The sequence below is a fragment of the Manis javanica genome, chromosome 1 (assembly GCF_040802235.1).
Source record: "Manis javanica isolate MJ-LG chromosome 1, MJ_LKY, whole genome shotgun sequence".
Lineage (NCBI taxonomy): Eukaryota > Metazoa > Chordata > Mammalia > Pholidota > Manidae > Manis > Manis javanica.
In genome coordinates, this window is record NC_133156.1 from 152,343,161 (window position 1) to 152,449,450 (window position 106,290).

At 49.4% G+C, this 106,290-nt stretch overlaps 1 protein-coding gene across 1 annotated transcript; it reads left to right on the forward strand.

Moving 5' to 3' along the window:
* The first annotated feature begins 3,428 nt into the window (after nt 1-3,428).
* Nucleotides 3,429-104,463, forward strand: EDAR (ectodysplasin A receptor). The gene is made up of 12 exons (XM_037015587.2): nt 3,429-3,839; nt 71,403-71,471; nt 72,156-72,278; nt 72,985-73,166; nt 81,846-81,931; nt 88,273-88,359; nt 89,835-89,960; nt 90,068-90,142; nt 90,401-90,473; nt 92,853-93,012; nt 93,941-94,001; nt 101,806-104,463. The coding sequence occupies exons 2-12, from the start codon at nt 71,421-71,423 to the stop codon at nt 102,126-102,128; spliced, it is 1,347 nt and encodes a 448-aa protein (XP_036871482.1). The 5' UTR covers nt 3,429-3,839; nt 71,403-71,420; the 3' UTR covers nt 102,129-104,463.
* The last annotated feature ends 1,827 nt before the right edge of the window (nt 104,464-106,290 follow it).

The window sequence follows — 106,290 nt, forward strand, 5'->3', positions numbered from 1 at the left end:
TCCTTCCTCACTTTGCTAGGGATAGAGGCTTGTTCCTGTCCTAAAATAAGTTTCCATCATATTTAAATCATGATCCAAATCCTTTTATGTGGCCCATGGTCTCCACTGCCCTTCTGTAACTCCAGGGGGGGGGCGGGAAATATGTTTCCAGCCTGGGGCAAATAAGCTTTGAAGCCAAAATCAGTCAAAGGGAGAAATAAAGTGGGAGAAACAGTCAAAGGGAGAAATAAAGTGGGAGAAACCTGTTTACTGCTTACAAGCAGTTGTCTACTCCTGCTCACCTGTACCTCTTGTGACTCAGCTGCAACAGGACCCCACCAAACCCCTCCAGTCCAGAAAGGCCCTCACTCCCTCCACCCCCTTTGTGATTACCTATTGGTATAGAGATGGACTACTTCTCTCTACCCCTTGGAAACACCTACTGATACACACTAAGGCCAGGTGAGATTCTGGAAATATTGCAATTTTACCCACACCTTCCCTGCCTGGCTCTGCCCTCCTAGACCAGCTCCCTGCCTTTGGCCATGCAGTTTCTCTAGGTTTCCCCAGCTGTCTGGTTCTTTTTCCTCAGGGCCTTTGCATGTGTTCTTTGTTCTACATGGAACACCTTTCTCCCTTGCTCTGCAGGACTCCCTCTGTCTCAGAAGGACCAATCCTGACCACTCTCTCAGCCACAGTACTGCCCTCACGCACCTTTATCCTCAATGCCAACTACTTGCTTGTCTCCTGCTACCACGTAACTCTGTCCTGATATTTTGAGCTTCTGTTTGCAAACCAAGGTCCTCTGCAGGATTTGTGCTTTTAGGAAGACACTGGAAGAGTTTCGGCCACAAATCTTTATGTTCCTGTGTTTGCTGTATGTGGAATGGTGATGCATGGCCAGCAAGAAGTCAAGTGAAACTTCATCAGCCAGCCTGCCCATCTCTAAGGTGGGCAGGACCCCTGGGGCACTGACTCCAGAGAGCATGGCTCAGCATCCAGAGAAGGGGGAAGAGTGGAGCCAGGCCCCGCCTGCTGAGCCTGCCGTCCTCTCCCCACGTGGGAGAGCAATTCGAGTTCTGCTCCGGTTCTGAGACAGACTCCATGCCATAGACAGGGCTGTGGTCCTTGATTCTGAATAATGTAGTGAGTGTTACTGAGCACCCACCATGGGCATAAACATGTCCTGCAATAGTCATGCACTTCCTGTGATTTAAGAAACGTAATTTCATGGAAGGAACTCAGATAAACTTTGTTTGCAGGTGACCAGAAGTCTGCTTATTGTGCCGACCTGCTAGGCAGAGACAGGTAAAATGCTGGGACCACCTACTGGAAAGGAGCCTCCGCCTTGTGCACTGTATTGGCCTGATGCCACTTTTCCAGGATCTGTTTACCAGTGGGTGGTAATAATCCTCACACACAGAACCGAGGCACCTTCTCTCCTGTGCCTGCTTATCACATCCACAAAGCGCATTTCGTAGTTGTTTGACAACCTGACTACTGTCTGCATCCTCTAACACAAACAAAGAATAGGCAGTTTAAGGACCAGAGATCTGAATGGTCTTTCTTAACACCAGAATAGTGCCTGACTCCAAGAGGTATTCCATGCGCATCTGCTGAATGAATAAATGATCTGTGAATACGTTAGTAGAGAAGAACCCTATTTTAATGAGATGAGTAGGTATAAAGAGTTTTCTTCATGCTCGCCCAGCATGAGATTAATAGTTAGGACACAAATTTTTAAATAATGATGACCAGAATATGGTTCTGCTTTACTTACTGAGATAATTCTGATGTGCTACAGTCTGGGCATGTTTTCTGCTGACGTGGGAGACCTTCTGAATCTCTATGATCATGTGCAGAGCTGCGGCTCCTTGGAACTGAGAACCAGGGGTACCTCCCCCGTATGCTCCAGCCCCGCTGGGCACACTGGAGGAAGAGGGGGACAGGCAGGTCATGGGTCAGCCATGTCATCAGGCATGGGTTCTAAATTACCTTCCATTCTCCAAAACCCTGAGAGGCCCCATGCGCCCAACCGTGATCCCCAATCTTGATTCATGTTTGTATCAAAAATGCGATCTTTGGCCACTTATGCCTCAGCCTTTTAAGGAAATGTGCAAAGCAGAAAACCATGTTATCTTCAGGGTTCCCGAGGCATGAATAAAGAAGATAAACAACAATCTCTCTCATTTAGTTCTTTCTCTCAATGAACTGAATTAATTTGTTCACTCATTTATTTGCATGTGGCAATCGAACATTGAGGGATAACTCCATCTTTTCTTAGTGGCATGTTTTTGGAGAAAAATGGCTCATTTTTTCTCCTTTTCTCCTATCTTTTGGCAATGTAAGCAGCATCTCTCTTTAATATCACCATTTAATTTCCAGTAGAAAGAAAAAATTACACCTAAAATAATCTCTGTTTTACACATCAAAATGCACATGTCAAAGAGCCAAAATCATATTTAATAGTAAAGATTAGCCCAGAATACTTACTGCCATTTGATTCCCTAGGTTCCTAATAATAATTTTAGTAATTTTATCACAAACCCTCTGTTAAATTCAGCATGGGCAGTATAAACAAGCAAACGTGAACACTGAGAACCTGCATTATCTGATTAAACGTCCATATTGGTCAAGGAAATTGAGTAAATGTGGTTCTGGTCAACTTCGTAAGAAGCAGAATGTGTCTTTAATCCAGGATTCTTGCCCAGGACCACACATTTTGTCTCTCTTTTTTCCTTAAGCTCTTTACTTTCTCATGTGTGAATTAAATTGCACGTACCTAGGGCAGAAGGGACAAGATGGAAAAGGAGAGAATAGAAATCTAACGTAGAGGAGCTGTTCTGTTCCTGTGTGTGTAGGTGGGGCTGGGGAAGAAGGGTAGGAGAAATTACATTCCTTTAAAGATTAGGGGTTTTTCCTAATTACTCAACTTTTGCGAGAGAATTGACCAATACTGAAAGCAATGTCCTTTCAAAATGTTTGTGTTTCTAATGTCTTTCTGATTATCCACTTACATGAGGTAATCGCCTGGAGTTACATGGGTCTGTACGTTTATGCGGAGTTACACGGGGTGTATATGGTTATCGAGAGCTGTACGGGTTGTGTGCGGATGGTGGGGGTGCCAGGGGAGAGGAGACAAAGAGCAGTCCTGGTGACTCAAAGCCTGTAGTAGACGTGGGGGGCGGCGGAGGCGAAGACAGGAACGTGCCCGAGCCTGAAGAGGTGTCTCACGGCTGAAAGGAGGCAACAGCGCCCCTGCCTGCGGCCATCTCGGTGGGGGGTCTTCGGGTGAACGTATCTTGATTAACGGTATTTTAATGCTAATTTAGCACTCCAGAGCCTAAAGGCTCTGGCTGTTCTGATAAGGACAAGACTCCTCCTCCTCCTCCTCCTCCTCCTCCTCCTCCTCCGGAAAAAAAAAATCAATGAGTTTACAAATCCCAGCTGGTGTTTTTGCGGGGCAGGAAGTCCGGAGCCAACTGTGCGCGCCGACGGGCTGCGGACGGCCCGGGCCGAGCGGGCGCCCGCGTCGCCGCCGGGGAGCGGCCTCTAGGCGGCGCCGACGAGCCCGCCGCGAGGGAAAGCCCCTGGCGAGGCCCGAGCTTCCCGGCGTGCGCCCCGGACGCGAGCGGTCGGGGAGCGTCCCGGGAAGCCCTTCGGAAGAGAAGCGAAGCCGAGCTGACCGCGGAGAGGCGCCTCGCGGCAGGCAGTCCCGCAGGCCTTCAGCGCCCGGAGCACCTGTTTCCGAGAGCCCTGCCGGGCGGCCATCTACGAGACCTGCGGGCCCAGGCGGGGTCCAGCCGGCTGTCCTCCCTGACCATCTTCTCGGAGTAGACGCCGGTCTCCAACACGGCCAGGTAAGCCCCGGTGCTTCCCTTTGAGCCTTCCAGACGCTTCGCTGTGGACGAGACAGAGGTGTCAGCTGATGAAACAGCCTGAGTGCATTTTTGAAATGCGTGTCATTTTTGGGTTGCGTTTGAACAAGCTTCCCCCATTACTGTGCGTCCGCGCTACTATTCTCAGACATGAGATTGCCCCTTTGTTTTCAGGAAAACATCGGAAACCCGATTTTGCTATTGGTCGCTCGTTTGGTTTAGTGAGGCAAACTGTGTGCACCCTTAGCGAGCTTGAGTATCTTGGCTACTAAGACAACCGGTGTCTCCTGGAAGCGTGAGACGTGTCTCAGGTTTGCGCCTGAGCCAGGCTCATGGGGAGGGCAGGCAGCAGCTGGGACTTTACTTTAGCTGGACTCTGCATGCGCGTCCCACCCCCAGGTGCCCTCAGTGTTGTGGACACCTGTGGAGACATTTCAGGTGCAGTTTTGAATCAAGTCTGATACCTGATGTCATCACCCCTGTCTTTGGGGACTGGGGAGGCGATGGGAGGAGGGGGTTATGTATTTCTGATGACTGAGACTTTCCTTTCCTGCCAAGAGGGTCTGACAGGCCACAGGACAGTCCGTGTCCCTCCTCTCACGCCTGCTGGGAGTCCCAAAATCCTGCAGCAGTCGCCCCTGTGTGGCGGAGGCTGAAGTGTTAGGACAGAGAGGGCAGCAGGCGAGGGCCCAGGAGGGTTGGGGCAGGGGATACCTTAGCAGGGCAGAAGCCCCGTCCACCAGGGGAACTGGAGGATGGTCGGGACACAGGGATGTGACAGGAATGAGGAGTGGGGAGATGGGGCAAGTGAAAGCCAGGCCTCTCCAACTAGCCTTGCTCTGTGATTCTGAAGGTGCATTTGTGAGACACTCTCTGACCAATGATAAAACTGAAGCTAATTCAAAGTATTAATGAGGTGAAAAGCCATAATAAATTAAAGGAGAAAGGGAGTCAGTTCATATACTAAGAGAATATGTATATGGCTTTGGTACTTACTCTGAGATCTCTAAGCCACAGAAAGCCTTTAAAGTTACGTTTTGACTGAGTTCACCAAAAAGAGTTACTCATCAAGATTGGGAATCAGCGTTTGGGTGGATGGTTGCCGGTGTGTACCCTTCACTGCTGAGGAGGAGGCCTGGGAACTTGGGGCTGAGCCAGCCTGCATGGTGTGGAGTATGAATTGTGACAGCGCATTGGGAGGGTAATCCTGGAAACACATGTCTTTGGGAGGAAAAGTAAATAAAATTTTCCTGAAATGTTTGATTTTCTGTCTGGCCACTACCCAGCTTCTAAAAGTAAACAGAATTTTCATTTTGTTGAAGATAGATCTTTGTGAAGGTCAGAAGGGTCTGGGGCTCACCCTTCTTTCTGAAGTGTCCCTGTGTCCCCATCCCTAGCATGCCCTGTCACTGGCAGAAGCCCAGTGTTTGCTTGGGGAAGTGACAGAGCCCGGTCTCTCCCACTCACACGGGCAAGCCAGACTAACCTTTCAACTGGAAACATCTCGTCAAAGTGCCTTGGTCCCAGTGGACCACAGATAGAAGCCAGGTCACCTGAGTCTCCTTTCTGGGTCCAGGTGAGTGAGTTTTGTGGTTTCCAAAAAAGGAATTCCTTCTCAAGGAAATGTCCAGGAACTCAACTTCAAAGACTCAAGTCAATCTGAAATTAAAGCATGGAAACTATAAACAGGTTGGTGTTCTTGAGGCTGGCCTAGTGGTCGCCTGGTTGGGCCCCTCTGCTGGTGTCCTGCCCTTGCCTCTTAGCAGCTTTCCTCAGTTAGCCTAGAGGACACCTGCTCCTTGCTTTGATGCTGTCTTAACCTCTGCCTAGGTAATTGCACACACCAGTAAATCGTTAATTAACTCACATTAAGCTCATTTAGCACATTAGGTCAATTAAGAAACAAAGGCCCCAGTCCCTGCATCTGAGACTGCCACCCACTGAGGCCCTTCACTGCCCATTGCTGCCCATCACTCCCATCACAGCCTGGGATGCTGGCCTGAGTGAATTCTCATATAGCAGGCTGGACTTTCATTCAATCTGTTTTTCGTTTTCCTGAAAAATGAAGCAAAAGAGAAAAAATAGATGTCCTGTCATTTAACCTCTGCCCTATATTCCTATACCACTTTACAAAGCATTTTCATGCAGGTCTTCCCTATTCTCAAATAAGAAATAGGGCTTAGAAAGGTTCTATGACTCACAAATAATGATTATGGCACCAATGACAGCTAACAGACCTGGAGCACCTAGAATGCCGGGCCCTTGTGCTAGGAAATGTGCTCTTCGGAGCATGAACCTAGGACTCAGTGCCTGCCTCTGGCTGCACCCCTGCCCTGTAAGGACCGGTGGAGAAGGTGCTATGACAACCACCAGGTAAATGGGAGGGTAGAGGGGGCAGACTTCCCCTTCATGTGTATCAGTCCCCAGGGGCCTGTCAACCCAGATGCCACACTGCTTACTGGCCTCCTGTCCTCATCAGAGGCAAGCACTGCAGGGGAACAATGACGTTTTGTTCTTTGTGAGCCATCCCCAGAAAGGTTTGGTAATAAGGAAAATACAGCTGATTTGTATGTAACACAAACATAGTTGACTATATAGCTTTGGTAGGTTCAGTCTTGTACCCTCTAGTAACAGAGAGAAGTTTTCAGGTGGCTTTGGGGTTTAGGCGCCCTGACAAACCCCTTGGCCTCTTTTAGTATAAACAGGTGAGACTGCACTGTATTTAACTTTTTGTCATCCTTTGTCCTGAGATAGTCACAAAGCATTGCCCAAAGGGGGTCACCTTCCACAGTCAGAGCTCAGAAGAAAGTTTTGTCCTGGGTCCTGGAAGCAGGGTGGACCTCCATTAGATGGCATATAAGAGACTCCAGTAACTACAGGTGTCCTCCGTCCCCACTAGCACATAGTCGGCACTCAATGAAAATTCCCACTGATGGAATGCATGGGATCCTTCTTGTCAATGAAAGGAAACCCATCACCCCTTCTACTCACACCATGGGGGTCAGGGGTGGCCCAAACAGCAAAGTACTCTAAGCCAACAAGCAAACAGATTCCAGCTGGCAAAGCCACCCTTTCCAGGTACAGTGATGTGTCATTCTTAAAGGCTAGGTGCCCAAGGATGTTAAACACACTGGCTACAAGGTAGAGCAGACCAAAGCTGACCTCCTGCCTCCACACCTTCCAGAAATGCCCAGAGGTCTGTGTTCACAGCTGCACGCACAACTAGCCAGGAGGCCTTTGTTTTCTACTTCTGACAAATCAGATCACTGTGGGAATGGATGGTGGTAAGGAGACTTGCATAGGGAGATGCATTTGCACCGACAGCCACAGCTGTGCCCCCCAGCAGGCCCACATCATATCAAGTCCCTTCACAAGCCATTGTGCACTAAGCACTGCAGGAAGGTGCAGTGGCTTGTGAGTCCCAGTGAATTCAGCAAGCAGAGCAGTGCAGTCACAGTCGTCCTGCCTTTACTAATAGCAGTGAGGCCCAGGGTGCCTGCAAGCCGAGCTCAGCTGTGGCATTTCTGCAGCCCTTTAGTATCTCTACTGCTAAATGATACTATTCAACAGCTATACACGAGCAACTAAAAGGTAGGCTCAGTACTGAAACAAGGTATTTGTCTCCTGAAAGTAGTAGGGAGGTCACTCTGCCAGCATCATGTTAACCCTGGTATCAAACACTTTCTCAGGATATGAAAGAAGATGAACAAACTAGACTGCAAATGAGAAATGAGAGGTCACAGTTTGGACAGCTGTCACACCATTACCAAATCTTCTCTCTCAAAACAGTATGAAGGTGCCTAAGAAAATTTAAAACGGAACTACCATATGACCTAGCAATTCCACCTTAGAGAGGTATTTGCCCAGAGAAAATAATAACACTAATTAAAAAAAATATATGCACCCCTATATTCATTGCAGCATTATTTGTGATTTATCCGTTTCACCTGGGTCATCCAATTTGCTGGCACAATTATTCATAGTGATCTTGATAATCCTTTGTATTTCTGTGATATTGGTTGTAACCTGTCTTTCATTTTTAATTTCAACTGAGTGCCTTCTTTTCCTGGATGAAGCTGGTTAAAGTTTTAACATATCTTGCTTGTCTTTTCAAAGCACCATCTTTTTACAGTGATCTTTTCTATTGTTTGCTTAGTCTCTGTTTCACTTATTTCCACTCTGATCTTTATGTCCTTCCTGCTACTAACTTTGGACTTTAGTCTTCTTTTTCTAGTTCCTTTAAGTGGAGGTTAGATTCTTTGAGATTTTTCTTGTTTTTTGAGGTAGGCCTGTAACACTTAAGCTTCTCTCTTAGAACTGCTTTTGCTGTGTCCCAAAGATTTTGAAACACTGTGTTTCCATTTTCATTTGTCTAAAGGTATTTTTTGATTTTCTCTTTGATTTCTTCCTTTACCCACTGGTTGTTTAGTAGCATGTTGTTTAGCCTCCACGTGTTTGTGATTTTCCATTTTTTTCCTGTAGTTGATTTCCAATTTCATACCACTGTGGTTGGAAAAAATGCTTGGTGTGATTTCAGTCTTAAACTTATTGAGACTTGTTTTGTGGCTTACCATGTGAACAAACTATCCTGGAGAATGTTCCATGTTCACTTGAAAAGAATGTGTATTCTGCTGGTTTGGGATGGAATGTTCTGTATATATCTGGTAAGTCCATTTGGTCTAATGTGTTATTCAAAGACATTATTTCCTTATTGATTTAATGTCTAGTGATCTATCTATTGATGTAAGTGGGGTGTAAAGTCCCCTATTGTTATTATATTACAGTCAATTTCCTTTTATGTCTCTTAATATTTGCTCTGTGTATTTACATGCTCTGTTGGGTGCATATAATTGTTATATCTGCATGCTGGATTGAACCCTTTATTATATAATGCTCTAATTTGTTTTTCATTATAGTCTTTGTTTTGAAGTCTATTTTATCTAAGTATTGCTTCTTTTTTTTGCTTCCACTTGCGTGGAATATCTTTTTCTATCCCCTCACTTTCAGTCTGTGTGTGTCTTTAGGTCTGAAGTGAGTTTTTTGTAAGCAGCATATAGATGGATATTGTTTTGTTTATCCATTCTGCCACCCTGTCTCTTTTGATTGGAGCATTTACTCTATTTCCGTTTAAAGTAATTATTCACAGGTGTGTAGTTATTGCCATTTTTGTTACTTGTTTTCTGTTTGTTTTTATAGTTCTTAACTCTTCCTTTCTTCTCTTGCTCTCTTTGTGATTTGAAGACTTTTTTAGTGTTGTGATTGGATTCCTTTCTACTTTTTTGTGTATCTATTATAGGTTTTTGATTTGTGGTTATCCTGAGGTTATATATAACACTCTATATGTATAGCAGTCTACTTTAAGTTGATGGTTGCTTACGTTTAAATACAGTCTTAGACGCACCACATTTTACTCTATCCACCCATGTTTTATGTGTTTGATGTTGTATTTTACATCCTTTTATTTTGTATATCCCTTAACTAATTAATGTATATGTGGTTGATTTTACTACTTTTGTCTTTAACCTTCATCCTGGATTTACAGGTGGTTGACCTACATACACCTTTGCTATGTTTGCTTTTACCAGAGAAATATTTCCTTTCATCATTTCCTTGCCCTTGTTCTGGCCTTTTCTTTTCCACTTAAATAAGCCCCTTTAACATTTCTTATGAGGCCAGTTTAGTGGTGATGAACTCTTTAACTGCTGTTGATCTGAGAAATTCTTCATCTCTCCTTTAATTATGAATGGTAACCTTGCTGGGTAGAGTATTTTTGGTTGGTAGATATTTTTCCTTTCAGCATTTTGACTATATCATTCCACTTCCTTCTGACCTGTAAAGTTTCTGCTGCAAAATCATCTTATAGCCTTATGGGTGTTTCCTTGTATATAACTTATTGCTTTTCTCTTCCTGCTTTCGAGATTCATTTTTTATTTTTTATTTTTAACATTTTAATTATTATGTGTCTTGGTGTGGACCTCTTTGGAGCTCTCTGGCTACCTGGACCTGGATAGTTGTTTCCCACCCTTGGTTAGGGAAGTTTTCAGCTATTATTTATTCAAGTAAGTTGCCTGCATCTTTCTCTCTACTTCTTCTGGGATTCCTATAATGCAAAGATTTGGACATTTGATGTTGTCCTAGTGGTCCCTTAACCTATCCTCATTTTTAAAACTTTTGTTTTTGCTGTTAAGATTTCTACTACCCTGTCTTCCAAATCACTGATCCATTTTCTGCATCCTCTAATCTGCTGTTGATCTCCTAAAGTGTATTTTTCATTTCATGTTTTCTATTCTTCTCTGATTGTTTCCTTTTATATTTTCTATTTTTGTTGAAGTTTCCTCTGAGTTCATCCACTCTTCTCTTAAGTCTGGTAAGTATTTTTATGACCATTACTTTGAACTCTTGATCAGGTAGATTGCTTATCTCTTTTTCACTTAATTCTTTAACTGAGGTTGCATCTTGTTCTTTCTTTTGGAACATATGCCTCTATCTCTGCGTTTTATCTGACTAGCTGTGTTCATATGTGTTAGACAGTCAGCTACATCTTCTGGTCTTGAAGGTAGGGGCCTTATGTAAAAGGCATCCTGTGGGGCCCAGAAGCACAACCACCCCCCCTCCCCAGGTCATGAGAGCAAGGTGCTCCAGGGGTGACCCTTGTGTGGGCTGTGTGCGCCTTCCTGTTGTGAGTGGGCCATAACTGCTGCAGGCTTGCTGGTGGGTGGGGCTGGCTCCTGGCCCAGCTGGCTGCAATGTCATTCTGTTCTTAACATACGGGCATACCTTACAGGTATGCTGGGTTTGGTTCCAGACCACCACAGTAAGGTGATTATCACAGTAAAGGGAGTCAAAGTTTGGTTCCCAGTGCATATAAAAGTCATGTTTATACTATAGTTTACTAAGTGTTTCAGTAGCATTATGTCTGAAAAAACAATGTGCATACCTTAATTTTAAAATATTTGAATGCTAATAAATGCTGCCCATCATCTGAGCTTTCATCAAGTCAATCTTTTTGCTGGTAGAGGGTCTTACCTTGATGTGGGTGGTTGCTGACTGATAGAGTGGTGATTGCTGAAGGTCAGGGTGGCTGTGGCAACTTCTTTTTTTTAAAATTTTGTTATCATTAATCTACAATTACATGAAGAACATTATGTTTACTAGGGTCCCCCTTCACCAAATCCCCCCACAAACCCCATTACAGTCACTGTCCAGCAGCATAGTAAGATGCTGTAGACTCACTACTTGTCTTCTCTGTGTCGCACAGCCCGCCCCCTTGCCCCCCCCCACATTATACATGCTAATTGTTAAGGCCCCCTTTCTTCTTCCCCGCCCTTATTCCTCCCTTCCCTCCCATTCTCCCCAGTCCCTTTCCCTTTAGTAACTGTTAGTCCATTCTTGGGTTCTGTGATTCTGCTGCTGTTTTGTTCCTTCAGTTTTTCTTTGTTCTTATACTCCACATATGAGTGAAATCATTTGGTATTTGTCTTTCTCCACTTGGCTTATTTCACTGAGCAAAATACCCTCTAGCTCCATCCATGTTGTTGCAAATGGTAGGATTTGTTTTCTTCTTATGGCTGAATACTATTCCATTGTGTATATGTACCACATCTTCTTTATCCATTCATCTACTGATGGACACTTAGGTTGCTTCCATTTCTTGGCTATTGTAAATAGTGCTGTGATAAACATAGGGGTGCATCTGTCTTTTTTAAATTGGGCTGCTGCATTCTTAGGGTAAATTCCTAGAACTGGAATTCCTGGGTCAAATGGTATGTCTATTTTGAGGAACCTCCATATTGCTTTCCACAATGGTTGAACTAATTTACATTCCCACCAGCAGTGTAGGAGGGTTCCCCTTTCTTGTGGCAACTACTGAAAGACAACAGTGACCTTTGCCACATTAATTGACTCTTCCTTTCACAAATGATTTCTCTGCAGCATGTGATGATGTTTGATAGCATTTTGCTCACAATAGAACTTCTTTCAAAATTGGAAGAACCCTGTCCCTGCTTTATCAACTAAGTTTATGGCATATTCTAAATCCTTTGCTGCCATTTCAACAACTTTCACAGCATATCCATCAGGAGTAGATTCCATCTCAAGAAACCACTTTCTTTGCTCACCCATAGGAAACAACTCCTCATCTGTTCTAGTTTGATCCTGAGATGCAGCCATTCAGTCCCATCTTCAGGCTCCACTTCTAAGTCTAGTTCTCTTGCTGTGTCCACCACATCTGCAGTGACTTCCTCCACTGAAACCACAAGCCCCTCAAAGTCATCCCTGAGGGCTGGAACCAGCTTCTTCCAAACTCCTGTTAATGCTGACACTGTGACCTCTGCCCGTGCATCAGGAATGTTCTTAATGGCTCTAGAATGGTGACTCCTTTACAGAAGGGCTTCAACTGACTTTGCCCAGAGCCACCAGAGGAATCACTGTATGGCAGCAATAGCCTTACAAAATATATTTCTTAAATAATTAGACTTGAAGTTAAAATGGCTCTTTGTTCCATGGACTGTAGAATGGTGGTTGCATTAGCAGATATGAGAACAGCATTAATCTCATAGATCTCCATCAGAGTCCTGGCTGACCATGTGCATTGTCAGTGAGCAGTAATAGTTTGAAAGGAATTATTTTTTTCCTGAGCAATAGGTCTCAACAGTGGGCTTAAAATATTCAGTAAACCATGTTGTAAACAGATGTGCTGTCATCTAGGCTGTATTGTTCCATTTATAGAGCATAGGCAGAGCAGATTTAAACAAATTCTTAAGGGCCCTAGGATTTTTTTGGAATTGTAAATGAGTATTGGTTTCTCCTTAAAGTCACCAGCTGCATTAGCCCTTAATAAGACTGTCAGCCTGTCCTTTGAAGCTTTGAAGCCAGGCATTGACTTCTCTGTAGCTGTGAAGGTCCTAGATGGCATCTTCTCTCAATAAAAGGCTGTTTCATTTGCACTGAAAATCTGCTGTTCAGTGTAGTCATCCTTGTTAGTTATCTTAACTAGATTATCTGGGTGACTTGCAGCTTCTCCATCATTTGCTGCCTGGCCTGCATTTTGATGTTATTGAGATGGCTTCTGTCCTTAAACTTTATGAACGAACCTCTGCTTGCTTCCAACTTTTCTTCTGCAGCTTCCTCCCCTCTCTCAAGCTTCACAGAACTGAGGAGAGGTAGGACCTACCCTGGATTGGGCTTTGGCTTAAGAGAATGTTTTGGCTGGTTTGAACTTCCATCTGACCACTAAAACTTCCTGCATTTCATCAGCAAGGCTGTTTGGCTCTCTTGTCATTCTTGTGGTCACCAGAGTAGCACTTTTAATTCCTTCCAGAACTTTCCCTTTGCATTCACCAGTTAGCTGTTTGGCACAAGAGGCCTGTTGGCCTATCTCAGCTTCTGACATGCCTTCCTCACTAAGCTTAATCATTTCTTGCTTTTGATTTAAAGTGAGAAATATGTGACTCTTCCTTCCACTTGAACACTTAGAGGCCATCATAGGGTTATTAATTTGCCTAATTTCAATATTGTTGTGTCTCAGGGAATAGGGAGGCTCAGGAAAGGGAGATGTGGGGGAACAGATGGCTGCTGGGGCAGTCAGAACACACACAAATTCATATGCATGGTCCAATATGACTGTGGTTCAAAAACAATTGCAATATTAATATGAAAGATCACAGACCACTGTAATAAGTAAAATAATTTAAAAGTTTGAAATATTGTGAGAATTACCAAAATGTGACAGAGACATGAAGTGAGCAAATGCTGTTAAAAAAATGATGCCAATAGACATACTCAATGCAGGGTTGGCACACACCTACAATTTGTAAATAAGTACAATAAAATGAGATATTCCTGGGCATTCATCTACTCAGCAAATCTTTCTGACCATCTGTGACAGACACTGCTGTGATGTGATGCAGTGGTCCTGTGCATGAGCACAGAAAATGCCCCTGCTTCCTGTAGTATGGATTCCAATGTGGAGGGAGAAGCCATAACACAGATACAAGTATAATTTCAGATAAATCCAATGCTGTGAAGAAATGACTGAGCAGGGCAAGCAGGGAGAAAGCTCTGAGGTGGGAGTGAGGTGGACCTCCTGGGGACGTGCTCTCCACGTGAAGCCTAGGTGCAGTCAGGGAGTGAGCCACACAGAGGCCCCAGGGTGGGTGAACCCAAGGCATCCTGGCACCAGCAGCAGACAGTGGAGCTACCACAGGGGGAAAGGCAGGGAGAATAGGAGGGGAGGGCAGGGAGGGCCGAGAGCCAGAGCACGCTGTCTGGAGGCCACGGGAAGGTGTCTGGCTGCATGGAAGGTGTTGGGAGGGAAATTGGACTGTACCTTAGCTCAGCTGCTTTGTGGCAGGCTCATTTGTGCATGCCCACAGCATGCCAGTCGGTGTATTTTGAAGCCACCATGATTCAGATTCTAGATACCGTCTCCTCGAGAGCGCTGCCTTGGCTGGTGCAGAGGGCAGGAGGGGCCGGCAGCAGGAAAAGCTAGCAGGGTGGTGGGACAGTCCGTTCAACCCAACAGAGGTTCTCTTTGCAACTATCAAATGGCAAAGGGGCCCTTTCAAACTAGAAATAAAACACTTAACATTCTAGTAGAGTCTAATGTCTCCTTCTACACCACTGCAGCCCTATCCAGGGCTCTACAGTCAGCCCAGAGCACAGAGCCCTAGCCACTCCACTCACTCCCATTTCTCGCCTGGACAGATGGAGACACACTTGCCAGCACTGGGAGAGATGGGTTGTTGTGGCTGGAGAAGCACTGCTGTTGGTACTGCCCAGTGCCCTGACAGCTCCTTTAGGAAGGTGCCTCTTCTGAGTGTGCTGTTGGGAAGGTAATTTAGAGGTCAGTTCACACCTGATTTGGCACACCAGAGCTGTTCCTGTCCGTCGTGCACAGCCCCATAGAGCCAGGAACACCCTGGTGGCTCGACCCCATGCAGCATGCAGCCTGCCAGCACCTGCGAGTCCAATTTCCTTCCAAATAATAGGACTGTGGAGATTGATTAGGTGGGAAGTCAGCCTAGAGGAGACCCTGTCTCTGGGAAGCCAAAGCAGTGAGGGCATAGGAATGGGCTAGAGGGAGGGGCAGGGCGTGGATGCATGGACTGGCATCCAGCTGAGCTGAAGCTCAGGAAGGCCTGAGACCACAGAGGATGCGGGTGGGATGCCAAGTCTATTGGTTTGGCTGATTTTGCTTATGTGGGAAATAATGTTTTATGGTTTAATATTTTAATTAAGTCTCTGTGATTTTGCATAACAAGCATTACCTCTGGCCCAGAAATGCCCTAATCCTTAAAAATATTGAAATATACTGCACTGCCCTAAAGTCACCTCAGAGGACCTTCAAAGTTCATTTTCTTTAAGATTTAGTCCTTAATAATGGCTTAAAATGGCTGTTCCTAAAACTTCCAGTGCATAATGAAGAAGTTGATCAGAATAGAGACTTTGGGGATGCGGCTGTTTAGATGCTCTGTTCTCTGCCGAAAGCTGGCCTCTCTAAGAAGCATAGCCATGTGGGGGGTGCTGGTGGCAGCCGGGGGCAGCGCAGCACCTGGGAAGGGCAGGGTCAGCTCTGCAGCATTAGGTTTGCTGTGTGGTTTCTGCCCAGTGGATTCCCTTATGGGTGATAATATTTCAAAAGGTATTTCTTAAATTCAGCAGAAGACCTTTTAATGTTTAGCTTGTTCTTAAAGAGATTTGGAGAGAGAGAGATCCATTTTTAATATGGGAATATGCAGCAGATGCCTGCTCTCCCAGGGGGTCTGGCCAGGACCAGCTTGGCCACAATCCAGACCACCACTGTGACCTGAGCTCCCCAGGGCCCTGAACAAATGTCCTCATCCCCCTTTGGCACTTCATGCAGTTTGCTCCTCATTTTATATCAGGGGAAACCAAGGCAGGGAGACTCCAGTGATTAGGACACTTGGTTTTGAGTCGCCTTTAAAAGCCAAGACACCAGGCTTTGTCTAGACCTGTGGCCGTCGGTTTCCAACATGAGGCTTCTCCATGAACCTCATTTTCTGAGCAGACCACACACGGCTCTGTGACTCAACTTCTGCACCTGGTGTGTGTGAGAGAAGTGGCACTTTAGAATATTACCCAGTGATGATCACAGTTGTTCTTTGAAGGCAAATATTTACTTTGTGAAGGTTGCAAAGCTAAGAGCAGTAGACTGCCCAGCTCCTCCTCGTGTGTACAGAAGAGAATTCAGACACTCACACATGTGTCCCTTACTCTCTAAGGAGCTGGGTGTTCACCTCCCACAGCATCAGTTAAAAGCCTCTTGGGATGCAGGCCTCCATTTCCCTGAGCATCCTTCCACCTACCCTGTGGCTTCTGGGCACAGGGGTTGAGGACGTGGGCTCCCCGAGTGTGGGCTGCACAGCAGGGTTGGGGGCATCTTTCCTGTTTACTCTGGTGGCCTGAGAACACTTCTCCAGGCTTCCCTGGAGGGCCTCTTGTTAAATTACCGAGGCCACCGCATTGGCCATAGGATGATGTGCTCCAAATGCTGCCACAGGTTGTGTAAGAAGATGTAAGAGAAGCAGAATGCCTGGCTCCTCTCCTCATGGCACACAGTGCTGAAAGGAAGAAAGAGGACAAGTAACCAAATGGAAAGACAAATGCACATAGGCAGTGGAACGAGCAGCACTCCCCTTCTCAGGGCTGGCCCCCCACTGCTCCGAACTGGCTCCCTCTAAGGATGGGAAGTGTATCTACAGGGTCACTAGCATGTGCCTGGCACAGAGTAGTTACTCAGTAAATGTTTATATAAACCAGCCTTTATTGGCCACTTACTACTTCATAGGTTTTCTTCATTTAATCTGTATAACAATCCTACAAAATAGAAATTATCATCACTGCTTTACAAAGGTGCCATTAAGGCCTGAAGGGGTGGATGATTGCCTGAGAGCTCTCTTCAGGTTCAAGGCAGCCAGCCTTTCAGCCCAGGTTCATGGACTCAACCTGGTGTCGTTCCTTCAGAGATCAGATCTGGGAAGAGGTGAGCTGTTGTAAGTTAGTCTGAAGTTTAGCTTTACATCATAACCATTCAGGGTAGGCACAATTTCTACCCAGATAGAAACCCTGGACATGTCTGAGCTCCCCAGGCCCCTGAGCAGAAACCCTGGTGGCTGGGCCTCCAAGCCTGCTCACCTGTTGTTCAGGGCAGTAGGATGCAGGGAGCTAGAGCAGAAACAGAATCTCCTTTCTCCACCCCCAAGGCTGGTGCAGACCCAGGCAGCCATCCTCACAACAGCAGTATCCTAATCGCGTGAGACCGAACAGCAGCCAGGTCTACTCGGGAAGCCTTTCTTCTCTGATGTGGGGCTGGATGGGTCCTGTTGGATTGGACTGGAGGGGGTACAGCCATGGGAGGTGGGCACAGCCCAGCTGGAGGAAGGGTGCCGAGGCCAGGACAGGGTGGGAGGGTGGGGAGGAGCACCGCTCCCAACTTCTGGCAGATGTGGGCCAAGTCTTGGCATCCCGACATGTGGCGATGGGAGTCTGGACAGTCACTGCGGGGCTGTGTCTCTCAGCCACCTGAGGAAGGATGACAGCTCTTGCCTCCTCGGATGACTGAGACAGGAGAGCCCTGAGCACAGAACAGGGCACACTGCCTGCCTGCCCGTCCTGCCGGTTCCCTGAATGCACCCATGGGCGAGCTTAATATGTCAGCCTGCCTCTGCATGTCTGTTGTCCACTTTGACGTCACCAAGGCCAAGTCTGGCTGAGGTGTCCATCTTTCCCTGGGACAACCTCTCAGCTTGGCCACAATCCAGAACACCTCTGTGTCTCTGCCAGCTAAGGGGCAGCTGCCCAAGGAGGAAGGCAGGGTGCGTGAGTCCTGGGAGCATGTTATCTGCCTGGTCACCCCCACAGTGCCACTCTGACCCCTGCTGCCCCTCGCACAGGCCACCAGGTGCTGCACCCACTCTTCATTCAGCCTGCACCCCTGCACCTTGTTTACTACCTTTGGGTCTCAGCTAACAAGCGTGCTCATCACACCTTCCTAGCCCCTCTGCATAACTGGCAGCTCCCACTCCAGAACTCACATATGGCATTGATTACTAGATGCCTTATTAACAACGCACTGTAACATAACTACCATCATGGGAATGTGAGCCTAGAATTTGGTGGGCAGTTGATATGTCTGTTTAGAAATAAGGAATAAGGCTTGCTGCTGAGACTAGTGGTGGGCACCCTGCCAGAGGTTGGGACTTTCCTCCTCTGTCTGTGAGCCACACATGGCCTATCTCTCCTCGGCAGAGGTTTCGGGATGTGACTCAGGAGCCTTCTGGGGTTTCAGTCGTGGGAGATCTGCCTGGAGGCAGTGGTGCGGATAGGGAAGTGGACAGAATGAGCTGAGGTTAAGAACAGCCAGAGATGCTGACACAGCAGGGCTTCGGGCTGAGGACAGAAAGCAGCGGGTCCCTGGCCCACGTGCCTACACCTGGGAACCCCCCAGGGCTGCACTATTCCGTGCAGGTCACATGCGGTTGCCGAAGCGCACAGCCAGCCGGATTGGGGTGGAGAAGGCCGATTGTCACACTCCATCACACCCTGGCAGCCGTCCCCAGTTCACCCACCCCAGGGCCACCCTGCTTCCCCAAGCTGCCCGTCACAGCTCATTGGGGGCCCAACAGATGACCAAAATGAAGAAACTGTGTTCAAGGGGCCAGTAAATCTGGAGGTGAGGGCAGGGCAAAGGGAAGAGCCCCTTGACCCCCACCCTGCCCATCCTGAGCACCCCTGAATGGCTTCCCTGGCCTAGACCTGCAGGACCTCTGCTGGATCTTCAGATCTTGCCTCTGTCCTTTGTAGTTAATCACTGGATGGGCAGGCAGGAGGGGTTTCTCTTCTCCACAAGCAGCATGGGTCTCAGCAGCCCCGCACCCTCCGCCCTGACAGCTGGAGTGTCCTCCATCCTTCCAACCTCCTGTCCTCGTCATGGGTAAACTCCGCTGAGTTTGGGACAGGCGCTGCTCTGCGATCACTGCTCCCCAGCCCCACCCCAGCGGCTCTGGGTGCCATGGTGGTAGGGAGGGGTATGAAATGTAGCAAGCAAATCAGCCTGGGATGAGGTGGGCGCAGGCTGGGAAAGAGAGGTGAGGGGCGGGGGACAGCCTGGTGTGGCCTCAGCAAATGAGGACTTTGCAGGGGTGGAGGGTCACCAAGTAGAAGTGGCAGATCTGGCTCCCAACTCCCCCAGCCAAGTGATACCTTTTTTTCCTGCATGTCTGGGCTCTAAGTTGCACATTCTCCCTTAACCAGTACCAAGGTGTGCCTGCCCCTTAAGCACGAGTCAAATACTTGGGAGGCATGATGAGGAAACGTGAGGGGCGGGCATCGCTGGCTGTTCATTATCTGTGAGTTTTAGGTGCATCTTGTCTTCTACAGCACTGAACATTTTTGAAGTTGGCATTTCTCCACAAAGCCACCTGAGGCCCCTTTGGAAATAGAGTGTCTAGTCCTTAGGCACCCCTGCCCTGTGAGGGGTAGTGGTTTCTTTTTGGAAAGCTTTCAAATTGCACTCATTCGAGTTTACATTACCTACTTTCTTCTACTCCATGTGTGGATATTCTCCTTTTGGGTTGAATTTAGCCAGATCTGCAGGTGTAGTAACAAACTCAGTGTGGATATTCTCCTTTTGGGTTGAATTTAGCCAGATCTGCAGGTGTAGTAACAAACTCACTGGCGCCCTCCTCTTTCAGAATGGATGTTTCTACGCCTTTTCTCTGACTTTACTGGTAGACCATCTATAGTGAATCACTCCCAGCGTCGAGCACTGTGTGCTGTGTGTTCCTAGTGCTTCAAAACCCATTTCCTCTGACTTTACTGCATCTCGGACTCTAACAAATTCATTCTAATATTTTCATAGTTAAATTAATTATTCAAAAAAATGACTGTTGGAAACAAACCTGCAACACAAAAGGTGTCTCCCTCCACATCTGCCAGGAGGCTCTGTGTGACCCATAAACATGGAGCCCCCTTAGAGGCCTACTCTTTAGAAACACCCTGGAATTCAATCTCCTAAAGAACGTGACCATCGTGCAGATTAACAAAGACATACAGAACCTGCCAAGTTCAGTCTTCTTGTGGTTTTTTAATGAGCTTCCCATAGTTAACTGAACTTAAGGAGACCAGGCTACCAAATAACATGGTGATTATTGGGAACCACAGAGATTTAATGGGGCATTCTAGACCTAGATAGTATATTTTACCCCTTAAAGTGCTACTTGTATACCCGGCCTAGATTCTTTTGTGCCTCGAAGGCCAATAATGGGTTTCTGGCTCTTCTCAGAGAGGCATGACCCATGCAGCTCAGCCTCCATGCCAAGGTGCTGCTGGCAGCTGAGCATGAGCACTGTTCCACATGCGTGCCCTTTGTCAGGAGAAGGAAGGGTGACTGACTGCAGTCCTGTTCTGCTGGGTGAAGTTTGGTTGAAGTGCCTCTCTTATAAATAGGCTCCTGAGGGTCTTATATGTCCACAGATGCCGTAAACCCTGCCTACAGATAAGAACAGACATGCCACTCGACTCCTTAGCTCACCGAACAGTAGGATGCCTTGCATTTAATAAGCACTTACAGAGGATTAGTTTCTGTGAATGAGAGACTGGCCAAGAAAAGGAACCACAAATGATGGTGTTTCCGTTCTCTGTGGGAGCTGTACTGAGGCCCAGCTGGCCTCTCACAAACACTGAATCCCATTGCTAGGGTCAACTCTGAAGTCTTGCATTATTTAGAGTCTTCAGGGATTGTTCAGCAGTTGAAATAACAAAGCGTCTTTCAGTGAGAACAGAAATGTGTGTCTTTAAGCTGAGAAGCAGAAGTATTGGCAGAGAGGACTTTCATATGTGCCAAGTCCTTAATACCTGGCTCGCCTTCCTGTTTAAGGATTCTGGAAAGGGCAGGTTCTTCAGAGACCCTGATAGGAAGGTCACCACCTGGGAGGGAGGCTCCTGGGAGCACTGATGAGCTGTGAAGGCAGCGCCCCAGGCCAGGAGTCCAGGATGCCTCCATTCACCTGGTGCTTATCTGTCTGGAAAAAGGCTAGGCTGGGCTGGTGGAAGTACCGGCATGCTCGGCATGCCACTGTCCACTTACTAGGACAGCACTGGGACCGCCACACACATCCCTCACTCCCCGCCTCGCAGGGCATAACAGGCACTCCAGAACACCCTGCTCCCCTTACCCAACACCACGCCCGGGTTTCCAAAGCCATGCTCAAGGAAAAGGATCAGAGGTCCTTAGGGGAATGGCTCATCCTGGGCTGGGCTGGGGCGGGGAAAGTACAAGGTAACCTGGAGCATTCTACAGTGGCTGGAAAGTGAGGAAGAGATGAGCAGTGGGGGTGTGCCATCACACGGGGGAGTCAGGAGAGCCCCCTCCCCAAAAAGCTGGGATAAATATGAGCGGTAAAATAATAAAGTGGTACTGAACTGCAGTCCAGAGTTTAAAATAGAAACATGATTGAATGAATAACACATGGAATGCATGCATGAAGGAGAGACAAGTCTCCTGAACGGTCTCTCCAGGAGAGGGAGCAAAACTCCCACCCCCGAAGTGTGCTGCTCATGGGACATCCTTCCAGAGAGAACAGTGTGGATGGGGAGGTAGCCAGAAGGAAGGCTTCTGGAAATAGCCCCCACGAGTGCTCAGGGTCAGCGCTGGCAGTGATGAGATGCAGTGCAGACTCCTGGTGTGATGTGATGTGAAGAGATGAGATGTGATGAGAAGGCCCTGCCCCTGTGTCTTCCTCCCAAACCCACAACCCAGTCTAACTATGAGAAACACCACGTGAGCCCCAGCTGGGAGCCATTCCACAGAAACCGGCCCACACGCCATCGAAAACCATGACGGTCTGAGAAACTGTCACGGCATAGAGGGGCCTGGGGCTGTGGTGACTAAGTGTTATGGAGCGTGGTGCCCTGGGTGGGATCCTGGGGCAGGAAAGAGGCACAAGGGGAAACTACAGAGTCTGAATAAATAGGGGCTTCAGCTAATAATGACTCTGCTCATCAGCTGAGACAAGCATATCAGACTATTAACAAGGGGAAGCTCGGGCTGGGGTATCTGGAACTCTCTGTACTGCATTTCACAACTGTTCTATAAATCTGACACCATTCTAAATGAAGCCGATTTGAAAAGAAACCCTTCTTTAGGCTCAGACACTCCACTGTGCTCCTGTGCTGGTCCCCACTAACCACAGAGCTGCCCACCCTGCGGGTGGCCGGCTGGCACCTAGGAGGATAGCCCTGAAAGCGGAGTGCGCCCTGCAGCCAGCCGCCCGTGCCCAAGCCCTGGGCTTCCCCTTCGGAGCTTGGTGGCCTCGGGCAGGCTGCCCGCTCTCTTCAGCTCCTGACTTCCTCCTGTGTAAAACGAGGATGATCTGCCTCCCAGGGATGACATGGTTCAGCATACATGTGTGAAGGGTGAGAACAGCAGGTGGTGTGTGGTGTGTGCTCCGTGTGTGTCACTGGAACTCCTTTCCTCACAAGGCTGCTTATGACCTTCCAGGTCAGGGTTAGGGTTAGGGTGGCGTCCTGTTACTTTGCACTCCTGCCCCTGGTGTGATCAGCAAGTCTGGGGCCACCGGCCAAGGGGGCAGGGAGAGAGCTCCTTAGCAATAAAACAAAAGCCCAGACTGCCTCTCCGGGTGATCCCTTCCCCTGTAGGAGCAGGATGGGGGAGACTGAGGAGCCAGCCCTCTCCTGCGAGACAGCCCGTGGCCTCAAAGAGCTGTGTCCTTAGGCCCAGCAGGCTCAGGCAGCTGGGACTTCTCTAACCTGTCAGGAACAATTTTACAAGAAATCCTGCTCTGTCTGCTCTGTCCCTTCCCTGCCCTGCATGCCTAGGCCCACTCTCTCAGACATCTCCAGGCTGCTGTGCCAGGCTTTCTCTTGCTGGACCATCAGTTCATGTCCCCAAGCCATTCCCAGCAGCCTCCACGGGGCTCTGACCAGCAGCTCTCTGCTGGAGCTTTTTCCAGTTCCTTTCCCCCCAGCCCCCTCCCAGGCCTGTAGGTGCTGGCGACCGCCTGTCTGCCTGGAGCTGTGACCCTGCATCTGGGGCTGGGGAGGGGTGCAGAGGCTGTGTTACATACCCCCCACCTCCACTTACTCGGGCACCCACCTCTCTGTCAACATTGATGAGGACCTGATGCACACTGGGCCCAGGCTGGGGCCCTGTCCTTGCTGTGTGGGCTCTCCGTCTCTGCCCCCAGCCCTCTCCTCCCTCAGGCCCAGGCGCCTGTCCCACACAGTTGCACCCAGGTTCCTTGCCCTCTAGCCTCCAGTTGAATTTGGCCAATAGGAGGCTGGGCGGGAGGCAAAGGGCAGAAGCAGGCTGGTGGCAGGTAGGGCATTTACACCCACCTGCTCCCTGCACCCTTCTGCCTGACACCCTGTCCCTAGCTCAGACCCACTCTGCACCCCTCCCCCTGCAGGCTTAGGGAGTGCTGACTCCAGGGTGCCCCCAAGCCTTGCCCAATACCTGCAGGCAGTATCTTTGCACGGGGGCTGGGCTCAGAGGAGAAGCAAATGCTGTGAAGAGCATAGGCTCTCCAGGCCTGCTGCAACCTTGCTGCCCTAGCGGGAGGCTGCAGACTAACTACCTAGGTAGGCTGAGGGCAACTGAGTGGCGGCCTCTGCAGCCTCCTAAGTCTCCACCAGAGGCGGGTAAGCTCAGGAAGGTGAAAACCACTGTGCAAACTGCGCGCAGTCCAGGCCCTGTGTGGGGAGAGCTGCAAGTCTGCCTGTGCCCCTCATTAGCTGAAGTTCCTTCTCTCTGTGTTTCCATTTCTTTATCTGTAAGGTAGGAATCCAGCCTACTTTCCATGGTGTAAGGATTGAAATAATGCTTGTAAAGAGGGTACCCCACTGTCTAACACAGAATCCACAGTCCACCTGTGGCACCTTGTTTTTCTTATTACTCTTATTTGGAAATGAATGGATAGCCAGGTCTTAGGTCTCCGAGAGGTAAAACACTGGGCCTTTTGTAAACCAAGATGAGGCTTAGAGCTCCATGCGTAGCTGATGGTGCATGGGCCTGTGTGCTGAGAATACCCCGTGGGCCTGATCTTGAACCCCAGGAAGGGTCGTTGAGTTATTAACAAAAAATCAAAGGCCAGTGGGGCATCCAAAAGAAAGGGCCTTTGAGAATTCTGGTGTTTGTCTTCCCAGTGTTGGGGGAGCATGTATATTTTCCTCGGTCCTTGTCCCTGCCGCGACAAAGAATTGAAGGGCAGAGACACAGCAGTGAAGCAGAGTAAAAGTTATATTTAAAGTTACTTAAAGAGAATAAGTACAGGTCACCTCAGCGAGGAGAGGTGCCCTGAAAGATCGGAGAGAGAAAGTTTAAGATTAAAAGGTTACACACTTAGGAAGTGCAGGCAACCTCGGAGAGAGGAGCACCCTGAAAAGTTGGTGATTCTTCAGGAATGTGACTAAGGCCTGGGGGTGCAGACTTGTTAAGTGGTCTTTGAATACTTAGAATTAACTTAACACAAGCAACTTCCTGCTCTGATTTCTCCAGAGTCTTGGTCCAAGAGCAGATCAAACAGGCTGTCTGCTCAGCCCCCAAGGTGGGCTGAGTTACTGTCTGTTTGCTAAAGAGTAAATTAAGAATCTTCTTAACTTCTTGGGTATTAGAATACAATCTTTAAGATGGAATCCTTCCTGCCCTTCACTATGTTGTTTATGGCTGGGCCTGCATGCTAAATTAGTTGCGTAGGTTACAAACTACTTGATTAGGGCTGGAAGGAGAAAGAAAAACAGCATACAGGTAAAGGTAAAAAATAAGCTGGGCCTGTAAGATAAACATAATAAAGACACGGGGCTGTGCTGAGGTATTCAAACATCCGGGCCAAGTTGCTGCTGGCTTTTTGAGCTTTAATTGATTAACTCTGGGTCTTTTTAGTGAACTTTCCTGGCCCTTTTCTCTTTCCGCCTGGCTCATATCTGTTTTCCTGCCCAACACCAGGAAATGGAAGCCAAGCGGGTGGCTCCAAGCCACATTCCTCGCCTTCCTGCACCAGAGGCAGCCAGCACCTTGGAAGGGAGGGAGAAAAGCACAGTGAGTGCTGGGGGCCACTGCTTGCAGGCGCCACTGTCTCCGCCGCATGCAGAAAGGCAGGGACACCCGCTCACTGCCAAGATGTCCTCAGGCACTAGGAAAATGGCCTGCTTAGCCCAGACCTCTGGGCTTCCCCAGGGCAGGAGCTGCTGTGGGACAGGCTGCTGCTCACTCAGGAGCCCTGTTCCCACAAAACTGACAGGGAGGTGGCATTACACACGCCAGGCAACGCACCCTCACAGGGAATGCTTGGGGCTTGGGACACAACTTGCTGTGTTCTGGGCATGCCTAGCTTGGAAAGCTCTAGATGAAAATTCAGCAAGGCAAGAGGAGGATCCAACTCACTGGGTACAGTGGGTGGAGGAAGAGGCCGCTCAGAACGTCACCAGGGGAGCCAGCCTCACCCGAGGCCACCTTCACTCACTCCCTTGCTAAGTCTCAGCATTTATTTCCTGGACTATTGACCATTGTTTGGTCAGTAACAAATCAACTGAGTGTTGCTTGTGTTTGAAATGAGCCAGACAAGTTCTCACTCCAGCCATCACAGCCACAGCTGCAGACACGCAGCAAAGGGGAAACCCATCGGCCTTGTTTAGACACTGGTTCTGCCAACACTTGGCATGCAGGGCCAGACATCCTGTTCCTGAACCAAGTGTACAGTCTGGCTTTTTCAGGCTGCCTTGGCCTGACCCTGCCCCCAGCACTCTCACAGCCTGGCAGGGTTGGAAAGGGCAGGGGCTGGAATGTTGGCACAGAAGCCAGCCAGAAGGGCTGGGCGGGTGCCTGAGGGGCTTCGAGCGAGGAGTGGTAGCTGCAGTGAGACTACATGTGTGCAGGCTGTGTAGGGACACTACACCAGTGCCCACCTACCTCCTGTGTGTTTTGATTTCACTGTCATTGTCTGCTTTGAATCCTAAGTTTCTGAAGAACTGGGGTCAGCATGTCTGTTTAAGTTCTATGGACCAGAAGTTGGTACCACACAGATGTCTCCCTGTGGTGTGGCTGGTATAGCAGGGGACTCAAGGTGAAACACCCAGTTGCATAAAAAACAACCCCAGAACTTGGCAACTTGAAACAATAAACCTTTACTACATCAGACAGTTTTTGGGGGTCAGGTTCAGGGAGCAGCTCCGGGGGTGGTTCTGACTCAGTGTCATGAGGTTGCCTTCAGCACCATGTGAAGGCTTAACTGGGGCCACAGAAGCCACATTCAGGAAGGCGCACCCAGGAAGGCACACTCACCTGGCTGTCGGTAGGAGGCCTCGGCTCCTCGCCGCCCGAGAGTCCCGGCTGTGTGGCAGCTGGGCGATCTGGGAGAGCAGGTGGAAATCTGCTAGGCTCTGAAGTGCCTCCCACTCAGGAAGGGATAGAGAAAAATTCTGCTCTTTTCTCTTTGCTAGAAATGAATCACTAAAACCAGCCCACCCTGAGGGAGCATTTGAAGGCTGTGTTAGAGAAGCGGCACCCACATTCTCACCCACCACACCTGGTGTCTGATGGCAGCTTGTCTGTACCATCTGCATGGCCTCCCAGCCTCTAGACCTCAGGTTCTTCCTCTCAAACGAGAAGGCGCAGGACATCTGAAAGCTCCCCTTGGCCCGCACGCCCTGCAGGTCACTCATGCTCTGCGTTTATTTACTGAGTGTTTGCTCAGTTCTTCCTTCACATCCAGCTCTTGTCTAGATGCCTGGCCTCACTCCAGCCCACCCAAGAAATCCAGTTTTAGCTGGCCTGGGGTAGAGCCCAGGAACTCAACAGTCCTTAAAAACATCCCCAGGACATTAACATGCGGGCAGGATTGAGGGCTGTTGTCCCAGCGCCGTAAACCTGACCTTAGGTGGGCACAGAGTCATCTGGCCAAGCTGCTGATTTGGGCACTGTGGTCTGGAGGCCCCAGATTTTGCGTTTCTATCAGACCTCTGGAAGGGTGCAGGAGTGCAAAGGTAATTCCCACCCTGAAAGTGCAGAGGATCTAGATGGAGAGGGACATGGACCTAGCAGCTCGTGATCCCAGTGCCCAGTGCAGCCCCACGATCGGCAGTGGGGATGGAGTCTGAGGCGGTGAGGGGCTCCCCTGTCGTGGGCTCCCAGCTGGGCTGCTGCCTCTCCCACACCAGCACCCCGCCCCTCACCCTCCCTCCATGCCCCAAGAGGCGGGAGGAGTTTGGGCCTCTGACCCGGGAAGGCTCTCACAAGTTGGTTTGTTTTACTAAACAGTAGTTATTTCCATGGGGAAAGAAAATATTAGCAAATGTATTTTTTGTATTCATTCAGTCTTGGAGACTGTATTCATTCAGTCTCGCTGTTCAGTGAGCCTGCTTTTATTGGCATGACTAGCAAAGTATTTCTCTGAACTTATTTTAATGCCGTGAAATTCTAGGTTTATGAGATTCTAGTGAAATTCTTTTAAGGAAAAGCTGTGAGTCACCATTGGCCTGGTTGTCCTTTCTCTCGTACAGGTTCCTGCCCTTTCTGCTGGGTCCTCCTCTTGTCCCCTGCGTAGGGAAAAGGCAGACTCCTAGAACCTCAGCTCCCAGCAGAACCCCTCTCCTGCCTGTCATTCTCTTCCCCTAGGACGAGTCTCGTTCCTTGGGCTCACTGCTATGTGTGGGTGGCTGTGCACACCGACCTGCCAGCCCCAGCCTGGCTCTTGAGGCCGGCCCAGGTGTCTGCACCAAGTATCTCAGGACTTCCACGGTGACACAGGACCCTCCTTGCTGCAGGGCTCAGCCACTGAAACAGACACTTCATCGATCTCCTGGCTCCCAGGCTCTCTGAACTCTGACTCAAGTGCCGCCTACAGAGTAGCTCTCCTGCAGCAGGTCCTTGGCCCTGCTGTGGCTCCCCATACCCTGCAGAAGTGCTTCTCAGACTCGCGTGTGACGGTGTAGGTTCCAATGCAGCAAGCCCCGCTGGGGCCTGGGAGCTTACCTCTCTAAATGCCTCCCGTGTGGCTGAGACATGGGCCAGCCTGGAGCAGCAAAGAGCCTTCAGATGAGCTTTGCTTGGCTGACCTTCCAAAGTCCCTAGGACCTGGCCACGTCCCCCACACGGCAGCCTGGGACCTGTCGTGTCCCAGGTAGCCGGAGCTTTACCTTGCCGGGCTTTCCCCTCCGGTCACACTCCTTTCTCCTCCTGCTCCTGCCATGCCTGTGACCCAACCAAAGCCAGGCCCCCAAGCCACTCTGACATCATCCTGCACCCCCGGGCACCTCCGCGACTCATTCTCCACTCTGCTTTTGCTCTTCATGACCCTCTGCCTGCCTTGTTATTTCAGTTTTTCACATGTTTCTGACTGTCTTCCTAACTAGATGGTGAGGCCCCAGGGACTGTGGCTTACTCATCTTTGACTTCTTTTGTATTCCTTTCAGCACTGAAATGGTGCTATGCCTTTATTAGGCACTTAGTACATACCTTTTGTTTAAATGACTCAGGTGAAATTACCACACTTAGTCAAAAATTAGTCTGAAAGCTAAACGGAGACCGAATTTCACCATTTTATAGCTCTTGCCAAATTATACAGTAATTGTCTGTGAATCCTCAAGGCTGTGATCTGACAGTCATCAGAGGCCTAGCCCGCTGTCTGCCCCATGAACATCTGACGAGTGCCTGACTTGTGGGTTGCTAACCTCTCTTCTCACTGGGGACAGAAGCCATCCATCACATCCAGGAGTCATACAGATCAACCAAAAAACAAGACTGAGGGGAGAAACAGGTAATTTGAATGAAGTCTTGTAAAGGCACAATCTAGCTTTATCTAAAAAAGGGTGGTAGGCGCTGGGACCCAGGACAGAGAGAAGAGCAGACGCAGAGGGGAAACTGAGATGACCTGGGTCTCATGCACTCCCCGGGGCACATGAAATGGGTGCCTGCCTGTGGGCTTGCCTCTCTGTGCGGGTCACAGTCACGGCGTACGTGCACTGCTCTTTCCGGGAGAATGAAGAGCCTGTAGAATGTAGCTAAGAGCTGAAGGTGTGGCTCTGGCTCAGCACGGGCGAGGACCATGCCAGGGATTTCTCCAGCGTCCTACTGACGGATGGAGCCCACAAGGCAGGAAAGCTGCTTCCAGGAGCGTCGGGGAGCTGGACTGCAAAGAAATTCTCACCGTTGGGGTTATCTATCCTACAAGGCCCAAATCTACAAGCTAACATGTGGCTCCACAGCACTGGGCTTCCAAACAGGCTACAGCAAGGCCATGCCCAGGGTACCTCCTTGGGAAACCTAAGTGGCATCAGATAGCCCTTGGTCATCGGAGGCTGTACTGCCCTTCCAGGCCGCCTTAATTCTAAGTGTTGCATGTGGTTTTTTGAATCAAGGTCAAGCTTTAGCCCAGGGTGGCCCAAGACGTAGAGGAAACAAGCCCTCTCTGCCAGTGTGTGGGACGTGCCAGCCCCCTCTCCCCTCTTTCCATGTTGACAGACAGTAAGTAACTACACTAGTTGGGGTTAGCATTTAATAGTACTGCCAAATCACTGTGTTGTATAGATGAGACCAATATGATATTGTATATCAACATTATACTTTAATTTAAAACATATATATAAAAAAGAAAGGAAGACAGAAAAGAGCACCCCCCTGCCAGGAGCCTGAAGCAGCCTTGCTCACCGAGAGCACTACCCCCAGATCCTGCCTGGAGGCGGCAGGACCAGAAAGTGACCGGGAGCCTCTCTCTGGGCCTCTCTGGGCCAGCTCCCAGTGAGGCACAGGGACGTCCCTCAGCTGCTCATGGTTCTGACCTGAGAAGGGGCCTCCCTGTTACACACACGACATGCTACAGCCCTGGTTTTCACCATTTTTGCACCATGGTAAACTTTGCTTTTTTTGTCTAAACCTTAAGCTTTTCAGTTTTTATATTTGTGCATATTTATACATAATACACTGGGTGTAACAGGATATCACATATATGTGACATTTGCTCAGTGTTTTCCTGTTTGGGATGTGCAGCCGGAGAAAGCGTGGGGGCCTGTGTGCCATCCCCTCCAACTCCTCCAGTCAAGGTGTGTCTGACTTCCCTGAGGATCTGATTCAAATGCAGATTTGAACTCAGCAGGCCTGGCAGGGGCCAAGACTGAACCTTCTGATGGCCCCCAGGTGGTACTGAGGTGGCCCTTCTGTGGACCACCCTGAGGGGAGGCCAGGCTCCTCCTAGTCTGTAGGAGCTGCTGCCCAGGCAGCCTGCCTGGAGGTGTGCACCCCAGCTCCCTGGGACCAGGAGCTGGGCTGTGGCTGCTCATCAGTCCTCATTCCCTCACCTGGGCTCAGTGCTGTAAAAGAGCCTATGTGTAGATGAGTTCCCCAGCCTCATGCTTTTGGGGTGGAGCTCATATCACTTATGATTCAGAAGCCTCTCTGTGCCCCCGTTTCCTTGTCTGTAATGTGGTCAGTACAGCACTGTCCTTATGGTGTTGTGTGGAAATGTGGTGAGAGCCCCTGGCAGCATGCAGCGTGCACAGGGCCAGGAGGAAGGCTGCAGAGGTGGACGTGGGCCTCTTGCCTACTCACCTGCGGCCTTGGCCCACTGGTAGCTGGGCCAGCGTGGCCAGCACTCACACTGTGTCTGGGCCTCCCCATGGGCCAGCCCCACGTGTCCTCAGGCCCCGCCGTCCCCGCGGTGCTGCTGCCCAGCCATGGGTGCTCTGGTTCGGCTCAGCTGGACTGGCAGGTCTTAGACTCAGGAATCTCCCCAGTTTTTCACCGTGCGCTTCAGAAGGTGCTGCTCTTAGCAACACCGTCACATGGAGAGAAACCTCTCAGTGGGCTCTCCCCTTCCTTGCCGAAGCCTAGATGTGAAGCCCACAGACACACGCATGGGGCAGCATGACCCAGCAGATGGTGTGGTCTGAAGCTCTGAGGGAAAAGGAAAATTGGTTCACCGAGTAAAATCGAAGCAGTTGAAGGATTCATCTCAAACTAAATTCTTCTGCACAGACCTCTGTTCCCGTGCATGGCAGCGCCCAGCTCTTCTCGTTTTACAGCCACCTTGTCCTGGCAGAAAGACTGGGAGTTACTTGTTGCACACAGGACTTTATAAGCCTCTTTGATTGTAACGGAAAAGGATGAAAAGCCAAGTAAGAAACATGTAAACAGCAGCTTTGAAGAGCGGGAGTGGCAGGCCGCCCCTTGGCTGTGCCCCTTCCTAGCCTTCCCTCCCCAGACTGTCCACAGGGCCCTCGCTGCAGCTGCCCGGAGAGCACCAAGTGCTAGAGAAAAAAATCCCAGCCTTTGATAGTGTTCTTTTTTTTTTTCTGGTTTTTTGTGTGAAATATGAACCCACCGGCTGATTATCCCAGGTTTTCAGAAGTACGAGGCTGGCTGGTGCCAGGGTGTACCTGGGGAGGGGCCCACCCCACACCCTCCACCCTCTGCCCTGCTGCTCTCCTGCCCACCCCCTGCCCCCTGTGCAGTTGGTTGTCCTGCTTGGCAGCTGGTATCCTGGGATCCAAGGACCCAGTCCTGCCTCTCTGCCACCCTCCAGGGCTGGCTCTCCACCATGTCATGCAGCTCAAGGGCCGGCAGGAATCCCACACGCACGTGAGGAAGGGGCACAGGTATGGCTGAGGCTACGGCTTCTGTGCTCTGCCCCACATGACTGCATCGAGGTCCAGAGAGCATCGCCTGATGGGGCTTCCTGTGAGGAGCGCTGTCCCAAAGGGGATCCCCCCTGTGACGCCCCCAGAGTCACTGTGCTTCCGGGGATTGGGGGGCCGGAAATGCTACGCCCTCACCCGTGGCCCTTGTGTTCACTCAGAAATATATTAATACTAGAAATAGCAAAGGCAGAACTCGAGCAGCTGATAAAATGCTACACGAATACCCTTTGAAGTACATGAAATGTAATACATGGGATGAAAATTGGCAGAACCCTCCAGGAAGGTTGCCTGGGAGGTAGTCTGATGGAAACACCAGCTGTGCCAACGGCAGAAGCTGCCTCAGAGCCAAGGAGACAGTGACATCAGGCGCTTCCGTTGTGCATGCTGGGAGCCCAGTTGGAAAGCGGGATAGTCACACATAGATAAGGGCACTGGGCCTGATTTTATGACCTGATTTAATCAGCAGAGATCTGAGGCTGCTAGTGCCTGGTTTTTCCAGTTTTCGGAAATACATCTTTGCCTGAGGGTTGCAGAGGGGGTGCAGAAGGAAGAGGTGGAGGGCGGAGGTGAGTGCAGGGAGGGTTTGGGGGAGGTGGACTGTGAGACATGAAAGGCCCGATATTGAATTTCCTCCGTGATGTGATGAAACCCCAGGCCCCCCTCTCTTTCCCTGCTGATGTGCACGGAGCCCGCTCCTCCCACATCAAACACTCAGTCACCATAACCCCAGGAGACTCTGTGGAGTGGTCACCAGGAGAATGAAAGACGCACACAGACACGCAAAGGTAGGAGGAAACCACTCCAATCCCTGAAAAGCCTGCAGAACTCAGGCAGAGGAAACCCTTCTGGGGAGAAAGCCGTCTAAGGATCCGCTGGATCTGGGGACGACTGGGACATTTATGGCCATTAAGAGATATAACCAGGATACTTTAGGGACTCAGAAAAACACACAGTTTTCTGATTTGGTGGGATAAGTTTTAAACACTTGGGGGTATGTTAAATAAAGAGTAAGTTTTTAGGAAGTTAGTGTAAAGTAATTGTGTAACTGAAGGTAAAGAACCTTAGATTATAATTAAGTATATGTTTAATGTTAAGCAGAATTTAGAGGGTATAATTAGGGTAAATGAATTATCCCTTATTCTGAATGTGCTGATAAGCATGTTTATATCATGCCACCTGGTTTGTAGAATTTCTTCAAGCATGTTGAACCTGTAATTCTCTCAAGGGTTATGATGAGGTGTCTCAGCAGAAGGCCCCCTGTGGGCTGGCACTGTCACTGCGGAGCACTGAGATCAGCCCAATGGGACAGCGTCAAACCAGCGTTTGTAAGCTTCCACAGGGGTTTACTGGCAACTTTGTTTCTTTCTGGAATTGGTTTGCTATTTGCTGTTCCACTTTGCTCTCAGAAACCTGGTTCTTTAGAGCCTCTTAGTTGTCAAAATGATCCTCGTTTTGGTCACTGCCATGGTGTTTTTCCAGAAAGTGCCTGCTTTTCTCTTAGAATATAAACTTTCATCTCCCATATCTTGGGTTTCATATTGAGTCCAGGGGAGGGATGAACAGTTCCATGACTCAACTCCTTTTTGTCACAGGTACGTGTTTTGAGCCATGACACAAAGGATGGGGATTTGGTGTAGAGATCACAGACCTGGGGTGGGTTTGCCAGTGGAGCCTCTGAGAAGACCTGGGCCTTTGTGAGCCTGAGTTTCCCTAGGACTGAGGCCCAGTGCCGGCCCACAGGGAGCAGGAAGGGTCTGGAGGGCCCTGGGTGTGTGGTCAGAGGACGGGAGAGGTCAGAGGACCTGGAAGATGCCGTCTGTGCTCTGGGGGGCAGGCACTAGCCAGTGTGTCTCACCTCTAGTGGAGTCAAGCTAGTTCACACTGCGGATGTGCTTCCTTGGTCCCATGAGCCCCGTTTCAGGTGCTCACAGCCACCCGGGCTGGGGGAGCATCATCCTGGCCTGCTCCAGGCTCAGCGCCGCATCCGCACGTTACAGCGAGGCACACAGTCGAACGTCGCCCGGCAGAGGGTGCGGGTGCCTTCACAGCCCACCATGCTCTCCTCCTGTGCCCACCTTCACAGGAGAAGGTGAGAACTTGCAGAGAGAAAGTTTCCGGACCACAGGTTAGGGTCCCAGCCCTCCCATGAGACCCTCAGCCTGGCATTGCCCCAAATTGGTCACAACACCCTGATGAGCCCCCAGATTCATCCTGCTGCTGAAATGTGGCAGGTGAGAGAGAGTGCTTTGTAAAATAAGTCTCTGAAAATTCTTCCTGTACCTGTTCTGCATCCTGACTGTGTGATCCTGACCCCAATTGCAGGGGTGACCCCATACTGTAGAATTCTGCAGGGAGAGACGACTGGCCTAATGGGGACACAGAACCTCTCTGTGTGACTTCTCAGAACTGAATTTGAATCTACAGGTACCTCAAAAGAAAAACACTCATTTTTTTAAATGTCCTCTTATAGCTCTTCAATTCAAATCTTTTTGAATTTAAGAATGTCTGCATTTTAAACACCCTAGAAACAGATTATGAATGGCCTTTAGGGGAAAACTGAATTTTTTCTTCACAGCTCAACTTCAGTTTCACTGAATTTGGAATTGATGACCATGTTTTGCTTACAATAGCCATTTACATTTGCTGCAGAATTTCAGATAAGAATACATAGCATAAAACTTCAAAATGTGGTTTTCCCCTCAAGCGTTTGTTGTTGGGTTCAGGGGCACTGCTCAAGCCATCGAAGTCAAGAGTACACAGGGTGCAGAGCCTCGAAGGTCTGGGGCTGTGGAGGCTGTGAGGGGTTGTGACTGGTCTGGACAACAGGCGGAGCCATGGGATTTTGGTCCCTTTGATGGATCATTGCTGCTGACATTACTGGCAAGAGGTAGGACACAGCAACCACAGCTGGCAAACCCTTTCCTTGTGTGGCTGTCTTATCCTAGAAAAACACTAGGACTATCTGTGGGTTTTTAATACAACCATTAAAGAGTGAGGATCTTTGAATTAATGCTTTTGATTCAGTGTGGCCCTGCTCAATCTCTCAGACACAGTGACAGTCTGGCCTTAAGCCGCATGTGCTGAGATACGGCGGAGCAGTGTATGGCTGCTTGCAAGAACTCAGCCTTGGAGTGGGAAACCCTTGGTTTCAGTTTTTTTTCATCACTTAGGATGGTTGTGTGAACTTAGGCAGTGGACCTACCCCTTCAATCCTCCATTTCCTTATGTGTCAGGTGGGCACGAAGAAGCCTGCCCATATCACAGGAGTCTCAGGAGCAGGAACTTTAATGTGTGTGCAATGCCCTGAGGGAGTGAGAGTGACTCTCCGCAGCAGGCAGAGCACTGGCTCTGCCTCCAACCTGGGAAGGGCCAGGGCATGGGTCTCTGAAGGTGTCCCACCTCCTGGGCCCCAATAGAGTGCAGACCCCATGTGAATATTTTAGTAGTGTGCCCATCTGTGCTTTACAGAGCCTGCACAGAGAGAAAGTCTCTCCCAGATTTTACCCAAACTCATATTGTGGATGGGGGGCTTTGAGAAATCACTTGTGACTCATATACTGCATTTCCCCCCTTGAGTTCCCTGAACACAGCTGGGGCTTTTCTTACAAATACCTACTTGGAAAATGAGTCAGCCTGGCCATCGTTGACATGCATCCTTGGCCTCTGTCCTTTTGTACTCTGGGGACCAAAATCTAGTCAGGGACCAACTGGACCCTCAGGAGAGGCCCTGAGGGAGGGGCTGCAAGTAGCTGAGCTCTCCACCTGTGGGTCTTGGATGCAGCCATTCTGTCCCCAGGACTCCATTCTAAGGAAAGATTAGGGTCCCTTACACTATGTAACATTGGCTATAATAGTGAAAGACATTGGCATAAACTCGACTGTCCCACCTCAGGGGATGGGTTACCCATCAGTGGTACATTCATGTGGTGGAATACTGTGAGCCATGCTCCTGAAGAGTAGTTCATGACAAGGGAGATGTTCATGAAGTCATTGAGCAAAAAGGGCATAAAAGTCTATATGCAATATGATTCTCAGTTTTATATATGATATATATGATGGAAGAAAATACATCAAAATCTCAATATTTCCAGATAGTAGGACTACAAGCAATTTTTAGGTTTCTTCCTTATATTTTTGCATACTTGAAAACTTTCTATAATTAGTATGTATTGTGTTCATCATCAGGAAATTATGAGAAAATGTCCGGGGCTGAGGCCGAGTCTTTGCTCGCTGAGAAGGCAGTGAGACAGAAGTGGTCCCCACCCCGTTTCTTCATACTCCTTCAGAGTTCTAGAGACTACTCATACTTGATGATCTGAAATTCCGATATCTAGTTCAGTTGGAGGGACATAACAGTTGATCCATGCAGGCACTCCCCATCAAGACCACCTTGTGAACTCAACTCATTCTCCACTAAAAATCCAGAGATACCGACCACCTGTTTTTTGTTCCATCTCCTAGGAAAGTGTCAAATCCGGTCCTGAAAACACGAAGTGAGAACTCTGGGGAATTGTCAGTTTACTGCTCTCATTTAATGGAGAAACTGTAGCCCAGAGAGACCTGGGGGTTGCCTGAGATGCCCAGGCGGAGCCAGGCCTGGAGCCCACCCTCCTGCTTGCTGCTGCCACATTGGGAAGTCCCTCATGAGCTGTGCTCTGTCCTGGTTGCTCATCAAGGACTCCCATCCCTCCTCCCCAGAGGGGAGGGTTTTCTTGAACTGCCATTTGCCTCCCATGAGTGCATTGTGGAATCCAAAGAGTGGGTCAAGACTAGTGCTTGTTTTGAATGGGATGGAATACATAATATGGCATTGTATAACATGGAACAGAGTAGAAAATATCATGTAGAAAGGGTAAATGTTGGTTTGTAAATCTTTTTATTTTAGTTAGGTACTCTCATGCCTTCGTGCATGTGTTTTAAGAGGAGGCTCACATTCCAGGGTGACAGACCTGTGGAGAAGCTAGTGTCTCAGAAGACACACCTTCCTGATTTTTGTCATATTTTCTGCTGAGCTGCTGAGTAGCCCATTTGGCTCATGTCATGCAGATTTATTCCAAGGAAAGCCTTATCCTCAGTCATTTCTGTGAGGCCAGCTTCCCACCATACCTGGCACATCGTCCCCAGCAGCCATTTACTGGCAGAGCTAAGTTCTCAAGATGCACCCCACACCTCGGTGCTGGCTTGGCTGGGTGCCCCAAGGGTGTGTGGGCCCCAACTTCCCCATAGCTTCATGACTGCCATGGAAACCAGGGTCCCTTGGAAACCTTACAACTTGAGTCATTTTGGCAGAGGTTTTGAACATTACAGAAAACCAAAGCATTGAGAGATACAATATTTTGGTCATAAAAAACCAGGAGGACCCCAAAATGGACCAGAGAATGGAGAATTCCATGTGAAAGTCCCCTCTCAGCTGGGAACATGACACCTTAACTTCTCCAAGCCAATGCTAGCCCACTCTCTCCACACTCACCTTCCTGGGACTCTTTCTGAACACTAGCTGAACAGTGGTTTGGTTTCCGTTTTTCAGACTCACCTCCAGGCATCTGGCCCACGATATCCTCCATTTCACAAACACTGAGGAACTCTAATTTTCTTTCCTCCTGTCTTTCTCACTGGGAAAGCAAATTGCCAACCGCCAATCACCCTCCCTTCCACCCAATGGTCTTTGTAAATCCCCTCACCCCAGACACAGGTCACATGGAGCATCATTGGCCCCTCTGCCCAAACTTGACCTTGCAGTGACCTTGTTGGCTTCCTGGAAGCTTCTGCTCCCCCTGATTTTGCCCCCACATGCCCACCCTTCACTCGGCATTATTCCAACATGCTCTCAGAGTCAGGAATTCATGGGAAGCCACAGGGTGCTAGATGCTGACACAGATGATTCTGGTCTCACCCACTTCCTAAGCATGACCTTGAAAGCAGTGTCCCATCCTCCCTGGGTACCAATTCCCACCGTATCAGCCACCAGCCGTGTGGACGTGCCAGAGGAGGACAGGATTTCATTAGGCAGCTGTAGCTCCCAAATTCTTCCACAGACTGTGTTGTCATCCTGCCCAAACCTGGTGTCTTTCCTCAGCCTGCTGCGAGCCTGTAGAGCCCACTCTCCTGATGAGCTGTCTGATTGGCTTAGGGTTGCAGTGCCCCCAAATAACCAAAGCCTCACTCAGGCTTTTCTGGCTCCTGGACCACCAGGTATCTCAGGGCATACCCCAGACACCAGCCTGCAGAGGTTGAGAGCCAGACGGGAGGGGTGGCAGAGGAGAAGCAGGGGCTGCCTGCTGCCTGGGTGCCCCTGCCCTCTGTCCAGGGTTTCCCTGAGCACGTTGCTCCGCCCTACGCCACCACCCACCCTGGCCCCACGGGCCCTCAACCTCAGCCCGCTGGGTGCATTCCCCTGTTATTTTTTGTACCTGCTGAAGGAAGGAATATTTCATGGTTATTAATGAAAGTGATAGCAATCCCTTGTGTATTTATCTTAGATTATGTGGTCGTTATAAGATGAAGTACCTCAAGCAGTCAGTCTGCAGGTGATTTGAAAACAGGCGAGTCTCAACAATGAGCTTAAGGAAAGGTGTCAGGTATAAATCTTGTCTTCAAACAGCCAGGGTGCATTCCAGACTTCAGAGACACTTCTTTGTTCAAAGGTGCTCTTCCCCCCACTTTCTTTTCCTTGGGCTGGAGGAGGATGAAAGTGCAGGCGTGGTACCTCTGTTCAGTCTGATAATGAGAGCGAGGCTCCCGGGCAGGGCAATTTGGCAGCTTCCGCACTTCCTGTAACAGTTTCTTTTCTTTCTTTTTTTTTTTTCCATCCTGAAGCTGCTTAAAGACAAATATTTTTTGTTAAACTGCTGGTAGTTCATTTTCTGCAGGAACCATACAATTAATCTTGTTTATATTAAGGAGACAAGTTGCCTTTGTCAGCTTTCCTGGGATATAATTAATGAAGATCAAAAATGTTACAAAGACATAATATTTAGCTTAATGCCGATGAGGCTAGTCAACAGCTGCATCCATTAGAGGAGCAAAAGGGAAAACCAATCTCCTCTCCTTTGGAATAACTCGGATGCATTAAAAGCAAGGATCATGAGGTGTCTTCCCTCCACCAGCCTTCCCTGGTCGGCCTGCTGAGAGATGGGCTTAGACACCAAGTGGTTTGTAATACCACATTAATTATGCTTCAAATGCAGCTGGAGGCACCAGACCTCTCTCCTCACTTAGCTCAAGTTTACCCAGGTGTGTGGCTGTGTGTCTGAAGCCCTTCCCTGCAGGGAAGGCTGTGAGCAAATGCGGGCAGGTAGACCCTGGGAAAACCAGCTAACCCACTGGGGGCGCTAGACACAGCCGGGGACTACTTTATTTGGAGCCTTTTGCTTCTCAGGAAAATGCCCAAGCTGATAAGGTATATTCAACTGGCATCATCAGCTACCCTGTCCCGCCCCTTACTTCCTCACCTGGTGATTAAGACCTCTGGCTTCTGAGAGTTCAAAAGGCATCACCTCTGCCTGTGAACAAAAGAATGTGGGCTTTCATCTGTTACAGGAAGCCATTGGTAAATGGCCACCTGGGAGCCCACCAGGAAATTTCATGGAGATCTAGAATATGAGGGCTGGACCCATCTGTCAGTTCGGCCAGCCTGTCCCCTCACTCTGTGGATAAAATGAAAGTTCCTGTGGCCAAGATTCTCACCTGGCCCTGGTTGGCTAGTTCACTACACACGTGGGGGCAATACGTTGCTATTGACTGTATAAAAAGAGCTCCACCCAGTGCTCTGGGTGACATGGTGGCAGGGCTGCAAGGCTGCAGGAGAGCAGAGCAGAGGCGTGAGTGGTGGCAGCGCCCAGAACAGAGGCCCAAAGGACGGCTGTGCGGGCAGAGGGGCCCAGAGGCAGAGACTGGCTTGCTGCACACAGATTTACTCTGAGTCAACAGGATTTTAGTGAATGACCTGCCACTGTGGAAATAAAATTGGGTATAAGCTTTTCACTCCAAGAATGTTCTACTGTCATTTCTTGGGTCACAATGAATCCATAGCGAACTTGCCCAGGGCTGAAACCCATTGGCTAGACAACTCACAGCTAAAGAAACCGAGGCCTAGGAAATTGTGGAAACTTGTGCCAAGTCTCACGTTCGAGAGGCGTCACCTTTTCTATGGGGTGGCACTAACTTGAAATCCCAATCATGAAAGTATAGGGTGAGGAGAAAAATGCTAAACAAATCATAAACCAAAGATTTTCAGCAAATGCTGGTGATGTAAGACAGTGGCTGACGAGCAAGTAGGAAGCAGCTACTCATAGGCCACAGGGAAATATTAATTGGTTGACTGAATAACCTACTCACCAGAAAAGCACCCCACAAAACCCTTATGTGACACCATGACCCATGTCCTTCTCTGTCCTACCCAGAAGGACTGACAAACATCGGAATCTTCCAGCCCAAATGACTCACTGCACAGCTGGCAGACAGCAGGCAGAGGATGTGGAGTGACAGACAGACATCAGGAACACTGTATTCAAAACCACATTGTGTGCTTAGTGGAAACAAAACCAAAATTCATGTCTGGTTAAAGGATTCCTCCACAGGCATCCTCCTCACACATCAGGTCTGAATAATCTCAGGTCCTGCAACATTATAATTGAGCTTTATGGAATTTATAAGGTCATCACCAGACAGGCATAAAGATGTTCCTTGCACATTAATTATAATAGGGAAATTGAGAACTGACCTGCAGGTCAGGTATTAGAGGATTCATTGATCTAATTACGATCCCTCCATACACTGGGATACACAGAATCCATTACACAGAATGTAATTTAAGAATAATTAAGGCTATATAGGGGAGGAAAAGTGAAACCACAGTAGTGGATACACTGCTGTTCTAATTTCATTTTGAAAGACACCTACGTCTGTACAAATAAGACAGGAAGAAAATGCGTCAAGTGGATGGCTTATGATTTTTCTTTCCTCTATTTCTATTTTCCAACTTTTCCATGATTGGAATGCACTTTATACATATCATTCACATAATTCTTGCATTCTGAGATAGGTTTATTAATATAATTTTCTAATGAGACAAAAACCAAGGCACAGAGATAATTAAATTACTTGCCTGAAGTCACAGAGCTAGTAAATGATGAAGCCAGAATTTGAACCTAGGAAATCTGACTTCATGGTCTTGTATGTATAATCACTACCCCAGAATGTTATCATTAAAATCAGCTGTGAGTGCCTCCCTAGGGGAGATATGCCAATCTGTAGTATGAATTTCTGTATAAAGTTATCTTCCCAGTGACAGCTGGCTCCATAAGACACTGTAGGAATGGTGGAGGAAAGCAGGTAAAGACAGAATTCAGGGGCCTGGTACACAATATGAGGCACAAGTCCACTGGGATAGGCATCTTCTAAGATGGAAGGGCAAATGACAGCCTCTTCAACAACTGGTGTTGGCAAAACTGGACAGCTACATGCAAGAGAATGAAACTGGATTATTGTCTAACCCCATATACAAAAGTAAATTCAAAATGGATCAAAGACCTGAATGTAAGTCACAGAACCATAAAACTCTTAGAAATAGGCAAAAATCTGTTGAATATAAACATGAGCAACTTTTTCCTGAGTGCATCTCTTCGGGCAAGGGAAACTAAAGCAAAAATGAACAAATGAGACTACATCATGCTAAAAAGCTTCTGTACAGCAAAGGATACCATCAGCAGAACAAAAAGGCATCCTACAGTATGGGAGAATATATTTGTAAATGACGTATCTGACAAGGGGTTAACATCCAAAATATATGAGGCACTCACATGCCTCAACACCCAAAAAGCAAATAACCCAATTAACAAATGGGCAGAGGATATGAACAGACACTTCTCCAAAGAAATTCAGATGGCCAACAGGCACATGAAAAGATCCTCCACATTGCTAATTATCAGAGAAATGCAAATTAAAACCACAATGAGATATCACCTTACAACAGTTAGGATGGCCAACATAGAAAAGAATAGGAACAACAAATGCTGGCGAGGATGTGGAGAAAGGGGAACCCTCCTACACTGCTGCTGGAAATGTAAACTAGTTTAGCCATTGTGGAAAGCAATATGGAGGTTCCTCAAAAAACTAAAAATAGAAATACCATTTGACCCAGGAATTCCACTCCTAGGAATTTACCCAAAGAAAATGACTTCTCAGGTTCAAAAACACTGATGCACCCCTATGTTTATTGCAGCACTATTTACAATATCCAAGAAGTAGAAGCAACCTAAGTGTCCATCAGTAGATGAATGGATAAAGAAGATGTGGTACATATACACAGTGAAATACTATTGCAACAACAGGGATTATGTTCAGTGAAATAAGTCAGGCAGAGAAAGACAAATACCAAATGATTTCCCTCATTTGTAGAGTGTAACAACAAAGCAAAACTGAAGAAACAAAATAGCAGTAGACTCACAGACTCCAAGAAGGGACTAGTGATTACTAAAGGGGAGGGGTGGGGAAGGGTGCGTGGTGAGGGAGGAAGAAGGGGATTGAGGGGTATTATGATAGGTGCACATGGTGTGTGGGGGGTCACAGGGAAGACAGTGTAGCACAGAGAAGACAAGTATTGACTCTGTGGCATCTTACTACACTGATGGACAGTGACTGTAGTGGGGTATGGGGTGGGGGACTTGATATTAAGGGTGAATGTAATAACCACATTGTTTTTCTTGTGAAAACTTCATAAGAGTGTATATCAATGATGCCTTAATAATAAAAAAAAATGATGGAAGGGCAAAGCATACATTTCACAATTTTGCCAAGAGGAGTTGGTGAGGAGTTGTTTTCCAAGCATAGTTTCAGGGCTGGCAGCCTCATGGATGGAGTAAAGGCCATAGCTACTCAGAGTTAGCAGGGTCTCCAAATTTGGAAGACAGAGGGCAGGTTGGCTTCAGAACATCTGTGAGATTCTGTTAAGTAATGAATCATTCAAATGATAAACACATTGAGATGAATGAAATCTCAGCCCATTTATCATAGGTCTTGATATATAACCATCTGCTGCACACACCACTATCCTTCCGCTGGTCCTGGAGCAGAATCCTTATTTGGGAGGGAGAGAAAGTGGTCCAGGACACAGAGTTCATGCCATAGAAATGCATCCTGTGCTTTCCAGACTGTCGTAATTGACGGACTTTGTAGGGAGGCAGTGAGGGTGGTGAACGCCACTTTTCTTCAGAGAGACAATAGTGAGAAATCTTGGAGGAGATTGTCTTGCACAGAGAGGGACTCTTTTAGTTATTTTTCTGGCCCTAGAATTTTTGTCACGCATTTCAGGAGAAAGCTGAGAAGTGCAAGGATCTTGGCAGTCTTTTTGTCTCATTCATAGTTTGTAGACAGGCATTGTTTCAAGAACTCTCCATTGTCTTGGTCCCTTATGCCAGACTGGTTTGGCTTTGGTTAACTTGGGCAAATGGTGGTAAAAGAACAGAGAATGGGCTGAAAACTGAAGAACCATTTTCTTCTGTCTAACTTGCCCCTTCCCAACGATTCCCCAGATGTTCCCTTTTTGTCCATTGCCACCACCCTACCGTGGGCCCTTATTTTCACATGCCTGCCTGCAGTGTCTCATTGCTCCTTGCCATCCTGCAATGGCACCACCAAATTAATATTCCCAAAGAATGTCCTAGGCCAACCAAAAACAGCTACAGGACTAGACAAGTGTAGGAGGCAACTGCAGCTGTTTCCAGGCAGTAGGCACAGCCAGCACAGAACTGTGACCCTGAAGAGAAACACACTCATCACCCAGGCTTCTGCCAGAAGGCACTTTCCAGACCTCAGAGAGGACATCTCACTGAGATGAGAAGGCAGGTATGGGAATTTGGGGCTGATAAAATACCTAGAATTTGTAGGACAGGATACCAGATAGGAGAGAGTTATATAAAAGGGAACCCCAGAAATTAACATGAGGTCCTTGGCCAAGACTCAGCACAACCCATCAAAGAGCAGCTGCAGTGGGGCTGTGAGCTGAGCAGAGCTCAGGGGTCTCATCGGGCTGGGAATTTTAGAGTGCTGGCACAGCCAGGGTGGAAAAGCCTCACTGAGTGCACTAGACCTCCAACTGCGGGCCCAGAAAGTCCATGCCTTACATATTAGGATCATGCCTCAGGAGGAAAGACAAAAAGCTAAGTAGTCCTGCCATGCTAAAGAGTGAGACAAAGGCTGACAGGCCTCAGAGGATATGCCAAAAAGTCAGCTCCTGCCAGAATAGGACTCAGAAGTCTTCTGAAGTAGATTATCTAAAACATATCATTATAATATCCAGCATACAATACAATGTTACCAAACACACAAAGAAGGACAATGTAACCCATAATCCAGAAAAAGGGTAGTTAATAGAAAGAGAACCCAAGAAAACCCAGTTGTTGGAACTAGCAAAGACTTTAGGGCATTTCGTATTAACATGTTCAAGAATTTAAAGGAAAAGTTGGGCATAATGAGGGAACAGATGGAAATTCTCAGCAGAGAAGGTGAAAGCATTTTTAAAAAGAAAAACCTAGAACTGAAAAGTACAATATCTGAAATGCAATAGTCACCAGTGGGTTTAGCAACCTTGTGGACACTGTAGAAGGAGGAGACCATGAATTGAATTTCAGATCAAGTGAAATGATCTAATCTAAAAGAAGAGAGATTTTTAAAAATATATTGTACTATCATATCCTCCCAGTGTTCAGAAAACCCTCATCTCCTATTTTGTCTACTTAATGAAAACCAAATCTTGATATTCAAGGTCCTTTGCAATCATTCTCCGGACTACCTACCAAACTAATCTCCAAATACCCTCCCGATATCCAATCACCATTCCGACAAAGCAGTAAGCAGACCAGCACCACCTATTACCTCCCCACCTCAGCCCTTCCCCACATGAGCCGACATCTGAAATCCGTTGCCCTTTCCCAGGTCCTTAAGACAATGCCACTTCATCCATTGAAATTTTCCTCACTGTGCCCAACCAGCAATGTAATTTTTCTCTTTTGCTCCCCCTCCAAAAAAAACAAACCAATGAAAAGGCAAAACAACAAGAGAAAGTCCATGGTCATGCTTGCTTATGGAAGCTTTCTTGGTGCTACCATCAAGGTCATTTGTGTACCGTGTGTGCCTTCTTATGAAACTAAGAGCCTCAAGGGTCAGTCTTACCTTTTTATTCCTGTGGTATCCCAGCAGCCCCTAGGAGGATAAGGTTTGGTGAATTAACTGTGATATAACTATGGTATAATAAGATAGTCATAATGCAGGTATTGTTCTGGTAATAGTGCTGCCACAAACTTCCACAACATATCATAGATCTAAGAGAACTTCATGGACTGGTAGATATGGAGCAGGCTTTAGAAATGCTCTAGTATCATAGGCTCCTTTTAGAGTTGAAGAAGTTGAAGCCTCTTAATACAGTGTCTTACCCAGGGCCCCACCCTGGTCCAGAATTCCTTCCTCTAAACCACATTGCCTCTATCTATATATGAGTATCTATATAAGATTATAAATAGGATTATATATAAGATTTGAATCAAAGAATCTCAAGCATGTATTTTAATTCTGGTAAAACTAACCTTCCATGAAAGTATACTTTATATTGAATTTCTTGCAATTCTCCTGAAGCTCATTATATTACTGCAATAATCCCATAAGACATCCTGGTCTTCCTGGTTGAATTTTTGTCTGACCTAGGGTACAGTGCTGCCCAGACAACAAATACCTGATAGCTCAGCTCTTTGTTATCATGTGCTAAATTTAAGAGTTTCTCTAGTATCAGTACCATGGGTGGTTTGGAATTAGACTCCACTAGCCTGGACATATGCAGAAAAAGAATGTTGAAATGACTCAGTATGCAGCACAAATAGGGTAACTGATTTAGTATAGCTGGGATAATGGGAAAGAGGGGCCTCCGCCATGATAACAGCCCACTGTGGAAGATCCAAAGCTACATAGACTCATTTCAGGATTCTGAGAAAGCCTGGGTCAGGTAGTACACACGAGAAGTGGGACTAGTAGAGCATGTGCTGAGCCTCCCAGGTGCTGTGTAATGGATGGCAGGTGGCTCACAGTGGGCTCCCCAACCTGGCAACTGCCCTCGGGTGAAGAAGGCGGCCTTAATCAAGGTCACACCCCCTCCCAGGGGCAGCCCACAGCAAGTTCTTGGCTGACATGGAGGTGTGAGACCTGCCCGCCTTGCTCCAACCCAGGACAACTCAGGAGGGCCATTCCAGCTTCTTCAGGGTCTTTCTTGGGACTGCATTGCAGTCCAACCTCCCAAGCCCACAAGTGCTGATCTCAAAGCCCCTCCCAGACAGCATCTTGCACTTCAATCTCCAGGTCAGGGAGTTTCTTGGGGACCGTGACCTGTGAAGGGGGTAACGATGGGGGTTTAGAGTTGTGCAAAGTTCCTATAGACCAAAGGTGAGAGCAAATGACAGTGTGTCTCATCAGAGCCCTGGTGACATGTGGTGTGAAGTCTCACACCTGCTTTTCCATCACATTACATTGGAACAGGGAAGAACAAATGGTCATTCATACTTCCCTGATGAAGCTGGCCCGGGCTGGACTTCCCTGCTCTTCGGGCCACAGCCCATGTAAGAGGAGTCTTGGAGGGCTCTTGTCTGCTTCACCTTGTAGGAGTGCGTATTCCCCTATTCCTGGTCATACAGATCCCAGCTAGGAAGCTCTGTCCTGTGGCCAGAGACCACACTGTAAGTGCTGCCTAGGCAGAGCTCATGATTATGACCATTGGATTCACTGATTTGTCCAGTTTACTGCACCTGTCTCAGTTCCAGAGCAATGAGTTCTGCTCACTCCGAGATAACACTAGTTTCTTTAAAAACCTAAGGAATACAAAGCCACAGTAATCAAGACAATTTGGTACTGGCACAAGAACAGACCCATAGACCAATGGAACAGACTAGAGAGCCCAGATATAAGTCCAAGCATATATGGTAAATTAATATATGATAAAGGAGCCATGGACATACAATGGGGAAATGAAAGCCTCTTCAACAGCTGGTGTTGGCAAAACTGGACAGCTATATGTAAGAGAATGAAACTGGATTATTGTCTAACCCCATACACAAAAGTAAACTCAAAATGGATCAAAGACCTGAATGTAAGTCGTGAAACCATAAAACTCATAGAAGAAAACAGGCAAAAATTTCTTGAATATAAACATGGGCAACTTTTTCCTGAATGCATCTCCTTGGGCAAGGGAAACAAAAAATGAACAAATGGGGCTACATCATGCTAAAAAGCTTCTGTACAGCAAAGGACACTATCAACAGAACAAAAAGGCATCCTACAGTATGGGAGACTATATTTGTAAATGACATATCTGACAAGGGGTTAACATCTAAAATATATAAAGAACTCATATGCCTCAACACCCAAAAAGCAAATAACTCTATTAAAAAATGGGCAGAGGATATGAACAGACAATTCTCCAAAGAAGAAATTCAGATGGCAACAGGCACATGAAAAGATGCTCCACATCGCTAATTATTAGGGAAATGCAAATTAAAACCACAATGAGATATGACCTCATGCCAGCTAAGATGGCCAACATAGAAAAGAATAGGAACAACAAATGCTGGTGAGGATGCGGAGAAAGGGGAACCCTTCTACACTGCTGGTGGGAATGTTAGCTAGTTCAACCATTGTGGAAAGCAGTATGGAGGTTCCTCAAAAAACTAAAAATAGAAATACCATTTGACCCAGGAATTCCACTCCTAGGAATTTACCCTAAGAATGCAGCAGCCCAGTTTGAAAAAGACAGATGTACCCCTATGTTTATCGTAGCACTATTTATAATAGCCAAGAAATGGAAGCAACCTAAGTGTCCATTAGTAGATGAATGGATAAAGAAGATGTGGTACATATACACAATGTAATATTATTCAGCCATAAGAAGAAAACAAATCCTACCATTTGCAACAACATGGATGGAGCTAGAGGGTATTATGCTCAGTGAAGTAAGCTGGGCAGAGAAAAACAAGTACCAGATGATTTCACTCATCTGTGGAGCATAAGAATGAAGCAAAAACTGAAGGAACAGAACAGCAGCAGACTCATGGAACTCAAGAATGGACTAACAGTTGCCAAAGGGAAAGGGACTGGGGGTGGTGGGTGGGAAGGGAGGGAGAAGGGGAAGAAGGGACATTACAGTAGCACACATAATGTAGTGGGGGGGGCATGGGGAAGGCAGTATAACACAGAGAAGACAAGTAGTGATTCTATAGCATCTTACTACACTGATGGACAGTAACTGTAATGGGGGTGTATATGATGGGGACTTGATAATGGTGGGAATCTAGTAACCACAGTGTTGCTCATGTAATTGTACATTAATGATACCAAAGAAAAAAATAATGCCACAATTCCAACTTATTATAAACCAGCCTTCCCTTTAAATTTTGAAAATAATTAAAGTTTACTTTGTTTTATCAAAACAAAAATCCTAAGGAAATGAGGACATTGGCTTCCATGAGCTCATAGAACCTTTACTTTGGAAGGGACATACTATTCTGAGGTCATTTTCCAGTCACATCTGCTTCTAAGGCAGCATGAAGACCTAGCTCATGACAAATCATAAGCCATGTACATCAGTATTTTAAACGAGTCAGTCTTTGGAGGTTGGGAAGAACTGAGACATCCATTTTCCATGTGGCACACAGGATTGGTGGACGTGTCATGGGATGCACCCAAGGGGACCCACTGCTTGGTGCAATCAGTTTCCCAAAGCCCCAGATCAGCCCCCAAATCTTAAATGATTTTCTTTTTATGAGCAAGAGTAGGGATCTCATCACAATTGTTAAGAAAAAATGTTGTCATGCTAAAGTGAATCATAGGTTGTGCACTGGTTTTGAGATTGGTTCTGAGGTGCCATGGCAGCAGGAATGTGGTGGTCAATAGAGTGACTGGATATACCAGGCCTGTCATCCTGAACTGATGGGCTTCGGGCCTCAGCCAATCACAGCTGTTTGGAAGGGTCAGCATCCATGTTCTCCTGTTACCTGAAAAGCAAAGTTATCAGGAGTTGTGTGTGTGTGCACATGTGTGTGCACACACACATGTGCATGACTGTGTGTGTGTGAATGCCAATGCCTTTGCTTTTTCTTTCAGAATAATTATTTTATTATTTTTATTCCAATTATCCTGTGCTTGAGGGAAAAAAAGCAATATAGAAAGGTATGAAGAAGAAAGCACAGAAAAATTCCTAACTCTTCCAATCCAGAAAAAAACACTGCTAATGTTAAATGTCCATTTGTGAGCACAATGTCTTCATAGTGCATCCGCATTGCACCAGGTATCAGAATGTTCTTCCTTTTTATGGCTGAGTAGTACTCCATTGCATGTTTATACCATATTTTGTTCATACATTTGGGATCCATGGCATCTTACAATATATATATATATATATTTTTTTTTGTTAGCTGTATTTTTATTTTTTAATCATTTCCTGGCATTTTTGCTGGTTGACATTTAAAACACTGGCAGTCCAAATAAACCAAACTGTGTTATTCTATCCAGCCTTCTAATTAGTTCCCCTTAAAAGACATTTTCTCTGCTTAAGAATTATTATTTCTTTCTAATTAACAGGTTTACAAGCTTTAAATGTATTTTTTAAAGTTTAGTAACAATATTTTATTTTCAAATACTTTGGCATCATCTTACGGCTCTTGATACGGGACTAAATAGCATTCAAACTGCTGTGTAGTGAAATGCTTAATGAAACACCTAATAAAAGGTGTCTTTAAATGTGATAAGCTTGGATGCATTGGTATAGCATCCCCTGCTGGCCCATGGAGTACACAGTGCTCTGCTAGGGCAGGAGGGCTCAGGGAGTGAGGGCCACAGTGAGAGGGCTCAGCCTCACTGCGATCTTATTTTGGCTGATGGCTACACAGCTGTTTGTCCCGCACTGGGACCCCTAGGCACCCAGGGTGTGGCTGTCTCACTACAAGCAGGTAGCACTGTGGCTACAGTCCCAGCTATTCCAGGGCCAGAAAGCTCCAGACTAATGCAGACCAGAAAGTAGGGTACAGTTTTCTGAAATTGCCAGTCTGGTATAACATGGTTATCCTGGAAACCCTCGCTTCTTTCTACTATGGGCACCCACAGAGCTGCAAAAAGGTAAGGACCCCGTGAATGCTCGGCTTCTGTCAAAAGACTTGCAGGCTTCCCCAGGGTCAGCTCCTCCAGGGCAAGACCATGTCCTTGGTCTGGGTGTTAAGAGTTTGGCCTCTGCCATCAGCTGTGGAGCTCAGCCACTTCCTCTGACCCAGTGACCTGAGGAAGGTCTGATACATGCAAGAGCCACAGTCTCACCTGCACAGTGGTGACATGAGCAGGACCGCTTCCCAGGCTCATGTAGCACCTGGCAGGGCTCGAGGAGCGCGCCAGACCCGCACTCAGACCCCAGCACCCGGCAGGCCCGGCTGCTCTAAGGTCTGCAGAGCCCACGAATCGCGAATCCCTTCCAGCAGAGGAATAGCTGACTTTTGAAGGAGCCCTTCACCAGACCGGGAGGTGGCGTCACCCGTGGTGAGAGTAACAGCGGCTTTAGGCTAAAGGCAACAGTGTGAGCTTCAAGGCCGACATCCTTGCAGTCAGGGCCAGGTTGGCTTAAATTCTCTCAAAGCAAGTGCCATTGCTGCGAACAAATGGCATTCCCTTCAGATGGCGTTCACTGCTGCGTGGCCAGGCATGATCACTTGTGCACGGTCCTGAGTTGCCACAGTCCGCAACGAATTCCCACATTCTAGGCTCCCCCAGGGCCTCTAACGCTACCTCAGAGGCCCCTTCAGGAGATGCACCCAGCACGGGCGGGCGAGCTGAGGGGTTGCCGAGCACCAGGCTCGGTGCGGCGGGGTGGCCCCTGGAAAGCAGCGCCTAGGCGGCGCCGTCAGCCAGAAGCCCCGCGGCCGAAGCGAACACCGAGCCGGGGCGCGCTCCCCACCTTGCAGCGGTCTTGTTTGCAGGGCTCTGCAGCATCCAGGTTGCTCCTGCCGCTGCCGTCGGGCTTCAGAGCAGGGCGCTCTGCCGCATGCACCGACTTAGCTCCTCGCTGAGGAAAGGCCCTGGTGGGAAGGGGAATGTGCAGTGAGCGCAGCGCAGCCTGTGTCACCTATGGAAACATGACCACGTGCAATTTAACCATGTGTCGAACGAGTTAAGCGTGAGCAAGAGGTTTCAACCTCCCCCCCCAATCCCCAAGTGCTTAGGGATACAAAGTTGCCTCGGTTTCTGGGTTCATCAGCAGGATCATCCTGGGGGGTCTTTTGATGAGCCTGCCAGGTGCCTTTGCTCAGTCCACCCTCCTGGAGGGTCCCCTTACTGTACTTGAAAGAGAACATGAAAAACGAATCCTCTTTCAAACCGGTTGGACAGGACCCTGAGTTTGACAGGAAGGATCCAAATTCATAAGTTAGTGCTTCATGCCAGGACTTGAATTCAAGGGGGAAGGGGCCTCTCCAAAAGGGTCCTAAAGTTAGTTATAGCTTTGCCCCACTGGGTCTCTTGTGTCTCATGCCCATGCTGCTGGGTACATCCACACCAGGGGTCCGGGCAACTCAGGAGAAGCACCCAGGCAGCCTGAGGACGGGGCTGCAAGACAGCCCGGAGCTGCCCCCCAGCGCCTCCCAGGAGTCTCAGCTGCCGTGGTTCTGGATGATGTTGAAACAGGAGGGGAGATAAGAGGGATCTGCTGGAACCACCAAATGTCTCCAGAAATTTCCAAAGGCCCCAGTTGAAGCTTCAGGCACAGCAACAGACCACCTGGCTCTGCTCTGGGCTGCTGCACCTGCACTCCTCGTGGTCCACCTGGCCTCCTAAAGAATTGTCTAGCACTCACAGGTCTGCAGAAGCTAGAGGCGTTGTGCTGACCTGGCCTCTGTCACTGAGATGGTGGCTCACCCCGTACTCCCAGCCATCCCAGCCTTGCTCCATGGCTCCAGGGACCCTCTGGTCCCCAGGCTTAGAAGAAAGTGGAGCAGATTTGGGTGTGTGCCCAGCTTTCCCACCTCTGTGTGACTTCAGGCAAGTCACTCAGCCTCTCTGAACTTCACTGGGTCAGCGAGTTAAATGGGGGCAGCCTGAGTGCCTACGTTGTAGTGAACAGAGGATGAAACAAAAAAGTGTGTAAATGAGGCCCCCGCCCAGGGAAGCCCAAGCCCGGGGGCAACCTCCATAAACCATCTCTGTGGGCTGAGGTGGTTCCGGCCTTTTGAAAACCCACCTGGATCCTCTGCCTCAAACTGAAGCCTGAAGACACCCGGGAAAGGGCTCAGTGCAGAGGCCTCCCCTTGCAGCAGGGTTGTGCTGGCTGTGACCAGATAAACCCACGCCCACCATCCTGCCCATGCCCCCCTCCCAGGACCCACATGTCTGTCCTGGGCTGGGACTTGGTCCAGCCATGCGTGCAGGAGCACAGCCTCCTTGGAAGGGAGGCTGCGCCCACGCTCTGTGCTGGCTCCCCTCTAGCCAGCAGTGTGTATGTGAGTATGAGAGCCTCTTAAGGCAGAAGAGCTGTGCCAAGAATGACTGTTTCTGTTGGCCAGTGGGCTGCACTTCCATTCAGTTCACTGACAATCTTTCTGAAGTGACTTTTTGAAAAGCTTCCCCCTGGGGTCAGCTCTGGGGATTGCTGCAATTTTTCTTCTCCTCAGGCCCTTCCCTTTTGGCAAAGCTCACTGCTGGTATGGGAGGGAACTGCAGGTTTTATTTGTGAACCCTGAGCACTTCATGTGGCATCTCTGTGGCTGCCCCCAGTGGGAGGGAGCCCCATCGGGAGCCTTCAGAGCACATCTCAGCGGTAACAGCCAGGGAGCTGGGTCTAGGTTGCTGCCTCCCAGTCATTTGGGTGGCTTGAAGCGAAGGCGGCTGTACCCATGAGTCTGGGAGCATCTAGAACAGACCTAGACAAAACCAAGCCGCAGCCCCTTCTGGAACCTGCCTGATATTTTGGTCTCTGCATCAGATGTGAGGTCAGGACCAACCCAGGTCCAGGAAACAACCAAAGACCATTTTTTAAATGTAATTTTAGCAAAAATATTGAATGGGTGAATGGGTGAACATCATGATATATCAATACATTAAATACTGTTCAACGGCACAGAGGAGGAGGCCACTAATGTGCAGAGCACAGACAGATGCAGACGTGCGTCCCGGGAGGGCAGCCAGGCACACAGAGCCACGAGAGCAGGCCTGCAAATCAGACCCACATGATCAGATGGGCCAGCGGGTGGGCCACAGAGGGTGCAAGGAAACCTTGAAGCAACAGGATGTTCTGTGTCCTGATTGCACAGATGTTACATGGTCTGTACATGGTCAGAGTCATCAGCCTGTATGTTGGAAATGTGTGGATTTTATTGTGAGCTAATGATACCTCAACAAAGCTGGTTGTTTTTTAAAGGCATACTCTTAGCAATAAGAACATAAAAATATGTGCCGTTATCTAGAACAATAAACCATGGATTCTTAGGCACGTGCAGACTCGGAACATTTTGAATGATTTCCCGCTCAGGTGTGCCTGGCCATGTGTGTAGCCACAGTGTGCTGGCCAGAGTCCACACTGCAGCCTCCCCCCGCCTGCATGTCAGTCCCACTTACGTGGGTGAGAGTGCTCTTAGGCTTCCGGAAGAGCTGACCACCTTGTCTCTGGCCTCCGTCTGAGGCCCAGGGCTGCCTGAGAGCCCAGAGTGGGAGGCTACGCTGAGCCTCTTCGCTCTTCGCTCTTCGCTCTTGGGGCTGAGACTTCAGAGGGAGTCCCGGTGGGCAGAGGGGACTGTGTGCATGCCTGATGGGGCCAGACTGCAGGGGGTGCCCCTCATCTGCCTCCCACGGCCCCCTCACCTCTCCCTTCAGACAGCTGTCCCAGGCCCCAGCCTCCACCACTGTGTGGGAGCTGCCCCAGTTACCCACAGGAACAAGCCTCAAAAGAGGACCGCGAGCTCTCCAATGGCCCTGCAGGTGTATCATCAAAGTGATGGTTTCCAGCCCCTGCTTGTTTCACTGCTCACTGTAGCTTTGCAGCAAATTTAGAATCTATTGATCGCAGTGCCAATAAGTGGTTTATCTCTTTCAACTTCCTCTGCTTGCTGGGCATCTTCACCATCGGGTTAATGCCTTTTATTCAGTTGACATGGTTTTGGATTCTAGTGGTGTGTTTACAGTAATTGTTTATTATTTTCTTGTTTGGGTTCTGCCATTAGGCAAAATTGGTGTGATTCATGCATCAGGCCTCACCTCCTGAAGACGGTGTGAGTGTCCTAAGGCGCCAGTCACTGATCGGTGGGCTCTGCACACAACAGCAGTATTTGAGGTTGATAGGGAGGGTACTGCTCTCCAAACACCTCTGAGCTGATGACAGCAAAGTAGAGGACAGTCAGCTGAGGGAGAACCTGGCCCAGAACCCCTTGGCAAGGAATGAGAAGGAGTTCTGGATTTCACCAGTATGCAGTTTAGGAAAGAGCAGGACCTGGGGAAAATCCAGGACAACTGCCGTTGCTCCGGTGGGACACGCACTCCCCGGGCCAGGTCCATCTGCTGCTTCCTACCCCCACCTTTCACTGTGGCTCCTGGCTAACTCATGGCCAGGCTCCCTCCTCTGGCCTGGGGACATCCTCCCTGACCCCATGAGTGTGTTGGTTCCCCCACACACATCTCACACCTGTGTGCTAGACCTGCCTCTGCTGTAGTCCCCATCAAAGTGCAAGGCTCTACCCAGTCAGGGACTGTCCATTTACTGCTGCTCAGCCTGGTCTGGACTAGGTGTTCAGTGACATCATGCATGGCTGGATGCCTGGAAGGATGGACGGACAGATGGATGGGTGGATGGCATGCATACTGCAGGGCTGGAGAGTGGCTGCTTTTATATCTCGCTTAAAGCAAAGCATAAGGTTTCAGTAACCTAACTGATTTCACCCTGAAAAGGGTTTCCTTCAATTTTGATAAGGCAATAAAATAGGGACTTGCTTTAAAGCTTCACCTAGCTCATCACTTCCACAGGTCCTTGCAGCTCTGAGGCATTGAATGAAATAGAAATGAAATGGTGAGCACCTGTCTTTGCAGCAGGAGATTTGGACATGGGCGAGGGGTAATTGCTCTCCCTCTGAACTTCCTGGGTGGGTATTTGCTGGTCACACTATGTTCATGAGCAAGCCATCCAGATGTTAGTAGCATCTGAATGCCACATTCCGTCCAAATGCAGACGGAGCTTCCCTCCTTCTCAGGCTCCAGCCCCAGGTCTGGCTGCACAAATGCGTGAGCACCTGCTTCACAATGTGATTCGTACTCTGGGAAGCCCAAAGCTACCTGACAAACACAGTTTGGGTGTGTAGGAAATGGCTGTAGGCCATGGCTGTCTCCAGCAATTCAGAAATAACTACCACCATCACTGGTTTATATGTAGGAAAATAAGCTAACAGGAAGAGTTGAGTCAAATAGGAAGATGAGATGTGAACAGAGATGTTGGAAATACTGGTTTTTCTTGCTCTTGTGTCCCTCTCTGGACTCTGCTGTCAAAGAGCTAATGATCCATAGAGTATTCAAAATGGTTTGGGCTGCATGTCAGTGTTAGTGGTGACCCTGCAGAATAAAAGCTAGTAATCAAAAATAATTAAATGTTCCATGCATGATACTTACTCTATGTGTGCAGGAATATCTATTTTCTGAGCATTACTTCAATTAAAATTAACAAATGAAACTTGGGTTTCTCATTTTAAACTTTCAACTCAAATCACCAGATTGTTGGCATCTTTTAGGCAAACCCTGGCAAGGGTTCAGCCCCTGTGGGCTCTGTCTTGGCCTCTGTGCAGCAGGGTGGGTGCCTGCCTCTCAGAGGCTCCATGCGGGCACTGCAGCCCCGCCCCCGTTTCCTCCCATGCTCCCTGATCATCACCCCACCGCCCCTGAGACTGCAAAGTCACTGTATTTATTCCTTTCCTTTGAAAATCCATCAGCCCTGTATTGCGTTAACCCTGTTAGAATACAATAGGAATCAAGTAAGCATCTTAGGGTGAAAGCCCCCAGCTGCCTTTTGCTCAGTTTACAGCACCACAGGCTGATAGAAGAGGCTGGGGCCCTAGAATTTTCCCCAGGTACAGTCAGGTGGCACCTGAGGAAAATGCCTCCAACAGGCAAGAAAAGGTCTTGGACCTTTAAAAGAAACTATATACACACATACACACAGAGGCATACCCACACATATATGTATATACATACACAATGTGCATGTTAAACACTTCCAATCAAAAATACATCCTTGAGAGAGTGTATGGACACTGCCTGTGTTCCTAGATGTTGGTGGAGGCCAGTTTGCCCATCATGGCCCTGAAACCTTCACCCAGGAGCTCTGAGTGGGTTTTTCACTGCAGTGACACAGGACAGAGATGTGTCCTTCAGGCCCTTCATGTCGTGTTATGTTGTCCATTATCCGAGGCTCTGAGACACCCTGTCCACTTTGCTATGGGGTGTTTCTCCCTCAGCCTTTGTTCTCTGCCCCTCTGGGATTCTGCATGTGTTTTGCAGGGCAGGAAGGCTCCTGTCGGTTTGACAAGAACAGGGACCTCTGCTTGCTGTCTTGTGCTCTCCCTGATCCTGGCCATGCTGCCCTTCAAGGTCCCTTTCTCCAGCAGGGCTGCCCAGCCAGAGCGGCTGAGATCAGGATGGGCTATTTACTTTTTGGGACCCTGCAAAGCGGAAATGAGGGGCTCCTCATTTAAAAACCACTAAGAATACAAGACAGCAAGTGAAGTGTGGGCCCTTCCCACAGACTGTGGTGGTGAGGTCTCAAGCCTGGGCTGCAAGAGGCTCCTGCTTCCAGGGTGCCCTCCAGGCCCAGTCTAGCTCTCCAGGGACAGATCTGACTAAAGCAGAAGTGAAGTGGAGTGAGCTGCCTCTTACAGTCCAATGTTAATTAGCACTACCCCATGAGAACAGCCGGATTCCTGGGAGCCAGAGATCACATCAAATGCAAGTGTTTTCAGTGCTCTGATAATGAGCTCACAGGGAGGGTGAATGAAGGTCCATCTGCTGGGGAAGTAGAGGCCTTCTGGGGCATCTAGGGTGGAGGCTACCAGCATTCACACCCTACCCCCTGCCAGCATCCTCCTGCAGAAGGGCAGAGTGTGGTGGGCAGAGGCAGGGAGCTCTGCACAGGCACCTCACCAGACACAGGCAGTTGCCCGTACCTCCTCTCTCCACAGAGGGCATCTGCTGGGGACCGGGGTGCTGGCTCCTGTTGCCCACCCTGTGACGGGGCCCCATGGGGGCCGTGCTCCCAGGGTGCCAGCAGGCTCTCTGTCCTCAGGTGCTACAGTCAGGTGAGGATGAAGGGCTGTACCACCTTCAGAGCCCCCTTGGCTGAGAGGGGCCAGAAACAGAGGGACGCCTGAGCCCCACACTTAGGAAGGCAGCTGTGAGGGCCTATTCCCTGCAGAGGCTTCCCCAAGCGGCACTGCCCGCTTCCCACAGACCTGGGCAGGCAGAGCCCAGGAGTGGCTCTATGGCTTAAAGCGCCTTCGCAGAGAGAAGCCTTCTGGGCAGGGCAGCCTCCCCCCATGGAAGGGCCTCAGAGACACCTCCTGCTCAGCGTGCTTCCCTCCCCACCATGGCCCCCTGGGTCAGCTCCAATGACAATGTCCCTGAGGCAGAGCCACCCCCTGAGGGTGAAGGTCGTTCCAGAGGCAGGTGATGGGGGAAACATCCCCCGCTCCTCTTCCTGGTTCTCTGGCTGCTCTAATAGTTAAACTGACTTAAGACAGATTAACAGGAGAAAAGCAAATTCAACTTTGTGGGTACAGGAGCTCATAAAAATATGAGACTCAAGGAAGTGACCAGAGCAGGCAGCTTTTATACCTTGTAGACAAAGACACAATAAATCTAGGGGAATTGACAGGACAAGGTAGTTGGGCTTTGGGGTAACGAATCCACGAGGAATTAGGGGGTCTGTTTTGCCACCTTCTGGGTGCTGAATTCTCTCTGATGATAAGGAGGAGTGTCTCCTACCTCAGGGTATATAGAGGGCACCTAGCCCCTGAGAGATTCATGTCCTGCTTTCTGGAGACAAAGGAGGGTCAGCACATCCTTTTTACATTGGCTGTTTAAGAACTTTAAATTCAGAATAATCAATATGCTAAGGTGGCATATTTTGGGGCAGCCTGTCTTGAACCCCAGCCAGAAGCTGGATATGAGCACATGGGCCTTAGAAATGCAGGCAACCTACAGTTTTTTGTGGTTGTATTTGTGGTCAGTGTCTTCTCCTGCACAGATGAAGATCCAGGGGCAGGGCCCTGTCTGCCCGTCCCTGTCCCCACTGCACAGTAGCAGCTGTGTCTGGTGAGTAAATGAGGCCTGAGCCCACAAACAAAAGCAAAGTGTGGAAATTGTGACCAATGCACAGTGCTGGGTCTGGTGATGCTGATGGGGCATTTATCCCTTCGAAGGGAACCGGTAAGGAGGGAGAAACCCAGGAAGAAATCCTTGCCTGGGTCTGCAAGAGGCAGTCAAGCAGGGCAGGAGGGTGAGGTCGGTGGGAGGTGCTGAGCTCACCACCACTGGGCATTGGATGAAATGCAGCAGGTCTGCGAGGGGCCCGAGGTGCGTCATTTCTAGAAGCTGCTAGTGATGGTACTGCTGGTTTGGGGGCCCCATGGGGGCAGCAAGCTGGGTGGGCATTACCATGTTTCAGGCTCGTGTGATATCCAGGCAAAGTTCAGACCTCGGAAAGGTGTAGTCTGTGTGGCTGGTGTGAAAGCAAGCCAGTGGACCTCTCTCCCACTGTCCGCCTCCTGGGGTCTGAAGCTCACAGTCCCAGGCAGAGGGCTGTGCCGGCAGCAGCCTGAGGGGCACACCCCGCCTCTCCTGCACCCTTGGAGGCTTGGGGCTTTCAAAGGCTTTCCATGCCTCACCCGCTAGGATCACCCAGACCCCAAAGGAGGCTAGCTAACAATTCTCACACAGACATGCAAGATCCCCCATTAATGGTGCTATCTTACAGTGGGTTAGCGACATCACCGAGCTCCTGGAAAAGCCCTCAGCAAGACTCCAGGTAACCTCCTGGGCAGACCACTGCAGGCTGTGGTCAGAGGCGGGCCCCCTGGGTTCTGCCAATGCAGATTTGCCTGTGGCTGCCAGGTCCTGACCATGAACAAGCCCTGCACCCTGCCTGGGCTTCCTCTGGGAACATGGAGCCCTACCACCTGCCTGAACCTCCTAGGAATCAGTGTAAGAGAAGGTGCAGCAGAAACTGTCAGAGCTCTTAAAACAGAGAACACTGCTGTCCTAAGATGGCAGTGACCCCAGCTGCCTGCTGTGACTGAGCCAAGAAGACATGCCCTGCTCTGAGCTATCGCCACCCGGAGGCCACTGTTGTCTGCTGGGGACACTGCCGCCTCACCTTTACAGTGTTTCTGAGCCGGCCACGCCCTGTCACACGTGGGGTCTCCCTGCCTCCTCAGAGGGCTCACTTAGTTGGAAAGGAGGCTGCGCTATCCTGTTGCAGGAGAGTGCTTGCTACCAGAGACCAGCCCCCGAGGGACCCCACAGTCTGCAGACCTCTTACTTCCATATGGGGGCCAGTGGTGAGCAGTGGGCTAGGTTCTGGGGGTCCAAACGGTGTCATATCCTGGCACTGCCTCCCTGCTGTGCAGCCCAGCCGTGGGCAGGTCACACAGCCTCTCTGTGCCTTGGCTTCTACACGAGCAGAGTTACAGCAGTCTTACCACAGTGGTGAGGACTAGAGGAGCTGACACAGGCTGAAGGGCCCGGATGAGGGCCCCCAGAGCATGTCAGTTAGGAGGGCAAGGGTTCTTAGCTGACTGCATGCCAACGCCACCCACAGCTGGGGCTGAGGAGAGGAGTGGCCTCTCGGGTGGGGGCAGCAGGTTGGTGACCCCTTGGCCTCTGTTCATATGGGCCTGCTTCACTTGATGTAAAACACTACCTCGTTTTTGGCCTCTAGAAGACGGGCTGAGAGCAATTCATTTTCAAGTAAACAGGACTTCCCTTCAGCTCCTGGTTAACTGTGCTGAGGCGCTCACCACATGGAGGGGTGTGATGTCCTTGCCTCACCTTCCATCCTGAAGTGATTTACAGTGCACAGAAATGTTGCAAGTGTCCGCTGTCATCTGACCTATTGTGGTACCTTTGGCCCCTGGTTCCCCCTCAGGCCAGGAGGGTGTGCTTCCCCCATGCACACTCCAGCCACCTCCTGAGTTCCGGTCAGGCCCCGCCAGCACAGCACCCAGCCTGCAGGCGTGTGGGGACAGGGAGCTCTCTGTGCCTCTCCAGGCCTAGACCATGGCCCCGCAGGCACAGGTCACAGGTCGTGGTCTGGTGAGGCAGGAAGGGCGGGCCCACTGGAGCCCATAGTGCCTGACACTGTTCCCGCGTGTCTCCCCCAGCTCTGACCTTTCTGATAAGCTAAGCACAGCCGCCCCAGGCTGCTTCCTCCTGAAGGCCCTCGAGGCCTATCAGTATGTCCACATCAGGCACTCCCACCTGCCCCTGCTTCCTGCCCAGTAGGAGCCTCCCAGGCACCCAGCAGCCCAGTGGAGACCTGGGTCAGTGTCACGGGACACTCTGCCGCCTGGACCTCTCTGTTCCAGGCCCTGAGCCCCTGGTCTTCCCAGTCCCGGCCCTCTGGGCCCCGCTGGCTCCTCCGGCAGCCAGACACCATCACCTGCTAGCAGGCTCCATCCCTCCTTGCCTTCTCAAAGCTGTGACTTTTGGATGATCAGCCTGTCCTGGCAGTGGGTCATGAAATCATTTTCATGGGCTCTAACTCTCAACACTCTTTAAATGTAGTAAAAACAACAGGACAAAATAGCTCACAGCCCTTTGCAGGCAGTAAGGATAAATGTTGCTCAGTGCAAGTTGACCTCAACTGTGGTGTGTGTGGGGGGTGTCTGTCTGTGTCTGTGTGTGTGCTGGGCTGCTCCCACTGCACACTCCCTCTTAGGGGCCTCCCTATGTCAACAAAGGAAAGGCTGGTCCTGCCACTGTCTGTCACACAGACTTCCACAAGGCCCACTGCAACCTTGGTCCTCTAGTACCACCCATGGCGTCACCTCTGTCCCTTCGGGCCACCTACACCCCCATCCCAAGAAATGTCTTTCCCACCTCTATCCAAGCTAACTTTACCTGCCCTTCTTCTGCCCATTTTTCTTGGGGGGGGTTGTACTCAAACCAATTTTTTTTTTGTATCATTAATGTACAATTACATGAGCAATAGTATGGTTACTAGACTCCCACCATTATCACATCCCCACCACATACCCCATTACAGTTACTGCCCATAAGCGAAGTAAGATACTATAGAATCAGTACTTGTCTTATCTATGTTGTACTTCCTTCCCCATGTGCCCCATCACCTAAATTATGTGTGCAAATCATAATGCCCCCTTTCCCCCCATATAACCTCCCTTCCCACCCATCCTCCGCAGTCCCTTTCCCTTTGGTAACTGTTAGTCCATTCTTGGGTTCTGTGAGTCTTCTGCTGTTTTGTTCCTTCAGTTTTTGCTTCGTCCTTATACTTGACAGATGAGTGAAATCATGTGATACTTGTCTTTCTCCACCTGGCTTATTTCACTGAGCATAATACCCTCTAGCTCCATCCATGTTGTTGCAAATGGTAGGATTTGTTTTCTTCTAATGGCTGAGTAATATTCCATTGTGTATATGTACCACATCTTCTTTATCCATTCATCTACTGTTGGACAATTAGGCTGCTTTCATTTCTTGGCTATTGTAAACAGAGCTGTGATAAACATAGGGGTGCATATGTCTTTGAGACTGGGCTCCTGCATTCTTAGGGTAAATTCCTACAAGTGGAATTCCTGGGTCAAATGGTATTTCTATTTAAAGCTTTCTGAGGAACCTCCATACTGCTTTACACAATGGTTGAACTAGCTTACATTCCCACCAGCAGTGTAGGAGGGTTCCCCTTTCTCCACATCCTCACCAACATTTGTTGTTGTTTGTCTTTTGGATGTTGGCTATCCTAACTGGTGTGAGGTGTTATCTCATTGTGGTTTTAATTTGCATTTCTCTGATGATTAGCGATGTGGAGCATCTTTTCATGTGCCTGTTGGCTATCTGAATTTAGGTCTGTTCAGATCCTCTGCCCATTTTTTAATTGGCTTATTTGCTTTTTCTTTGTTGAGGTACATGAGCTCTTCATATATTTTGTATGTCAGCCCCTTATAGGATATGTCATTTATGAATATATTCTCCTATAGTGTAGGATGTCTTTTTGTTCTTTGCTGTACAGAAGCTTTCAGCTTAATATAGTCCCACTTGTTCATTTTTGCTTTTGCTTCCCTTTCCCGGGGAGATATGTTCATGAAGAAGTTGCTTGTGTTTATGTCCAAGAGATTTTTGCCTATATTTTCTTCTAAGAGTTTTATGGTTTCATGACTTACATTCAGGTCTTTGATCCATTTTGAGTTTACTTTTGTGTATGGGGTTACACAATAATCCAGTTTTATTCTTTTACATATAGCTGTCCAGTTTTGCCAACACCAGCTGTTGAAGAGGCTGTCCTTTCCTCATTGTATGTCCATGGCTCCTCTATTGTACATTAACTGACCATATATGCTTGGGTTTATATCTGGAGTCTCCATTCTGTTCCACTGGTCTGTGGATCTGTTCTTGTGCCAGTACCAAATTATCTTGATTACTGTGGCTTTGGAGTAAAGCTTAAAGTTGGGAAGTGAGATGACCCCTGCTTTATTCTTCCTTCTCAGGATTTCTTTGGCTATTCGGGGTCTTTTGTGGTTCCATATGAATTTTAGAACTATTTGTTCTAGTTCGTTGAAGAATGCTGTTGGTATTTTGATAGGGATAGCATTGAATGTGTAGATTGCTTTAGGCAGGATGGCCATTTTGACAATATTACTTCTTCCTACCCAAGAGCATGGGATTAATTTCCATTTATTAGTGTCCTCTTTAATTTCCCTTAAGAGTGTCTTGTAGTTTTCAGGGTGTAGGACTTTCACTTCCTTGGTTAGGGTTTTTCCTAGGTATTTTATTCTTTTTGATGCAATTGTGAATGGAATTGTTTTCCTGATTTCTCTTTCTGCTTATTAATCATTAGTATATAGGAATGCAACAGATTTCTGTGTATTTATATTGTATCCTGCAACTTTGCTGAATTCAGATATTAGTTCTAGTAGTTTTGGAGTGGATTCTTTAGGGTTTGTTATGTACAATATGTCCTCTGCAAACAGTGACAGTTTGGCTTCTTCCTTACCAATCTGAATGCCTTGTATTTCTTTGTGTTGTCTGATTGCCATGCCTAGGACCTCCAGTACTATGTTGAATAGAAGCCAGATAGTGGGCATCCTTGTCTTGTTACTGATCTTAGGGGAAAAGCTTTCAGTTTCTATCATGAATGGATGTTGAATTTTGACAAACACTTTTTCAGCATCTATGGAGATGATCATGTGGTTTCTGTCCTTTTTGTTGATGTGGTGGATGATGTTGATGGATTTTTGAATGTTGTACCATCCTTGCATCCCTGAGATGAATCCCACTTGATCATGGTGTAGGATCCTCTTGATGTATTTTTGAATTCAGTTTGCTAATATTTTATTGAGTACTTTTGCATCTTTGTTTATCAGGGATATTGGCCTGTAGTTTTCTTTGTGGTGTCTTTGCCTGTTTTTGGTATTAGAGTGATGCTGGCTTCATAGAATGAGTTTGGGAGTATTCTCTCCTCTTCTATTTTTTGGAAAACTTTAAGGGGAGTGGGTATTATGTCTTCTCTAAATCTGATAAAATTCAGCGGTGAATTCATCTGGACCGGGGCTTTTGTTCTTGGTTAGTTTTTTTATTACCAATTCAATTTTGTTGCTAGTGATTGGTCTGTTTAGATTTTCTGTTTCTTCCTTGGTCAGTCTTGGGAGGTTGTATTTTTCTACAAAGCTGTTCATTTCTTCTAGGTTATCCAGTTTGTTAGCATATAAATTTTCATAGTATTGTCTAATAACTCTTTGTATTTCTGTGATATGTGTCATGATTTTTCCTTTCTCATTTCTGGTTCTGTTGATGTGTGTAGATTATCTTTTTCTCTTAATAAGTCTGGCTAGGGGCTTATCTATTTGTTTATTTTCTCAAAGAACCAGCTCTTGGTTTCATTGATCTTTTTCTATTTTATTCTCAATTTTATTAATTTCTTCTCTGATCTTTATTATGTCCCTCCTTCTGCTGACTTTGGACCTCATTTGTTCTTCTTTTTCCAGTTTCAATAATTGTGATTTTTAGACTATTTATTTGGGATTGTTCTTCCTTCTTTAAATATGCCTGGATTGCTATATACTTTCCTCTTAGCCTTCGCTTAGTCCCACAGAAGTTGGGGCTTTGTGCTGTTGTTTTTATTTGTCTCCATATGTTGCTTGATCTCTGCTTTAATTTGGTCATTGATCCATTGATTATTTAAGGGCATGTTGTTAAGCCTCCATGTGTTTGTGGGCCTTTTTCTTTTCTTTGTACAGTTTATTCATAGTTTTATACCTTTATGGTCTGAGAAGTTGGTTGGTAGAATTTTGATCTTTTTGAATTCACTGAGGCTCTTTTGTGGCCTAGTATGTGGTCTATTCTGTAAAATGTTCCATGTGCACTTGAGAAGAATGTGTATCCTGGTGCTTCTGGGTGTAGAGTTCTGTAGATGTCTGTTAGGTCCATCTGTTCTAGTGTGTTGTTCAGCGCCTCTGTGTCCTTACTTATTTTCTGTCTAGGTGATCTGTCCTTTGGAGTGAGTAGTGTGCTGAAGTCTCCTAAAATGAATACAATGCATTCTATTTCCTCCTTTAATTCTGTTAGTATTTGTTTCACATATGTAGGTGCTCCTGTATTGGGTACATATATATTTATAATGGTTACATCCTCTTGTTGGACTACCCCTTTATTATTATGTAATGTCCTTCTTTATCTCTTGTTACTTTCTTTGTTTTGAAGTCTATTTTGTCTAATACAAGTACTGTGACATCTGCTTTTTTCTCCCTATTGTTTGCATGAAATATCTTTTTCCATACCTTCACTTTTAGTCTGTTTATGTCTTAAGGTTTGAAATGAGTCTCTCGTAGGCAGCATATAGATGGGTCTTGCTTTTTTATCCATTCTGTTACTCCGTGTCTTTTGATTGGTGCATTCAGTCCATTTACATTTGGAGTGATTATCGATACATATGTACTTATTGCCATTGCAGGCTTCGGACTCATAGTTATCAAAGTTCAAGGGCAGCTTCTTTAATATCTAACTGTCTCACTGAACTCACTTATTATGCTATCATAAACACAGTATGATAATTCTTTATTTCTCTGCCTTTTTCTTCCTCCTCCACTCTTTATATGTTAGTTGTTTTATTCTGTACTCTTTTGTGTTTCCCTTGACTGATTTTGTGGATAGCTGATTTTATTTTGCATTTGGTAGTATTTGGCTTGTCTACTTTCTCATCTGTGGTTTTATTTTCTCTGGTGACATCTATTTACCCTTAGGAGCACTTCCATCTCGAGAAGTCCCTTTAAAATACCCTGTAGAAATGGTTTGTTGAAGGTAAATTCCCTCAGCTTTTGCTTATCTGGGAATTATTTAATCCCCCCTTCAAATTTAAATGATAATCTTGCTAGATACAGTATTTTTGGTTTGAGGCCCTTCTGTTTCATTGCATTGAATATAGCATGGCACTCCCTTCTGGCCTGTAGGGTTTCTGCTGAGAAGTCTGATGATAGCCTAATGGGTTTTCCTTTGTAGGTGATCTTTTTTCTCTCTCTGGCTGCTTTTAATACTCTGTCCTTGTCTTTGATCTTTACCACTTTAATTATTATATGTCTTGGTGTTGTTCTCCTTGGGTCCCTTGTGTTGGAGATCTGTGGACTTCCGTGGTCTGAGAGAGTATTTCCTTCCCCAGCTTGGGGAAGTTTTCATCAATTATTTCTTCAAAGACACTTTCTTTCCCTTTTCTCTCCTTATTATGGTACCCCTATAATGCAAATATTGTTTGGTTTGGATTGGTCACACAGTTCTCTTAATATTCTTTCATTCCTAGATGTCCTTTTATCTCTCTCTGCCTCAGCTTCTCTGTATGCCTGTTCTCTGATTTCTATTCCATTAACAGTCTTGCACCTCATCCAGTCTGCTCGTAAGTCCTTTCATTGTTTGTTTATTTCTGTTGTCTCCCTCCAGAATTCATCCCTTAGCTATTGAATATTACTCTGTAGCTCCATCAGCATGCTTATCACTTTTATTTTTAATTCTTTTTCAGGAAGATTAGTGATTTCGGTCTCACCAGGCCCTCTCTCTGGTGTTTGATGGATTTTGGACAGAACAAGGTTCTTCTGCCTTTTCATGGTGATGGAAGTGATTGCTGGAGAGTGGCACATGTGTCAGCCTGGAGAAGAAAGTCCCTTTATGCTTGCTGGTCACCTTGCCTGTCTCCACTACCCATGCCAGTCAACTGCAGACAAGGAGCAGCCTCTGGGTTAATCTCCTGAGCTGCCGTGGGTGGTGTGGCCCTTGGAATGGCCTAGGGCACTAGCAGTGGGTGCAGGTAATAAGTGCATGTTCACTGTGAGAACAGAGCCCCTACAGGCTTCTCAGACTCCGTGTCAGTTTCCTCTGCCCCTGCCAGTCAGCCTCGTGCAGGGGGTAGCCTCTGGGTTAACCCCCTGAGATCCTGTGTGTGGGGCTGCCCTTTGGATGGCCAAGGGCACTGGTGGGGGTTGCAGGCGAGCTGCATGTGTTTGCTGTATGAATAAAGCTCCTTTGTGCCTTCCAGACTGTGCCAGTGTCCACTGTCTGTGGCGGTTGACTGTGGGCAGGGAGCAACCTCTGGGTCTGGCCCAGTTAGCCGCCTGCTTGGAGAAGCCTCTGTGTGGTTGCTGTGGGCGGGGCTACTCCCCAGTTGCTCCGCAGCAATGGCAGATCAGCTGGTTTGCTTGCAGTGCCGGCTGGGGAGGAATGAACGGCAGGCTGCTTTGGTGCTGCATTGCCACCCAGGGTCTTAGGGTGCCTGAAGTTCCTTATAGTTCTCAGCCTACTGGGCTGAGTGTGCCAGGATGATTTTGTCCACCTGTTAAACCCTTGTCCCTTTAAGACTTTTAAAGCACCCGCTTTTCTTTTGTCCCAGGACAACCAGCTGTGGGAACCTGTTCACAGTCTTAAGTTTCGGATTTTGCTTTTCTATTCCTCTAATATCCAGCACACCATGCAATGTGTGTCTGTGCTCCCGGTGCAGATTCCTAGGGCTGGTTATTTAGCAGTCCTGTGCTTCCACTCCCTCCCCACTCTGATTCTTTTCCTCCCGCCGGTGGGCTGGAGTGGGGGGAGTGCTTGGGTCCTGCTGGGTCACGGCTTTGTATCTTCCCCTTTTCATGAGATGCTGAGTTCTTGCAGATGTAGATTTAGACTGGCTGTTATATTGTATCTTCTGGTCTCACTTTTAGGAATAGTTGTATTTGCTGTATTTTCAAAATATATATGGTTTTGGTGGAGATTTCTGCCACCCTTCTCACACTGCCATCTTGAGAATCTCTTCTGCCCATTTGTAGGCAAGGTTTGCCCAGGATGTGATTCATCCCTTGCTTTTAATTGCTACACATTTTTACCATTTGGTTAATGGCAGGCTGGGAACTACAGGCTACGGCCATAGGGCAGCCCAGAACCCATGTGCTATGATCACAGCAGCATATATCTCCAAATGGGCCACAGTTCCCGCCTGTCCTCCCCACTGACTTTCGGACTGGAGCTTGCAGAGGAGCAGTGAGGGCAGGTGGGCGGGTGGGGTCCACGCACTTCTGTTGTAAGCTGCAACTTTTATTGTTGTGTGGTTATTTCAGGGAGAAACAGCACTGAAGGACTGGTCAAAAGGCCAAAGCAGAGTCAGTGGAAGGAGAAGCAGTAGAGCAGGGGCAGGGTGCAGAGCCTTCCTGTAAAGATCAATGGCAGGCACTGCCTGCTGGCCTGGTTGGACCAGGCAGGGTCAGGAAGCACCTGGACGCACCAGGCCACCCGAGGCAGGGAAGTGGGAGTACCAGGCCAGCGCCGGGTTCACCTGCAGACTGCCACCGACCCTGAACTTGGCCATGCATCAGCCGGTCAAGCCCACAAGTGAAGCAGCCTCGTCTGCCACTGATGGGGAGAGGGGTCCCCGTCACTGTCATTGCTGGAGGGCTTGGCCTCCTACCCATGCCCCTGATGGCTGGAGGGCATGGGCACTGTCTTGTACAGGGGCTGGGGGTCCCCAAAGTAAAAATAACTGGGAAGTCATGACTGGGAGCAGCACGGACCCCACTAGCTCACAGGCTCTCGGGTGCAGGAGGGTGCCATACGGCAGCCAATCAGACCTGGTCATGGGGTCCAGCCCCAGCTGCTGTGACTTTCTCCCCTGCCCCAGCCACCTTCTGGGAGAACTGGCGATCATAGAAATGCACCGAACCCACAGACTTCTGTTCTACCTTATATATTCATTTGTTCTCGTGGGCTCACCTGGGAATGTCTTTAATGAGCCTTTCAGTGAATGCTCCTGACTGACACAAAGTGGGCAGCCCAGACCTTGGTGCTTGCAGGGAAGACCTTCCAGGCTCTTCTATAATTAGAAGCCAGTCAAATCAGAGAAACCCTTCGCTTCATTTTTGGAAGGCCTGCACGGCTGCAGCCCTCCTCCGGGGGACCCTCCACCCCACTGCAGACTTTGGGAACCTCTGCTACCTGCCATCCCTAAGCAAAGGCAGGACTGCCAGGCTCAGGCACTGACTGCTTCCTACACTCCCTTGCACCATACCCTCCCCGCCCTGGAGCTGCATGCAGGCCAGCCTGCTGGCTCCCACCTACCCCAGCTTGCCCCATTGCTAGAAGGAGAACACCCTGAGGCCACTGCTAGGGTTCCAGGTGCTTTATTCTTGCCTTAGTCCATCCATTCAGTGCTATTCAGGCATGGCTCTGAGTTGCAAGACAGTGTGCTAGAAGGTGGGAAAGGCAGCTCTGTGTCTGCAAGAGGTGGGATCCTAACCCTTCCCCAAAGGCCACCTGATTTATTTGCCAGGCGAGAAATAACTCCAGGGTAAGCACTCCAACAGGGGATAGATCCAGGTGGCCCGAGGGTCCCACCCACATCCCCCAGAGTCCCTAAGTGGCTCTCCTCTCCTGGGATCACCCCAGAAAAGTCCTTTCCTAGCTGGTCACAGAGCAGAGACAAGCTTCTTCCCAACTGGAATGTCCTCACTGCCTTTTCTCTGATCACGAAGCTCATCTGTGTGTGCTGGTAGGAACCATATAAAAGGCAGTGTTCCCATGCCCCTCCCTCAGTCCTTAGTCACCCCACGACCACTTCCCTCCCTGCCAGAAATCCTTGGTGGAGATGTGCTGGCCATTCCTGCACACCTGGCTCCTGTGCACACAGAAGCCACCCTGACAGCATGGCCCGGAGCCACTCGTGGTTCCCTCTCGCAGGACCCCCATGCAGTACTGCGCAGAACCCATGTCCCACTGGGCTCCTGTTCCTTGTAACGGCAAGCCAGCCGGACTGCCAAGGCTTTGCCCGGAGGCCATCCAGCCTCCTTCCAGGGGAGGCGCATTGGGACAGCTAGGAGGACACAGAGGGACTGGGTGCTGCTCCCTAGACGTCACTGAGCAAGGCCTGGACAAGAAGCTGAGTGACGCTCCAGGAGTTCGCCTCTCCCACACCCCAGCCCTGCTCTCGGTGTCCCTGCCTCCTGAATAGACACCCTCTCTGCCTCCCACTCACCTTCCTCAGGTCTGACAGATCACCTTGTGGCTGCTTTTCCCCTTTAGGATAATGTGGGATAGAGACAACGTTCAGCGCTTTTCTCTCAAAAAAGTACAGCTCTCCTGTGTGCTGGGCTTCTACCCTAACAGTCTGTGTGTGGTCCTGGGAACTGGGGTTTCCGTGACCAGGAGCCAGAGGAGCAGGGTGCACATTCATGGCCGCTTGCTGAGGTGCAATCTGACTTCTGGTCTATATCAGTGGTTGATTCTGGAAGGTTCCTTATACAACCCAGCCTTTAGAAGAGGGCATGCTGTTTTGCCACAAATTCACCACCAGTGTCAAAGCAAGACAGCCATGATGCCAAGTGTGGCAGCTGAGGGATTTAGGTGCCCACATTGTCATTGGGAAATCCAATCCAGGGAGGTCTCCCTGTGGCTAGTTAAGCCCTCAACCCTGGAGATAGTTCTTGACTCTGGTCAAGAAAGAATTCACAGTCAGGTGTGAGCAAACAGGAGTTTATTAAAGTGAAAGTACACACTCAAGGGGGGAGTGCAGGTGTGCTCAAGAGGCGAGCAGCACGGGTGTCATGGTTTGGGGTTTAAAAGTGTCTGATTAACTATGGGGTGAATATTCACAGGTGCTGGGGTGGGTACTTGGTCTAACGGGCTGGGTTGCACATGCCTGACAAGGGAAAGAGAAAATGTTTCCTCCTAAGAGGAAATAGACTTGGTAGGCAGACTGTGGGGAATTTATTTTGGAATGTGCCGGTCTGCAAGCATCCTGTTATTTTGTACCCGTCGTATTGAACCCTGTTACTTTGCACTTTGCAAGCATCTGTTGTCCCATACCCTCTGATTTGGACCCTGAGTCTCTCTGCTCCCTGTTCCAGCCTGCCTCAACATGACCACATCTTCTGTGTTCAGCCAGGCTCCCAGGTAAACTCGCTTTGAATTGGAAACACAGGGCTCCCGTTTTGATCTGGGAAAAGTGAAGAACTCCACCTCCTCCTGCTACCAAGCTCACCCAGCCCACTGCTGACTCCAGGTGCAGAGACAGCAGGTGTTGGCATTGGCATCCAGGGAGGCTTTCTGCTGGGTAACAAGTGGGAGTTCTTAGAGCAGAATGACGGGCGAGGGGCACAGGACATATGATTGACTCACGCATGTCCTCTGACCGGTCAGTGATGAGGTAATGGGGGCTTACTTCTGGCATCTTGGTTCTCAGTCATCTGGGGCCCATGCTTGTAGCCAGCAGGTGGTCTGCCTGATGGGGTCTGAAGAATACGTGTGTTGAGTGGATCTGCACCTTTGGACGGGAACTAAGGGCTGTGTTAACGCATGTTCGCAGAGTCTGCTTTCCTTTCCTTCTTGCTGCATCCCCTCTGCACCCTATTCCATATCCTGAACCCCTAACTGCCTGTCAACACACCACCAAGGGAAGGAATTCTCTGTGATGTGTTAATGAGAAGTCTGAGAGGCTTTTCCCAAAGCAGATGTCTGCTCTGTGTCATTCCTTCAAAGCAGTGCCTTCATTTGGCTGCTGAGGAACGCATCTGAACAGCTGCCTCTGGCCCCCTCTGCCCGTTAATTGCTGTGTGACCATGGGAGGTCACTAGCCTCTCTTGGCTTCAGCTGTCTCAGCTTAAAATTAAGTGGTTAGACTCAAACATTCTCTGAGTGACTTTGATAGATGACCCATTCCAAACAGAGACGGGCAAGATCCTTCCAGGTGCTGCGAAGGCAGGAAGTTGGGTGGGGGGGTGGGGGATAGATTCTGAGTCTTGCCACTCTCCCCGGGGTCCCCCGGAGCCAGAGGATCAGGCCTAGCCCCATGTTCAACACTGTGGGTGTGAAGATAGCTTTCTCTGAGCAACCCATGCCTGGCCTCAGCAGTCGGCCCCCAGCGTGCTCTGGGGCTTTTCCCCAGGGATGGGAGTGGTGCTGGGAGCCATGGATGGGGCCTGTCCGAGGGGCCAGGGGCTCAGCTTGAAGTCTGCCTCCTCCCCTGCTCTGCCTGCAGGAGGCCCTGCACACCCAGTGGGGAGCAAGCAAGCCTGGTGGACCGGGCCCTCGGCCGGCCATTGCTGGCAGGGCCTCGGGCCCTACGGGCACATGGTGCTGATGAAGCGTGTCTTTCAGGCAGACCTGCAGGAGAGGATGGCCCACGTGGGAGGCCACAGACAGATGCCCTGGCTCCCTGTCCTCGTGGTAAGTGGGTCAGAGTGCCTGCCCAGAAACCGCTGCGGGGGCTCTTAGAGACGGCTCTGGTGGGGCTCTGTCCAGGCTGAGTCCCTCACCGGCCACACTGCCGGGGACAGTGCCTCAGCCTCCACAGCTGTGCAGTGGGGACTGTGGTAGCAGCACCCTCCTCCTGAGAGTGCAATGAGATAATGCCTATGAGGCACTGAGCAGCACCCTGGGTTCGGATAAGACCTCCAGCTGGTGGCTGCTCTGTGGGGCTTCATGGATAGAAACGTCCTTAAGTACTCATCTGTGTTGGGATGTGCACAACCCCATGCCTGCGTGGCGAGCTCTCCTGGGGGCCATGCAGCTGAGAAAGACCCAGGCGTCCATCCCGGCTCCTGGCAGAGAAGCGCCCGTGGGAGCACTGCCTCATCCATGGCCATGGAGAGGTTCAAAGAGGGCCCTCATGGACGAAGGCTGGGAACAGGCCTTGAGGACTGGGTTGAGTCTGGGAGGCAGGAGGGAGGCCAGCTGGCGGGAGGCAGGGCTTCTCTGCTGACCCACAGTGGCCTTGGCACTGAGTGACCACTGGGCACCTTAGCAGGGCTCTCACCCCGGGGTTCCTTCCCAGACTCCTCAGTGTGCTGCCTCTGATGTGGGCATTTCCAAGGAGACATGAAGGCCGAAGGGACCCCTCTCTTGTGTCAGGTGTCCCTGATGTGCCCGGCCAGAGCAGAATACTCCAGCTGTGGTGAGAACGAGTACTACAACCAGACCACAGGACTGTGCCAGGAGTGTCCGCAGTGTGGGCCAGGCGAGGAGCCCTACCTGGTAAGGCCCCGCCTGCTCCCAGGCCACAGCCCCCAGGCCTGGCAAGCTTGTGTGGCTCTACATGGGGCCCCCATGCTCAGTGGGGCCCATGGTCCGTGGTCTTCAGATGTCGGGATGAAATGGTTCGAGCTGCAGAGTGCACATGCTTACCCAGTGGGCGGAAGGCCGAGCATTTGGAACAGGTTTCTCTGGAGTATTTTTTAGTATTTTTTTAAAGGACAATTACTTTCCTGCTGCATCTTGATGAAATGGGTTTCAGGTCACCTAAATCAGAAGCATGACTGAACTGCTCTCCAGGAGCGGCATACTGATGCCTGAGGGCCGCGTCTCCCATCTCCTTTGGGAAGAGCGGAGTATGTATATTCTGTTAGGTGTTAAGGATGGTGTCCTCAGCTTCAGTATGTGGGGCTCTTGCGGAAAGCTGGGAAGGTCGGCTGCCAAGGGCTACATCATGGCAAGACCTCACCTCTGCTGGGGAGTTTGTTCAGGACGCTCAGGAGAGGGGCTGCATCTGAAGCTCAGGAGCCCTGGGGAAAGGGGCTCAGAGGTGGGGACATGGGGTTTGCAGTCAGGACAGGTCAGGAAGCCAAGGCCCAGACAGAGAAGCTTCTGGACACAGCCAGTGCCCTCGATGCACAGTCATGGCAGTGTAGCTGCTGCCCTCACCTGTGCCCTCACCTGTGTCCTCTGTCCTCTTCCTCACCAGTCCTGTGGCTATGGCAGCAAAGATGAGGACTATGGCTGTGTTCCCTGCCCAGCAGAGAAGTTTTCCAAAGGAGGCTACCAGATATGCAGGCGCCACAAAGACTGTGAAGGCTTTTTCCGGGCCACCGTGCTGATGCCGGGGGATGTGGAGAATGATGCCGAGTGTGGGCCTTGTCTCCCTGGGTAAGCAGGACACTCTCTGCAGACAGCCCTGTGTGGCCCAGGGGGATGCTGGGAGCCTGCAGTGTAGACCATTCCTGCCATTTGTCCTGTTCTCCCAGGGTCAGCCTGGCAGGGGAGAGGGCACGCGTCCGGGGTCAGGAGGCATGGTGTCAGGGATGGCGAGTCTTGCCACCTTTCCCAGGACAGGCAGGCCACTGTGGCTCAGCAGCTGCATCTCTTAGTGGACACTCACCATGATGACATATCCTCACCACCCAAATTAAACAGGTCATAGAATACTTACATGAGAAAACACATATGGAATGCTTTGGAGGGAAGAAAACTAAAATTCCATATAAATGTATTATATTTACTATTTTTAGTATTCTAGAAAAAACTCAGGGTAAAAGCTACTAATAGGAATATGTGAGTCATATGGTACCTGTGATCCCACCACAGTTCTGTGATGTATCAAGTCTTCCCAAAAAGCAAAAGGAAAATGCAATTAACCTGAAAGAGAAAGACAAAATGTTCCCTCTTAGAGGCAGACACTTTAGCAAGCCCTGCTTGGGGCAGGATAGTACAGCTTTGACTCCCAGGAATGGCCAGGCACAGCTCCTGCTTCCGTGGCCCTGCAGTGGCCACAGCGTGTGATGTGGGCCATGATGGGGACGGTGGAGGTGGTGAGGGGGGCAGTGATGGGGATGGTGGAGGTGGTGGTGGTGAGGGGGGCGGTGATGGGGACAGTAGAGGTGGTGGTGGTGAGGCGGGCAGTGATGGGGACGGTGGAGGTGGTGGTGGTGAGGGGGGCGGTGATGGGGACAGTGCAGGTGGTAAGGGGGGCAGTGATGGGGACAGTGCAGGTGGTGATGGGGGGCAGTGATGGGGACGGTGGAGGTGGTGAGGGGGGGCAGTGATGGGGATGGTGGAGGTGGTGGTGGTGAGGGGGGTGGTGATGGGGACAGTGCAGGTGGTAAGGGGGGCAGTGATGGGGATGGTGGAGGTGGTGATGGGGGGCAGTGATGGGGACGGTGGAGGTGGTGATGGGGGGCAGTGATGGGGATGGTGGAGGTGGTGGTGGTGAGGGGGGCAGTGATGGGGACAGTGCAGGTGGTGAGAGGGACAGTTATGGGGACAGTGGAGGTGGTGATGGGGGGCAGTGATGGGAATGGTGGAGGTGGTGATGGAGGGCAGTGATGGGGAGGGTGGAGGTGGAGGTGGTGAGGGGGGCAGTGATGGGGATGGTGGAGGTGGTGGTGGAGGTGGAACAGGCATTGGCCATGGTAACAGCAGGAGGTTAAGGAGTACATTATAATTTACAGCCCATCTCTGCTCACGTGTTATCCCCCTGGATCACTGCATCTGATTAAAAGGTGAGAGAAAGTAAAAAGGATATACCCAGTGTGAGAACTGATGTCTCTAGAAAGGAAACAGAAAGACCAGTAAATTTAAGAATGCAGTTGGCCTTTGAACTACATGTGGGCTAGAGTGTCAAGCCCCTGTACAGTGGAAAATTCATATATAAGGTTTGACTCCCCAAAAGCTTAACTACTAATAGCCTGCTCTTGACTGGAAGCCTTATCGATAACATAAACAGTTGATTAACACATATTTTATATGTTATATTGTATCCTGTGTCTTACAGTAAAAGAAGCTAGAGAAAAGAAAATGTTTTGTTAAATTGTTGTAAATCTCCAAAAATTTTCCAATATATTTATTGGGAAAAAAACCCACATTTAGGTGGACCTGTACAGTTCAAACTCATGTTGTTCAAGGGTCAACTGCACACTCTTAAGTGCGTAACCCTGCAAAAGAAGGAGGTATTTTGTTGGCAAAACTGGACAGTTACACGTAAGAGAATGAAACTGGTTCATTGTCTAACCACACACACAAAAGTAAATTCGAAATGGATCAAAGACCTGAATATAAGTCATGAAACTATAAAACTCTTAGAAAAAACCATAGACAGAATTCCCTTGGACATAAACATGAGCAACTTTTTCATGAACATACCTCCCCAGGCAAGGTAAACAAAGGCAAAAAATGAACAAGTGGGACGATATCAAGTTGAAAAGCTTCTGTACAGCAAAGGACAGCATCAGTAGAACAAAAAGGCAGCCTACAGTATGGGAGAATATATTGATAAATGACATATCAGATAAAGGATTGACATCCAAAATATATAAAGAGCTCAGGCACCTCAACAAACAAAAAGCAAATAATCCAATTAAAAAATGGGCACAGGATCTGAACAGACACTTCTCCAAAGAAGAAATTCAGATGGCCAACAGGCACATGAAAAGATGCTCCACATCGCTAATCATCAGAGAAATGCAAATTAAAACCACAATGAGATATCAGCTCACATTGGTAATGATCGTCACCATCCAAAAGACAAACAACAACAAATATTGGCGAGGTTGTGGAGAAAGGGGAACCCTCCTACGCTGCTGGTGGGAATGTGAATTAGTTCAACCATTGTGGAAAGCAGTATGGAGGTTCCTCAAAAAACTAGAAATAAAAATACCATTTGATCCAGGAATTCCACTCCTAGAAATTTAGCTTAAGAATGTAGCACCCAGTTTGAAAAAGACAGATGCACCCCTATGTTTTTCGCAGCACTATTTACAATAGCCAAGAAATGGAAGCAACCTAAGTGTCCATCAGTAGATGAGTGGATAAAGAAGATGTGGTATATATACACAATGGAATATTATTCAGCCAGAAGAAGAAAACAAATCCTACCATTTGTAACAACATGGATGGAGCTAGAGGGTATTATGCTCAGTGAAATAAGCCAGGCAGAGAAAGGCAAGTACCAAATGATTTCACTCATATGTGGAGTATAAGAACAAGAACAAAGAAAAACTGAAGGAACAAAACAGCAGAAGACTCACAGAACCCAAGAATGGACTAACAGTTACCAAAGGGAAAGGGACTGGGGAGGATGGGTGGGAAGGGAGGGATAAGGGGAGTGGGGGAAGAAAAGGGGACATTATTATTAACATACATAATGTGGGGGGGGCACGGAGAGGGCTGTACAACACAGAAAAGACAAGTAGTGTGATTCTACAGCGTCTTTCTACACTGATGGACAGTAACTGTAATGGGGCATGAGGAGCAGACTTGATGATGGGGGGAGTCTAGTAAACATAATGTTCCTCATATAATTGTAGATTAATAGTACCAAAATAAAAATTTTAAAAAATTGAATGTTTACAAAAACTTTAAAAAAAAAAAGGAGGAGGTATTTTGAGCTTGCAGAAATTGACCTTAGTTCAGATTTGTTACTGAGAAGCATCCCTCTCCCTGGCTTCCACCCCAGTTTCTACTGGTGATTGTCCCCACGACAGTCTCCTCAGCTTCCTGTCTTCAGTTCAGACTCGTCTCCTGAACTAGACCTACATCTGTAAGTATCTGCCATCCCACATCAAGGTCCCAGAGGAAAGCTCAGGGAACCTTACTATAGAACCTTGCTTTTCAGTATGCGAAAGGCAAGTTGGTATACCCAAGGTATTAAACTATTCTCTTGGAAAATATGATAAAAATCAAAGTTCTGTAGCTGGCAGTTTTATATTGAGTTGTTGTGGTTATTGTGTTAGAAGCAGCAGATTGACACATTCCCACCCAATGGTATGACATCCCTTCAAGGACTGCTCTGTGTAGACACGGTGCTTGAATGAGAGAAATTCAGCAGTTTTGTTAGACGGCTAGAACAAATCTCTGATAACTATACATCCTAGAACTTGGTTGGTCTTTACTGGTGTAGATGCATAATCCATGAAAGAAATACGGTCTCATGCATTAACTATAGACATGCCAAGCACATGCATACACAGCTTGCCATGCTCACTTTGGAAAGAAAACAGCGCTCTTTGCAAAACCTCAGCGTGTTTTGAGAGCATCTCCATGTGAGAATCTGGCCTGACATTCGCAACCTACATAACAACTCTGTGTTTACTTTAGTAAACCTCAATTAGGAGCCTGTAGGTAGATACTAGTGGGACACAGGAAGGAATGAGACAAGAAAGTCAGCGCTCACAACAGAGGGTGGTGGCACACGTGGTGTCACAGAGGTCGAGGATGACCCCCTCTGCGTGGTTGGGGGTATGTCATTGGGGTGGGTGGGGGCCAGTCAGGTGAAGAAGTAGGACGGAAGTGGAGATGTGCAAGCCAGAGACCAAAGGCGTAAGCAGCCAGAGAGGACGTGGACTGTGGGCTGGGTGGCTAAGCGGAAGGTGCACAGGTGGGGTGTGGACTAACTAGTGAGGGGCAGAAGCTGGATGGGAAGGGCGCTGGACGAGGGTGCTGAAGGCTCAGGTGTTCAGCATGGTGCTGAAGCAGGTCATTCACAGACATGTCGGCTTCTGTGGGGCACCATCGGCCATGCCTCCGGGACAGTCCTCTCAGCAGCTGTGAGGAAAGCATGCTTGGCAGGGAAAGGTGGCAGCCTGGGGACCAGGGATGAGGTGGAGGTGGTGAGGACTGGACAGCGTGGGAGCACAGGAGGCAGGGGGAGAGGAAGCATCTGAGGCTTTCTGGAAGACAGCAGTGAGTGGACTTGCAGGCCAAGAGCAGGGCCGGAGGGGCAGATACTGACATGGACTCTCAGACATGGCCTTGGCCAGAGTGTGGATCCTGAAGTCATCTGCCAAGACGTAGACTACAAGAGGAAGAGGACTTTTGGTGAGGAGGTGGAGGAAAGATGGGGGGGCATGTGTGGGACTTGGGGTGGTTGTCACATCCAGACCTAGATGTCCAACCCAGAGATAGACAGGCATGAAGCTCAGGCCGGATCTGGAACCATCCCTGCATTAATGGTGTGGGGGCCGCTAGTCTGGGTAGGCTGTTCCAGAGAGGCAGCTCGTTGGGGTGGGGGGGGGCACACAGCATTGCCGGCTGATCCGGCCACGGTGCGTGCACCCCCAGGGCCCAGCCGTGCCCATGCCCTAGATGATCCACAGGCAGGAGTGTGCACACTGAGCAGCCTGCCGCATTCTTGCATAGACCCACTGAGACTTTCTGGCTAGAAAGGACTGCCTGGACCAACGCAGTGAATGAATGATCCCATAGCAGCTGCCAGCTTGGTCACAAGAAAGGCTGCTCTGTGGAACAAAGACAGTTTGCTTGGTACCAGCACACTGACCACAGAGAAGTTTGAGGTTGAAATGGCCATGAGCTCCCTGCCTCTAGAAGGCTTCAAAGCAAAGAGAAGGACCGTCTCCCGTAGAGCCGGTGGGGAGCCTGTGTCTGTACTCTTAAAAGGCTCTTTCCAGCTCTGAAGTCTCGAGGGAGTCCCCCCTGCGCCCCAGGAGTAGGGGCCTGCTCACTGCACACGCTGTCATGGGCACCAGGACCCGCAGTCCTAGAGCCTTTCTGAGTGAAGGGAGACGCCACGCAGGAGGCGCCCTCAGCTCAGCAGCCACCTCGGTGTGTCCCCACACTGCTCCTCCGATGGGAAACGCGTGGCTACACTGTGCCGTGACTTCAGAGAGGCTCCCGGCCCGAAGGCCACCAAAGCAGAGGCCCCAGCTGCATCTCAAGGGCCCCCTCCCCAGAGCCTGTCTCTAATGAGCCAATGCCTTGTCAGGGTCGGACCGGAGGCCTCTGCTTCCTATTTTACGCCCCGGGTTTAGAGAACGAATTGCAGCTCTCATGTGTACAGAGGAGGATTCCAGGCGTTTGGCAGGTGGTACTGTCAGCTCAATGAAAGGCTGTGTTCATTCCTGAGACCCTGTGGTTCCCAGGCGGCGGATGCAACCCGCCCCCTATTTGTCCTCCTGACGGCAGGTTGCCTCGGCCTCTCCTCCTGCGGTTTGGCAGGGCCTCTCTCCCCATTCTGTGCCCTCCCGTATGTCAGTTATGTGGCCCAGACGCCCGCTGAACAGTGCGCCGTGGGCGGGGCCTTCCTGTTGAGAAAGGCGTGTGGGAGGGACAGGAACAACACGTGGGGAGAGGGAGAGGGCAGAGGGCAGGTTCATGACCCCTTGGGCCTTGCGCTGCCCTGGGAGAAGCACCTGCCGGCTGGACGCCACACCGTGGCCCTCCTGCACATAATGGTGTTCCGGGCCGGCAGGGGGCCTCCTGGGGGGCTTGGTGCTCAGGTTCGCATGCCAACATTGCAGACGGAAGGGGAGCCTCCAGGGCACAATGGCATCCATTACAGGCTTAGGAGGCCCGAGAAAAGGAGCTCTTTGGGGAAAATCTCTACACCGAGCGACTTGGCAGAAGTCATTTCCTACATGGAAGGTCCTAGAGGCCCCATTTAAACTGAGTCTTGTCTTAGTCTCTCACATTAATCCTTCCTTGAAGAATAGGAGAAAAAAATCTCTGGAAAAGTCAAAATACAGATCAAAGTGTAGGGAAGTTGGCCTTTACAGCAAGATAAAAGGACACAGTACTCCCTGGCTGAGCAGCAGGTCCCTAAATGGACACCCAGCTTCCAGGGGATGGAAATCTGTCAGATAAAAAGCTGAAGTATTGTTCCCCACTCCTGTCAGTCAGGACGAGAGGTACACCCTGGGTGCAGTTAGTCCTGGAGAGGGACTGACGGTTAATGCGGTTCTGTGCCACGGCCATGCTGGGCGAGGTGCGCGGTGAGCACACAGGCCGGTTCGGCGGTGCGGTTCTGTGATGCCCTCCCGGGAACGGCAGACTTTCTGTAACGGACAGCCTTTAATACATTGCACAGCTTGGTCCTGACACAGCACCAGGCAGCAGGCACAACTGCAGCTGCCCGGAGCTCCTGTAGGGGCCAGAGAGGCCTGGAGCGGGAAGAGGGTGTGGTGGGCCCCAGTGGTGCACGGAGCGTGGCGGTCCTGGACCACACTGGGCCCCTGGGCCCCAGCACATGCGTTCTACACCCCCAGGTGGCTGTGGATCTCCGTCTGAGACTGAGCTCAGCTCTCGTGTGAAACAGCACGGGCTCAGCTCTGGCTCTCCTTCTAGAAAAGGGAGAAAGGGTGCACAACATGCCCTTGGGGCTTTTGTTGTTTCAGCACTTTGAGCTTCTGTGGAGAAGAATCTGGTCTCATTCACCTGTGTTTCCAGCCATCATTTGCCTAGAACCTTCTGTCCTCAGAACCTAGCACAAGGTACTAGGAGTACAATCTGGGCAAGGCTGTCCCTGAGGGACTCCCAGGCCAGAGGTGACAGTCAGGGCCTGTGGAGAAGAGGGGCCTAAGGTGGAGAAGGAGGCGGTAACTAACGGCCCCGGGGTGGTAACACCAGATCTGGAGGAAGACAGCTGAGGGTGGCTGCCTGGCTGGCCTGGCACCTGTCACCCTTGGGAGGCCATGCACAGATGTGTAGCTCCTGGGAGCAGACACACCGGACCCCACCCCTCCCAGAGTTATCTCCTGCTTCCAGAGCACAAATGGCTTCTGGACGGTAGCAGAGTATCATTTGAGAGAGGCTTTTTCCAGAAGGCTTAACTGTGGGACTGGCTGTTGTAGCTTCTCTGAGGGGTGTTTTGAAATTGGTTAATTAATGTTTACCACTGATCTGAGGATAAAAGGCTCTGAGGAGGGGCAAGCAATTTTCATAATGTTACTGGTAATGGTCTAGCTCATGGTGCTGGAGTTCAATGACTCCCCCAGCAGTCCCGCACTGCACGGCTGCTTACACGGCCGCCAGGGGCCCTGGATGTGGGTGCATGGTTAGTAAATTACAAAGCAACCATGGAAAAATCCAATAGCAGAGAGGGATTCCTCTCTCAGATGTAATAAGGGAAAGCATTGGCACCAGCCCAGTCTACTTAATTGACTTCTCACGAGATGCATGGCTTCACAATCATGGCTGAATGTGTGTTTATGGAGAACCGGCATGTGCCAGGAGCAGTGCCAGAACCGGAGCTGGGCAGCTGGGGAGGCAGGGTGGGGGCCTGGGCAGATGCTGACCTACCATGGTGAAGCTCTGAGGGGCATTCTGAAACTTAGCATGGCCATGGGGCTGGCATATTGACATCAGGGAGCTCCAAAAACATACCAGGCTGTTGCTGGGAAAAAGGACTTCACATGCACCATGAATGATTTGTGCTTTCCTCTGACCGTGTGTAACCCCCGCATGAGCACTTGCACTCACTTGTGTGTCACTGGCCACATGCCTCCTGAGGAGGAAGTAAAGGGACCTCAGTTAGGACCGAGTGTGTCAGGCCAGCTCTCCGCCCTCTGTGTTGGCCGCTTGTCTGCTGCAGCCACATTGCTGGCTCAGTCTCGGTAAGCGTTCCAGGTGGTCTGGGGCAGTCCCAGTGTCCCAGGGGGGGCGGCATGTCTGCCAGTCACCCCAGCCTACAGGCCCTGCAGCAAGTACATGCTGAGGGGGTACTCCTCCTCCTAGGGGGCTGCCAAGACTCCCAGAGAAGTCCACAGGATCCACATGGGGTGGGTATACATGGCCTCGTGGGGGGGAACATGGGTGAGAAGGGTTAGGACATGAACATTGAACATGCCCATCTGTGAAAGGAACCAACAGGGGAAAAGACTAAAAGAAAGGAGCAGTCTGGCCCAGTGTTGGAAAAGGACTGTCCCACTCCCAGCTCAGGACCCCCGAGGAAGCACAGTGGTTTTGTAGCTGCTAGCTCGCAGCTCCCGTGTCCCTGGGGTCTGCCTGGTTCCCACTTGGGTGGCGGGCATGCAGGGCTCAGCCCTGCTGCTGGCAGCGCCCGGCTTACCGCCTTGCCTCGTGTCGCCCTCCCCGCAGCTACTACATGCTGGAGAACAGACCCAGGAACATCTACGGTATGGTCTGCTACTCCTGCCTCCTGGCGCCCCCTGACACCAAGGAATGTGAGTGCTCCGCCCCGCCCTTCCCCATCACTGCTGCCTCTGCAGCCACATCCGGCGCTCAGCCAGTCCCAGTGCTCGTACCCAGGGAGTGCAGCAACAGTCCCCACAGCCCGGCCGCCAGGCAGCAGGCCCAGGAAGGCAGGTTTGCAGAGCTGAGCCATGAGTTGGGCTTGGGTCTGCCACTACTGCCCCGAACCAGCCCCGTAACCTCTGGGCCTCAGCCTTCTCGGCTAGAGTATGGGGCACTAAACTCCCAACTGTCCCGCGGGAATATTGGAAAACCAATGAAGTCACAGATACCAGGAATTTAGTAATTGGTTTAAACCAGAAGAGCCCAGGGAAATATGAGTGTCACCATTAATAAGAGAGAGCTCACAGAGCAGAGCAGCGGGGAGTCTCATGAGCTTAGGGCACCACCTGCTTCTTTCCTGTGTGCATTTTGGCTTGGCTTTCATGGCATTTGTTCATGAGGACAGCCAGGAACCTCTGCTCCAGAGAATGCATCAGGAGAGACACCTGGGAGGGTGGCTCAGTGGCTGGGGAGGCCCTGGGGGCCTGGCTGCTGGGCAGCAGTTGCTTGCCTGCTCCCCCTCCAGCCCTACCCCACTGGGTTTCCCCTCTGGCTCCCCCTAGGGCCCTGCCTGCCCCATTTTCTCATCAAATAAAATAAGGGACTGCCTGTCAAAAGCGCCAGGACAGGAAAGAGAGCAAGGGGAGGGGACTGGCTTGGCCCCATCAGCTGGGGAAGGGTCCTGGGCATAGGCAGTGGGGGGCCATTCCCTCCTTCCAAATCGCCCAAGTGGCTGAGCCAGGCAATAGATTTGCAGTTTTCCAAGCTGAGCTTTCCTACCCAGCCGTCTGGTGGTAATTCACAGGTCAGGGGGCCACCAGCAGGCCTGAGGTGTATCATCTGCCCCTGCCGACGCTGCTAGGTGGCCGAGAATTCTGGGATGAAGTCCTCACAGGAGGGTGGCAGACAGCCCTACCTGCTCAGGATAGGCTCTCTGCCCTTGAGGCCCTGACTGAAGGCTCACACACAGCGAACGTGCTTGTCAGCGCACGGCCTCCACCGACCGCAAGCTGCCCAGAGGAGTGCCAGCCAGGGAGAAGCCCCTGTCATCTGTCCAACAGCGAGGGGCCCCCACAGGGAAAGCCAGCAAAGCCCTAAGTCCTAGAGGCTTTGAAAACGAGTGCAATCCCCCAGCCCCCAGCTCTTAATCGCTTAACTGAAAGCCAGGAAGGCCTCAGAGCAGAGCGATAGAATCCAGCCATGAGGGAGGCCAGTGAGGAACCTGAGAGTCAGGCACGTCAGCAGCCCTGAGTGCCCATCTGAGGAGTGGGGAGCCCCAAGCAGCTAGCCTCGTGGGGCCACGAGCTGAATGGAGCCCTGCTTGGGCCTAGGGCTCAAATGCAGACATGAAAGTCGCCCTCCCCACCTCCGGGGTCCGCTCTAGTCCTCCAACCAGATACCGTTTTGGCTCAGGAGCAGCATAGAATGAGAAGGGCTGGTTAGGACCCCAGCCTCCATGAAGACCCAAACTCACAGGGCTGGTCTCACAGCGCCACACTGGAAAGCCTGGAACTCTGAAACCTCCGTTCACCAGGCCCCCGGTGTCATGGGCTGGCCACACAGGTCCCACCAGGCTGTGCCCATTCCTGAGCCCATGTCAGTGTCGAGAGCCCCTTTGCCCCACCCTGAGAAGTCCCTTTGGTTTCCACAGTGATGTTCCTGGGCCCTTGCTGTAAGAGGCTGATGCCTTAGGGGACTGTACAAGCCCACCGTCAAAGAGATGAAGGGATCCTGGGAGTGTGTGGCACAGACCACCCGCATACAGAGGTGGAGCAGAGGGTGATAGCTGGCCCCGGGCAGCCAGCTGTGCCAAGGAGCCTGACCAGGCGCCTGGCAGCTCATGTCAGAGGGCCTGTCCAGGAGCCGCAGCTGTCCTCCTGCGGGGGGCTTTACGGGTAGCACGACTGCTCCTCCATCCTTAAGTGGGTGGTGCTTCTGGGCTCTCTGTGGTGTAGGACTGCCCTTAGAGTGCCTGTGAGCTCATGGCATCATGCAGGACTGGCCTGACCCTGGCCCAGTAGGTCCAGGGCCTGAGGATGTACATCCGTGAGCAGCTCTGCAGTGAGAACTGCTGGTAGGGTAGAGGCTCTGGAGCCTCCCTGGGAGTTTAAATTCCTGGCTGACTTAGATGAGTTTTCTGACCCCTGAGCCTCAGCTCCCTTGCCTGCCAAAAGTGGGTGGCTTGTGCGGCCGGATAGAGCTGCACCCTGAGTGTAGCCCACACGCCGGCTGATGCCATGCACCCTGCAAGCAGCCATCTGAGAGGTGGAGGAGTGCTGTGCCCTTATTTTATAGCAGAAGAAGAACCTTCCAGTGTCGGGCCCTGCCAAGCAGCGAAGGGAAAGGGCAGCACGCCGTCATTGGTTCTGATGGGGAGGCTGTCCCCTCAGAGCAGGTGGGGGCTGGGGCTCAGCTGCGACAAGCCCGGCCCCTCAGCCCTGCTGCTTTCCTGAATGATTGGGAAAATAGCATCCTCTCTCTGTGCCCACGGGACTGAACGGTTGTGCCCCAAATTGTTCAGAAGTTGAAGGCACAGAGCAAATGTAAACGGAGACCCTTTCCTGAACCCCCAGAGCTCAGCAGGGAGATGCCACAGGGTACTCCCCTTTCCTGCCCGCGGCTCGCCTTCCTTCTGGATGCTGGGTGAGCAGACAGCCTCTCCTTCGGCCATTCTCCAGCTGAGTCAGGAGCAAGACCCGCTGGGGGCAGCCCACGCCCCGCAGTTGTGTTTGTTCCCCTCGCCGTCCTGAGAATGCATGCCTGGGTGCCTGTTGGAATCTGAGCTCTTGGGACGAAGAGGTGGCACAGTGGAATGTAGGGAACAACCCATGTAGCATAAGATTTAGGTCTCACGGAGTCCCCATTCCTGGCAAAGTTACTGGACTTTGTATCTCATTTTCCTCATCCACAAAATGGGGAGATTCAAGTGGCGGGGCTGAGATGCCATATGCAACGCCCGCTCCAGTGCCCCAAGGGCCGTGCACAGTGTGCTGGTGTCACTGCCACACCTGCCCTAGGCAGGCTGTCCTCACCCTGACCTCCTGGCCCAGCTCACAGGGACACAAGTGTCTCTCGGAGAGCCGGGGTTCAGGGAGATGGCACTGGGCCTGGCACCTACCCTATGCTCCGTCGTGCCATTCTTGTTATCACTTGTCAGTGACCATGAGCCCTGATCTGGGTGGGCCGCACGCCTTTGGGGGACCCCACTCAGGAGCGCATGGCAAGCTCCTGTGTGGACACCGTCATGTGTGCCCAACACAGAGCTAACTCGCGTGTGAGCTGGCTGGTTTCACATCCCCAAATGCTGGTTTCCGTCAGCTCCTAATGTGTTTCTCAACCTTGAATGTACACACTGCCACCACGGTCCTGTTAATAAACTGACTGCAATGCAGCAGGTCTGGGGCGAGTTCCAAGACTGAGTTTCTAGCCAGCTCTGCGGCTCCATGGTGAGCAACCAAGGTCTAGGGGCTCCACCCAGCGCCCCAGGCTCTACCCCTAGGTGTGTGGAGCCACCGCGCACCCTCGGCAGCTGTCACAGTCAAGTCAGTCCTAAACAGGCAAACTGAGAAACATTTTCATCAAACAATCTATTCCAAGGAGGCCAGATGAACCCAAAATACACAGCACCTGTTGGAGCAGAGGGAAACCTCCCAGACATTAAATGCCTTTGTTAGTGCTGAGAACTGTGCCGTGCAGGCTCCTAGTGGGTAGGACATGTGTCCTAAGACCACCACCCCTCAGAGATAGACCTCTAGTCATGCAGCCTTCCTGCCCAGCCTTCTTCTCACCCCAGGACATGCTCAGAACAGAAAGTTTTTCTGACCAGCCCAGAGATCAGCCCACCCAGGACTGCAGCCCAGGGCTGTTCAGTTAGGGGCAATGTCCAGTAAATCAGGGTAGAGGCATGGGCAGGAGGGGCATGGGGTGAGGTGACATGTTCATTATGGACTTGCGGGAGCCTGCTTGTGGTGTTCGGTGATGTCATTGCTAACTGGCCCCACCCATCTGTGCAAAGGCATTTGCTGTGTGTGTGCTGCTGGACTGCTCTCATTGTCCCTTGGTAGACCACAGCCTGGGTGTATTTGTGTCCCCTGCCTATCCCCTTTCACCCAGTCTCAGTCAGCAAGCCGCAGCTGAAAGAGACAAAAAGAGAAAAAGATAACAAAGCCATAAAGAGACCCCATGGTTGTTTTATTTTCCTGATGACATAGCTTAAGCTCCATTAGTACCTTACCAAACAGACAGATTAGCTTCACTTTTTGTGCCCCATTTGCTCTTGAAAAGGAAACCACATTATGTTTGAAGCTGTGCCCCATGCTGCTTTTTCTCACTTGCCAGGATGAAGCTTTATGGGCTGCTTCCCAGCATGATGCAAATGGGGCTAGAATCTGACGCCCACCCCATCAGGCTGGAAGGCTTGCAAGGGATCAGCATGTCTGTGGGTAGAAGGCAGGGCCTCCATCTCTGTTCTTTGCCCACCCCGGCACCTTCCCTGACAGGCCCTGGCCAGGTGAGAAGGTTAAATTAAAAAGCAGAGATTAATCCTGAGTTTGGGGGTAGGACAGGGCAAAGCTTCTCTTTATCCTCCAGAAAAGCCAAGAAATGTCTCTAGGCTCTGGACACCAACAGGGACCACACTCAGGGAACCACAGATGCAGGAAGACCTGGGCAGGGAGGAAGAAGCGATCCGTCCAGCTATCATCAGTGACCTGCCTCCTGCTACCACCCACCCTGCCCCACTTCCCATGCCAGCTGGCCGTCACAGGGAGGAAGGACGGCCCCCAGGGACACGAGCCAGGGGCCTGGTAACAACATGCCGCCTGTGCTCTGAGCAGGTCACCTCCACCCGTGGTACCCCATTCCACTGCTCAGCAGCTCCCTGCTTTGGGGGGAGAGCTGAGAAGCAGTCCCAGTGATCAGCCATTGGGGAGAAAGAAGGAAAGAAACAGGACCACAGAACTCATAGCAGCCTTGGAGGGAGGGACTGCCCTGTCCTCTGTGCAGTGATCAGGGCAGCCCGCCCACCTTGGAGCCAATCACAGGTGATTGAGACCAGGCAAGGGGCAGAGGCCAGGAGCTCCAGAGAAGTATAAAGGCCCTGGGCTCCTGAAGCAGCAAATCAGAGAGGAGCCGCTGCTGGTTCTGCGCATCCGACTTGGCTACAGGGTGTTTTACGCGATGTGGAAAACTGCCCGACTGTGGGCCAGGAGGGCCTTGCCAGTCCCCATCCTGGGCTCAGCGAGGGGGTGTCTGTCTTCCCACCACTCAGTGCTTCCAAACAGTGGGGTCTGTGGCCTGAAGAGCCTGCGTCTTTGCCACTTCTCAGGCCCAGCGACAGCTACCTTCCCCAATGAGCACGGCGCAGAGGGTGGTGCAGCCACTCCCAGGATTCATGTCCTGGCTTAAAGCAATGAAGCCTGTTAGTCCTGGCAGCCTCGCAATGAGCTGACCGGCATCCTGGCATGGGCTGGTCGCCTGCTGGGCTGCCGGGGGGGACCAGTGCCCATTGATTCCAGGGAGGCTGGCTCACCTGGCCTTACTCAGGAGCATGCAAACCCACTTCACGGATTACTCCAGAACTGGTAGAGACAAAAACCAGACAGGACGAAACTTACCTGAAATGTGATCATTTTTATTCATTGCAAAACTCAAGTCTGGCCTAAAGGAAGACTGACCATCATGATGTCAACTTTTCTGTGCAAAGCATTTTTGTTTGTCTCACTGACTTGATGGATCATAAAATTACCTTCCATTTCCTCCCTGCTACGTGATGCTTTTTACATCGAAGGGGAGTTTTATGAATCACCGTTTTGAGGAAAGGCAGAAGTCGTCTCTGCTCTTAACAATTTGGTCACAACTCTAAAAAAGCCAATCATGGGAAAATCCTACAGGAAAATACACCAAAATGTCAAATTTAGACAGTGAGATTGTGGGTAATTCTTTTATTTTGTGCATGTGTGTTTTCCATTATACTGCTACACACACCTTTTCATCCCTGTGGATGGCATACATCACATATACTTTATCTTGGAAGCTGAGCTGGTAGTTCGCACACTCCCCCAGAGCTGTTTGCTTATTTGCTGAGTGTCTTCCCACTGAGAGGGCGTTCTGACCTCAGTGGGAGGCCAGCAAACACTTCCAAAGTGAAGGTGCTTCCCACTCCCATCCCCGCCTGAGTCCGGGGACCCAGAGTCCTGGGGGAGTGGGTGCTGTGGCCAGCATGGGGTCTGAAGGAGGGCTTCTGGCGCAACTCGGACTGTGCCCCTTGCAGGTGCGGGAGCCAGCCCAGGGGTCCCAGCCAACGTGCCCGATTCCTTGGGCAGCAGCACCCGGTCCCCTTTCCAGCATGCCCACAAAGGTAAGGGCCGCGGACGCTGGCAGCCCCCAAGAAGGCAGGCGGAATGGAGGCGACTGCAGGGAGATGGGGACTCCACGGGATGGCTGGGAGCCCTTCCCCCTGGCTTCTCCGATGGGGCTGTCGCGCCAGCACCCTACTCACCTGGGAGTGCTGATGTCTGCGAGGAGTGGAGCTGGGGTCTCCGAGGGAGCCCGGACCACGAGAACGAGCTGCTAAAGAAGCACTCCTGTTCCAGGCGGCAGGCGTAGTGCTGGGCGCAGGCAGCCAGGGGCAGAGGCTTGGCTGCGCCTGCGCCACAGCAGCTCCGGGGCTGCCTCAGAGAGCCTGCCCACCTCTCAGTGTCAGGGTCCTTCGCAATGACTGTGCTTCACTCCCTAAACCCTTAGGGATGGCAGAATCAAGGGGGACCACCCCCCAGGTCCACAGTTGAGAACACAGCCTCATGCCTTTAATTCCTTCGTTATCTAAGGCACAGGCCTCGGTGGGGCTGGAGGATGTCAGAATCCCTGGGTGCCCTGAGCACACCAGCCCCGCTGTCACTCCCCAGACCTGACGCTTAGGCAGTCACCCCTAGGGAGCGTCAGAGTAGGAAGGTTCTGCTAGGAAGTATGAATCTTATTCCCACTGGGACTCAGGAGAAGTGGCACACAACACCGAATATTAGACATTTGTAATCATCCACACCTGGCAGCTATATGATGACACCCCAGGTGACGGCCTGAGGCCGGCCCTGCAGACACCCAGCTGCCGACCGGGTGGCCTCCCTCAGGCAGCGCCTGGTGCCTTTCATGCTGGCCCTTTTCCATGTGAGCGGTGGCTAACCAGGACCCTGCTTCAGGAGAACAGGACTCCAATTTGCATATTTCAGAGAAGTAGAGCGACCATCAGGGCCTTCTACACGGCAACAGCAGACATTCGGGAAATGGGCAATTTCCCTGGGGCAAAGACTGCCTCGGGGGTGTCAGCCTGGGCTCCACCTTTGCCCTGGGACTCTCACTATCACACTTAGGTTAAACTGCTTGAAACACAAAGATAGGGCCAAATCCAGAATAACATCTCTCATTCTCACAGGTGATATTGCATCCTGGCTTTTGCCTGGAAAAAACTTGGTTGGAACTGTGTTCAGGACACTTTCTCCCAGGCCCCTCCTCCTCTCTACAACCCACATTGCTCCCCCAAAGTCCCAAGAGCAGGCACCCCAGGAACAATGGAGTGAACCCAAACCATGCACCCTGTGCAAGTCTGGATGGGCCTCGGTTGAGACCAGCAAGGGCAGCTCGGGGGGCCCTGACACGGTGGTCAGAGCATGCTTGCAGGCCTTGGTTCTCAGACTAAGCCAGTATGCTGGATTCCGAGAGTCCCCTGGCAGTGTCCCTGGGGTGGCTGGGTCCTTGAGGAGGGGGGCCCTGCCTGCCTGCAGTTCCTGGGGGTCCCTGGAGCCCTCAATTGTTGCCTTCTTTCCCCAACCCTGGCAGAGCTCTCAGGCCAAGGGCACCTGGCCACAGCCCTCATCATCGCCATGTCCACCATCTTCATGATGGCCGTCGCCATAGTCCTCATAATCATGTTCTACATCACAAGGACGAAGCCTCCTGCCCCAGGTGACTTCCGCCCACACCCCTTCCTGCCCTGCACCCTTCGCCTCTGTGGCTCCGTCCCCTCGCCCTGCTGGTGAGCTGGCCTGCTCACGCCCTGTTCTTCCTGCCAGCCTGCTGCACCAGCCACCCAGGGAAGAGCGTGGAAACCCGAGTGAGCCAGGAAGAGGAGAAGAAAGAGGCCCAAGGTCAGCACACAGAGCGCCCCAAGCGTGTGTCCGTCTCTGTCACCACCGCCGGGCAGCCTGCCCTCCTAGGTGCTCGCGCCCCATGCCCTGGGGATGTGGCCACAGCAAGGCATGTGGGTGCCCACGTTGCACTTCGTCCTTGGGGCGCCGTGGCTTGGTGACCAGGCAGGTGTGCTGAGGGGAAGCGAACAGGGAAGGGCAAGCTCGGAGCTGAGCCCACTCTGACTCTTCCCCTCTGGCCCTCTCGTTTACCCACAGACAGTGTGGTGATTTTCTCTGAGAAGGACGAATTCGAGAAGCTGACAGCAGCCCCAGCAAAGGCTGTCAAGAAGTAAGTCGAGCTGAGGCAGCCCCTTTCAGTGGAGCAGCCCCAGTCCCAGGCTGCAGTCAGGTGCCCTCTGGGGTCCTGAGCAGGAAAGGGAGTGGGGCACTCCAGGCAGGAAGTGCGCCAAGGAGCCTGGTGACTTCCTGGAGGTGGTGTGGGATGGCTCCAGAGGGCGCAGGGGTCCAGGCCTGCATCAGGCCTCAGCCTCACCCCTGACCTGAAGTAGGGACCAGGCAGCATGAGGGCCAGCAGTTAACACCGGGCCAGGCCTGCTCCCCTCTGCCAGGGCCAGGCCCCCCGGACCTTCCTCTTCACCGCCTGCCTTCCATGTGCAGGCCCCAGAGCTTCCTGTGCCCGTTCTCCACAGTGACGTGACACCACGAGTGCCACAGCTGGAAGGACACATGTGAAACCCGCATGTGCACCTCCCCGAGCCCTGTCAGCAAGGGCTAAGATTTTCCTGTTCATAGGAAGCCAAGGCCTGGAAGCTGTCACATGCTTGAAGTCACGTGCTCAGTGAGCAGCCGGGCAGGGCGCCCAGTGCAGCCCATTTGACTCTGTGCTCTGCAGGCTCTGGGCCAACCACCAACACATGGTGAAGTAAGGACTCCTAAGGAAGAGTTTTTACATGAAGTTTCTACCCTATTTACCACACACTGGATGTGGAATCAGCCCAAACTTTATAATACAGGATAGAGGGAAGTTAACTTGCCATTTGCCCCCTAGATGGTCACCTGGACTTGGTCCTCCTGCTTAGGTTCCAAATACCTACCTCATGGCATTGGTCCCCTGCCAGGCCTCTGCCCTACGGTCAGGTGGCAACACAGAAGCCAGAAGATGCCCCTCCACTGGTGCAGGACCCCCTCACCTGGCCCTGCCTGGGATCCTTCCATGGTGCCTGGACACACCAGCCTTTCCTGTTTGGTAGTGATCATGAATCCAGATGTTTGTGGGGAGCTTTGACATTTGTAAGGCACTTCTAAACATGTTCCTGCATTTGGAAAATGCCAGCATTTTTCAATACTCCTGAGACAAGGGCAGGAAGCAAACTTCAGTCACGCTGTCTTCGCATGCTGGGAAAGAAAAGCAGGTTGTGAGCATTCCCCTCAGCAGCCCTTAGAGAGCAGTATTTCCTGAAGTGCCTCTGGCCGCTGATCATTTTCCAAATCCCTGATAATTCATGCTCTAAGCAACTCTGTGTGCCTTGAATAGGCTGCACCCTGTCCCAGGCTGCTGTCCTGGGGCCGAGGCCAGGCTGGGCTCACCACTGTGCCCTTCCATGTCCTGTGGCAGCCTGTCCTCTGTCCCTCCAGCCTTCTCTCATTCCCAAAGTAGAAACAAAGTTGCTCAAAGAGCAGGGATGTGTCCTGTGACTTAAGTTTCATCCAAAGATTGAGAGAAAATTGGGGGATCTGACTTGGAAAAATAGTACTCATCTCGTACACAAATATTAAATAAGTTAAAACCTGACGATTGTGCTATGTAAGACAAGTCCCTCCGCCTGCTCTCAGGTCTTAGGGGAAGGATGTGCGGCTGCCCAGTGGTCTCCAGGGACAGCAGAGCTTTGTGCCTTGCCTGCTGTCTGCTGGGGACAGCGGCAGGCCAGCCAGCTCCCTCTGAGGCCCTGAGACTTTCTGGGCCTCCCCAACCCTTCTTCTGTTGGTGCCATCCTGCCTCTAGGGTTGCATTTGAATGTAGGCTTCATTATTGTTATCCAGTTGCCAGCAAATATAATTCTTAATAAGACTGCAGCTAAACCACAGAATGTTGCTTTTCATACACTTAGAATGACTCGGAGAGTTCAAGCTCCAATCCACATGTGCCGAGGGCCATGGACAGTGAGCCCCCTGCCTTCCTGTGGGATTTCCAAAAGCCCCTCCCACCCATGACCACACAGTTCAGCCAGGTCACCCCTAGTTACCTAGCCAAGTCCCCAGACACAGGTTCTGTTCAGCTTTGTTTCAGTCATTCCAGAGAGCTTGCATGGCTGCAGCCTGGCCATGTAAACTTTTTTGCTAAGTGAAGACACCAGGCTGAATTTGATGCTTATCTAGATTAAATGTAGGAAGAGCTTCATAATCAGAAAACCTCAGCGGAGCCTGGCAGGGCTGGAGAGATGCATGGAGGCTGTTCTCAACTCACTGGCACCTCCATGACCCTGAGGATCTGGCAGGGTACCTTGTGGTGCTGTCACACAGCACCTGTGGGCCGCCCCGCACTGGGTCACTTGTTTTGAAAAGAGCAGAGAGCAGGGCGTGTGCTTCTCAGCTCGTGTTCCCATGCCTTGTGTGCATGAACTGCTCAGGAAGAGCATGAGGGACAGGCCACTGAGTCCTGATGGTCCCCAGCATGGTCCTATTAACAGACACCCTCTTGTTTCCACAGTGAGAATGACGCCTCGTCTGAGAACGAGCAGCTGCTGGGCAGGAGCATGGACAGTGATGAGGAGCCCGCCCCCGACAAGCAGGGCTCCCCTGAGCTGTGCCTGCTGTCGCTGGTGCACCTGGCCAGGGAGAAGCCAGCCACCACCACCAAGACGGCCGGGGTGAGGTCTGGCAGGCCATGCACACTGGGCTCAGGCATCCCACTTATCTTGGGATAAGTGCCGGGGGAGGGGGTGGCATTTCTTCCACAGGCCTAACACAGGAGCCTAGAGGAAGTGGCAGGTTTAAAACAAGATATTAAAAAAATAGAAAACTATTTCCCTTACTATATAGGTTTATAGAAGAAAATGAGAGGAATGATAAGCAAAGAGGTAATGGTTAATTGCCCAGAATGCCATACTGGTATACATCCCACCAAATATGTGTATCTGGTGTACACACACACACAGTAGGCATTTTTCACATGACAGTGGTCCACGTGGCTGGTCACGTAAAGCAGGCACCTTGGAACGAGCCCTGGGGCATGTGCAAAGATGAGCACAGGCCTGCCCTGCTGGAGAATGGTCACACTGTCAGCTGTTGCTAGGTAGCACTGCTCATGGTAAACCTGTCCAGCTGGGAAGCTGGACCTGGCCTGGGTCCTGATGGGATGCCAAGCTGGAGGATCTCTGCAAAGGGCCTGGCACTGCCGGAAGCCTGAAGCTCCCATAGGGCACAGGGCCTTCCCAGGGCTGCTTCTGCACCTGTTTGGCGAGGGCCTCACACTCTGGGGAGAAGGTGGCCCTGCTCAGCTCTGTGCACTGCGGCAGGAGCAGCAACAGCTCCCAGCTGCCCCAACAGCCCCCAGCTGCCCCAACAGCCAGCCTCGGAAGCCTCCGGTGGTCTCCGAGTGCACGCCCAGCGGAGCCTCAAGCCCTCTGGAGAGCCCAGAGGGGAGGCCCTCTCCCTGAGAATCATGGTGGAGATGGTGTGAGGGCTCAGTGCAACCTTCCTGGTGGGAAGTCCGGGCAACAACTGGCCTGACATAGATGGCTTGGTTCTTGGTTTGCCACCTCTGTCTCCCTTCCTGAACATTCTCTTTTCTCATAGATTCAAAGTCGAAGGAAAAAGATATTGGATGTGTACACCAATGTGTGTGGAGTGGTTGAAGGTGAGCACAGAGACACTGCTCGATGACACCCCACCCTAGGTTTCCCAAGGGTCAGCCCCAGCTGGCTGCTGGGAGGCGCCTTAGGATGGAGGCCCGGTGCTCCTGGGAGGGGCAAAGGAGGTCGCCCACCCTGCGTGTCATGTCCGTATCGGGAGGCAGTTCAGCTGCCAGCTGTTTGAACACATTTCCACAGCACATGCCGTGGCCCTTCCCTCCAGGACACTCAGCCCTCAGCCCCGTGCAGAACCTGCCTGGGGACACGTGAGGTCAGGACTCCCAGGTGCTAGGCTGCGAGTCCCCTCCTCAGGCATTACCATCTTAGAAATCTTGGACAGTCGGTTGCTCACTGGTAACTCGTGTGTCCCTAGAAGTTCATGGTGTGTCCCCTTCGTGAAGATGCCTCCCGAGAAAGCAGTCAGCCTGTCTTACCATCACTGTGGTATGAGAATGGGAGAGTCAAGGCAGCAGGACTAAGAATATAAACTTTTCTATCTGAAGCAATCCACACCCCATTGTCTTCCAGATCCAGTCGCTAAATTACCTTCTATCTCCAGGAGATAGAAACCCTCGTCACTGATGTTGGCCCACTTCGCCTGCCTTGTCCAGTGGCCGGCCTCTGGTCCGTCAGGGTCCTTCCAGGCACATCCCTGTCAGCTCCTCAGCAGGCCTGGGGCCTGGCGCCCTCTCTTCTCCCTGTGCAGGCCCAGCCCTGCAACCTGAGCCTGGAACAGGCCTTCTGGTGAGATGGTATCATTGGCCAGAAATAACTCTTCTGAAGGCAAGTTCCAGGGTCCAGGAAATGTACCTGGCTGCCTGCTGGCAGGTAGCACCTCTCTCTCGATGCACATGCTCCAGGATTAGCCTGCCTACCAAGCCTGGTGCGGCCGGGCCTGCAGCTGTCTAGTGGAGGCTCTTCTGTCGGCCTGGACCTCTTTTCTCTGTTCCAAGGGATGTCTTAGCTTTAAGAGCCCACACCCTTAGGACAGCGGCTTTCAAATTAATCTTAGGAACTCCACAGGAAAGAGGGGCCTGCCAGTGAGAGTGGGTGGGGAAGGACCACTGTCTGGCTGCCCAGGTGTGAGGTGTGCCTCATAACCTCAAGGTGATGTGCACAGAGCCAAGGCTGAGAACCTCAGACTAGCGGTGCCCAGCCACCCTGCCTGCTCCACGGTGCAATGTCTGGGGTTAGAATCCCAGGCATCAATATATCCTTTTGTTTTGTTTTTAAATGAACATTTAATTCTGAGGTTGTTGTAGATTCCCAACGAGCAGTTAGAGACACTGCCTCTTAGCCTTTACTCAGTTCCTCCCAGTGGTAAAATCTTGCCAAACATCCCTAAAAGTCACAACCAGGGCACTGACACTGCCACACCACTCCATCTCTGGCCCTCCTGCTGCCCTTTTAAAGCCACATCCACTTCCCCCACCCCACCCTCTCCTTAGCTGGACAACCACTTATCTGCTCCTCATTCTCGTAATTGTGTCATTTCAAGGATGTTATGGAAGTGCAGTTGGGCATGTGTAACCTCCTGCAAAGGGCTTTTTCATACAGTGTGATTCACTGGAGGTTCACACAGGGTGTTGCACATATGGGAGTGTGTCCCTGTCTTCCTTTGTGGTAGCCCATGTTAAGGAGGTACCACCATTTGTTTAATCATTCATCCCTTTTAGAACATCTTGGTTTCCAGTTTGGGGCTATTATGGAGATGAAACTCATGAGTAGTCATGTGCAGGATTTTATGTGAACAGAAGTCATTTCTCTGGAATAAATGCCTGGGAATACAATTATTGGATCATATGGTAGTTGCATTTTTAGAGTTTTAAAAAACTGCCAAACTGTTTCCCAAAGTGGCCGTACAGTATACCTTCCCACCAGCTATGGATGAATGGTACAGTTTCTCCACTTCTTCGCCAGCATTTGGTGGTGTTACTATTTTTTATTTTAGTTATTTTGATAGATGTGTTCTGATCTCTCATTGTGGTTTTAATTTGCATTTTCCTGATGTTTGAACATCTTTGCGTGTGCTTACTTGCCATCCGTATGTCCCCTTCAGTGAATGTTCTTCTTTTGTCCATTTTCCAGTTGGGCTGCATAATTTTTTTGCTGTTGAATTTTTGAGTTTTTAAAGTTCCAGATAGTAGTCCTGTGATGTGATTTGCACACATTTTCTCCACTTTGTAGCTTGTTTTTTCATTCTCTTAATAGGGTCTTTCATGGAGCAGAGTTTTAAAGTTCAGTAAGTCAGACTTACCAAGTTTCCTTTTACAGATCCCAAAGATTTTTCCTTTTGTTTCTAAGTTTCATAGTTTATGTTTTGCATTTCAGTCCCTGATCAGTCGGAGTTAATTTTATATAAGATATGAGACTTAGGCTGAGATTCATTTTTTGCCTCTGGAAGTAATTTGCTGCAGCACCATTTGCTGAGAGGCTACCTTCCCTCCATTGAATTGCGTATTTGTCAGAAATCAACTCAGGTGTGTGGGTGCCGGTCTGTTCTCTGAGCTCTGTTGTGTCGCACTGATCATGTGTCTGGTCCTCTAACACCGCTGTCCCAATTACTATTGTATATGGTTCAGTCCTGACGTCAGATAGGCTGACTGCTCCCACTTTTCTTTCTCTTCAGAATTATTCTAGCTATTATAGTTCTTTTGCCTCCACATATAAATTTTAGGATACCTTCCCCTATATCTACAAAATATTTTGCTGGATTTTGATAGGAATTACCTCAAACCTGTATACTAAGGTTTGGGGAAATTTGACATTTTTACTAAGTATTCTAATCCATGAAAATAGTAGGTCTCTTCTTATTTAGATTTTCTTTGATTTCTTTCATCAGCATTATGTAGTTTCAGAATGCAAGTCCTGTATATATTTTGCCAGATTAATACCCAAATTTTCATTTGTGTTTTGAATAATTGTTAATGAATTTTAATTTCAGTGTCTATTAATTGTTAGCATACAGAAATATAAGTGATTTTTGTATGTTTATCTTGTATCATGACCTTGCCAAACTCACTTATAAGGTCTATGAGTAATGTAGATTTCTTAAGATTTTATACAAAGATGATCACATTAGCAAGTGGGGATACTTTTATCCAACCTGTCTGCCATTTCTTGATTTATTGTGCTGGCTATGACTTTCAGCACTGTGTCAAATAAGAGAGATCAAAGCAGAAATCCCTGCCTTCGTTCTGATCCCAAAGTAAAAGCACTCGGTTTTTCACATTCCTAGGTTTTTTGCAGATATTACACATTAATTTTGTGAACTGATTACATTAATTTTTAAATATTGAATATTGCATCTCTGGAATAAAGCTCACTTGTGGTGTATAATTCTTTTTATATGTTGTTGATCATGTTTGCTAAAATTTTGTTAAGGATTTTGCATCTATATTCATGAGGAATAGTGGTAATTTTGTTTTTTCGTGCTGTCTTTATCTGGTTTTGGCATCAAGCTAATACTAGCTTCATAGAGTAAGTTGGAGAGTCTTTCCTCCTTTTCTACTTTCCAGAAGAAATTATATAGAATTGGCATTAATTCTTCTTTGAATGTTTGGTAGAGTTCTCCAGTGAGACTATATGGGTATAGACATTTCTTTTTGAGAGATTTTTAAAATTACAAATTATGTTTCTTTAATAGTTATAAGGCTATGCAAATAATCTATTTCATATTGAGTGAGTTGTGGTAGTTTATGCTTTTTGTCAAATGCGTGTGTGTACAGTTGCTTGCAGTATTGCTGTAGCATCTTTTTGTTTCTGCAGGGTCTGTATCCCCTTTTACATTACTGCATGTTGGTAATTTGTGTCTTTATTTTTCCTTTTTCAATCTTACTAGAGATTTGTCTATTTTATTGATCTTTTCAAAGAACTGGTCTTTTCATGTTTATTGTTTTTCTCTTTTCAAGTTCTTTGATTACTGCCTTTATCTTCATTATATCATTCCTTCTGTTTGCTTTGGGTTTATTTTGCTAAACTTTTTCTGGGTGCTTGAGTAATTGTTTGTGATCCAAATATCCCTCTCAGTTGCTATTTTAACTGTGTCTACAAGTTTTGATATTTTGTATTTTCATTTTTTTAATTTCCCTTGAAATTTTTCTAAATCAATTTCATTCATTTTTAAAATTTCCCATGGATAATTTAGAAATGTGTTGTGTAGTCCTTAAACCACACCAAGCGCATTCACAGTAGTGTCAGCCTGCTGCAGCATGGAGCTCCCGCAGTGCAGTGGAGGCGGGCACTGTGCAGTCCCTCCACCCAGTGGCTCTCCTCATGGTGGGAGGCAGCACACAGAGCAGGAAGTGAGCTGGTGACTTTCCCCTGCCTGGAAAGCACCAGCAGCCTTTGGCTCTGGAACCTCCCTGAACAATGATGACCCCACATCTTTTCTCCCTCCTCCCATACATACAAATCAATATTTTTAGGAAAGAAAGTCAAAGGAACTGGCAGAAACTTAATCAAGGTCTGAAAACAGTGTTTCTCCACTTGAAAAATAAACCATGTCTTTAAATACATTAACTTCTTGGGGAAATAAATGTAATGAACCAAATTCAATCCCTACCACCCCACCCCCAAAAGTGTGTTGTTTAATTTGCAAGTGTGTGCTTTTCCTGTTATCTTTCTGTTACTGATTATATAGTTTGATTCCACCGTGGTCTGTCACTGTATAATTTTGATTCTTTTAAATTCTTCTGTTGAAGTTTAAGACTTACTAGTGAAAAGAATGTATATTCTGTTTCTCTTGGATGGAGTGTCCCATGAATGTCAATTGGATTCTGTTGGTTGACAGTGCTCTTGAGGATTAATTATTCCTTTAATTACTGAGGGGGGAGGTATGAAAGTCTCTAAGTGTACTTGTGGATTTGTCTGTTTCTCCTTTCAGTTCTGTCGCTTTTTGCTTCAGATATTTTGGAGCTCTGTGGTTTGATGCTTACACATTTAGGATTTCTTTGTCTTCTTAGTGGATTGACCCCTTTATCATTAGATAATGTCCCTCTCTGTCTCTGGGAATTTCGTTTGTTCTGAAGTCTACTTTATCTGATATGACAGCCACTTCTGCTTCTTTTTTATTAAAGTTTACAAGATATATCTTTTCCATTCTTCTTTTTACATTCAACCTGCCCAACATGAGTTTCTTATAGATACAAGCTCTTTTAGTTGGCAGTTAAGCTATTTACATTTAATGTAGCTATTGACATGTTAGGTTTTAAGACTAGTATTTTATTTTTTGTTTACTGTTTGTTGTCTCTGTTTTCATTTCTCTATTTTATTTTTCCTGCTTTCCTTTGGGTCACTTGAACATGTTTCAGAAATCCATTTTTATGTTCTTTGATTGATACATTTGATGTGTTTTCAGTGCATCTTTTTCCATAGCTATTTTAGTAGTTTCTCTATGTGCTATATATACATAACTGATCATAATGTCCTGGTGCCATCATTTTACTAGCCTGAATGAGGTATGGAAAGCTTACTTTCCTTTATGACTTCCTGTTTATAGTTGTCTCAAATACTTCCTCTGCATATATTTAGAGCCACATCAGTTGCTTCAACTGGCAAACATGATTCAGAACACATGCGAGGAAAAATGAAAGCCTATGGTATTTACCCATATTTTGCTTACTGTGTCCTTTTTTGATGTTCCAAGATTTATTCTTTTACCACTTCCTTTCTGTTTGGCGGAGATCTTCTTTGATTATTCATTTAAGGCAGGTCTGCTGGTGGCAAATTCTCTTTGTTTTCCTTCAGCCTGAAAATGTCTTGATTTCCCCTTTAATTCTAAAGGGTATTTTCACTGGGTATTGGATACTAGATTGACAGTTCTTTTCTTCCAGGACTTGAAAATACTTCGCAGTTTTCCTCTGGTCTCCAGGTTTCTCGTGAGAGAAGCACTGCTGCCCGAACCACTTCTCCTCTGTGGGGTGGGTGTTGTCTTCCTCTGGCTGCTTCCAAGACTTGGAAGACTTCTTTGTCTTCCGTTTTAAGAAGCTTATTGATGATGTGTCTTGATATGAATTTGGGGGGGTTCATCCTCTTTGGAGTTTTCTGTTTCTTAAATCTGTAGGCTTATGTCTCTTTCCAAGATTAGGAAGTTTTTAGCCATTCTTTCTTTTTTCAGCCCCACTTTCTTTCCTCTTCCTTGGGTCCCATGAAACATATGTGAGATCTTTTGTCACAGCCCCACAGGTCCCTGAGGCTCTGTGCTTTTCAGCCTGTTTGTCTCTGCTTTTCAGTGAGGTGGTTTCTATTCGGTTATTCGGCTCCCTGATTCCTTCCTGTCTTTGTTCTGCCGTTGAGCATATCTATTCAGCTATTTATCCTGATCATTGTATTTTTCAGTTCTGACATTTCTATTGGGCTCTTCTTTTTATGTTTTCTATCTTTTGCTATCCTTTCTATTTTTTCATTTTTTTCAAGTATATTTGGCATTTTTTTCATGGCTTCTTTAAAATCCTTGTCAGATAATTGTAACTTAGCTCAGTGTCGGCAGCTATTGCCTATCTTTTTTAAGTCGTTTGGGATCTTCGTGGTTTCACGTCACGTTGTGAGCCTCTGGAGCTTATCCACACCTTGTGTGGCAGCTGGCTCCCTCTGATGCCTCTGTGGCAGGGGAGGAGGGGAGGAGGGTGCTACCCCTTCCTTTCAGGTGGAGGTAGACATCCAGGTCCTCACACGGTCTTCATTCATACCCCAGCAGGAACTCCTTTATATTGCTGGTTGGGGAAGGGGGTGGAAATCTGTTTCTCCAAGTGGTCTCCAGGGAGTGGGAGGCTCATGACCAACTGATGATGACTAAGTCCAGGCCCCCTGCCTGGCCATTCCTAACACCACCCTGGTGTGGTGCTACAGCCAATACGAGACGGACATCCAGGCCCCATTCAAGCCTTCCTGGCCTTGGTGGGGTGCAGGGCCAGTTTTTCTGTGATGTTGGGCTATAATAAAGCAGTTATTGTCTGAATGCTTTTTTCTTGCTAAGCTTCTCTTTGTCTACGTTCTGACTAGAGGAACAGCCTTTTGTTGGGGCTGTTTCTATTTTATTTGTTGGTGTTTCTGCATTGCTGGACTTTTCAGCTCCATGTCTGGGATAACGGGGCAAAAGAAAATCTAAGGAGCCCACCGCCATGCCGTTGCTCCAGGCCTGAGGCCCCTGTTGGTTTGCCTGTTCTCCACTGTCCAGAGTCTTCTTGTGTTTGCTTTGTACACAGTGTCAAGGGTTTTTAGCTGTACTTACCAGGAGAAATAGGGGAAAGCATGTTTACTCTGTCTTCCAGAAGTTAAAATACATCAATTTTTTTTTAATGGTCCTAGGTGAACCTGACATGCATGGAAGACTGGGAATCATTAGACTGCTGCATTGGCTCTGATAGGGCCAGCTCTGGGCTATCTTTGAGGGCACCTTTCAAAAAGGTGACTACTATTCCATAAAGGGACATCATGCTGTCCCTTGACCCCCTTCTCAGCCCAGCTCCATGTAAGGCAAAGTTACCCAACTAAGGGCAGCCCGTATTGAGACTTTGGTGGCGGCTGAAAATGGTCCTGAGCAGATCACTGTAACAGCCAGTGGGGCAGTTTTTTCATAGGAGGAGAGAGACTCTTCTGTTATCAGGACACATGGAGAGGCTTCTCCCGTGGCCAGCAAAGTCCTCAGTGTTGTTTGCCCTAAGCTATGTATTATTTTCTATGGTTTTCTTCATTTCATCTGTTTTATTTTACAAATTTTTAAAGATAGTTTTTAAAGTAATTTTTATGGTTTTGAGCTTCTGTTGACTGCCATTGGCAATGTCTGACCATGGCCCTTCAACTCCACAGGTCTGAGCCCCACAGAGCTGCCATTTGATTGCCTTGAGAAGACAAGTCGAATGCTCAGCTCCACGTACAACTCCGAGAAGGCCGTGGTGAAGACGTGGCGCCACCTTGCCGAGAGCTTTGGGCTGAAGAGGGATGAGATCTGGGGCATGACAGATGGCATGCAGCTCTTCGACCGCATCAGCACGGCAGGCTACAGCATCCCAGAGCTGCTCACAAAACTGGTACAGATTGAGCGGCTGGATGCCGTGGAGTCCTTGTGCGCGGACATCCTGGAGTGGGCTGGCGTCGTGCTGTCTGCCTCCCAGCCGCCCGCCGCCCCCTGAGGAGCAGGCCTGTGGACCGTCCTCCCTGGGCTGCGCCCGGATTGGACAAGGACCCGGAACTGTGAACGGAGCCAGCAGGCTGCCAGGGGTCAGGCTGCTCCTGCCTTGTCACCAGGACGTGCCTTAGGCTGTCCCAGGCAGCAAGAGGACGGGAGGCCTGTCTTCTAGTCTAGCCAAAGATCAAAGCGTAAAGCTGGGATGCTCCCCACGGCTTGCCTGTACCTCACCAGGCAGAACACATATTTATTCACCCAGCCACCGGCCGGCCAGCCCACCATTAACTCATTCAAGGGACTTTATTTGGTATCAAAGGAACAAAACAATGTGGAATGCTAGATGAAGAGTCTGGTCCCTCTATTTAAGGGAGAGACAGGAGTAATGTCTACAAGGCAGAAACAGCCTGATCCTTGGCTAGAAGATACCAAACAACCTGGATGAGGGGGATTCTTAACAGAAGTTCTAGGAGAGGGAGATGGCCTCCCACTGAGGTGATGGTAAAATGGCCACAAAATGCTGACACCCCACTTGGTGTGTTGTTTCGGGTCCAGTACAAGTCTGTTAATATCCCATGTGGCTTCATTAGGATAACCCTGCCTATTCTTGAGGTCGTCGTATTCCTACAGCCCTTCCAGTCACTGATGGGGGAGCTCGCTCGACTTGTCCGGTCCGGGAGACCTGTACAGGAGTCTCACTTGCTCTAAGTTCGAGGCCCAGGAGCCCAGTGGTTTTGTATCACATGTGGATTGCCTTCCACCCTCATCCTCAATCAGATTTGGCCCTTTTGGGGCAGCAATGCTCAAGGACACAAGCCATGTAAATTACATGTCTTGCTGAACAGAAATGAGTGGCCAGCTCTGCTTAGAAAGGGGAATGGTGGCTTCCGAAGAGTTCAGCCATGCATTATTCTAGATTTTGAGTGTCTGAGACTTGTGAATGAGCTCATGGTATGAGAGTTTCGGACTCCAGCCTACTGAGCTGGAAGGAGAAGGAAGCCCCACAGTGAGGAAAGAGCCTGGGCTTAGAGTCCAGGGACCTGCTTCTAGTGCTGCCAACTTGGGCCACTTCCTTCTCCCTCCCTTGGCTTCTGTTTCTCTTCTGCAAATGAGAGGTTGGGCTGTGATTCTATAGTCAGGAAAATAAGGCTCAGGGGAGCAAAAAGGAAGGTGGAGCTACAGGAAATGCCAAGCCTTTGAGCTGCTCCCTGGAAGTGAGTACAGTGTAAGTCATCAAGTAAAATGAGAATAAAACAGAAAAACTGAGATTTGGGGTTTTCACAGTAGCTATAATTGTTTGGCATACATTTACAGATAAGGTTAATAAAACAGCACTGTTCTTGGCAAATTCTCTTATTACACTTGCAGCTGTCCAGTGCTGCGGAGCCAGGGTGGTGAGCAGGCCAGGGGGTTAATGTAGAGTCACTGCTGAGTTCCCTACTGATAGGTCTGACTGTGGTTTTTTACCAAATTAAAAATAGTCTCTGATTTATAAAGCAATGTTTTCAAAGTTACATCGCGTAACTGAAGAAATGCTTTGGAGGAGGAAATCAGTCATATGTTTAAAGCCAACAAGCAATTTCCCACCAGTGAATGTAGAACATACTGCGATAGGATCATAATTAGGTCGTGAATATTTAGTATCATCATTTGCTGTGTCTGTTTGCAGCTGTGTTTCAGAACCTATCTGTTGTATCCTATAAGCTGACTACTCCACAGCAGTATTTAACCATCCTCGTAGCTTCTCTTTGAAATCCTGCAGCGTCCCTGTCCTATGCTTTGTGATAATGATGATACAAGCCTCCCCTTAATTCGACTGCAGATGTCACATGTGATGAGCATGCTACTCTAGGGGATGGCCTGCAGCTTCTCTAGAGCGTTCTCAGAGAGAGAGCAGGTGTAGCTGTCCTCTGGCTCCGGGGCTTTGCCCCATTTCACACTGTTAGGATTCTGGGGCCAGAGTTCCAGGCAGCGTCAGACCACGTCTCACTGACTCTTGGCTGTTTTTAAGGCACCAGTCCTTATATGGTCACACATTCAGTCGTTATTTACTTATTTGGAAACAAATCCAAGAAAAGTTTACTGCTATGAACTTTAGCCTCCACTGTGGAATTCAGACCGAGACTGTAGTGATCCCCACTGACCAAAGCTGGGATCCCGCATGCCATGTCATATAGAGACAGACATTATTTTGCCAGACTTAAAAGCATTTAGGAAACACCCCAGGCTAGAGCTATGGCCCTTAGCCAATGAAGTCTTAACTGTCAATGTTTTTTGTCTAATTCTGTTTATGTAACTTATTATATTTTACAAGTTCAATCAATAAACTAATAAAAAGGAGACCTTCACACTGCCTCTGTGAGAGTCTTTGTGGGCCTTGGAGAGAGGCAGGTGAGAGGAGAAAGTTCTGACTGGTCAGAGCCAGCCAGGTATGTGCCGCCTAAAGCATTGTGGCCTGGCCCATGCACTCAACAGAAGCAGGTATCACAATGAGATCATGTGAAACACACCTGGAGCATGGCTTGCAAGTTGCCATCATTACTTTATAAGGCACTGTATCACTTAGCTGCTGCTGCATAGCAAACTGCCCCCAAACTCAGTGGATTAAAGCCACAATCCCTTTATTATTAAAATTTGGGGTCAGTTTGAGGTTCCTAGCTGACACAGGTTGGGCTCAGCCAATGCAGCTCAGCTGCCTGCTGGACATCCTCACCTGGGGATACTTGTCCTGTTGTCTCTCACCTGCCTCTTCAGCCCTGTCACGCAGCCCAGCCCTGCCTCCATCAGGCAGCAATAGATGTGTAGATGTGCTCAGAACCACAGAAAGGTCATTCAGGTCTGGGCTCGGAACTAGCACACCATCACTTTAGTTCATTCTGTTGACCAAAGTAAGCCATTTGGCAAACCCAGAGTCAAGGACGGGGAACTTGACCCCACCCTAAGTATATAAGGAACTGCAATTTAGGACAGAGGAAGGCAAAAAATAGGGACAGACAACGCAAACAACCCACAGGTAAGTTAGTTTCCTATGGCTGTTGTAACAAAAGCTAACGGTTTAAAGCACCACAGAATTATGATCTCTTAGTTTGGAAGTCAGAAGTCCTAAAATCAAGGTTTCAACAGGTTTCCTCGTGGAGACTTTAGAAGATAATCTGTTTTCCTGCCTTTTCTGAGTTCCAGAGTCTATCTGTATTCCTTGGCTCAGGCTCCCTTCTGTCTTCCCAGCCAGTGATCACATCACTCCACCCCTGCTTCCATAGCCACATCTTCTCTCTCAGTCTCCTGCTTCCCTCTCTCCCTTAATGGGACCCTTGGGCTGACATCGGTCCCACCCAGATAATCCAGAATGACCTCTCCAGCTCAAGATACTTAACTTAGTCACCTCTGCAAAGTCCTTCTGTCATGTATGGTCACTGCTCATAGTGATCTCTTAGAATCCTTTGTGTCTCTGTTATCAGTTGGAATAAGAACTCTTTCATTTCTGATTTTATTTATTTAAGTCCTCTGTTTTTTCCCCATGAGTCTAGCCAAAGGTTTGCCAATGTTATCTTTTCAAAGAACCAGCTGTTAAGGGTCACCTGAAGGGTACATGATGGTGACATAGGAAAATCCTGAACTCACCTTTTCCCTCAACACTGAGCCTATACTTACATATGAAGCAATTTCCTCTTGAAAAACCTAAAGGCTGGCTGAGCGATGACTACATATAGAGCAAATGAGAAGAAAACCACATCAAAGTGGGTAGGAGAGGCTACCCACACCAAGGAGGGAACTCGAAACCTGGAGCTGTTCCCTGAGGAGCAAAGAGCTCAGACCCCACATCAGGCACACCAGCTTTTAAGACATGCATCTGAGAGCTGAGCCCCCAAAACATCTGATTTTGAAAACCAAAGGGGTTCAAGTCCTGAGACCCACACAACTGTAGTGATTGGAGAAGTGCCGCTTAAAGGGCTCCTGCACTCGAACTCACCTACCCCAGGGTCCAAGCTCAGAGGCATCTGCTCAAGCCTGGACTTAACATGAAGGCAGTTCTCCTGCTTCTATGAAAACCTGACCCCAGGGCTCACTGTGACCCTCCCCGGAGACCTCCGGGTGGGTGCTGCCTCCATGCTCACCTTCACTCTGCATCCCAAGGGGGCTGTGCATGCACGTGGTTCTTGGCTTTTTTG

What these genes read in the sequence shown, in the direction of transcription:
- EDAR (XM_037015587.2), top strand. Translation starts at nt 71,421, where the DNA reads ATGGCCCACGTGGGAGGCCACAGACAGATGCCCTGGCTCCCTGTCCTC. An exon ending in CCTGGCTCCCTGTCCTCGTG is followed by an intron (nt 71,472 to 72,155) that starts GTAAGTGGGTCA and finishes CTCTTGTGTCAG; the next exon opens with GTGTCCCTGATGTGCCCGGC. An exon ending in CCAGCAAAGGCTGTCAAGAA is followed by an intron (nt 90,474 to 92,852) that starts GTAAGTCGAGCT and finishes TTGTTTCCACAG; the next exon opens with TGAGAATGACGCCTCGTCTG.